The following is a 121,896-nucleotide window of genomic DNA, read 5'->3' as shown; positions in this document are numbered from 1 at the left end:
AGATGATTGACATGCGCGTCATCGCCTTCCGAAAATATCCGACGGGGTCTCGGCTCTTTACGGCGCTATACCGTGCCTGCGCCTGCCGTGTAGAGCTGACTGCGCAGGCGTCGTAAAGTGCGGAGTCCCACTCGGATATTTTCGGAAAGGCGATGACGCGCACGTCACTCATCTATGCAGAGCTTAGGAATGCCGGGGGAGCGAGAACCCGGAAGTCGGGTGAAAACGACAGAGTACAGACCCGGAAAAAAAAAAAATCCAGCATACTGTTGATGTCAGCAGTATGCTGGATAGAACAGTTTTTTTTTTTTTTTTTTTTTTAGGGTGAACCCCCGCTTTAACAAAAAGTGTTAAACAATGATATAAAATAATAAAGAGTGCAGCATAGGCGAACAAGGGAATGTGAACATCAAGCGCACCACATGTTTCCGCACCTGCTAGACCACGCCTACAAATGAATGCCCCCCCCCCCCCAATTAAAATACTACGCCTACAGAAAAAAAATTGAAAATGTTGTGAGAATATTTGCAACTATATTTTTGGTGGGATTACAGAGATTTCTAGCCAAAGATGGTGATTTTAGCATGTGTACATGTGTAGGACAAAATGCAACACTTGTGTTTTTATGTATATATATTTGTATTGGGTAATCATTTTGAATCGCCCAGGTTGCTGTTTGCTCTACATAAGAGTAAAGTAATCTATTTTGTCATCACATTTGTACCGGTCACCTCGCCTCAACACCCCGACTTCCGGTTAAGCTAATTTCGAGCAGCGCTTGCGCAGAGTTTACTTTCCCTGAGCGCGCACGCTGGGCATGTCTTATAGCGTGAGGCGCGGTTTTTTAGTCACATGATGCACGTCTTCTCCTCTGTAGCGCGCAGAAGTAGTTTTTGAAAGCGGGCGGGAGCGCGTATAACTGTCTGGTAGTAGAGTGTGTGAGAGGGAAGGGTGTCAGACTCACCGGAGACGGAATACAGACGTATATTTTATACAGGGACCGGCGGAGACGGAATACAGCCGTATATTATATACAGGGACCTCCGGAGAGAAGACGTCATCACAATGACTGTGGAGAAGAAAGGATTTCAGATTAAAGAAGCCTTTGATTTGGCTCAGAAGCCGCACCAGAACCTCGCCAAGCTGGTCACCGGGCTCAGGACCACCTATGACCAGGTGAGTGTGAGGGAGGGGCTCACCCTGGGATTATCATTGGTGTCTGATGAATGTCCTCCCTTCTGTGTGACACTATAGGGCAGCCCATAATCTTAAAGGGGCACCAAAGTATCTCCTGCACCTTTTTATTTTTGGCTGCGAGCCTCTTGTGGGTTTTGTAATGTGCGTTTTGGCGTACAGAAAAAAGTGCACGTCTCCTGGCTTAATGGCAGAGCAAGGGGCGTTTTGCGTGATTTTGAGAGCGCGTGCAGAAACGCGTTTTCTGTGCACGTTTCTGGAAACCAAAGGTGTGAACACGGACTAAGGCCCGGTGGTACGGCTCGTGGTTGCATGGGCACAGCAGACCATCCATCTGTATGACAGCGCTATAGCCGAATGACAGCTAAAGCACCAGCTAGTTCTGGGACACCGTCCTATGATGGCCCGCTCTGTGATAGTAGTGTCCTCTGGAGTATGCTGATCACAGATTGAGGAAAAGAGCCAATCGGCTGCTCTTTACCACAGGATCAATTGTGTCCAATCACAGCTGTTCATGGATGTAAACAGAAGCTGGTAATCCGCACTCCTCATGCTGTTAGGGTGAGGAAATTAGAAGAGAGCTGATAACTGACTTCTTTAAAAGGGACATGTACACTGATTATCAGTGCTAGGGTTGTCCCCATACTAGTATTGGTACTGATACGTGCATTTGCACGAGTACTTGTACTAGCGCAAATGCTCCTGATGCCTTTGCCGATACCTGGGGAGGGGCTGAGCGCGAGTCCTCAGGCGTTGCCGGTGTAGTAAGAAAAGCCTTGATTATTGCAGAAGCTTCCTGTGCGGCTACGTCGCTGGGCTTCACCGCACCTATACCGCGCAGACGCTCATTTCAATTGAGAAAACTAAGAGGCGGGCGGGTGGGCAGAGGCGGTGCCTAGCCTGCTCTGAAACTTGGCACAGTTTATATCAATGGTACCGAGGTCGAGTGACAGTGGCGGCTGGTGCTTGGGGGGGGGGGGGGGGGGCGCAAACAAACTGAAAAATCCTGAAACCCCCATCCCCCCAATCAATTGCAGCCTCACTGTGCCCAGTATATGCAGCCACTTGTGCCCATCAAATGCAGCCCCTGGGTGACCGGTGGAGCCCCGCTGTTTTGTGACGTAGCTGCACAGGAAGTGATGCGGTCGAGCTTCTGCGTGAGTCGAGGTTTGTTTTTACTACACTGGTACACTGTCAGCGCTTGAAAATCTGCGACGAAAATCTTGGTACACCCTGCACTCGGCCACAGTATTCCAGCAGCGGACATATTGTTACACCAAGCCCATGTAGTTCGGGCTGAGTGTAACAAGATGTCCACTGCTGCTTTGAGGCCGAGTGCAGGGTGTACCAAGATGGGTGACGCAGAGGCAGCATAGAAAAATAAATCGTCTCCTCAGTCTCCTGCCTATAAGTGCTAGCCATCAATCAGTGACATCTGTTAGTGACACCCATCTGTGCCCATCCATCAGTGCGTGCCACCTATCGGTAATGCTTAATCAGTGCCACCTCTGAGTGCTTATTAGTGCTGCATATCCATGCCACCAGGTTTGAAAACTGTCACATGACATAAAAAAAGAAAAAGTATCTGAGTACTTGGGGAGGAAAAAAAAGTATCGGTACTTGTACTCGGTCTTAAAAAAGTGGTATTCGGACAACCCTAATCAGTGCAGTCCCATATCAGTGCCACTGCAGTAGCATGTGATTTGGTGGCCTCATCAGTTCACATCAGTGAAGGAGAAAAATTACCTGTGTGCAAAATTTTATAAACAAACTATAAAAGGGGTTATTTTATTTTTTATTTTTTCAAAATATTCTGTCTTATCCGTTTGTTTAGCAACAGAAATGAATCCAGTGGTGATTTAATAGCACCAAAGGAAAGCTATATTTGTGTGAAAAAGGTAATTATTACTCAATGTGACAGCGATGATTGGCCAGGGCAGGAAGGAGGTAAACGTGCCCAGTAGGCAAGTGGCTTAAAAAGGCAGCCATGTGAAAAAAAATGGTGCTGTGGCTCTATGTACTTTCACATACTCGATACAATGCCGCCTTTTCCAAGTCATCAGGGTGCCATTAAAGCGGGAGTTCACCCAATTCGGTTTTTTTTTCCCCTTAGATGGATGCTTGTTTTGTCTAGGGGAATCGGCTAGTTGTTTTAAAATATGAGCCGTACTTGCCCGTTTTCGAGATGCATCTTCTTCCGTCGCTTCCGGGATATGGGTCTTCGGGAGCGGGCGTTCCTTCTTGATTGACAGTCTTCCGAGAGGCTTCCGACGGTCGCATCCATCGCGTCACTCGTAGCCGAAAAAAGCCGAACGTCGGTGCGTCTCTATACTGCGCCTGCGCACCGACGTTCAGCTTCTTTCGGAAAATCGTGACGCGATGGATGCGACCGTCGGAAGCCTCTCGGAAGACTGTCAATCAAGAAGGAACGCCCAGTCCCGCAGCCCATACCCGGAAGCGGCGGAGAAGATGCATCTCGTAAACGGTAAGTACAGGTCATATTTTAAAACAACTAGCCGATTCCCCTAGACAAAACGAGCATCCATCTAAGGGGAAAAAGTGTCCTGTGCGGGTGAACCTCCGCTTTAAGTCCCCATTTCACACCTTCGCGTTCTGGGGAAGTGCAGCAAATGTGCCAAAACACACATCATGCTTGCAGTGCCATTCATTCTTTAACCACTTGCCTACTGGGCACTTTCACCCCCTTCCTGCCCAGTCCAGTTTTCAGCGCTGTCGCACTTTGAACGACAATTGCACGTCATGTAACATTGACCTGAACTTTTGGTTCATCTGAATTTTTTTTTTTTTTTTTTTTGCCAGATTGAGCTTTCTTTTGATGGTATTTAAAGCGGAGTTCCACCCACATTTTGTACTCCTCATCCTGTACTAATGTGTGCAGTTGTAGTAAATTGTCTTTTTTTTTTTGTGGGGATCACTTACCGTATTTATCGGGGTATTGCGCGCTCCGGCGTATAGCGCGCACCCCTAATTTTGACCCCTTTTTCCTGTAAAAAAAAAAAAATGTTATTACATTTTTACTACTTGTTGGAAGGCTGGACGGAGGCCGGCCTGTGTTTGTAGGCGGAGTCTGGGGGAGTACTTATCCTCCCTTCTCTGCCGGGTCCAGCGTCGGCCTCTGTTCCTGTTGATGTGCGTCACTTCCGCCGCGACCGCCGACGTCATTTCTGTGCGCCGACTAGCGTGGAGGGAGCAGAGATCGCGGCTCCAGTGCGTCTCCAGGCCACGAGGGCTTTCAGGTATCCTGGGGGGGGGGGGGCGCGACCAGCATTGGGGACTGGCGTCCCCTGCTTACATTCGCCCGCAGGTTCGCCTCGTGGCAGCGGGGGGGGGGGGGGGGCCCGGGCTGATAGCGCTCATTTCACCATCCACAGGGGAAACCCTCGGGAGCCTCGCAGGGGATAAGTCACAAAAGGGGGGGGGGGGGTATCATGCATGTCGCCAGATCTGGCCGGAAGGGGCTAGAGGTCGGGGGGGGGGGGGGGGGTTCCTGGTATCTGCCTGCATGCTTGTGTTTGTCTTCATTTGGCTTATCATTGGTAAACTGCTGACCACCCTGTGTCATGTTATTTTCCATGCAGATTTGCCGGTCTTGGGAGGGGTAAAATCTGTCACAATCAGTTGTGGGGGGAATTCATCATGGTCATCTGGCACGACCAGGCGATTTATCTTGCAACAGCCATGCGATTTGCCTTGATAAATGGTCATGCGTTGGTCTTGTTTAAACAGTCATGGTTTTCTTGGTTAAACAGTCATGCGATTTGTCGGATAAAAACGGTCATGCGATCTGTCTGACGAAACGGTCATGCGATTTGTCCGATGTATCGATCATGCGATTTTGTCTGATGTAACAGTCATGCGATTTTGTCTGATGTAACAGTCATGCGATTTTGTCTGATGAAACAGTCATACGATTTTGTCTGATGAAACGGTCATGCGATTTGTCTGACAAAGCGGTCATGCGATGGGGGGGGTAACTGCACGGTTGCCGTGAGCAAACTACCATGCGTTTTGTCTGGTCAGGACGGTCTTGCGTTTTGGCTTGGCAGATCGTCATACTTTTGGTCTTCAGGGATTGTTATGCGACATGTCGTCAGTACGTGTCATAAGTCAGGTTCGGGAAATCTCATGCGATCTGTCAATGGTAAAATTGTCATGCCACTTTCACTGATAGGTCGGTCGTCTTCAGTGTGTCGTACGTGCGGTTTTTTTCATTGATCGATCGGTCATGCGTTTGCTTAAATCTTGTAAGGAGGGCAGTTGCCGCCTCACTGGGCATTTCGGGTGGGGGATGCGGTCGCTTTAGGGCGGCTATTTCACATCTTACCACATTTTCATTTTTTGTCTGGTTATACATTTCTTGCGCTCATTTCTCCGTCGGTACATATGGTATTAATTCTTTCAGGTCGGATTACAGTGTCTTCCCGGTGTCAGCTGGTACGTATTTGCTCGCTTTTAGGGGTACAGTTAGTTTTACCAGGTCCGTATTGCTTTCTGGTTCTGTCACGTCTACAGTTCCGTACAGGCGGAGGGTCTTTAATTGATTGTTGGACCACAATCTTCTCGCCGTACATCTCATGTCTGGTATGGCACCATCATTTCTCATTTATACATACCCACCACGCTCCTGTGGGTATCGTAGCCCTGAGTGTTCGTTTTTAATTACCTGTTGTCGTGCTGCAGGTCGCTCGGGCTCACTCATTTCACTTCATCATTTCGGGGTCGGGGTCCCGCTTGGTAGGTCACGCGCTATTTCCGGCCACCTAGGCAGTCACGCATTTTTGGGCTGGTTGAGGGGCGAGGGCTTTTATGTTATTCTTTGTAGTTTGTCTCTTTAGATTTCGGTATGTCACAAGTGGCTGATAGCGAGGACTTCTCGTTCGTCCCGCCTACACCGCCACGCGGGGGTTCGGAGCTCTGAAATTCACCATCCTTGAGAAGTTGGACCGTGCCCAGACTCATGGCTGAACTCCGCCGCAAAGGCATTTCTTTCCCCTCTTCGGCTAGGAAAGCAGAACTGTTTAGGCTATGCTTCCCACCCCTGTCACAATCATCTCCCGCCACCAGCACTGAGCATGCGACGGTGCACAACGCATTGGTACAGGTCCATGCGCTGCTAAACACGCTGGCTACCTCCATGGTCCAGTTGCAGGAAAGGATGGAGGTGATGGAGGCCCGGGCCTTGGCTAATACAGTAATGCCAGCCTCTATCGTGGTGGATTCAGCATCCCCAGCGCTAGCGCTCCCAAGCCCAGCCGCAGGTAATGTCGCTACTTTCCCTTCAGCGGTACCATCTCCGTCGGCTGCCCCACCTGTGGTATCTCCAGCCCATTTCATCCCGGCCAACATCAAAAAGGACATCTTGGAGGGGAAAGATGTTAACTTGGCCTCCCTGCTCATAGCGGCTCAGGATGTGTCAGAGAATAAATCTTTTACTTGTGGGGAAGTATCTGTGGTTCTGAAGACCAAAGACCCCAGGCTGAGTCGAAAACTCAGTGTACCGGAATTTGTGCTGGCTTTTGGTATTTTTAGGGATATCATCTGTTCTGTTAGCCCAGGTAGAAGGGAGGAATTGGACCTTTATCTTCATAAGGTTGTGGATCTGGCCCATAAATACGGTGGCACAATTTTTTATGATTACCACCGATCCTTTGCAGCTAAGGTGGCAGCCACCTGGGCTCAGTTCCAGGTGGTGTCATGGTGGGGGGCCATTGACATGGAGCTATTTTGCAGACACTTTGCTGGTCAAAAGTCCCCGGTATGTACCAGCTGCCAGTCCTCGGCTCATACCACGGCCTGGTGCTCCAATGTGGAAGCCTCTAGTCAGGTAGGGCCCTCCAGGCAGGTGGCAGGGGGGTCTGCTGGAACCCTGGGGCAGGTGGACAAATTGGGTAGACCCATACGATACCTTGGGAAAGCGCAGCTGTGTAACAATTACAATTATGCAGGTTGCAACTTCAACCAGTGTAGGTTGTTGCATGTTTGCGCTAACTGCTTTAGGGCCCACCCCAAGTCCGCCTGCTTGATCAAGCTAATTAGCACAGCCTGACTATGCCGAATTAACGTTTCTTTGCTAGGGGATCTCCTTGATGACCACCCAGCACCAGCAGTTAGGCAATTTTTGCTGGAAGGGTTTTCTGCAGGGTTTCACACTGGCCTCATCACCCTGCCGACAGAGACTTTCGAGTGTAATAATTGAAGGTCTGCAGAAAACAACCCAGTGATTGTCGACGAGTTGCTTCTAGCAGAGCTGGCCAAGGGGTTCCTCATCGGCCCCTTTTCATCATCCCCCTTTTCCATGTGGAGGGTGAGCCCCATCGGGGTGGTCTCCGGCAAATTTTCTAATAAATTCCGTTTAATTTACGATTTGTCTGCGCCTCATTCCTCTCATATCCCTAGCCTCAACTCACTCATCCCCTCCGAGGAATTTTCACTAAAATATGCATCCGTTGACTTGGCTATCCAACACATCCTACAGTTGGGTAGGGGTGCTTGGCTTTCCAAAGCGGACATCACTGACGCCTTCAAACTACTTCCCATTAGTCCGGCCCTCTGGCAGTGGCATGGCATCAAATGGCGAGGGCAGTATTTTTTCGCTACTAAATTAACGTTTGGTTCAAAAAGCAGTCCGTTTTTGTTTGACACGGGCGTTGCATTGGATCCTGGAGGACTACGGTAGTTGTCAAAGGGTCATTCACTACCTTGACGACTTCCTGTTGTTGGAAGACCCTGGGTGCCCACCCAGGGATCTGCAGGTACTTACGGGTTTATTTTCAGGTTTAGACGTCCCGCTAGCAGCTCATAAAATGGAGGGCCCAGCCAAGGTCATCACCTTCTTGGGGATCACGCTGGACTCTGATCTTATGGTCGCTAGCCTGCCCTTGGAGAAGCTGGCCAGGATTCGTCAGGTCATCCATCAGTTTGTCCGTTCCCCGGTATGTTCAAAAAGGGACTTGCAGTCTCTATTGGGGATGCTCAACCATGCAATGACAGGGGTTGACAAATTTGCTTGGAATCTAGGAGCCAGCTAAAAAAGTTAGGAGCCAGAAAACGCGCCCCGTCCCGACGAGCTTGCGCGCAGAAGCGAACACATACGTGAGCAGCGCCTGCATATGTAAACGGTGTTCAAACGCAATTTTGAAGCGTGACATGTTGGGTATGAATTTACTCGGCGTAACATTATCTTTCATAATATTAAAAAAAATGGGGATAACTTTACTGTTGTCTTATTTTTTAATTAAAAAAAGTGTAATTTTTTCCCCAAAAAGTGCGCTTGTAAGACCGCTGCGCAAATACGGCGTGACAGAAAGTATTTCAACGATCGCCATTATATCCTCTAGGGTGTTAGGATAAAAAATATATATAATGTTTGGGGGTTCTAATTAGAGGGAAGAAGATGACAGTGAAAATAGTGAAAAATTACATTAGAATTGCTGTTTAACTTGTAATGCTTAACTTGTAATACCAACGGCCACCACCAGATGGCGCCAGCTCACATCTGGTGGTAATAACTTGTAATACCAACGGCTCACCACCAGATGGCACCAGCTCACAAAAAATTTTTTTTTTTGCCCACCTTCTAAACCAAGTCGCCAGGACACTATTTCTAGTCGCCATGGCGACCTGGCGCCCGGGATTTGTCGATCCCTGGCAATGAGGATCATTCCTCAGGGCAGGGCGTTTGTGTCCAGATTACTGGCTGTGCTTCCCCAGGGTCAGGATTCGGACTCCCCGGTCAGGTTGCCAATGGATGCCCAAGCCGATTTGATCATGTGGGATCAGTTCCTCTGTCGCTGGAATGGTATCTCCATGTTCATCCCGCATCCTTCTGAGAATTCCCCTCGAGTTTTTTCAGATGCTGCCGATTCGGTCGGGTTTTCCGCCATCTTTGGTCAGGAATGGTTAGCTAGTCGCTGGCCCCCAGAGGTGTCCCATCTGCCAAAGTTTGCTCTCACTTCTGCATTGTTTGAGATTTACCCGATCCTGGCGGCGGCAGTCACTTGGGGCCCTGGCTGGGCAGGCAAGTCAGTCATATTCTTTACGGATAATTTGGCTACAGCCAGAATTATCAATAAAGGCAGCTCAGGGTCCCTTTTGATCATGTCATTCATGCGCAAGCTGACTTGGCTGGGCTTGTCGTATAGATTTCACTTCCAGGGGGAATTTATTAGGGGAGATCAGAACGGTGCAGCAGATGCCTTATCTCGTCTCAACATGCCACAATTTTTCTTTCAGCATCCGGCAGCGGATCGGACGGGCCAGCCAATTCCCCCCTTTGCACTGTTGGTCATGGATTAAGTTTTTTCCGGTCTCAGGCAGTCGAGCTGGCCAACAGGTCGTTGTCCAGGAACACGCTGAAGGCATACACCACGGGTTGGAGGGTTTTTCTCAGATTCATGTCTCTGTTTCCATGTGAGGGTCCCACAGATTCTTCATACTTCATGTCTTTCTCTGCTTATTGCCATAGTGAGCTAACCTTATCGGCCAGAACCATCAAGACATATTTGGCAGGGGTTCAGCATTTCAGGTCCCTACAAGTGCCGGACAGGCCGTCCATTTTTGCTGCTCATCCTCTAAAAGCCGTGCTGAGGGGTATCCAGAGAACCCAGGGGTCCTCACGGTTATCCCGTCAACCCATCACCGGGCAGATTTTCCGAGACCTGTCGGATATTCTGTCCTCTTCCCCTTTTGGTATGTGTCCCAGTTTGGTCCTTAAAGCTGCCATCCACCTCAGTTTCTTTGGGTTCCTCCGTCCCGGGGAGGTGTCCAGAGCCAGCTGCCATGCTCCAGCTTTGCTCAGAGGGAGTCTGGCCAGGTTTCCCGAGCATTAGGAGCTACAGCTCCCCAACAACAAGACCAGACAGATTGGCCAGGGGTTCGTGGTGAAATACTATCAGACTCACAATCGCTGGTGCCCGGTCGAGGTGCTCGACTCTCTGCAGGGCATTCTCAAGCTCACCCCGGGGTAGTCCGTTGCTCCCCTTTCCTACGCATCCTATCATCTCCAAACAATTCATTGGGCATGTCAGGATTCTTCTTGCCAAGCTGCATCTGAATCCAGGGCGCTTTTCCGGACATTCCTTTAGAATTGGGGCAGCATCCAAGCAAGGGGTCCCGTCATACATCATCAAGCACATGGGTCGCTGGAGTTCCTCCTGCTATAGCAGATATATCCCTGAACCTCACTTGGAGGTGCGTAGAGCATTTGCCACCCTGTTGGATTAAATATGCACTGTTTCAATAAAGCTTCATTACCTATCTTGTGTCTTTTGCCCTCTTTTAGGCGTACCGTCCAGCTAGGCCAAGGCACGCCACAGGCCTTGGTGGTTGGGGTCACTACGTATTACGGGTGAAGATTCTGACTACAAGTTGGAAGGCTGGACGGAGGCCGGCCTGTGTTTATAGGAGGAGTCTGGGGGAGTACTTATCCTCCCTTCTCTGCCGGGTCCAGCGTCGGCCTCTGTTCCTGTTACCCACCCTCCCGGCCCCCTTTTCAGGTATAGGCTTCATTATTCATTTCTGATATTCAGGGTATGCCCTCTTTTAGGCGTACCGTCCAGCTAGGCCGAAGCACGCCACAGGCCTTGGTGGTTGGGGTCACTACGTATTACGGGTGAAGATTCTGACTACAAACAGTTTTGGTGTCTTGCCCGGCGGCCTCGTCCGGTCCGGCGTACGTCTGCGGCCTCGGTGTCCTCCCGGCTTCTCCCGCGCTGTCTTCATGGCGAATCCCCGCTTCCCGCGCTCAGTTTGAAGCCTCCACCAACGTATACTGAGCGCAGTGCACTCGCGTATATTCGGCCAGGCTCGGCTTCTCACGCATAACGTCACAGAGCGTGACTACGAGTGAAGCCGAGCCTGGCCGAATGTACCCGAGTGTACTGCGCTCGGTGTATTGTGGCGCAGGCATTCAAACTAGGCGCGGGTATCGGCGTATATCGCGCACCCACGATTTTGCCCTGAATTTCAGGGCAAAAAAGTGCGCGATATACGCCGATAAATACGGTACTTTATTGTAGACCATCTTTTTTTCTACCGGCTTTGTGTTTGTTTCCTGGGATATGTGTGTCATCACACATTGGCTGGTCGGCAAGTGGTTAAAGCAGAACTAATCCCGTCGATTTAAAAAAGCAGTTACATTCCTGGCATGCTGGGAACGCTAACTGTCACATTTGCTTGTGATTCCATCCAAACTGTCAAACCATCTATGGCTGGTGTCATAACTGATCACATATGTACACTTTATTAGGTACACCTGTTTAATTGCTTGGTAACACAAATTGCTAATCAGCCAATCACATGGCAGCAACTCAATGCATTTAGGCATCTAGACGTGGTGAAGACAACTTGCTGAAGTTCAAACTGAGCATCAGAATGGGAAAGAAAGAGGATTTAAGTGACTTTGAACGTGGCATGGTTGTTGGTGCCAGACAGGCTAGTCTGAGTAAAAACTGCTGATCTACTGGATTTTTCACGCACAACCATCTCTAGGGTTTACAGAGAGTGGTCCAAAAAAAGAGAAAATATCCAGTGAGCGGCTGTTGTGTGGATGAAAACGCCTTGTTGATGTCAGAGGAGAATGGGCAGACTGGCTTGAGATGATAGAAAGGCAACAGTAACTCAAATAACCACTCATTACATCCAAGGTATGCAGAATACCATCTCTGCATGCACAGCACATTGAACCTTGCAGCAGATTGGCTACATCAGCAGACGACCACACCTGTCGGCTAAGAACGGAAAACTGAGGCTACAATTTGCACAGGCTCACCAAAATGGACAATAGAAGACTCCAGAAATGTTGCTTGGTCTGATGAATTTTGATTTCTGCTGCAACATTCAGATGGTAGGGTCAGAATTTGGTGTAATCAACATGAAAGCATGGATCCATCCTGTCTTGTATCAACGTTTCAGGCTGGTGGTGGTGTATTGGTGTGGGGGATATTTTCTTGGCACACTTTGGGCCCCTTAGTACCAACTGAGCATCATTTGAATACCATAGCTTACATGAGTATTGTTGTGGACCATGACTACAGTGTACCCATCTTCTGATGGCTCCTTCCAGCAGGATAATGCACCAACCATGTCACAAAGCTCAAATCATCTCACCACTGCTTTCTTGAACATGACAAATGAGGTCACTGCACTTAAATGGCCTCCACAGTCACCAGATCTCGATCCAGTGGAGCACCTTTGGGATGTGGTGTAATGGGATTTCAAGCCAGATGCAGCCCAGTGCATTTTTTTTCTTCTCTGCAGGAAAAATACATGTACAGTGTTTTCCATGTATTCTAATGGCCCTAGTAACTAGTTCACACTAGAGCTGCACAATTCTGGATAAAATGATGATCACAATTTTTTTGCTCAGAATAAAGATCAAGATTCTTGCGGTGTAACATCTTTAACATTATACCAAAAAATTGGGCTAACTGTGTTAGTATTGCAACAATCGCCATTTTATTCTCTAGGGTCTCTGCAAAAAAATATTTGCGTTTCCTCGAAAATAAGCTGGGGTCTTATTCAAATTTTGGCAACCAAAAATACACTAGGGCTTATTTTTGGGGTGTGGCTTTCCATGCAGGAATCTCCAGTATGAACATTTTGTAAAAGTGGTTTTGAAATCCTGGAAACCTCTCTTACAGGATTGTGTGTGTTGCTGTGGTATAGTCTGTGCAAATACCTTCCATCAGCGCTTCTTAGGCCTGCCCCGAGGGAGGGGGCCAACATCCGCCGCTTCCATGGCCAGCCCCAAGCTGTCTTCCCCGCTCTGAACACTGCAGGGAGGGGCTGAGATCCACCGCTGACAGCGAGGAGATGAGCTGAGTGCTGAGCGGCACTGCAACATACAGTCTAGATCGCACATCGCTGTAATACAGTGCATTTTAGGATTTTACAACCCTTCCAAATAGGGCTTATTTTTGGGGTAGGGCTTATATTGCAGCCCTCCCGGAAAATCACAGTAGGGCTTATTTTCTGGGAAACACTGTGTGTGTGTGTGTGTGTGTGTGTGTGTGTGTTCTTTAATTTTCTAGCAAATACAGATTTTAACTTGTAAGCAACAAGTGTCAAAAAAGGTTTAGTTTTAAAGGGGTTGTAAAGGTAAGGACTGAGCATCACAGAGGGAGGGGAGCAGTACGGAGGAGGATACAGAGACAGTCAGCGGTAATCAGTGCGGCTTTAGGGGGAGTTACAAGCACTGATCACCGCTGTATAACCCTGAAAAGGGGGCAAATCAGTGCTTGTAACTCCCCTGCCGCACGATCACTCTGACTGCCCAGATATCGAGTGAGGCATCGGAGCATTTCCCCAAGTACAAGTACTCAGGGAAATGCTCGGTACCGATACTAGTATCGGGACATCCCTATACATCATCCTTTGATTTTTGCTTTTAAATGTCCTTATTTCTTCTGAGAAATCCTCACTTCCTGTTTTCCTGTCTGTAACTTCACACAGTAATGCAAGGCTTTCTCCCTGGTGTGGAGTGTTGTGCTCGCCCCCTCCCCTGAGGGGGGAGGGGACGAACAGGAGAGTGAGGACGCTCTCTACCTTGCAGATAAAGACGCTCAAGGGAGGGGGCGAGCACGACACTCCACACCAGGGAGAAAGCCTCGCATTACTGTGTGGAGTTGCAGACAGAACAGGAAGTGAGGATTTCTCAGAAGAAATGAGGACATTTAAAAGCAAAATGGAAGGATGAGGTAAGTGAAGGAGGACTGCAATAAGGTAAAGGAAGCTATTTAGGGATTTTTTTTTTTTTTTTTACCTTTATAACTAGGGATGCACCGAAATGGAAATTTCAGAACCGAAACAAAACCGAAATAAAAAAAAAATTCAGTCCGAAACCGAAACCGAAAATGAATTTTCTTTGTTTTCCCCCTATTAAATTTTTTTGGCGGCAATCGATGTGGCAATAATAATTGATGGTTACAGTGGCTGCGTTTGATGGGCACAGTGGCGACGTGTGTTGGCACAGTGGCTGCATGTGATGGCACAGTGGCTGCATGTGATGGCACAGTGGCTGCATGTGATGGCACAGTGGCTGCGTTTGTTGGCACAGTGGCTGCATGTCATGGCACAGTGGCTGCATGTGATGGGCACAGTAACTGCGTTTGATGGCACAGTGGCTGCATGTGATGGCACAGTGGCTGCGTTTGATGGGCACAGTGGCTGCGTTTGATGGGCACAGTGGCTGCGTTTGTTGGCACAGTGGCTGCATGTCATGGCACAGTGGCTGCATGTGATGGGCACAGTGGCTGCGTTTGATGGCACAGTGGCTGCGTTTGATGGGCACAGTGGCTGCGTTTGATGGGCACAGTGGCTGCGTTTGATGGGCACAGTGGCGGCGTGTGTTGGCACAGTGGCTGCATGTGATGGGCACAGTGGCGGCGTGTGTTGGCACAGTGAGGCTGCAATTAATGTTTTTTTTGGTAGTCAGATAAGGCAAGCATGGCTCAATAACACACAATCGTTTTTTTAAAAAAAAAGTTTGTGTGTTATTGAGCAATGCTTGCCTTATCTGACTACCAAAACAAATATCAATTGCAGCCTCACTGTGAAAAAATGGCAGATTTTTTTTTTACATAGTCGCTCACCTCAGTTAGTTAACCATGTGCCTGTGCCTCCGTCCCCCCCTCCCCCAAAACATGGGACGAACTAGCCATTTAACAGATTGCTCCTAGTCCTAACAGGTTTTGTACACAACTTAAGTTAGTACTGCTTACATTTTAAGTGGAGGTTCCTCCTAGGCAGGCAGTGTGATGTGACTCAGTCTCAGGCTGGTGATGCTCCGAGTCCTCCCTCGCCTCCGGCCGTGACGTCACGCGGCTCGCGCCGCTGGACTAAACCAAGAGACTCCCCAATAGGGGGAGTCCAAACAACAGGTGATAGGTCTTGCTAGGAGGACAAGGTGGAGCGCGAGCAGCAGTCGGCACACAGTTAATACAGTGCCACTGCCGCTGCTCGCGCTATGTGCACGTCTGGCGGCCAGCATGTGGGTCTACATATATTGATATGAACATTGCCTCCCCCCCTCCTAGTAAAAAATGGTATCACCCATTCACCCAGCTTTATTATCGGCATTTTAAGTTTATTTCGGCAGGGACCCAGAAACGCTATTTTCGGCCGATATGTATCGGCCACCGATAATCGGTGCATCCCTATTTATAACCCCTTTAAGTGGTTGAACTGACCTCATTTACAGGCCTAAGTTCATTTCTTTGATCTAAAAAGTACTAAAAGATACTTTGTATCTCTTCTCTTTATCTCTAAGGCCCCTTTCACACTACCGCGACTTCACCGCAATTTTTCTAAAACATTTTTTTCCTTGGAATGCCGATAGGGCATGTAAAGTGCCTGAAAAACGCTTCCAGTGTGAAAGGGATCTAAAGGATCAGTTCACCTTTGAGAACATGTTGAATGTTTTGAGGGTGGAGCATGTTGCAGTACAATGCTGCCCGATTCCAGGACAAATGGAGAGAATGGATCTCTTGGAGTGGCCCCAATAAAACCCTGACAAGGGTTCTGTTTAAAGCTTGAATAATAAAAAAAGGGCTTTAGATCGACTTAAGCATGCAAATTGGGGGGGGCTTTACTGAGAACACCCTTTCTATGATGTATACAAAATCATATATACATGTATAACTATATTTCTGCTGTCACCATTAGAACTTTACAAAACTAATACCATGTTACCGTCTTCATTTTACAGATTGAAGACAAAACCATCTTTCTGGAAGAATTCGTTCACTACCTGAAATACCCCTTGATAGTTTACAGGAGGGAGCCCGCTGTGGAAAGAGTTATGGATTTTGTGGCAAAGTTTGTAACTTCTTTTCACAACTCTAATGATGAGGAAGATGAGATGGATGAAGAAAACTCCCCAGTCAATTATTTATTTAATTTCCTTCTTCAGGTAAGATAAAGTGTTTAAAATAAGGATTGTTTACTCCACTCTGTTCAAATCTGTTCCTGTCCTCAAGGAGCTCATGATCTAGAATCGCTGTTGAGACTTTTTGATTTGCTAATCAACCTGCCAGCATGTCTTTGGAGTGTTAGAGGAACCTGAGTCCCCGGAAGACTCCTATGAAAACACAGGGAGTACATGCAAGCGCCATGCAGATAGTGACGTGACTGTGCTGCTTCTTGTAACATTTACTTTGTAAACCTGCAGCAATACATAGTTTCTGCTTGATATTGCATGAGATCTACTTACTGACCATATGGTAGCTCTTATATAGGGACACTACCCATTTTTTAAGCAGTAGTTTCTAGGGGTGCAACGGATCAAAAAAAAACTTGCAGTTCGGATATAGTCCCCACTATAATGTCCACGTCGTCTCCCCCCACTGTAATGTCCACGTCATCTCCCCGTCAGCCGAAGCCCCAGCCTTTCCTATGGCCGCAATCCGCGGATCGTGTGGTGTGCCAATGCGAACGTAGCGACCCGTTCGGATCAATGATGATCCGTTGCACCCCTAGTAGTTTCCTTACTTTAGTTTTGTGTTTGCATGAAACGGGCTGTAGCTACTCTGACCGTTTACCCTTTCTTTGTTTTGCAAGAACTAATTTAAAGCGGAGTTCACCTAAAAATGGAACTTCCTCTTATCGTGTTCTTAAACCCCGGTGTCACATTTGGCATCTTTCGAGGGGGAGCTGATACCTGTCTAATACAGGTATTTGGTTCCACTTCTGGCGATGGATCGCTGCAGAATCTGCAGCAATCAATGCCATGTCCGAATTCAAATTTTTAACCACTTAAGACCCGGACCAAAATGCAGCTAAAGGACCAGGCCCCTTTTTGCGATTCGGCTCTGCGTCGCTTTAACTGACAATTGCGCGGTCGTGCAAACGTGGCTCCCAAACAAAATTGGCGTCCTTTTTTTCCCCCCCACAAATAGAGCTTTCTTTTGTTGGTATTTGATCACCACCTTTTTTTATTTTTTTTTTGTGCTATAAACAAAAAAAAGCGACAATTTTGAAAAAAATGCAATATTTTTTACTTGTTGCTATAATAAATATCCCCCAAAATATATATGTGTGTGTGTGTGTGTGTGTGTGTGTGTGTGTGTGTGTTTTCCTCAGTTTAGGCCGATACGTATTCTACCTATTTTTGGAAAAAAAAATCGCAATAAGCGTTTATCGATTGGTTTGCGCAAAATTTATAGCGTTTACAAAATAGGGGATAGTTTTATTGCATTTTTTTTTTCGTGACTGCGACATTATGGCGGACACTTCAGACAATTTTGACACATTTTTGGGACCATTGTCATTTTCACAGCAAAAAATGCATTTAAAATGCATTGTTTACTGTGAAAATGACAATTGCCGTTTGGGAGTTAACCACTAGGGGGCGCTGATGGGGTTATGTGGGACCTCATGTGTGTTTCTAACTGTAGGGGGGTGTGGCTGTAGGTGTGACGTCATCGATTGTGATACCCTATATAAGGGAACACACAATCGATGACAGCACCACAGTGAAGAACGGGGAAGCTGTGTTTACCTGGAAGCTGTGTTGTGTTTGATCAGTCAGGACACGGAAGTGAAGCCTCAAGGCGGTGGGCAGGACCCAGCAGCTGTCCAGCCAATGATCGGGCTGTTGAAGAAAGGGGTGGGGCCACATACATGTAGCGGTCCGCCCAGATCTCATCCCATTGGCTGGTGTTGGATAGCTGGGCCCCGCCCACCCCGACATCAGACCTCGCTAATGACGGCTCCCTTCTCTCTCCCTCCCCTTAATGTTTCACACACGCGGAGCTGCTCCCTTCTCCACGCTCTGCTGACACAGGTGCAGGCTTTGTTAAATATTGGCCTGATTCGGATAATAATCGGCTGATGCTGATTTCTCCAAAATGGCCGAATATAGGTCGACCTCTATACAAATACCACGGTCGCTATGCTTTGCTTCAGTTCACAGTACCGCCAATTAAATGCCTGTTGTCCACCCCACAGTAAGTTTACTGCTTCAGGATGGCAGCTGTGCTCTGGATCGCGTGTGTTAATAAATAAATAATATAGTGTGTGTGTGTGTATGATCCGGCATTTCCGGATAGAGGTCAACCCTGTGTGCGGCTGCCAGGCCGCTTCCACTGAGATTACACACAGTGGAAGCCGGCAAATGCCAAACACTGGATGTCTGCCAACATGGAGTAAATTGATGGAGTTTGTCCCTACACAGGGAGTAAATTTCATCTCTTCCCCTAGTAAAATCCCCTCACATACTTCACACAAACACTGGTTAGGCACACGTTAACCCTTTGATGGCTCCTGACGTTAACCTCTACCCAGCCGGTGTCATTAGTACAGTGCACAATTTTAGATCACTGTGTTCATGTCACTGGTTCCCAAAAAGTGTCAGTGTTGGAATGCCTGCCGCAATATCGCAGTCCCCCTAGAACAGGCGTCTCAAACTGGCGGCCCTCCAGCTGTTGCAAAACTACAAGTCCAATGAGGCATTGCAAGAATGACAGTTACCAGCATGACTCCCACAGGCAGAGGCATGATGGGACTTGTAGTTTTACAACAGCTGGAGGGCCACCAGTTTGAGACCCTTGCCCTAGAAGTTGCTCATCGTTGCAATTTACTAGTAAAAAATAAAAATATCCCATAGTTTGAAGATGCTGTAACCTTTGCACAAACCAATCAATATGCGCTTTTTGGGATTTTATTTTACCAAAATATGTAGCAGAATACACATTGGCCTAAATTATAGCAGAAAGTAAAAAATATTTTTTTTTTAACCACTTAAATACCGCACGCCGTCATATGACGTCCAAAAAGGGGATCTTTTATCCTGGGTGGACGTCATATGACGTCCTGTACTTTGTGCAGGGATATCTGAATGATGCCTGCACCTAGAGGCATCATTCAGATATAATTTTGTTCCGGCGGCGATCCTGCGCACAACAAGAATGATCATAGCGACGGTTCCGCCTCTTGATCGTTCTTGGCGGCGGGGGGGGACATCCCTCCCGCCGCCATCCAGTGCTTTTCCGGGCTCCGCCGTGCCATCAGGGGCCCAGAGAGATGATTGTCGTCCGTCTGATGTAAAGCATAGAAATGACTGGTGACCAGAAGGTCACCAGTCATCTCTATGACCGTCGGAGGCGGTAAGAATGACATCTAGTAAGAATGAGATCTGTGAATTTTTTATATATTTTTTTTCTACGATCTCATGTTTTCCAGCCTGGAGGAGAGATGTGGGGTCTTATTCACCCCGCATCTCTCCTTAAAAGAGCACCTGTTGCACACTATTCCTATTACAAGGGATGTTTACATTCCCTGTAATAGGAATAAAAACGATCAAGGGGGAAAAAAATGAAAAAAAGTGTAATAAATAAATACGTAAAATAAAAAAAAAATTAAAACGCCCCTGTCCCCGGTAGCTCACGCTCAGAAGCGAACGTACACATAAGTCCCGCCCACGTATGTAAACGTCGTTCAAACCACACATGTGGCCGCGTGCGTTAGAGTGTGTGCAACAATTCTAGCACCAGACCTCCTCTGTAACTCTAAACTGGTAACCTGTAAAAAAAATGTAAAGCCTTGCCTATGGAGATTTTTAAGTAACGAAGTTTGGCGCCATTCCATGAGTGTGTGCAATTTTAAAGCATGACATGTTAGGTATCTATTTTACTCGGCGTAACATCATCTTTCATATTTTACCAAAAAATTGGGCTAACTTTACTGTTTTTTTTGTTTTTTTAATTCATGAAACCATTTTTTTTCCCAAAAAAGGCATTTGAAAAATTATTGCGCAAATACCGTGCAAGATAAAAAGTTGCAATGACCGCCATTTTATTCCCTAGGGTGTCTGCTAAAAAAACATATATAATGTTTGGGGGTTCTGAGTAAATTTTTAGCAAAAGAATGATGATTTGTACATGTAGGAGAGAAGTGCCAGAATAGGCCCGGTATGGAGGTGGGTTTTAAAGCCCGGTATTGAAGTGGTTAAAGGAAAACAAGTTGTACCCCGAGCCCCCCCCCAAAAAAAAGGCAGTGGTTATCAAATGCCACCAAAAGAGGTTTATGTGTGGGAAAATTCTATAAATTAGTATTTTGGGTACAACATTGCATGCCATGACCGCAATTGTCAAAGTAAAGCAGTGCCATATTGCCTGATGATTAAGGGGGTAAATCTTCCAGAGGTTTTTAGAAGAGCATCAAGGACTGCTACACATCTAAAATGCCTTACTTCTAGGAAGATTACACAGATAAAGAAATAGAGAAGAATACCGTGTTTGATACAACTACCTGTGTCTATATTGTGAATGGTTTTATAGAGAACTTTGTCATCCAATTGAAATTTAGCACGATTTCTTCAGTATCCCAAAATGTCAAAACGTGAAGAAAGGGTGCACATTTTCTTTGAGGCAAAGTCTAAACTATGAATTTGACGAGTTTCATTACCCAGCTGCACGAGTAATCATTAAAAAATAAAATAAAAGCAATCCCAATTCAAAGCCGCCTTCACGGTCTTACTACAGCATTTGCCCGATTTAAAGCGGTTGTAAACCGCATAAACTTTTTTTTTTTCCCCCAAACCTGCAATGCAAAAGGCACAATAGGCTAGTATGCACCGCATACTAGCCTATTATGAAATACTTACCTCGGAACGAGGTGTGTACCACTTACCTGGTCCACGCCGAGCAGGATGTCATCTTGCTCCGGCGTGTCTTCCGGGTATCGCCGCTCCAGCGCTGTGATTGGCTGGAGCGGCGATGACGTCACTCCCGCGCGATTTAAAAGCGGCAGGGTCCGGCGGATGCCGGTCCTTCAGCCGTGGATTCCCCCCTGCGCATGCGCCGCCCGCATTGCGGGGGGAATATCTCCTAAACCGTGCAGGTTTAGGAGATATTCTCCTTACCTACAGGTAAGCCTTATTATAGGCTTACCTGTAGGTAAAAGTCCAAATAGTGGGTTTACAACCACTTTAAGTGCAGAGTTGTTCTCTGCTCTCAGCTGTCAAAAAAAAACATTGTCAGCACTGGGAGATAACTATAAACAAAGTATCGTTTTAATCTTCTCTAACGCTGAGAAAATCATGTTCTTTATTCTAAGCAAAAAAAATTATGATGTTGCTCAAAATCGTGCAGCAGTACCCAGCTGTATTGAAATAATTCACTTTCTACTGTTTTGTTAAGATCTGATCTCTTGTGAATTGCCTCTCCTGCTCTGCTTCAAAATGTTCATCCTCTCATAGTTTTTCACAAGTTCAGGTCTTATTCAGGAAAATGGGTGTGTGTGTTTTTTTAAATCCTCTGTTCATTCTGTGTACTAGATGTGTTTTTCTCAGTATCCATGTTTTATAGCATGTGTGGTATGTTGTGAACACTAGATGGTGCTGAAACATTAAACTATATTTAAAGGAGGAAAAAGTCATCTTTGTTTAATTGATTGTTAAATGTTTCAAGGACAAAACTCACCAGGTTTTTTTTTTTTCTTTGTTTCAGTCCCATGTGGCAAACAGCATGGCAGTGCGGTTCAGGGTTTGCCAACTTATTTATAAACTACTGGTAAATTTACCTGAAAATGCTCAAATTGATGATGACTTGTTCGATAAGATCCACGATGCCATGCTTATCCGAGTGACTGACAGAGTACCCAATGTGCGGATCCAGGCGGTTCTGGCGCTGGCCCGTCTCCAGGACCCAAGTGATGAGAGCTGTCCTGTAACAAATGGTGAGCGTTTAATCCTGTGACGGTGATATCCTACAGACTTAGTCTGTATTATGTAATGCATACAGAGGCTGATTTACTAAAGAAACTGACAATTTGTAACTATTCACTTCAATTATCCAATCATGTGCGGATGAAATAAAAAAAACTGTTCATTTTCGTCTTATTGGATAATTTTGTGTGAACATTGTCAAATACTTTAATAAATCAGCTCCACTGTCTCCTTGTGGTAGATTTCTCTCCACTTTTAAACAGATTTGTAGAATTATTTGCAGAATAAGTGAAAATAGCTATCTTCCATTCAGTAAATCTATGTATGACCTTTAGGGGTTGTCTTGACAAATTTCAAAAGTTAAGGCTCCATAGATGGCTGTCTGATACCTGCAATCTATCACCTATACAATCTTATAAGTAGATTTACTTAGGAATTTTGACTCTCACGTGTATCTGAAATTGTATTTTGTCTCTGGAATCTCCTGGATGCTTGTATTGCCAACATTTAGCAGAGACATTGCATTGTATTGCCACTCTGCAATGGAGCTTCTTGTGATTTGATACTTGTAGTATTATTCATGTTATAATTTTCCTGATTTGGCGGGGGGACGACAGGGTTAGGGCTCAAGATGGCCTTATTTTTATTTTATTTTTTAAAGTGTATTTTGTGCGTGTACTCGAGAGGAGCCGGACTGCAGGAGTTGGGAGTAGGCAGGCCTCCCCCCTCAAGATGGCCTTATAAGCATCTTCCTTCCCCCCTCTGTGCAGCAGCAGCGCTCTAAGCTCTAGTGACCGCAGCATAGAATCTGAACTGTTACAACCAGCCACCCCAGGACACACTGCTCTGATATGCTGGTTATCCTCATATGATTATCAGTGCAATTCCAACGGTTTTTCTCATGTGTGCCTAATCAAAGTGGTTTCTAATTAGGAATGACCTCCGGTATGTTTGCAAACACCACGTGCAGAGCCCGCCAGGAAGTCGGCGCTGCGCTAATCACAGGCAGCGAGACGTTGTCCCGATGCGCGGCTGTAGAGATCGGGAAATGTCACTGCCTGTGATTAGTTCACAATGACATGGTCGTGCGACGCTGTACCCAAATAACATTTATGTCTGTCTTTTTTTTTTTTTCACAAATGGAGCTTTCTTTTCGTGGTATTGGATCACCTCTGCGTTTGTTTTTTGCTATAAACAAAGGGCATACATTTTGAAGGGGAAATAAAAACAATATTTTTACTTTCTGCTATAAAACATTGTCCATTAAAAAAAAAAAAAAGAAATCAAACTTCATGAATTTAGGCTAATATGTATTCTGCTACATGTTTTTGGTGCGTCCTACAAACGATGCAATATTTTTATGGTATTTTTTATTTCTTCTTCCTTTTTTATTTTTGGAGACCAGTGTCACTAATACCATGGTCCCTGCACTAATGACAGACAGGGAAGGTGTTAACAGGGGTGATCAAAGGGGTAAGTGTGTTCCTAGGGGGTGCCTACTTACTGTTGGGAAAGACAGAGATCTGGGTTCCTGCTTGGCAGGAACACAAGGTCTCCACCCTGTGCCCTTGCATAACAGTGATCTGCTATATTTACATTACATGCTGGCTCTCCGGGGATGTTTGTGGGTGGCCGGCCGACATCGGGTCTGCCGGATCCATTGATTGACATCTGCGCTAACCAATCGCAGCACAATCACGCTATCTAGTGGCTATTGAATGAAGTGAGGTACATGTACGTCGTTTCCCGCAATAGCACCACGTTGCTGCAGTAAATACACATTTATGCATTAAGATAAAAAAAACTTCTGTGTGCCGCAGCCCCCCTAATACTTACCTGAGCCCCATCTCGGTCCAGTGATGTTGCACGAGAGATTCGGCTGTCCAAGACTCCCTTCTGAGACACAGTGGGCGCCATCTGCTACCGCTGCTGTTAGCCAGTGAGCCAATAAAAGGTGGCAGCGCCGAGCCATGGCTCTGTCTGAAGTGTCACGCTGCTGTGTGGGTGCTTGGCAGGAGGGAGGGGCCAGGAGTGCCAGCGAGTAATGCCAAAACGCTGCTGCCAGTAGGAAAGGAGTCACGAAGAGATGGAAAAATGTTCAGTGTGCCAATAGTGAACTGAGTATTTGGCACACAGCATGACCTCCAGAAATGTATTTACTTTGTAACATGTTTGATGGTTTTATACATTGTGTGTGTGTGTGTGTGTTGACATCCTGATCTATTTTTTTTATTGGCTTTAAACATTTTTATAAAAAAAAAAAAAATAAGCAGTGTGTTTTTTTTTTTTTTTTTTTTTTTTTTTTTCTCCATAGCATACATGCAGTTACTGGAAAATGATTTGAATGCAGAAGTAAGAAGAGCAGTGCTATCCTGCATTGCACCCTCTGCCATTACCTTACCAAAAATTGTTGGGCGCACTATGGACGTTAAGGAACAAGTCAGAAAACTTGCCTATGAGGTAATGAGACTATTTGGAAAATAAAAGGGCTTAATCGCACCCTTTTCCCTGCACAACAAAGCACTGAGGTGGCCTTTTGGTGCATTTTGTAAAAATGCAGACATGCTGCATGTTTAATGCAATACAACTCACCGTTCCATGTGTAACTGCAGCTCCCCGCAACATTCTGCTGTGTATATATTTGAATGAAGTGCCCTTCAAAAAAAACAGTAAACATGTTGTACAAAAAAAGTAAACCATGCATTGTGCAGTAATGCATTTCACCATCTCTGACTTATGATCCTTTTTAGGTGTTTTGTTTTGACAACTACAAAAAAAAAAAACAATACAACTTCAGAATATGGTCAGGATCCGTGCAGAATCCTTGACCGGCTCTGTGACATTAGCCTGAAAACGTGTCACAGGAGAACTAACTGCATTCCTGTGACCTGCAAGAGGAAGTATAGCCAAAAAATCTTTGGCCATACTTCTCCTTTTATGTTAAAATGTCTCCTTGATGCTAGGCTAGATGGTGGCCTATTTTGTTCTCCATGGTCTCACTGTGTGTAGCCACTATTTCTTGCTTGCTCCTGAGATGGAATAGAGGGGCTAAGGCTTATGAGTCTAGTGAGGAGAGGTCAGTGTAATTAAAGACCTAAGTGAAGGGAACAGATGGTCGTCGACCCCCCCCCCCCCCCCCCAGCTTTTTACAGTCTCCAAGGGAAACGCAAATGGACGAGACCTATCAATCACCTGCTGTTATGAAGAGGGAAGCAATGGTTGGGTGGCCATTTCCTGAGATTGTCTGGTGTTGGAATCACCTTTTTAGAAGTGACTCATGTAGAATGCAGAGGAAGGAGACAGCAAGAGAGTGCTTGGTGCTTTAGATTGAACACACAAGTATATGCTTTGTTCATTATTATTATTTTTTTTCCTGAGGTTTACAACTATAGAAAGTCAAATTTAGCCATTCTTTTTAAGATTTAAAGTGTTAACCCAAATAATAATAAAAAAAAAAATCAGATCCTGTTCCCTTAAAGGGGTTTGTTTTTTTATTTTCTAAATGGGTTCCTTTAACCACTTACCCCCCGGACCATATTGCTGCCCAAAGACCAGAGTACTTTTTGCGATTCGGGACTCTGTCGCTTTAACAGACAATTGCGCGGTCGTGCGACGTGGGCTCCCAAACAAAATTGGCGTCCTTTTTTTCCCACAAATAGAGCTTTCTTTTGGTGGTATTTGATCACCTCTGCGGTTTTTAGTTTTTGCGCTATAAACAAAAAGAGCGACAATTTTGAAAAAAATTAATATTTTTTACATTTTGCTATAATAAATATCCCCCAAAAATATATAAAAAAACATTTTTTTTCCTCAGTTTAGGCCGATACGTTTTCTTCTACATATTTTTCGTAAAAAAAAAAATCGCAATAAGCGTTTATTGATTGGTTTGCGCAAAAGTTATAGCGTTTACAAAATAGGGGGTAGTTTTATGTCATTTTTATTATATTTCTTTTACTAGTAATGGCGGCGATCAGCGATTTTTTTTTTTTTTTTTTTTTTTTTTTTTTTTTTTTTTTTCGGTACTGCGACATTATGGCGGACACTTCGGACACTTTTGACACATTTTTGGGACCATTGGCATTTTTATAGCGATCAGTGCTATAAAAATGCATTGGATTACTATAAAAATGCCACTGGCAGTGAAGGGGTTAACACTAGGGGGCGGGGAAGGGGTTAAGTATGCCTGGGTGTGTTCTTACTGGGGGGGGGGGGTGGCCTCACTAGGGGAAACACTGATCCTCGGTTCATACATTGTATGAACCGAAGATCAGCATTTCCCCTGCTGACAGGACCGGGAGCTGTGTGTTTACACACACAGCTCCCGGTCCCCGCTCTGTACCGAGCGATCGCGCGTGCCCGGCGGCGATCGCCCCTTGTGGCGGCTGGGAGAGAGGACGTCATATTACGTGCTCTCGCCCAGCAGAGCCACCTTGTGGACGTATTTCGACGGTGCGGCGACGGCAAGTGGTTAAGCTAGTTCATTGTTGGTTCACTAACCTTTTCCTTCGATTTCCCTTCTAAATGTTTTTTTCTTTGTCTGAATTTCTCACTTCCTGTTCCTCCTCCAGTAAGCTGTTCTGACTGACTTTCCACCGCTCGGATGATGGTGGAAAGCTTACTGAGGAGAAACAGGAAGTAAGAAATTCAAACCAAGAAAAATAATAATTTAGAGGGGAAATCGAAGGAAAAGGGAAGTTAACCAACAATACACTAGCTTAAAGGAACCCATTTAGTAAATAAAAAACTAACCTTTACAACCCCTTTTAAAGCAGATTACACAGCACAAGCACGGTTTAATCTGCCCCTCTCTAAACTTTAAAAAACTGCCACTTCCTGAGTTCCCCTCTCTGCGCTGACCACGATAATCGGGGCTGCTGAACCCTGACCACTGTGGTGTGCTGTCATCCGCAGCTGTACACTCTTCCCTCCTTTCTCCCCCTCACCCCCTCCTCCCTGCCTGTCGGCTCTGTGTTCGGTGTCTCCGCCCTGCCACTATTGGTACAAGTAAAAAAAAAAAAAAACTTACAATGGTCACTGCCAGACCCTCTATAGGCAGGCATACCACACTGTTTTTTTTACTAAAAACAAGGATTGTAAATACATTTTTTTTAGAGCCATCTTCTGGCCGGTCACGTGACTCGTGGCCTTTTTTACATCTCTGACAGGTTTTCTGCGGGAGGGGCTGAGCGGCCACGTGACATCCCCAGATGGGATCAAAGGGAAATCTCGGCCCCTCCCGCAGAAGCCATGTATCGGAGCTGTAAAGCGGCAGCGAGTCGTGTCCGGCCTGAAGATTGGCCTAAAGTATTTACAAGCCTCATTTTTAGAAAAGACTTGCACCATGTGGCATTTTTGTCTATAATAGAGGGGCAGGCGGTAAGTTACCGTATTTATCGGCGTATAACACGCACCCTAACTTTAAGAGGGAAGTTTCAGGAAAAAATCTTTCCATAGCCCCCTGCGTATAACACGCAGGCACAATTTACCCTCTATTTTCAGGGTAAAAAAGTGAATGTTATACGCCAATAAATACATTATGTTAACACTTTAAGGCACATTGGCTACTAGAGTTTTAGGATTTGTGCATTAAAGGGATCCAAAATAACTTCTTATGGCTGTAACTTTTTAAAGGTGTTTGACCTCTCTCTCTTTGTTTAAAGGTTTTGGCTGATAAAGTTCACTTAAGAGCACTTACCATTGCCCAGAGAGTTAAGCTTTTGCAACAAGGACTTAATGACAGATCAGGTGAGCATTCCACTGACTGCATGCTTACCAATGAATACTGTGAAACAATTGAATGCCCCTGCATGGAACATATGTCACTTTAATCACTTGGTTTGTCACAATCCCTGTGTCTCGTCACAGAGGCAGTAAAAGGAATCATGCAGAAGAAGCTACTGCAGTCCTGGTTGAAATACACGGAGGGGAACATCTTGGAACTTCTTCATCGTCTGGATGTGGAAAATTCTCCAGAAGTTGCGGTCTCTGCACTCAATGCAATGTTTTCTCTCTCATCTCCTAATGAGCTTGTGGAGAAGTGCAAAAATATTGATGAAAGGTAGGTGAATTTGTGTGTTTTCTCCATCTAAAACATGGCTAGGAAGATTTTGTGCCGTTTTATAACTTAAGCTAAACATTTTTACACATTTTGACGAGTGATAATGGGTTGGCACCACCCTCAGGTTTTTGTTGCCACCAGAACACTAAAAGGACAATCTTCCAATCGGGACACTCCTTCATGTGACAGCTGTCTTAAGAGATTTCCCTCACATTGGAAAAAAATGTCTCACTTCCTGATGAGTTTACACGACAGGAAGTGAACGGAAACCCTGGCGTGCGGCCACAGTTTTTTTTTTTCGATTTTGCTATACATACCGAGCTAGATGGGCTCCTGAGACTTTCACCTGAAGCAGTGGACTTCTAGGAGTTCTAGGAGCTTGGAGTAGTTTAGTCTATCGTTTGGCATGTTATAACTTTATTTTAGAAATGTACAAAGAAAATGTAAATTGCATATTAGTGTGTGTGTGTGTGTTGGCTTTTTTTTTTTTTTTTTAATGCATGTAATGGTTTCATTACACGCACCCATTGTCAACATTTTCTTTTTAAAGGGAACTTTTCACCCAAAACTGATATTTTACATTTTTTGATGTACACTGTTTGTATCGCTTGGTCTACAACAAGGATACAGATCCATTTACTAGAGTATGCAGCAGATAGTCTAGACTTATTATCTATATTTCTGCTCATAAGTTTACATACCCTGGCAGAATTTTGATTTCTTGGCCATTTTTCAGAGAATATAAATAACTTTTTTTCTTTCACTTATGGTTAGTGTTTGGCTGAAGCCATTTATTATCAATCAACTTTATTTACATTTCTTTTTTTTTTTTAAAGCGCGACAACAAACTGCCCAAATGACCCTAATCAAAAGTTTACCTACCCTAGTTCTTAATACTGTGTATCCCCCCCCCCCCCCTTTAAACTTCCACTTTTTGGAGCCCGATCGATGCGAACACCCTGGATAGGTAAGTGTTCTTGTTTTAAAAGTGAGCAGCTGAAGTATTTGTAGCTGCTGACTTGAAAAAAAATGTGAGGACCTGCGCTTTGTCTTTTGTGGTATTTGTGGATGAGGCTCTCTATTTTACATGGTAAAGCTGCCCATTCCTCTTGGCAAAAAGCCTCCAGTTCCTGTAAATTCTTGGGCTTTTTTGCATGAACTGCACATTTGAGATCTTGGCTCAAGGATATTGAGGTCAGGAGACTGAGATGGCCACTCCAGAACCTTCACTTTATTCTGCTGTAGCCAATGACGGGTTAACTTGACCTTGTGTTTTGGATCATTGTCATGTTGGAATGTCCAACTACGTCCCATGCGCAGCTTCCTGGCTGATGAATGCAAATGTTCCTTCTAGGGGTGCAACGGATCAAAAAACTCACGGATCAGATCATTTTTCAGATCGGCAAAAAAAATTGCCGCCTCAATGTGCCCTCAATTGCCGCCTCACTGTGAGAGGGCGGCCAGCAGGGCCGGATTTCCTTTCCCTGCCGCCCCAAGGCCAGGTTCCGCAATGCACCCCCTCCCCACCAACCAAACCACCCCCCCCCCCAAATCAACGGAGAATAGCAATTGGATGGCAGGGGCCAGCACAGCTCACCCCTCTCACTGTGGTGCATTGGCGGGAGGGACAGGAGACAGACTCGGGAGGGGGGCAGTCCCGAAGACAGAGCCAGCCGAGAGGTATGCAGGGGGGGGGGGGGGGGAGCACGGATGACTGCACACATGTTCTGCTAGAAAGCAACTCGCCGCCCGTATGTTGAAACTGTCTCCACGCTGCTCGCACACAGCCCCGCCTCCTTCTAACCCCACGCTGTGATAGACAGAACACATCCCAGCATTGGACCCTTATTCTGTCTATCACAGCGTGGTTAGGAGCAGGCGGGGCTGTGTGCGAGCAGAGCGGAGACAATTTCAATGTGTGTTTTACCGCTCTGCAATCCCTCGGCACGCCGCGGATCACGTGTGTGCCGATCCGAAGTCATTGGTCCATGCGGATCACAGATCAATGACGATCCGTTGCACCACTAGTTCCTGAAGTATTTTTTGATGACATACTGCATTCATCTTGTCATCAATTTTGACCAAATTTCTTGTGCCTTTTTTAAGCTCGCACATCCCCAAAACATCAGCGATCCACCTCCGTGTTTCACAGTAGGAATGGTTTATCTTTCATCATAGGCCTTGTTGACTCCTCTCCAAATGTAGTGTTTATGGTTGTGGCCAAAAAGCTAAATTTTGGTCTCATCACTCTAAATGACTTTGTGCCAGAAGGTTTGAGGCTTTTCTCTGTTTTGGGTGCGCACACACTTGCGCGCGCCAAAATCACCAGGATGGCTTCAGCCAAACACTAACCATGAGTGAAAAATGTTTTTGTTCATGTTCTCTGAAAAATGGCCAAGAAATCATAAATGCTGCCAGGGTATGTAAACTTATGAGCACAACTGAATATACTACTTGCTCTGGGTAAAAAAAACTCCTTCAACATTGAATCGGTGTGGCAGCCAGGTAACTAGCATTTTCATAAGTAGATCGGTAAAGGCAACTTATCACCATTGTTTTTGTAAATTAACTCCATCATTGCTTCCGACTTTCAGTTCCCCAAGGGCAGAAAGACCATGTAGTATGTCGTATATAGCGATATATGATGTTGCATAGCAACAGTGTTCTTGTAGTTTGAATGCAGATACAGACAATGTATTTTCTTTTTTTAGGAAACTCATCCCGCTGGATACTTTGACTCCAGAAAATGTTTTGTATTGGAAAGCACTTAGTGAGTTTGTTAAATCCAAAGGTGACGAAGGCGAAGCTGCACTAGAGCAAATTTTACCAGAGCCAGCTGTGTATGCAGAGTATCTGTTAAGGTAATAATGTTCTAACTGAAACTTTTATTATGTTTCTTTTTTTTTTATGCAGAAAACACACTTGGGGGGTCTGTTTTTTTTTTTTTTTTTTTTTGTAAAACTTTTGTTGGATTAATGTCACAAGCATTTGTCCAGGCCGTAGGATTTTTCCCTGTATTTTCTCTAATACTATGACTTTCTTTGATTGTCTACTCCATCTAGGTCTAGGACGAACATTTTTATTTCTTTATATGGCAAATAAAGAAAAAATAATATAGCACATATAATTGCGACACTAATCATTTTTTAATTTAATGTTATTAAAAATTACCTTTCCTTTTCAATCTGCAGCCAATCTAAGAATACATTGCAATGTGGCTTACCTGGAGTTTTCTGTACAGTGTGTGTACTGACCACTCCCCAGAAACATTTCCTGCTTGTGTGATTGGCTCACTAACTTTCCCAGAAGTCTGCCTAAGATGCAAGTCAGATTTCAGGCTTTTTTTTTTTGAGAGATACTTTAAATGGGAACATGTCTAAAGGGATGCAGGCCCAGCAGATCTCCTCATTGGTGCCCAGTATCTCCACACCTGACGGTTAATTATGAAACCACTCCCATTAGACCTACTCAGCCCAGAGGCACAGACAAACCTTTAGCCCTGGTACACACTGGGTACGATTTGGAACGATTTGAGATGCGATTTGACATTGACATTGACATTTCGGGCCGCGATTTACATGAAATCGCGGCAGCGAAATCACGGTAAAATCGCGTATTTTACCGCGATTTTGAATTCGCAGCAGTGTGAACCTAGGCTTACACAGGGATTTCTTCAGAATAACAAAAGGTAGGAATCTGCAACAGTTTTGTTTTAATCCTTGTAATGTACATAGATCAGAATGAGAATTATTTATTTTTCTCATCAAAAGTGGACTCGCTTTAAAGTAACGCAGTGCTGTATCGCCAAAAAAATGGCCTGGTCGCGAAGGGGGTTAAAACTTCCAGGGCTGAAGTGGTTAAAAAATGCAATGCTTGTCCATGTTTACCCATGTGTTTGGTTACAGATGTGTCCTTTTTTTAAAGTGATATTAAAGCCTCAAGTGCTGACTGTAAGAATTGCTTGGTTTTGCTCCTCCTGTATGAAACGTTATCTGTCACCCAGGTTAATTCTGTACACGTGCAGGATGGCTCGTCAACTGTGTCCTATGGAGCCACCTGTACATGCGTGGGCCCGGTTGGCTGTGTGTGTGTCAGTGGAAACACGGAACCCCATGGACAAACCACTCTCCTGCTTCCTCCTCACTGTGAATGGTTTCTATGCTTGGAGCTTCTGAAGCTATCAAGCATTCATTTCTCTTTCTAGACGTTGAGGAAAGATGTAATGATGCAACTTGAAACCAATGGCAGTGAACAGCAAAATCAGTGTTTGGGAGAATATATATATATATTTGGACACACCTTCTCATTCAAAGAGTTTTTTCTTTATTTTCATGACTATGAAAATTGTAGATTCACACTGAAGGCATCAAAACTATGAATGAACACGTGGAATTATACATAACAAAAAAGTGTGAAACAACTGAAAATATATTTCATATTCTAGGTTCTTCAAAGTAGCCACCTTTTGCAGCAGACACATCTCTAGAACTGTTAAGAGGAGACTGTGTGAATCAGGCCTTCATGGTAGAATATCTGCTAGGAAACCACTGCTAAAGAAAGGCAACAAGCAGAAGAGACTTGTTTGGGCTAAAGAACACAAGCAATGGACATTAGACCAGTGGAAATCTGTGCTTTGGTCTGATGAGTCCAAACTTGAGATCTTTGGTTCCAACCCCCGTGTCTTTGTGCGACGCAGAAAAGGTGAACGGATGGACTCTACATGCCTGGTTCCCACTGTGAAGCATGGAGGAGGAGGTGTGATGGTGTGGGGGTGCTTTGCTGGTGACGCTGTTGGGGATTTAATCAAAATTGAAGGCATACTGAACCAGCATGGCTACCACAGCATCTTGCAGCGGCATGCTATTCCATCCGGTTTGCGTTTAGTTGGACCATCATTTATTTTTCAACAGAACAATGACCCCAAACACACCTCCAGGCTGTGTAAGGGCTATTTGACCAAGAAGGAGAGTGATGGGGTGCTGCGCCAGGTGACTACCTCTTGAAGCTCATCAAGAGAAAGCCAAGAGTGTGCCAAGCAGTAATCAAAGCAAAAGGTGGCTACTTTGAAGAACCTAGAATATCAGTTGTTTCACACTTTTTTGTTATGTATAATTCCACATGTGTTCATTCATAGTTTTGATGCCTTCAGTGTGAATCTACAATTTTCATAGTCATGAAAATAAAGAAAACTCTTTGAATGAGAAGGTGTGTCCAAACTTTTGGTCTGTACTGTGAGAGATACATGTATGTATTCTCGCTGAAAGTGTACTGTGTTTTTTTTTTTTTTTTTTTTTCAATGCATCCTTAGAATGTCTTCATTAAAAGTTTAATATATGGCTAGGAATCCCAAAGCTTTATTGCAAGAGCAGGTCCTAAAATCCATTTCACTTTTTATCTTTTTAGTTATCTTAAAACGCTTCCTGTACTGACTGAGGAAGAAAAAGCAGATATGACTAAAATTGAAGACCTGATGACTAAAGCATTTATTGGGCAGCAGCTGATTCGTATAATAGGCTGCTTGGATACCAGTGAAGAGGGAGGAAGGTAGGTCAAAACTGTTTATTTGGTGTTATGTCACATCACCTTTACTATAGAAACCTTCCCACGTACTCATTTATATTTCTCTGCTACCTTTTACGAACCTCAGAAAATGTTCTTGATTATTCTGACATCCCCCTTAATTTTATGTAAAATATGCAATTCTTCACCAGATAAAAACTGTTACCACTGACAAATCACAGTTCACAGTTGTAAAATAAGCCATATGGTCCTTGGTGTCTAGAACAGGAAGTACTGAGCTCAATACAAACTTTCACCTCTGAATATCATCAGTTAACAATTTTACCTCCTGAGGAAGAGATGTGATCATGTAGGTTAGCTGACATAATTTTGCTCTTTGAGCTTGACTCTTTTTAAAGAAGTATAGCCAAAGCTATGTTGGCTATATTTCTCTTATGGATCACGGGAGTGCCCCCCCCCCCCCTTTTTTTTTTTTTTTTGCCTATAGCGGGCTAAAGCCTGCTGCTGACTGATTTCACAGAGCGAGTCCAGGCTCTGAAAATATTAATTCCATCCAGTACCCTGGCAGCAGCTGGGTCCAGTCTGTCAGGAAGTGCCCCTCTCCATGGCTCTGTGCTCCTGTGAGCATGGGGAAAGGGCGCACGCATAGCAGAGAGCCAGAGACTGTCGGTGGCTGTCTCTCTGCTCACAAAATGCTGAGAACTAAGTAATGCCAATGTACAGTACTGTGCTAAAGTTTTAGGCAGGTGTGAAGAAATTCTGTAAATTCTGCTTTTAAAAATTAATATATAGTATTCTCTCATTTGCAAAGTGAGGGAACATGGGGAAAAAAATGTCTACCCTTTCAAACACATGAGTTCTTGCATTTTGTACACTTGCACAAAGTTAGGGATTTTGCAGGATTAGATTCAGGTGTATGATTAACCAGTTTTACCAAGCAGGTGCTAATGATTGTTGGTTTCATATGTAGGTTAAAACGAAGTCCTTTTAAAACTGCGTGAGAAACAGGCAAACACTGCTACCAAGACCCCTTTCACACTGGCACTGCTCTGCGTTAGCGGCCGCAAGCAGGGCACTTTTAACTCCCACTATTGGCTGAAGAAAGGGTTAAATGCGCCCACAAAAGCACCGCTGCCGAAGCGCTTTGCAGGTGCTTTGGCAGCGGTGTCTATTAATTTCAATGGGCAGGGACGGTGGAAGAGCAGTGTATTTACCGCTCCAAAGATGCTGTTTGTTTTTCTAACGTCCTGCAATCGCACCGCTCCAGGGTTAAAGGAACTTGGCCTCTCACACTGGGGTTGTAGGGGAGGCATTTTTAGGCACTTTACAGGCACTATTGTTTAGCCCTTTAGTGCCTGAAAAACACCCAGTGTGAAAGGGGTTTAAAAGTGAGGTTGTAGAAGGCCGTGTAATATCACAGGTCATAAACCATGGCGAGATTGAGCACAAGAAGACACCATGTACTTAGTTGTACTGTATCAGGGTCTTTCCCAGGCAAAGATTTTAAAGCAGACTGGGGTATCGAGATGTGCTGTTCAAGCTCTTTTGAAGAAGCAGTAAAATGGGCAACGCTGAGGACCGTAGATGCAGCCAAGGAAACTTAATGCAGCAGATGAAAGACACCTCATGAAGATGTCCAGCAGTGCCATCAGCACAGAACTGGCAGAAACCAGTAGGACCCAGGTAATACCCATCTACTATCTGGTGAAGTCTGGCCAGAAGTGATCTTCATGGAAGAATTGTGGCCAAAAAGCCATACCTCTGACATAGAAAGTTACGTGACTCAACTATGCAGGAAAACATTGGATAGAATAAGGTACTGGACTGTCGCACTCCTTTAAAGCAGTGTCTTGTACAAATAAAATCCAAAAAACAACCAAAGCGATGCAGTGAAAAAGAAGTGAAAAGGAAAAAGGTGGCTGACATGTTTCACATCATGTGACGCTTACTCGTAGCTACGAGTAAACATCACATGTGAAACATGTCAGCCACTTTTTTCCTGTTCACTTCATTTTGACTCCATTGCTTTGGTTGTTTTTTGGATTTTATTTGTACAATAAAGACATCGTTTTAAGGAGTGCGACAGTCCAGGATCTTCTATCCAATGCACCTGTGCATAGCCAGCACCTTTTTGGTTTAGTGGGACGGAAGCAAAGCCAAGGGATCAGCCGTTTTTAGAGCGGTATCATCTCTCACTATGCAGGAAAACGGGAATTGAGGTGCAGAAAAATGGCAGCAAGTGCTCTGGACTGACTAGTCAAAAGTTGAAATATTTAGATGTAGTAGTAGGCAGTTTGTTCACGAAAGGCTGGAGAGCAGTACAATGAGTCTGCAGGCAACAGTGAAGTATGGTGGAGGTTTCCTTGCAAGTTTGGGGCTGCATTTCTGCAAATGGTTTTGGAGATTTGGTCAAAATCCATGGTGTCCTCCATGCTGTGAAATATATGCAGATTCTTTGCTGTGATTGGCTCCAAATGTATTTTGCAGCAGGACAACGACCCCAAACATACAGCCAATGTCATTAAAGAGGTTGTAAACCTCCATTGGTAAGTTGTTCCTACAGGTAAAGCCTATAAGGAGATCTGCTGTACACTGCGCTGGTGTAATGTGAAGAAGCAGCCGTGCCATGTAATGCGACTCCAATGTGTCTCAGAACCGGAGTCCAAATACTTGTTGATCTTGCCAGAAGTGCAGTTTATACTTTCAGTTCATCTCACAGGAAGTGACAAACAAAGTTATTCAAACAATTAATCCCATCGCCCTTCATGTAATGGACGTGAACAGAGGCAGTCATAAAGTCCAGTCTTGGCGACATCCATAGCTCCCTCCACAGATGCAGTAAAGTGAGTGTAGCCACTCAAGGACAGAAGTGTGTTATTTACAGGATTACAAGATGAAGGGGGGGGGGGGGGTGGCAGCTGAAAAAGAAAACAAATACAGCTGCCTCATCTAAGGACTGGTAAGCTGCAATATATTATGCAGGAAAAAGAAATCTCGCGCCAAATGAATTACACTAAATTATATACTTGATGAATCAAGTGACTAACTGAGTGAAGCTGCTCCCAAATAAAATCAGGTGACTGACTTGCATATATTGTATAGTGAGGTGAGGGGCGCTATATCAAAATAGTGGATGCGTGTCACAATGTGCGTTTGAGTAGTACACAGTGTAACTGTGTACCCAAATCTATGTGAAAAAACAAACAGATTATAGTCTAAACTCTATAAGTACAATAGTGCCAAATGTCGTGGAAAATAAATAAAATATAAAATAAAATAAAAAAATTTAAAAGAATGTCCAGCAAATAAATAGTTAAGTGCAAAATGGATCCAGTGTTGTATCAAGTCCAGGTGCAAAATGCAAATAATCCAATCCCAAATCGCAGGGAAAAGTGCAAATGCTAAAGTGCTTGTGAATCTTCAAAATAGCCAAAGTGCGAGAAAGAAGTGATCCGCCTTCACCTATAGGTCACCAGAATAATAATGGATGGCTCCTTACCACACGGTGTTGACCAGATTACTTAAAATATGGTCGATCAGGCTTGTTTTAAATGAGGATCAGCAGGGTCTCATTGGATTCCAATGTCAGCGATTGCAGCAAATGGTGTACCAAGAAAGGAGAAGAGATACCCCCATAGTGTAAAACCATTTAATATCCGAAAGTTAAAATTACAATGCCAAATGGCCTCTTACTGTTGCTGGTGCCCGTTCCCGGCACTGAGGCTGTAGGTGGTGGGGATAGTAAGACAAGATAAGAGATGGCCGCGTCCTGGTCCACTAGCGTGTGTTCCACCGCTAGTTGTCCATCAACCAGTGAGACCGGAAGTGCGTGGCTATGCGTGCGCGCTCGGATACCGCCTCGACGTCACGTTTCAGTTAAACCGTCTTCAGGAAGCGTATCCAGCACACGCAACAGACATCTATTATATAGGTCTGTCTATCAGCCTGTGGGAGGGGCAATCGGATCATGTGACAGCCTCTGTCCCAGTTACCAAAGCTCACATATTGAACACATTATGGCTGTGCAAACTGTCTCCAATCATAAATCAATACATACATGTATCTGCTCGCTGCTTAAAATACCTGAAATGTATCTTTGAATTCTTATTTGGACATGTTGAATTTGTTTAAAACTCTGGCATTTTTAATATGCTATGCAATGGGTCCATAGTGTTATGTGCGCCATCTAGAGGGGTTATGTGGTATTGTGCAAAATAGCACCAGTATTCTAAATCCATCTAGATGCAGTGCGTTTTTAGTTCTCCCAGTTATATTATTATTTAATATGTGTGCCATTTGCGTAGCCTGTAAATTAGTTAAAATAGGTTATAAAATAATAAAAAATAATAAAAATTATACAATCCAACTCGAGTAGTACAAGGAGTGTGTATGTAACTTTAGTTGTAAAACAATCAAAATTGCCAATATAATTAAAGGGTACCCAGAACACAGCGTGTCTAAGCATTTTGACTTGTACCACAACAGGGACCCGAGTCTGTTTAAAATTCTATGGAATTGATAGGATTACCAAACATTGGCGTGGTACTGACCTTACTAAGGCAGTATCTCAGAACGAGACTCAATGGATACATCGTCTAAGGACTATGCGACCACTAGGGCTCAATATAGAGCTCGACCTTAATTGTTTTTTAACTGATGCGTGAACGGCAGACCTATGGGGTGAGCAAACAAACAGTTTAGTGCATCATTCCATACACACACCCAGAGGATTTTGGGAGATCCCCACTCCAAGGGGCTGGGCAGTTTGCACATCACCCATCGGCCAACCCATCTTGAATTGGGCTCACACAAAACAAAAGGGTAGAGGGAAAACACACATTCCTTGCACCACCCGAGCCTTGGAGTGTAGAATTTTGATTGTTTTACAACTAAAGTTACATACACACTCCTTGTACTACTCGAGTTGGATTGTATAATTTTTATTATTTTTTATTATTTTATAACCTATTTTAACTAATTTACAGGCTACGCAAATGGCACACATATTAAATAATAATATAACTGGGAGAACTAAAAACGCACTGCATCTAGATGGATTTAGAATACTGGTGCTATTTTGCACAATACCACATAACCCCTCTAGATGGCGCACATAACACTATGGACCCATTGCATAGCATATTAAAAATGCCAGAGTTTTAAACAAATTCAACATGTCCAAATAAGAATTCAAAGATACATTTCAGGTATTTTAAGCAGCGAGCAGATACATGTATGTATTGATTTATGATTGGAGACAGTTTGCACAGCCATAATGTGTTCAATATGTGAGCTTTGGTAACTGGGACAGAGGCTGTCACATGATCCGATTGCCCCTCCCACAGGCTGATAGACAGACCTATATAATAGATGTCTGTTGCGTGTGCTGGATACGCTTCCTGAAGACGGTTTAACTGAAACGTGACGTCGAGGCGGTATCCGAGCGCGCACGCATAGCCACGCACTTCCGGTCTCACTGGTTGATGGACAACTAGCGGTGGAACGCACGCTAGTGGACCAGGACGCGGCCATCTCTTATCTTGTCTTGCTATCCCTACCACCTACAGCCTCAGTGCTGGGAACGGGCACCAGCAACAGTAAGAGGCCATTTGGCATTGTAATTTTAACTTTCGGATATTAAATGGTTTTACACTATGGGGGTATCTCTTCTCCTTTCTTGGTACACCATTTGCTGCAATCGCTGACATTGGAATCCAATGAGACCCTGCTGATCCTCATTTAAAACAAGCCTGATCGACCATATTTTAAGTAATCTGGTCAACACCGTGTGGTAAGGAGCCATCCATTATTATTCTGGTGACCTATAGGTGAAGGCGGATCACTTCTTTCTCGCACTTTGGCTATTTTGAAGATTCACAAGCACTTTAGCATTTGCACTTTTCCCTGCGATTTGGGATTGGATTATTTGCATTTTGCACCTGGACTTGATACAACACTGGATCCATTTTGCACTTAACTATTTATTTGCTGGACATTCTTTTAAATTTATTTTTTTTATTTTATTTATTTTCCACGACATTTGGCACTATTGTACTTATAGAGTTTAGACTATAATCTGTTTGTTTTTTCACATAGATTTGGGTACACAGTTACACTGTGTACTACTCAAACGCACATTGTGACACGCATCCACTATTTTGATATAGCGCCCCTCACCTCACTATGCAATATATTATGGCCTATTCACACCACCCCATCTGCTGAGATTGCATTCTTTTGACAAGGCTGCCAAATGCACCAAACCATGATTCCTGCAAGAGGCGATTTTGGCTCTGCACTGTGGCATATGAGCATGTAACTGCGTGTTGTGCTACAATCCAATGTGCTGGGGTTCCATTTAGATATTATTTAAATTGCATTAGTGTAGTTATTTGGACACTGTATGCAACTGTGCTAAGCTGAATATTTGGTTTCACAGCCTCATTAATTTTGCATATGTTCCCCAGACAAGCTTCCATCCCAGGCAGACTGTATCAGACATTATCAGTATCATTACATATTACTAATTTCTTCTACTGAAAATGTTGCCGGTCATGCTAAATCCACTGGCTTTAAAATGTTCCGCATCACTGACTTGGAAAAATGTAGATCAGAAGTTCTGACTTCTGCTTGTTGCAAGCCAAGTTCAACAAAAATAATAAAGCCATAGATTGCCAGTGGCAAGCATTTTTAAAATGAGTTTGGTTAGTGGTAACACCCATTTTTTTTCTTTCGATAAGCGGTAGGTTCCTTCACAAGAGTGGGTTACAGCTTTCTAGAGCCCTGGTGGCCAACTTGTTGCCTGGGGACCTCACGCATCTGTTTGGCACTTTGTGTGGGGCCTTTCTAATCTGGGTTTCCCTACTGCCCTGTTTATAGCGGTAATTTCAAGCAGCCTATAATGTCTTAGATTGTCTCCTGACAATGTCCCCAGTCTCCAACAAATCTGCAGTCGTTGACCATCTCCTGTATCATGTTTGCAAACTCTGGCCATTTCCTGTATCTTGTCCATAGTCTTTGACTAAATCCTGCTGTGTCTCCGATTAATGAGCAATTCACTGAATTTTGTGTGAACCCCATTCTTGATATGGGGGTCTAAAGTGTGGCCCCCAACATCACCAAAGTTGACTACCACTGGTATAGGGGGAAAAAACTAGTTAAGGTGACTAATAGGGAGAACCGCAAAATGTAGGAGGGAGGGGAGGGGTCCTACAGATGGTTTCCAGAATGTCAAATGCTAGGCTTAAAGGGGTTGTAAAAGAACATTTTCTTTTTCCCCTAAATAGCTTCCTTTACCTTGGTGCAGTCCTCCTTCCCTTGCCTCATCCTTCAATTTTGCTTTTAAGTGTCCTTATTTCTTCTGAGAAATCCTCACTTCCTGTTCTTCTGTCTGTAACTTCACACAGTAATGCAAGGCTTTCTCCCTGGTGTGGAGTGTCGTGCTCGCACCCTCCCTTGAGGCGAGCAGGAGTGTCAGGACGCCCATTAACACATGGCTCCTTTCTCTATCTGCAACGTAGAGAGCATCCTGACTCTCCTGCTCGCCCCCCTCAAGGGAGGGCATGACACTCCACACCACGGAGATAGTCTTGCGTTACTGTGCGGAGTTGGACAGAAGAACAGGAAGTGAGGATTTCCCAGAAGAAATAAGGACATTTAAAAGCAAAATGGAAGGATGAGGTAAGTGAAGGAGGACTACACTAAGGTAAAGGAAGCTATTTAGGATTTAGGATTTTTTTAGGTGTCCTCCCCCAACTGAGAGGAGGTAAAATCTAATTGTACTTAATTATTTCAACCGCTTTTCACTGTGTATTAAAAAAAGGGGGGGGGGATTCTCCTTTTCATTTAGGCCAAAGTTTTTTTTTTTTTCTATTATGTAACAAATCCAAAATTTCACAATAACAAAGTACATAACAATTAAATGAAGGTATTCGTACAATAGTTTTAATATTTTCAACCTTGCTTTGAAAGTTGGCATGTTTTACTTTCCAGAAAACGTCTTCTTGCGGTATTACAAGAGATACTTATCATGCCCAATGTTCCAACATCATTTATATCCCCTCTGGTGGAGATCCTACTCCGCGTTCTAAAGGATGATGACCGTAGAATCGTAACTGTAAGTAGCAGAATATTTTCAGACCTAGATGATTTTGTGGATACTCTTTCATGATAAAAAAAAATAAGTTTAAAGGGGTGGTTCACCCTAAAAACTACTTTTTCTTATTACACTGGCCCCCCACATTACAATACGATTAAGGCTATTAATATTTTTTTGATGCTGTAAGGGCACCCTGGGTTGCAATTGAATAGCTAGAAAGGCGAGTCGGCGCTATACTGCGCATGCGCATCGCCGTTCGGCTCCTTTCGCCAATCGTGACGCGGCTTACACGACGGGGGAGCTCGTTTTTGGGCGAAACGTCAATCACAGACATGTTAGGAACGCCCACTCCCGCGGGACTTGCAACCGGGATGCCACGGGTGAATATGCTGTACAAAGGTATGTACAGCATCAAAAAAATAATAGCCTTAATCGTATTGTAATGTGGGGGGCCAGTGTAATAAGAAAAAGTAGTTTTTAGGGTGAACAACCACTTTAAGTTTGCTCTGGAATAACATTGCTCTGACATTGACGAAGTGATTGGCTTCTGGCATTGTTTATTTCATAGAAAAATATTTAAGAAAAAGTCAACATTTGGCATGGACAAAAATGATGGTTCCCATAACCTAATACATTTTTTGCTGCACAACCTTGTGAGGCAGTCACTGCAAACAATTGGTTTCTGTATCTTTAAGACGTCTGCACCTGCCTGTGTTTGGCATATCACAATGGTCCAAGTTATTTTTGATCTTTGCGAGGGGTACCAAAATGTTAGACCAGGGCATTTAAGAATATCTTTGTCGTTGTAGAATACTTGTAGTGTATCTTCATGCTTTTTTTGCTTTACTCTGTATCGTATCAAAGACATGGAGGTATACATGAGACAAATTCTTTTCATTTCATCACCTTTCAGGTGGAATTAAGCGTTGTTTCAATTAGCTGTAAGAGTGCTAATCAAAGTATATTATATAAATATATATATATTATAAAAATTCTATCCTACTGTTTTCTACCTATTCACCACTACTTCAATCTTTTAGGTAGCAGAAATGATTTCTGAGCTCCGAGAGCCAATTGTCATGGTTGACAATCCACCAGATGCTGCAGAGTCCAGGAAACTACAAGTGAAGGTATGGTTCTTTATAAATTCAGTCCAGTGCTTCCCCATTTGTGCCATGTTTAGAGGCTTGCCATCTTCCCAAATGCTTGTTTTCTTACCAACCCCTTTCACCATAATCTATTCTTTAATCAGGGACTTTGGAAACCTCCCCTCAACCAGACACAGCTGTGTTTTTACAGTCCCTGAACTGCGCCCCTCTTTTGCTGCAGAGGCAGCACCCAGGGGTTTTCACATGCCAGGGCAGGAATTATACCCCCTGTTGCCCTCTGCAAATTGTACTGCCCACTGAGCGTGACCCCTTTAAATGAATGAGGTCATGCTGCAACTGCGCACAACATGCACGTTTGCATAGCACTCTGCAGAGTCCTGGAGGACTGTATCCAGACCCTGCATGATGGAAGATGCCAGCCTATAATGTTGCCTGCGTGCACTGGATTCTTCTGTGTGTGCTCCCCTTGGTTATGTAGTGCAACGCATGAAGTTGGCCACAAGGTGTACAGGGCCTGAGCTGTGGTCTGCCTGGTGCACAGCCCTATCCTTGAATACACCTGGAGGATATACCCATTGTGGAAGGCCATGACTGGGGCCCATCTCCTGTTACTTCTGCCTACTAGCTATTCAATTGCAACCCAGGGTGCCCTTATTATCTAAACCGTGTGTGTGTGTGTGTGTGTGTGTGTGTGTGTGTGTGTGTGTGTGTGTGTGTGTGTGTGTGTGTGTGTGTGTGTGTGTGTGTGTGTGTGTGTGTGTGTGTGTGTGTGTGTGTGTGTGTGTTCCATTGAGATCACCCTTCTGGTGGTTGTGGTAGGAAGAGTGCCAGGGTTGACTTGGAGCCTTTTAATGTCTGCTTGTACGCCATTATTATTATACAGGATTTATATAGCGCCAACAGTTTTCACAGGGCTTTGCAAGATGGCAGACTGTACAGTTTCGATACAGGAGGAATTGGAGGGCCTTGCTCGCTAGAGTTTACAATCTATAGCTGGGTATTGCACCTATGCACATCCCCCATAGTGCCTATGTGGCCCAATCATATGTACTGCTTCTGCAACGCCTCCTTTTCGATGGGGCTTCTGTGGCTGCGTGCCTTACCTTCTCTTTCCAGGCAGGATTTTGGTCCAGCTAGTTTTTGATAATCCTATTTTGTTATAGTAGTGCTTCCAGTTGTTTGGTTTATCTAACGTGGGTCTAGATCAGTGGTTCTCAACCTTTCAGTGCCGTGACCCTTGATAAAATTCCCTAACGGTAAAATTATTTTCGTGGAGTGGGTTGTCGGCATCCAAGGCAAGTAATTTGTGCCCCTAACCCATGGACATTTAGCGCTCCCTGAGTCCCTTCCACTCATACAGTATTAAAACCCCTTATGGTACATTTGAGGATGTACCCCTCTTTCTCTTTGTTCTCCTTTTTCTTTCCCCCTTTTTTTTTTCCTATTCCTCGCTAGCCCTTTTTTTCTTTGTTCCTTCACCTCTTTTTCTCTCCCTTCCATGTAGTCTCTATTTTTATTCCTTCTCTTATTTCTTGGTGGGTGGGGTTAATAGGATCAGTGGCAGTGCTGGGGGGAATTCTGATCAGTCAACTTAGGTGCCCTTAATCAAGGTCATCTGCTGATCTGAGAACTGTAGTGGGGACTTTTAATGGCAAATATAATCACAAGTAGTGTTGCTCCGCATTCACGGTGTCTCAGACTTTGTGGTGTCTCGTAGCGGTAACACCTATGCTCCTCCAGCCTCTCCCACTTCACATTTCTCACGTCAGCCGACTTCTAGTCTCTGCCCCCAGCCATGCCGTGAACTGAATGGGCGGCCGCGGGCTCCAGGAACAGCCCAGGATTTGGTGACCCCCTGGCAAATCATGATTTGACCCCCAAAGGGGTCCCGACCCCCAGGTTGAGAACACTGGTCTAGATTCTGCCTATCCCTAGTAATGGAGTTTAGGAAGACAGAGCTTGTCGCACTTAAACATAAAGTTGTTTGAATTAAGGTCTGCTTTATTAACAGTTGCCTTGCTTGACACAAGCACACGCTAAAATATGTGCACTGATGTAACGTAGAGGATTATTGTAAAGTAATAATGTAGTCTAATTGCAGATTGCTAATATAAAAGTGCAACTTATGGAAGCCAAGCAAGCCTTGGAGGATGTTATAAATGCCCAAGATTTTGGCAAGGCTTCTGAATTAAAGGAAAAGGTGTCTGAGTTGGAAATGGTGAAAGCGCAGCTTATTAAAGAAGCAGAGGAACCAGAACTTAAAGAAATACGCGTTGAAAAGGTTTGGCCTGCTTTTTTGAAAAAATTACTATTCTTTATCTCTTAATCTGCTTCTATTTCTTTCTTTCTTTTTTTTATGCCACCCTTTCTCTGTACGGTTTTCTTTTCTCTTTCCAGAATGACCCTGAAACGCTTCTAAAGTGCTTGATTATGTGTAACGAACTCCTAAAGCACATTTCACTTTCTAAAGGACTTGGAGGAACGTTGAATGAGATAATTCAATCACTGGTAAGTGCCTAGGAGAAGAAAAGTGACTCTTGGGAAATACAATAAATCAGGCAGTCACTTCAGTGTGGTTCAGAACTGTCTGGTCCAGTATTCCTCAGAGGTGTGGCTTCAAATCTTTCATTGATATGATCCAATTGTCTCAGATTTACAGTGATAATTGGGTGTAAATAGGAGACCTATATCAGACTAGGTATCGCGAAGCATGTTTTTTTAGATTTTATAGGAATGTACATAAAGTGAGATTTTTTTCTGCAGTGGGATTTTTTTAACCTTTGTTTTTCTGGTGGCTGTGCTGGTTGAGTTCAGGCACTAGAATGAGAAACTTTGTAGGTATCTGCTACATTGTAAAATGGCAGATATTGAATGAAATGGATAACCCTCCATTAAACAGCAAAATAATGGATCTGTTTTTTGGATTATATATTTTTTTTTTTTTTGCTTTCAAACATTTTTATTGAAATTGACATACAAATTTGTAGGGAATCGACAGCTGTGACATAAAAGTGGCATCATCCACGCGGGAAGGAACAGCCAACATGACCAATTGCAAAAAAGACTAGACAGATGGGAACTTGCTAGTAGAAAGAAGAATAAGTTAAAGGGGTTGTAAAGCCTGAAGTTTTTTTATCTTGATGCATATGCATGAAGCCTCAGCCCCCCTAACACTTACCTGAGATTCTATTTCCTGATTCGCTGAGACACAACAGCTGCATCATTGGCTGCCACTCATTTAGCTAGCCAATCAGGGGGAGAGAGGGCAGGGCCAGGTCGGGTCTCCGTGTCTGAATGGGGCGCTTTGGCTCGGGTGTTCCCATAGCAAGCTGCTGTGGGGGCCCTCAACAGGAGGGATAGGCCAGGATCACAGAAGAGGGACCTGAGAAGAGGAAGATCTGGGCTGCTCTGTGAAAATCCACTGGAACAAAGCGGGCAAGTATAACATGTTTGTGTTTTTTAATGGGGAGGGGGGGGACAAGACTTTACCATCACTTTAAACATTACCTGGGAATTAACATAAAGCAAGAGTCAAACAGGAGTGTACAGAAATATCAGGATGGTAGCTACAGCGACTTAAAGTATTCATACCCCTTGAAATTTTCCACATTTTGTCATATTGCAACCAAAAACATAAATGATGAAGCTAAATACAGGGCAACCTTAGAAAACCTGTTAGTTTGCAACAGGCTTGAGACTGGGGCAGAGGTTCGTCTTCCAGCAGGACAACAACCCTAAACATACAGCCAGAGCTACAATAGAATGGTTTGAATACAAATGTTAAAGGTAATGTGTTGGGGCGCTCGCTAATTAAGAATAATAATTGGTAAATAAATCTAAAATCCCAGAATGAAAAATCCCATGCAATTTCCGTGCACTAAGTGCATGACAAAATACAACATCAAAAATGTGCAGCACTAAGGTGCATGATGGGTAATAAGTGCTAATCAGGTGCATCCATACATTGAAAATAAATTCAAGCAAACGGCACTGGATGTGCAAAATAAGTCCAATGCAAACAAATCTCTCTCTCTCTCTCTCTCTCTCTCTCTCTCTCTCTCTCTCTCTCTCTCTCTCTCTCTCTCTCTCTCTCTCTCTCTCTCTCTCTCTCTCTCTCTACGCATTAAAGGTGCAAAATTCTGGATCAATTAAATAAGTGCTAATCGGGTGCATCCATACATTGAAACTAAATTCAGCAAACGGCACTGGATGTGCAAAATGCAAAAAAAAAACATAAAAATAAATATCTTCATGCAAAAACGCATTGAAAGTGCAAAAATTCAGAATCAAAAATCCAAACCTGCAAAAAAAAATGTAAAAAGTAAAGTCCACAACGTTTTCCAAATGTGCAGTGCTCAGAAAGTGCTTCACTCCCCACGTGCCCAGTCTCGCCAGCCTCTTACCTCTAAGAGGCTTAAAATAAGCCTTATGTGAAATCCCAATGTCAGCTCCTCTTTCCCTCCAAATGCAGCAGCGTTGCAGATCAACTTCACTCCACAAAGGCAGCGCTTAGCCAGTGTACAAGTCCCTCTTCATTTGAATTAATGACTCCCCATAAGGCACATATGGAAGCAATAACGCTCACAATAGTGTAAAAATGTCAGCATAATTTTAATATAGACATAATTAACACTCACATTTCGGTTAAGGATCTCAAACATCAGACATCAAACACAGTAGTATCTCCACTCCCGGCCAAGAGCGGGGACGATGTCACCAACAGCTCACTTCCCTACTTCATATGATTAAGTGGCGTGCACAGCCACGATAAGCGTGAGGGAAGTGAGCTGTTGGTGATGTCTCCGCTCTCGGCCGGGAGTGGAGATACTACTGTGTTTGATGTTTGAGATCCTTAACTGAAATGTGAGTGTTTATTATGTCTATATTAAAATTATGCTGACGTTTTTACACTATTGTGAGCGTTATTGCTTCCATATGTGCCTTATGGGGAGTCATTGATTCAAATGAAGAGGGACTTGTACACTGGCTAAGCGCTGCCTTTGTGGAGTGAAGTTGATCTGCAACGCTGCTGCATTTGGAGGGAAAGAGGAGCTGCCATTGGGATTTCACATAAGGCTTATTTTAAGCCTCTTAGAGGTAAGAGGCTGGTGAGACTGGGCACGTGGGGAGTGAAGCACTTTCTGAGCACTGCACATTTGGAAAATGTTGTGGACTTTACTTTTTACTCTTTACATTTTTTTTTTTTTTTTTTTTGTATGTTTGGATTTTTGATTCGGAATTTGTGGAAATTTGCACTTTCAATGCGTTTTTGCACAATTGCATGAAGATATTTATTTTTATTGTTTATATTGGACTAATTTTGCACATCCAGTGCCGTTTGCTGAATTTAGTTTCAATGTATGGATGCACCTGATTAGCACTTATTAAATTGATCCGGAATTTTGCACCTTTAATGCGTTTTTGCACAATTGCATGAAGAGATGGATAGATAGATAGATAAGTCCAATGTAAACAAATAGATCTATTTTGCACATCCAGTGCTGTTTGCTTGAATTTATTTTCAATGTATGGATGCACCTGATTAGCACTTATTACCTATCATGCACCTTAGTGCTGCACATTTTTGATGTTTGTATTTTGTCATGCACTTAGTGCACGGAAATTGCATGGGATTTTTCATTCTGGGATTTTAGATTATTTACCAATTATTATTCTTAATTAGCGAGCGCCCCAACACATTACCTTCAATTACTGTTATAAGTGTGTGAACACCCAATCGTTGTGGCTGCTGCTGTAGCCCATCCGTTATTTAGTATTCAATAGTGTGGTTTGCGCATCTAGTTACCCCCCATTCAATTTGAATACAAATGCACGCCACACTTTTCATATACTTGTAAAAAAATTGGAAAACCATTTCTCGTTTTCCTTTTGCTTCACAATTATGTGCCACGTTGTGCTGGTCTAGTACCCAAAATCACAATAAAATATATTTAAGTTTTTGGTTGCCACCTGACAAAATGTGGAAAATCTCAAAGGAGTATGAATACTTTTTAAAGGCATTGTAAGTGCCATTTCCCTGCCATAACGCAGGACAAGTAGATAACAGAAGATTCAGAAGAAAAGATCAAGAGGGTGGGAGGGAAAAGGAGGGTTGTATGGGGTCCTCTGGGTCTCTCAAGTGGTAACGGTTACCAAGGGAACAGAAGGGCGAAGTGTCTGAGGGCTCCAGGAAGGATGCTTCAAAACCTAGGGGTAGAAACTTTTCAACACAGGGTTGCCCGATTTTTGAGTATTGTCAGATTCCTTAAGTAGCCTCAGTTTTGGTATGTATCATTGCTTGGGTGATCTTGTACAGTACTTTATATTCTGGCTACCAAAATGCAAGTTTTTTTTGGGGGATTTATTTTAGTGAAAGCCTTTTTTGTTCTGTTACCAAATATTCCTTTTCTGGCCCCATGCAGATACTTCCAGGAATAACCAATGTTCATCCTTCTGTAAGGAACATGGCAGTTTTGTGCATTGGCTGCTGTGCCATGCAAAGCAAAGACTTTGCAAAACAACACATGACTCTACTTCTGCAGGTAAGAAAACATACAGCCCTCAAGAATCTTAAGATGAATATGAAGATTTTTCTCCTGTAGTATACAGTACATCCTGGCTTTTGCTTGTGTGTGTTTTTTTTATTTTTATATAAATAGTGACGATATTAGAATATTTGAAGATTAACATGACGCAAATTATCCACGTGTCAAAGCACACATAATTCAACCTTTTTATTTAAATTTTTTTATAAATCCCACGCAGCCATTGTCTGAAGGACAAGGCTGAATAAACCTTGCTAGAATCCTAAAACACATGGACTTGTTTTTTGCAGGTTAATTTGAGGGATCTTTAGAGGCTAGCAGGGCAGCCAGGAGTGGAAATGGTTGCTAGGAATTATTGCCATTTACAATGCAGGCATTTTGTCAGTTTTTAAGGCTGATTTACACCAGACAAATTCCAGTGTGGGTTTTTTTTTTTTTTTTTTTTCTGCATCAAAACGCATAGACTGTAGAATATATGGTTTCCAATTGCCTAGTACACTTAGTTCCAGTGGCAAAAAAATATGACATTGCATGAATCGCAAGCAGTACCCCAGAAAACTTTAGAAAGAAAACGCATTGAAAGCACATGATAAACACACTGGAACACAGCAAAAATATGCATGCAGAAAATCATCAGCACTGCATTTCTGTGGTGTGAACGGGCCATCAATATTTTGACTTCTGTAGAGCAGGCAATGTGCTGTTTCCCACTGTTGGATCTTTGTGTTTTTTAAATTTCAAAAGCAATATGAAATCTACACCTGTTCTGGACTTTTGTGCTTTTTTTTTTTTCTCTTTTTAGATATCGCAGCTTGATGAGGTCAAGGTGAGGACCAGTGCCTTGAACGCAGTGTTTGATCTTCTTCTGGTTTTTGGACTTGATATTCTAAAGCCAAAGGAAGATGCTGGTGATAACCCCGAAAATAAACAGGCAGACGAAACAGAGGTGGCCCTTGAGACTGAACAGTCTGACTCTGAAGAAAAACCTGATGAAGAAATAATAACGGAGACTTCTGCTTTGAATTCCATATTAAAGATGTTCTCCGACTTCCTGGACAGTGAGGTATGAAAGCAATTGGGCCTTTTTTTTTTTTTGCTTATTCTGCTGACTTGTAATCGACTATTTAAATTTATCTAATCAACTTTTTGATGATATAAATAATGAAGGTCCCATGTAGTGCCGGATACAGCTTTCTCTTGGGTGGAATGACTAAACGGAGCATTGCTCTTTCTAAACTGTTGGTCTGCTAAACACCAGAAAGCTCTTGCTATATCCTGATGCTATCTTGGAAGCTAGCAATACATTTTATATTGTAGGTTCACAGCATTATCATTTAAGGCTTTCTTCAAATTGCGTTTAGATATGCAGGCCTGTTCTGACCCCAAAAAACTGTTGGCATAAATACACATGTATGGATCAGCTGAATGTAGGGGTCTGAACCTAATAATAAAGGAGGTAGGGTTAACACTTCTAAACATTTTGTTACTGGCTTGTATCAGAAATTAACAGTAATCATTGGCTTAGATAAGTGGTCTCCCAACTGCGGCCCGGGGCCTGGATGTGGCCCTCTGCTTGCTTTTATCTGGCCATTAGGGCACTATTTCACCAACTGACACCAATGATGAGCTCTGTTCCACCTTCTGACCTCATCAATGAGGCACTATTCTTCTCGTTGATATCAACAATGGGCACTATTCCTTCCATCAAAACCAATGATGGGGCACTGATGCCGGGACATTTTCTACTCCCACTTACCACCGTCCGCCCCCCCTAAAGGCTATAGTACAGTAAACTGGCCCTTTGCTTAGAAAGTTTGGAGACCCCCCTAATCCCATCTGTATTCAATGCTTCTGCTGAGAAGTTATACAGGGGGTGCCTACAAGGGTAAGGGGAGCCCAACAGACATGATCTTGCTCATTCTGACTATGATTTGATGGTTCAGGTAAAGCGATTTGTTTATAGTTTTATAGCTCTTGTCTATGGACAAAGTGGAATATAGCAGAATTCTTTTTTTTTTTTTTTTTTCCCAGGTTCCAGAAATAAGGACGGAAACGGCTGAAGGTTTAGCCAAACTGATGTTCTCAGGAAGATTGAAAAGTGCCAAGCTCCTGTCACGTCTGATACTTCTGTGGTACAATCCAGTGACTGAAGAGGACACTAAACTGCGTCACTGCCTTGGTGTCTTCTTCCCTATCTTTGCTTATTCGTCTCGGTAAGATGTGTGAATTCTGAATCCTCCTACCACCACTTTTATTTGCTGTAAGCTTGATGGAGGACAGCGACTCAAATATAAAATAAAGGCGTGGCCTAGCGACTAGTAATTTCAGAAATATTTCTCGCATGACCATATTCTTTTTACATCCATGTAATGCTATCTATATAATATAAAATGCATATATTGGTTAAAGCAAAAAATCAGTTTTAAATTTAACTATAAATGTGCTGTAACTGCTTGCTCCTATAGATCAAATCAGGAGTGCTTTGAAGAGGCTTTTCTGCCTACGCTACAGACCCTCTTTAATGCCCCAGCGTCTTCTCCACTTGCTGATGTTGATGTATCCAATGTTGCTGAACTGCTGGTTGATCTAACAAGGCCAAGTGGATTAAAAGCACAAAAGAATATTGCCCCAGATTATCAGGTAAGTGTTTTCTGTAACTGATACTTGTGCACTTTTATTGTTTTTTTTGAGTTTCAAACCTCAACATGTTTAAAGTGGTTATAAAGGCATTCTCTGCATTAAGGTAAAACTTTCAGGTGTGTGTGTGTGCGTCTATAGAGGCACACATCTTGGGTTTGAGATCGAACACGCAGGAGTGCCCTGTAGCAAGTGGCTTGCTTTGAGGGCCCTCAGAGGAGTCAAGATCGTCGGCATGGGACCCCAGAAGAAGAGTTTCAGTGCTGCACAGTGCAGGCAAGTCTGACATGTTTGTCATGTGAGAGAAAAGGCTTTACATGACCGATTGCCTGTTTTAACCACTTCAGCCCCGGACCATATTGCTGGTCAAAGACCAGGCCACTTTTTGCGATTCGGCACTGCGTCGCTTTAACTGACAATTGCGCGGTCGTGCGACGTGGCTCCCAAACAAAATTGGCGTCCTTTTTTTTTTTCCCCCACAAATAGTTTTCTTTTGGTGGTATTTGATCACCTCTGCGGTTTTTAGTTTTTGCGCTATAAACAAAAATGGAGCGACAATTTTGAAAAAAAAAATATATTTTTGGGGGATATTTATTACAGCAAAAAATATTCATTTTTTTCCCCCCTCAGTTTAGGCCGATATGTATTTTTTTCTACATATTTTTCGTAAAAAAAATCGCAATAAGCGTTTGATTGGTTTGTGCAAAAGTTATAGCGTTTACAAAATAGGGGATAGTTTTATGCCATTTTTATTAATATATATATTTTTTTACTAGTAATGGCGGCGATCAGCGATTTTTATCGGTAATGCGACGACATGGCGGACACTTTTGACACATTTTTGGGACCATTGGCATTTTTATAGTGATCAGTGCTATAAAAATGCATTGGATTACTATAAAAATGCCACTGGCATGGAAGGGGTTAACACTAGGGGGCGAGGAAGGGGTTAAGTATGTTCCCTGGGTGTGTTCTAACTGAAGGGGGGGTGGACTGACTTGGGGAAATGACTGATCGCTGTTCATACATTGTATGAACAGACAATCGGGCATTTCTCCCCCTGACAGGACCGGGAGCTGTGTGTTTACACACACAGCTCCCAGTTCTCTCTCTGTAACGAGCGATCGCGGGTGCCCGGCGGTGATCGCGCCCACCGGGCACGCGCGTCGGGGCTAGTGCGCCCCTGGTGGCTGCTCGGCGAGATGATGTAATATTACGTGATCTCGCCCAGCAGAGCCGACCTGCCGCCGTAAAACTGCGGCGGCTGGTCGGCAAGCGGTTAATTTGTGTACCCAATCCACTAAGCAAACATATCGCATATGGCATGTCTAACATGGGATTTCACCAAATTAGTTATATTACGAAGCTTTTAGCACACTTTGTCACAAATTTACCTGCTACTTTTCTGCAATATTTAGCACATGCATTCCTGTCATTCCTAACTGGGAGCTTCTGCCTGCCCAAACACGTTTTTACATGAGAGAAAGTGCTAGGAAAAGCAGAGACAATTCTATACATTTATTGGGTGTTACACAAATAAAGCCCCCATTATATTTTGGCACTATAAAGAAATTGATCAAATCTCAAAATTTAAAATATATACCGTACTGCATAAAATTTGTAGACCGAAAAATTCTGCAAAGTCTTTAAAGTGACGGTGTAATGCAACGAATAGTTTTTATTTGTTGCCAAAATACGTGAACAGGTTAAAGCCTTTAGGCCTCTTGCCCACGGACGTTTTTACAGCCACCTTTCTGAGCATTTTTGCAGCTTAAAAATGGCTCTCCGTGTTGGCCTATGGTCTCATGCCCACCATGACGTTTTTGAGCTGTAAATGGCTGAGCTGTTGTTAAAGCAGGAGTTCACCCATTTATTAAATTTTTCCCCTTTTCCCCTTAGATTCCTGCTCGTTTGGTCTAGTGGAATCGGCTATTTGTTTTAAAATATGAGCAGTACTTACCCGTTTTCGAGATGCATCTTCTTCCGTCGCTTCCGGGTATGGGTCTTGGGGAGCGGGCGTTCCTTCTTGATTGACAGTCTTCCGAGAGGCTTCCGACGGTCGCATCCATCGCGTCACTCGTAGCCGAAAGAAGCCGAACGTCAGTGCGGCTCTATACTGCGCCTGCGCACCGACGTTCGGCTTCTTTCGGAAAATCGTGACGCGATGGATGCGACCGTCGGAAGCCTCTCGGAAGACTGTCAATCAAGAAGGAACGCCCATTCCCGCAGCCCATACCCGGAAGCGGCGGAGAAGATGCATCTCGTAAACGGTAAGTACGGATCATATTTTAAAACTAGCCGATTCCCCTAGACAAAACGAGCATTAATCTAAGGGGAAAATGTGCTCTCTAAGGGTGAACCTCCGCTTTAACCTGCAAAAAAATACAACCCAGGACCAGTGCGTTCTGAAGCTACAGCGTCAGACGCCGGCAAACGTGATTTAACGAGGCTTAAGGTTGTGTTAAGCCTCGTCCGGCGTTTCTTTCTCTATTCATAATCAATGGTTCCCTATGGGAGCCCATTGATTTAAATAGAGGTCGCACCAGAAGTCGGATCAAGATGATCCGACTTGCGGGGCGACTAGTGTGCGGAGAATCTTGAAGGGGAACCCTGCGCAAATTAAAAAAAAGGATGGTACCAGACCCTTCGGTCTGGTATGGATTTTAAGGGGAACACCTACGCCAAAAAAGGGTGTGGGGGTTCACCCAAAATCCATAACAGACCCTTCTCCGACCAGCAGAAAAAAGTGAATGTTCTTGAGTGGCCATCACAATCCTGACTCCCTCATCATTAAGCCAATTAAAAAATGTACTAGACTCTGAGGCATTGGTCAGCTTTATGAGAAGGTAAAGGGCCTCATTCACAGCCAAGACTGGAAGATTGTGTGGGACTTGCTTCCTATATTGTATGTTGCAAGGACTGAAAGGTAAAGCAAAAACCTAGGTCTGGCACTCTGCTCTAGTGTAGCACAAATGTCCTTTAATGGTTGCAAGTATCCCCCAAGAGTGGTCTTTACATATTACCTGTTTCTGTAGGAGATTGCCTCTAGGATAACTTATGATACCTTGGAGAGCCAACTCATGGTCAGCAGCAATAGTCTCTCTCCAACCACACACCATATTTTTGTGTGTGGCATCTTTATCATGGTAATCTTAAATAGTTTGCAGAAAATTATCTCTACAAAGCTCAGCAGCTCAATCTACAAACCAAAGCCAAAGGAGTCAGGAGAACGACTCATGCCACCCCCTCTTCGGTACATAACCATGCTGACTTTCAGTAAGAGTATGAAGGAAAACCGGAAATGATGACATCCGTGTCATGGGTGCATCCTGTATTTGTACATTGCTGTAATGCTGACATTGGTGTCAAAACATGTAAACTATTTTTTTAACTGGTATAGGACTAGATGACTGAAAAGCGATGCATGCCAGCTAATGTGTAAGCCCAGACTTTGAAGTGTGTATCTATTCCCTGTGACATGTTATGGCAATTTCTTCTGTGCACATTTAAAACAGTAATCCAAGACCAAAAATGGTATATATTGCAGCTTCAATTGTTAAAAGCGGCGGCTGCTTTAGTTTATATTTTTTTTCACCTGGTGATCCACTTTGGATGAGGAGCAACAGGATCACCTTTTTTGGATAACCGTTTTGTCAACCTGGGGGAGGGAGGTGTTGATACATTATCTGATGCACTGCTAACACTTTTAAAGCGGAGTTATACCTGCCTTCTCTTTAGCACTGTCCCTCCCTGCCAGCTGCTGACCACCTCAGCCTGGTGGCTTCCGGTTATCGATCCCCGGCCATTTTAATTGGCTGGACTCAGACGTCATCACTTTTGTGCAGGAGTTTAGACTTTGCCGAAATTCTACACTGAGCTGCGCGTGTGCAGTTCAGTGGACAGGCAGGTGAGGTAAGCAACAATAAATAAAACGATGCTACTACCTGATCATCCAAGGCCATAAAGATCGGCACTGTGCCTGCGCCCACACAGGAGTAATCCCATCAACAATAAAGTCAGCAACCAGGTGGAATTGCAGCAATAAAACATGTTTTCTCTATTTCTTTATATGGGGTAAAATATTCCAATACAAGTCATGGGAGGGGGGGAATATTGCTGCAATTGCACATAGTTACCGGCTTTATTGCTGGTTAGGTAAGTAACAATCCAGAAGAGACATGGTATGTCTTGTCTGCATTATAGAGCCTGTCTTTTCACTGATCATTGTTTTTCTCAACCCTCTGACACTTTTGCTGGACAGTCATGACTTGCTGTCTGTATCACCAGGAGAAATTAAACTGATTCAGTCACCAAATCTAAGATTTGGTAAGCTGCAATAGAATACATTTTTTGGTTTTAATACCACTTTGTTTCCATGAAGGCACACAGGCTAAATGCTCTACATGTAGTAAGCACATCACTTGCACTTTCCACTGTAGATGTAACAGTATGTCCATGTATTGAGCAACTGCACACCGTATAATGAATTCTCAGGCACGAACGTGAATGTGAGTGCCTTCACATAAGGAGGGCAATATGGACAATGAGCTTTCCTCTCAATGGTGCTTTCTGAAACGGACATGGTAAAAAGGCTGCTACATTACCAGTTGGCAAGGCAGCCTACCCCCTTGATGTGGCAAAGAATCAAGACAATGTGCCTGTTAGGTGTTTCCTGTTCTAGTACTATAATGCTTAATAACATGGCACATTGGTTCTGTATGAGGGGTGCTTGGCCTCAGACGCCTGTTGCGTTGTCCAGAGGGCATGCTGTCTCCCTGGATGGTGGTCAGGCAAATATACAATTAACCGAAGAACCTCTTTAATGTATTTTCTGATATTTCCTATTATCTTTCAGATTTCCACAGTACATGACAGCTTGGCTCTAAAAATATGCAACGAGGTTCTGAAGGATCCTACATCTCCAGATGTTCGTATTTATTCAAAATCTTTGTGCTCCCTTGAGCTGTCGAAAGAGTTTGCAAAAGACCTTCTGCCAGTTTTGGACATTGCTCTAAAGGTAATGGGAAGGAATTTTATTTTGCCTATTGTGTCTTTTTCAATTTGGATAAGCTAAAGGTCCCGTTACAGAGTATGGTCACTCACTTTTTTTGCATTCTGGTGTGTGATGACAAACACGCACCCCTTTGTCAAGGAAACGTTCTTTTAGAGCACTTCACCTAATATAGAATGTAATATATTAATAATTGGTACCGTATTTTCCGGCGTATAAGACGACTTTTTACACCGGAATTTCACAGCCAAAATCCGGGGGTCGTCTTATACGCCGGGTATAGCAGCTGCTCGATCGATATCCGCTGCCGGGTGCTCTGTACGGCTGCATGTATTCTGTATATGCGCCGCTTAGCCAATCCCGATGCACTGTGTTGATGACAGAGCATGCCAAGCCTGCTCGGATTGGAGTAACGACCTCTGCCAATCCGAGCAGGCTACATTTATGTAGCCTGCTCGGATTGGCAGAGGTTGTTATCCAATCCGAGCAGGCTTGGCATGCTCTGTCATCAACACAGTACATCGGGATTGGCTGAGCGCGCATATACAGAATACATGCAGCCGTACAGAGCATCCGGCAGCTGATATCGATCCAGCATAGGGATTGGCTGAGCGTGGCGCGCATTTTACAAACTACATACAGCTGTACAGAGCACCCGGCGGGCTTCTTCATTACTTCCACACAAGGGGGTCGTCTAATACGGTGAGTAGACTACAAAACCACCGTTTTTAGCAGAATGTTAGGGGGTCGTCTTATATGCCGAGTCGTCTTATACGCCGGCAAATACGGTATATGTAAACCCATACCCTAATAAACAACCCTTTCAGTTTAAAGCTGGACTCCCAGGAAGAAAACTGGGGAAAAAAATTTGAATATTGATTGATTAAAAATTGTGTTTATCACAGTAGTTCAGTATCTTCATACTGGCACTGTACTACTCTGGGGGCTGATGAGGGAATTGTTTTCCCCACTGTGAAATGCTTCTTAGTGATTACTGTAAGAGCAATTGATTTAATTGTTATGAATGGCTTTCATTCATGACTTTTTTTAACTATTGTAATGCTGTGATTGGCCCACAGCTATCGCATGGTACTGTGATTGGCCGAGGTACTGTGTGACCAATCGGATCACACACAGTAGTAAACAATGATGTCCTGAAGGGATTCCATTCATGATTATGGTTTGTGACCGCACAGCTACATTGTATCGGGCCGATCACAGAAGCTCGATATGAAGCACCACAACCCTGTGTGTCTGGTGGACACAGCAATTGCAGATCATGCTACTGCCCATCCCAGGGGGTGCACGCAGGGCACATGACCACCACGACTACGGGTATAACATGTTTTTTTATTTTAAAACGGTGCTTTCCTTTTAGAATTACTGTACTATACATGCAAAATTCATTGGCATGCATTAAAGTAAACCGGACAAATATAGAGGGTGAAACTCCCTAACTGGAGCACAGACAGCTGTACAAACCTGACAAGTGTTCTATTCCCTTTCCACCCCAAAACTAAAAGGGGGGGGGGGGGAGAGTTGAGCCTTTAGTTATACAGTGGATGTAAAAAGTCTACCCACCCGGTCAGGTTTCTGTGATTTAAAAAAGAGACAAAGACCTATAAATTGTACAACTTGGCCTAGGTATTGACGCCATTACCACCAATCCCTCGTGGAAGGAGCTGTAAAGTGTTATGTAAGCGTATGTGTTTTTGGCCTCTTTGAAATATGCTGCAGCTTTTTTTTTTTTACCCTTGACTTTAAATAAATACTACACTATATGAGCATTTTTTGGCTCCTATAGGCGAGTATCTTTTTTTTTTTATATATATATATATATATATATATATAGTGCTTAATCCGATCGTGAACCACCATTCCAACGATATACGGATATGTCCTAAAGTAACTCCTTTTTAAGTGTTCGCTCTAAATTTATATTTATAAGTCTTGTGTTTTATAAAAGAATAGTGTGCTATGCCTGCTTGTAATACAGGGCTGTCGGTGACCTTTTTTTCGAATTGTTTTCTATTTGTACTAATGGGGGACCACAGACCCGCAGCTGACAGGCAAGGAGGAGGGGAGCTGAGAGCAGGGCTGTGGATGGTTAGAGCCACGGGGGTCAGGGATCGGTAGCCCTGATTTTCATGGCCGGCGCAGAGAAGGGGGTACAGGAAATGACAGGATCAGCCTGTATTTTTTTTTTCTTCTTTGTTTACAGTTTAGAGGGGGACAGATTACACCACACAAGCACTGTGCTGTTTAACCGGTTAACGCCCGCCGCATGTACATATACGTCCACAGAATGGCACGTACAGGCATATGGGCATACATGTACGTCCGCGCCTTGTCGGGGGTCCGATCGGGACCCCAGCCCCCCGGTACATGCGGCGGTCAGAAACCAACGGGGAGCGATCCGGGACGAGGGCGCGGCTAGAAACGTTCGTTTCTAGCCGCCCCCTCGCGATCGCTCCCCGTAGCCGATCGCTCGCGATCGCTCCCCGGAGCTGAAGAACGGGGAGAGCCGTATGTAAACACGGCTTCCCCGTGCTTCACTGTGGTGGCTGCATCGATCGAGTGATCCCTTTTTATAGGGAGACACAATCGATGACATCAGACCTACAGCCACACCCCCCTACAGTTGTAAACACACACTAGGTGAAACATAATTCCTTCAGCGCCCCCTGTGGTTAACTCCCAAACTGCAACTGTCATTTTCACAATAAACAATGCAATTTAAATGCTTTTTTTGCTGTGAAAATGACAATGGTCCCAAAAATGTGTCAAAGTTGTCCGAAGTGTCCGCCATAATGTCGCAGTCACGAAAAAAAAATCGCTGATCGCCGCCATTAGTAGTTAAAAAAAATAAACTATCCCCTATTTTGTAAACACTATAAATTTTGCGCAAACCAATCGATAAACGCTTATTGCGATTTTTTTTTTATTTTTTTACCAAAAATAGGTAGAAGAATACGTATTGGCCTAAACTGAGGGAAAAAAATGTATATGTTTTTGGGGGATATTTATTATAGCAAAAAGTAAAAAATATTGCAATTTTTTTCAAAATTGTCGCTCTATTTTTTTTGTTTAGCACAAAAAAATAAACCGCAGAGGTGATCAAATACCACCAAAAGAAAGCTCTATTTATGGGAAAAACAGGATGCCAATTTTGTTTGGGAGCCATGTCGCACGACCGCGCAATTGTCAAAGCGACGCAGTGCCGAATCGCAAAGCCTGGGCATTTAGCTGCCTAAAGGTCCGGGGCTTAAGTCGTTAATCTGCTTTAAGGGACCAGGATCTGTATTTTTTTTTTGGATTAACAAACACTTTGAGGCATATTACCACTCTTGGTCTGGTGAGTGCGCAGATTGGTGGAGGTGCACAATTTGTGACGAATGGTTTTTCAGACACACTGGTGTGTTTTTCTATTTCTATGCTGTATGCCTTTCATTTTTTGGTAAGCGCATAACTTAACACACACTCTGTTGGAGCTAATCACAGATAATTTGATCAAGTCACAGATATGCCATAGGACTCAATTCACAGGACTGTTTAATTTTGATTCACTGTATCACCAGCAAGCACTGCACATCTTGTTTTATATGTTTATTTGAAGGTTGTATGTTCACCTTTTATGTGTCAGCTGCGTTATAAATACACAGCACTCGCTTTTCCTTTTTTGTATTTTTATATAAGTGAATGTGATTGCTTAATTCTGAACACGGCTACATCCCCAGTTATAGGAGGGTGTGCACAAAAAGTTCTGACGTGATTTATCTTTGTCTAATTTTTTTTTACATCACAGAAACCTGAAATTTTATCAGGGGTGTGTAGACTTTTTTTATATCCATTGTACTCTAACAGGGCAGACTTGCATTAGGACAAAAAAAGTTGACTGAAAACGATGTTTGGTAGGCAAGACCTAGCTACTACTGATCCTTTTTATTTGCAGTTTTTACTTAAGCTCTCCTTTATGCATTTTATTATCATTGGCTAAATTAAAATTTCCCAGGTTTGCAGCAGATTAACTTTAAATCCACATTCTGATTCTCCATTAGAGCTTTTCTATAATAGTTGAGCTAGTGATAACCAGCGAAGATCCTCAAGCTCACCCCCCCCCCCCCTCCCCTCTAGTGCAAATTGCCTTCTTGACTCGTTCAGTTTTCCGGTATGACCTTCTTATTTTTTGTAGGATATAACAGATAAAGTGTGCGAGAGGGCATTAGAAAAGGTCAAGATGCAATTAACTAACAACAAGAATTCCAAGGAGGAAGGTGTTGTCGCACAGGAAGCCACAAGTGTAGCGAACGTGCAAGAAAACAAAGAAGGTAATATAGGTTTTCTGAAGTAGTATCTCGTGTTATAGACATACCTGGTTCTTGTAAGGAAGCTCATGTTGTAAGAGAAGCATTCATTTGTATTTTTCCTTTGTGCATGGACCATGATGCCTTTCATTACTACATCCTTTATTAAGAGTTGACTGCATGTATTCCTTAACCACCTAAGGACCGAGCCCCTTTTTGACACTTCGAACCCCCACTCAAAAAAATTAAATATATATATTTTTCTAACACACTAGAGAATAAAATGGCGGTTGTAGAAATACTTTCTGTGCAGCCGTCTTACAAGGGCACTTTTTTGGGGGAAAAAAATAAGACAACAGTAAAGTTAGCCCAATATTATTATTATTATTATTATTTTTTTTTTAATGTATTGTGAAAGATAATGTTACGCTGAGTAAATTGCTATCCAACATGTCGCGCTTCAAAATTGCACCCGCTCGTAGAATGGCAACAAACCCTTAATCTCCATAGGCGAAGTCTAAAAATTTCTACAGGTTACCAGTTTTGAGTTGGTAGACAAAGGTGATCTTGCGGCGAAATCCGCTACGGAGACCACTCTTATAAAGAGAAACGCACAGCGTTCCTGAAAAATACCAGGGTTGTGGCAGCTATCTGATGCCATAACAACGGTATTTAGCATCAAAGTACTGACATACGGGTATGTCTTTTTGTGTGAAGTGGTTAATGAAGGTTGCACCTTTACACTCTACTGAACAGCCCTGTTCTCTTCTATGTGGTCTTAAAGGCACATTTGTAGTTTTTGAAAAGCAAACCAAGCAGACAAAGGTAATCAATGAAATGATCCCTAAGATCACCATAAGAGTAATCTTTGTTTACTCAGCCCAGCTTTCTGCCTTGGTTAGAGAGAGGCTGACTTGTACATTGACATGTTGGGGAAGCAGGACAGGCTTTGTAGATCAGACAACAGGTAAACTTGCTGTTACTGATTAATACAGCTCCCATCACCAGTGGCGCTGTACAATGTAATCGATACAACAAGGGTGGGTAGTAAAGATTACAAAACTTGGACAGGGGAATTCATTCCGAAGTGTCTAAGACTCTTCAGAATTCCAGTGTGCCCCCACATGAGAAATGTTGATGCGGGAGACATTGATTTCATATGTTTTATATAGGATTATTTAAAATTTGCTTTGTTTGAAAAAAAAATTGTCAGTTATAGATGTGTTAAAACGTCCACCGGGGGTACTTGTTAAACCGGCTTTATAGAAGAGTGTGCACTGTACACCGATCAGCCATAACTTTATGATCAGCCACCTAATGAATAGGTCCCCCTTTTGCCACCTTCACCAGATTAAGGTGTTGCTAAACCCAGGACCCTGCATTCACTATATCTGGTCTCCCACAGAACATGGAAATGCAATTTTAGTAAATATAAACTGCTAAATACCTTTTCTCATCAGCAGTCTTGTAACTTCTATCAGTGTATGGTTAAAGCTTCTAAGAGGAGTTTTCATTTCCCACAATTGTCCTATTAGGATGCAGGACCCCCCTGTATTTTTGTTTAACAAACTGTTTTATACTTGCCTTCTCTGTGCAATGGTTTTGCACAGAGTGGCCCCGAGCCTCCTTTTCTGGGGTCCCACCACAGTGCTCCTGGCTTTTCTTCACTAGTCCCACGGAGAGCCGCTTTACATTGGGGGGGGGGGGGGGGCACTCCCAACCACATGGACTCAGCCCTGCCCCCTGCGACACTGAATTTGATTGACCACAGTGGGAGCCAATGGCTCCTGCTGCTATCAATGTTTCCAATGAGGACCCAAGACGGTGTCTAGAGCTGCTGTGCCCGTCCCCGTTGCTGGAACAATCAGGCTCAGGTAAGAAAGGGGGGGGGGGCTGCCTAGGACAATGAAATGTCTGTATGCCATGGATCTACTTTTATTTCACTACTTGAAATCCTAGAAAAGCTAGGCAGCTGTTAATCAATGTGGTTATTTCTAGAAAAAACAAATGAAGAAAATGATGATGTCTTTGAAGAACAAAATGCTGACTCATCAAAAATGAAGTCTGTAAAAGGGAAACCCAGCAAAGGTAAGATGATCAATACAACTCCTTGAATGTAAGATAACATTGTGCTTTTTGTGACCAGAAGTCATTGATGCCTAGTATCAAATCAAATTTAGCAGTGTTGCTTAACAAGAATTAATTTGCATACCTTAAGATTTTTATTGGTACTTTGATGCAGTATTTGTAATAGTGCAAGTTATACCCGACAGGGTTTTAACATTTTTTCACTATGCAAAACGGGGAGGAAAAAAAAAAAAAGCTTTGGCTATTACTTAGTTCTGAAGTCTGGATGATAAACATACCGGTGGTATTGGCATGATATATTTTATCTCTACAGGTCGCAAGAAAGCGTCTTCTGTAGGCACTAGGAAGAAGAGTAGCCGGGCTTCTGAGCAGGCGGAAGGCGATGGGTATGTTCATAATGTGTTCCATAAATTTTGATGGATTTGAATAGCGCTGCCTGTCATGTTCTTAATGATCGGCGTGACTAAAGCTCAGTTTACATATGGGCAATTTGAATCGCAGGTGAAATCACTGTGATTCCAAATCGTGGGACGCTTGTATGATGCCATTACTTGTTAATGGCACCCCAATCGTGACGCTGTCACGCAAAAGAAGCTCCAGCTCCTTTGAGTGACAACTCACGCACGTTGCAAAATGCCGCGATTGGGGTGCCGTTAAGAAGTAATGGCATTGCACAAGCGTTCCGTGTTTTTGCAATCGCGGCGATTCCACTTGTGATTTAAACCGCCCTGGTGTGAACGGAGCCAAAGAAAATCGTACAAATTTAAACTAGCAAGTACATGACATTATTTCATTGCTCGGAGACAGATATTTGATGATTGATATACTCAGGATATCATCATTTTTAGACTGATTCCTGAAATGCCCTGAAGTGCCAAGTAAAACTGTAGCAGAAAAGAAAAGGTTTCCTCCCATACAGGGCAGAACTGTGTAAACTCCAGCACTGGATAAACAGATACAAATTCTATGTAAAACCACTTTATGTATTTCATCTGTGTATTTGGCTGTTTGCCTGGAGTTCAGCTTTAAGCCACTGAAAAATAAATGTAGATGGGTTGCTGAATTTCACATGGTTATGAAGTCTAATGGTTTTCCACCTTAAAGCATTCTGTGCTGCAGCTTCCCTCAGACCCCCTCTTTCTTACCTGAGCCCAATCCGGCGATGTGCACGAGCGCTCAAGCCGCTGTCTCTCTGCTTATTGGACAGATTGATAGTAGCAGGAGCCATTGGCTCATAATCAAAAGCTGTGTGATGTGAGAATAACGTGCAAAGCCCAATGACAGGATTTCACCTCATTAGTTGGCACCAGATAATGCTCCCACAATGCCATCAATGCCACCAGGGTACCTATCTCCCCTTGTAACAGCACTTTGTAGAACATTGCTTTGTAGGAACTGGGTGGAATTTGAGTGGAACTGAGAATCTTAAAATGAAGCTATAGGCAAAACTTTTATTTTAATTTTATGTGAGTGAGGGAAGGTTATAACTTCTATCAAACTTTTTTTTTTTTTTTTTTCGCCATTGGTGTCCCATTGCAGAGATTTCCCTTCCTGTCCCAAAGCCAAAACAGGAAGTGAGGAAATCCCTGCAAACTAAGGGAATTCCTTGGGGACCACAAGGTCACCAGAACTAGTGTCCCCATTGGAAGTGTCCCCCGCCCCCCCCCCCCCCCCCCCATTGGTTATCAGGGGGCAGCCCAAATTTGGGATTTCCCTTTGCAGTCAATGATCATAGTAGATGGGGAAAAATAGAGGGCCAATTTCCTTACCGGGGGCAGAGGAGGTAGCAATAAAGGTGTTCAAATAAGGAACTAACTACGACACCACTGTATATGGGGATAAATGGGAAGATCAGGCACAAGTGGAAGCGGCGCCTCAGGGAGATGTCCTGAAAACCTTTGAAATGCAAATAGAGGGAGAGGGCGCCGGCAAAGAACGAATATTGATAAACACAGAGATATGATTACTAATTAAATAATAATAAAAAAAAAAAAACGTTTTTTATCCTCCCCCCAACTTATATATTTTTTTTTATTCATGTTCATTCTTTTACCCCCCCTCCCTCTATTTGCACTTACTTTAGAACAGGGATTGGAACACCTTTTTGTATACTTTTTGGGACACCAGTGGAGGGATCACCATTAAACACGCATGAAACAGCTTTGTTTTTTCTTTTTAGGTTGATCTACCGTCGCTAATCTAGTGATGGTATTTTGTAGCATTAAGCAGAATTGTTCTTGCTGTGTCTCAGGTCTGTCTTTTTACTAACATTTGAATGATCCACAGGGGCAAAGGGGAAGAGGCTCAGACGTCTACAGTCAGTGCAAGGCCATCAAGAAGAGCCAAAAGCATGGCCATTGAAAAAACGAAAATGAATCTCTCCAAACTTTTAAATGAAGAGGCAAATGCACAGTAATGCAGTTTTGTAATATGAATACAGATCAAATGATTCTATGACTGTTAAATAAAAGTGCCATGTATGTGCACATCAACTTTAATATGCTGTATAATAAAAGTAACTTGCTTTTTGTAGTCCATTGTATTTTTTATGTCTTCCTACCACTACTATGATGTAGAACAGGGGTAGGCAACCTGGGGCTCAGCCCTCCAGCTGTTGTGGAACTACATTTCCCATGAGGCATTGCAAGGCTGGCAGTACAATTGCTCCCAGGGACATGGTGGGACTTGTAGTTCTGCAACAGCTGGAGCACCACAGGTTGCCTACCCCTTCTGTAGAATATGCCTACTAGGAGTTATGCTGATACATTAACCACTTGACTGCTGGGAGGGTTAACCCCCCCTAATGCCCAGGGCATGTTTTGCTATTCAGCATTGTTATTTTAATGGGCAATTTCTTGGTCATACAGCACTATACACACATTTAAATTTTTTATAATCTTTTCACACAAATAGAGCTTTCTTTTGGTCGTATTTAATCACCATTGTGTGTGTTTTTTTGTTTTTTTTTATCCAAGAAAAAAAAACCATACAAACCATATTCTACTTTTTGTTATAAAACCTATTCAATAAAAATTTAGTTATTCATAAATTTAGGTGAAAATGTGTTCTGCTCCATTTATATTGATTGGTTTGTGTGAAAGTTATAGCATCTACAAACTGGTATGTGTATCTTTACTGGAATTTATGTAGCTATGGCACTATATTGGTGGGAGTCAGCAACTTATAGTGGGAATGTAATCTGGCGTTAATGGACCTTTGTGGGGAGGTACACTGACACAGTAGTGATACTAATATGAATGGAGGTGGCGTGACATCACTGCTTGTGTGGTCCACACTGGTCCCGGATTGTGCTAAACAGACATTTTGCAGCATTGGACACACCCACACTGTAGTACTGCATGGCCACAAGAGCCCCAAATAACACAACTGCACGCCCAGAAGCGCCTGTAACATCCCACATTGCTGCACAAAAATGTACTAATTCTACTTGGGAACACACCTACAGTCTATCTTGTTTGCAGCCTGGGGACCCTCGCCTGTACAGTGATCAGATAATTAGCTGGGAAAAGGTTACCACCCGACACAGATGCCAGCGAGGTGGAGGTCACCGGTATGATATTATTAAAGCTGAGCTAGTTGGACCTTTTCAGGTTGAAGGTGGACTCAAATCGACTTCCAAACCTACTGCCAGTTTTTAGAAGACACTTTCTTCAAGCAGTGGTCCAGGAAGTCTGTGGTTTTTTAACCACTTGACAACTGGGCACTTAAACACCCTTAATAACCAGACCAATTTTCAGCTTTTGGTGCTCTCACGTTTTGAATGACAATAACTCAGTCATACAACACTGTAACCAAATGAAATTTTTGTCCTTTTTTTTTCCCACAAATAGAGCTTTCTTTTGGTGGTATTTGATCACCTTTGCGGTTTTTTTTTTCCCGCTATTAATGAAAAAAGAACGAAAATTTTGTAAAAAAAATGAATTTTTCTTCATTTCTATCATATCATTTTGTAAAAGTAATTTTCCTCATACATTTGGCCTAAAATGCATACTGCTACATACTTTTGGTAAAAAAAAAAAAAAAATTGGATATTATTTAGTCTGGGTGAAAGTTATAGGGTCTACAAGCTTTGGTACCAATTTCTGAAAATTTAACAATTTGATCACACCTGAAGTACTGACAGCTTCTCTCGTTTCTTGAGACCCTAACAAGCCAATAAAGTACAAATACCCCCAAATGACCCCTTTTTGGAAAGTAGACATTCCAAGGTAGTTAGTAAGAGTCATAGTTAGTTTTTTGAAGTTGTCATTTTTTCCCACAATTCTTTGCAAAATTAAGATTTTTTTTTTTTTTTTTCATACCAATATTGTCATTATAACAGGTTATTTCTCTCACATGGCATGTATATTCCACAAATGACACCCCAAAATATATTCTGCTGCTCCTCCTGAGTATGGCGATACCACATGTGTGAGACTTTTACACAGCGTGGCCACATACAGAGGCCCAACACCGAAGTAGCAACTTCAAGCATTCTAGGAGCATAAATTACACATCTAATCTCTCAACCACCTATTACACTTTTGAAGGCCCTGGAGCACCAGGACAATGGAAACGCCCACAAAGTGACCCCATTTTGGAAAGCTAACACCCCAACGTATAATCTATGAGGCATAATGAGTCTTTTGAACAGTTCATTTTTTTGCAGATGTTTTTGAAAAATGTGTGAAAAAAATGAAAACGCATTTTTTTTTACACAAAGTTGTCCATTTATAGGATATTTCCAACACATAGCATGTACATAGCAAAAATTACACCCCAAAATTTATTCTGCTGCTCCTCCTGAGTATGGCGATACCACATGTGTGAGACTTTTACACAGCCTGGCCACATAGAGACCCAACATCCAAGAAGCACCATCAGGTGTTGTAGGGACACAAATTACACATCCAATTTCCTTACAATCTATCACATTTTTGAAGGCCCTTCATATTTCTAACACAGCGTGTACATACCAAGAGTTAAACCCTAAAATACATTCTGCTGAGTAATGGGTACAAAAAAAAGGATTACCTGTGTTTTTAGTAGTGCAATTGTCCACAGGAGGAGAGCCCTGATCCAGGCAGCAGGCAGGGACGTGGTCAGCGACAATGAATGGAATTGTCCAGGCAGCAATATTGTTCATAGTCGGTACATAGCCAGCAGTGCCAAAATATTGGTCCTGGTAGTAAGGCCAGGAAAGAATGGGGACAGGGGTAGAGGCTTCTCCCACCCAAATCTCTTTGAAGCCTCCGGGCAACCAGACCCTAATCTGGGAATGAGAAAACTAAAAAATTAGTTTTTTCATCCAGAAAAACAATTCTGGAGCCCCTCACATGTGTGAGACCCCTGTGTTCCCACTAGCATAGCAGGGTAAAAGATCAATCCAAGGGGCAGGCAAAAAACGTGGTCAAACAGTCCAGGGTCAATTCCAGAGCAGGCAGATGTAGGTACAGTTTAGGGTTAGGCAAAAGAGTGGTCGTATAACAAGCCAGGGTCAGTTCCAGAGAAAGCAGAGGTATTTTTAGCATTAGGCAAAATCGTGGTCGTATAACAGTCCAGGGTCGGTTCCGGAGAAGGCAGAGGTATGTAGAGTGCAGTGGCATAAGGGGTGTGGAGGAAAATGACAGGGAATTTGAATTTTGTTTACCTAATAATTTTCAATAGTGTGGTAACGGCGGAAACATGCACCTAAACAGAGGCCTGGTTGGGAGGGACAATCGGGACAATAAACTGTTGTGTCTCTTCTGACTCCTCCTCTGGCGCACACCCGGCATTTCTTCTGACGGGCTGCACCTGTTCGACGGGGGGGGATTTTGTCAGGAAAGTGCCGTTCGTGAAGTCTGCTCACGCAATCAGTGCGAAGAATGTCTGGTGGCATTTCAGGGAACAAAAGGGCGGTGATAACGTCTTCTTGGTAGAGTAGATATGGAACGGGATTCTGTGTTGCTTTTATGTAGATAACATAAGAGTTATAGAAGGCCAAACTGAAAAAGTAAATGGACACTTTTTTATACCAGTGACGGGATTTTCGGGAGGGAAGATAGGGTTCAATCATCTGGTCATTGAAGTCTACGCCACCCATAAATAAATTGTAATCGTAGACACAAGATGGTTTCTGCACTGGGCCGCTTCTTTTGGGGACTTCCACGTAGGTGTCATTGTGGATGGTGGTGAGCATGTGGACATCTCGTCTGTCCCTCCACTTGACAGCCAATAGCTCCTGGTTCCGTAAAGACGTCGTCTCTCCTCGTCTCAGCTTCTGATTCAACAATTTTTGGGGGAAGCCCTTTCTGTTTATTCTCACTGTGCCACATGCTGGGGTGTCTCTCCGGTAAAGATTTCTAAACAGGGGCAAGCTGGTATAAAAATTGTCCACGTAAAGGTGGTATCCTTTTCCAAGTAGTGGATAGATGAGCGCCCAGACGACTTTTCCACTTGTTCCGATGTATTCGGGGCATTCGCGGGGATGTAGTTGGGAGTCCTTCCCTTCCTAAACAATGAAGGAGTAGATGTACCCCGTGTCTCGGTCACACAGTTTGTACATCTTCACCCCATATCAGGCCCTTTTGCTTGGGATGAATTGTTTGATGCCCAGCCTGCCGTGGAATTTCACAAGGGACTCATCTATGGATATGTGCTGTTCAGGGGTATATAACTGGGGGAATTTTTCAGATTTTTTTTTTAGAAGTGGCCGAATTTTAAATAATTTGTCAAAAGCAGGGTCATTTCGGGGAGGGCACTGGGTGTTGTCATTGAAGTGGAGGAATCGTAGAATAAAGTATCGGGATCTGGGCATACGGGATGAGAAGACGGGCATGTGGTGGATGGCTTTGGTAGACCAATAGGAGTACCCTTTGTTTTTTTTTGAGAGACCCATATTGAAGGTCAGGCCTAAGAATATTTTAAACTCCTCTACGGTCAGGTCTCTCCAATGAAAGGGGCGGGCATAGCTGGAATCGGGGTTGCTTACAATAAATTGCTGAGCGTAGAGATTGCACTGGGCCACAATAGATGACAATAATTCGTCTGTAAAAACTAAATGAAAAAAATCAATCATGTCAAAATTATCGGTGTTCACCTGTACACCTGGTTGGGCGGTGAAAGGGGGGATACTTGATGCTCCAGAATTCGAAGGCAGCCACAGGGGGTTTTGAAGGCCATAGGGAAGGCTGGCATGGCCCCTATCCCTTTGGGGCAGAGAGGACACCCTACTGGTGCCTGACCTTTGTTGCACTGCTTGCGGGGTGGACGGCACTGCTTGCGGGGTGGACGGCACTGCTCGCGAGGTGGACGGCACTGCTTGCGAGGTGGACGGCACTGCACTAGTAGTAGGCTGCTCCACGCCAGAACGCCTTCTTTTAACGGGCACAGGTTCCTCTGAATCCGTATCAGACCCGCTTCCTGTTACGGGCTCATAGGCCGAATCGGAATCGGACAGAGACTCCTCGCAGCTGTCATCAGACGCCCATAGTTTCTGGAAGGCCTGCTCGGTGGTAAAAAAATGTTTTGCCATACTGGTGGCTAGTGAGGCTGGACTGCAAAACACTGGTGGGCACTAGTGGCACTGCAGTGGCGCAGGTGTAACTGATGGGCAAATGTGGCACTGGTATGGCTCTGGTTGCACTGCTGTGGCTCTGGGGTCACTGATTAGCAGGCGGCACTGGTGGGCACAGGCGTCACTGCAGTGGAACTGGTGGGGCACAGATGAGCACTGGTGGGGTGCAGATGAGCACTGGTGGGGTGCAGATGAGCACTGGTGGGGTGCAGATGAGCACTGATGGGCACAGGTGGCACTGATGGGCACAGGTGGCACTGATGGGCACAGGCGGCACTGATGTGGCTCAGATGACACTGGTGTGGCACTGGTGTGGCTCAGATGACACTGGTGCGGCACTGGTTTGGTACAGGCGGCACTGGTTTGGTACAGGCGGCACTGGTGTGGCACAGATGGGCACAGGTGGCACTGATGGGAACAGGCGGCACTGATGTGGCTCAGATGACACTGGTGTGGCTCAGATGACACTGGTGCGGCACTGGTTTGGCACAGGCGGCACTGGTGTGGCACAGGCGGCACTCGTGGGCACAGGCGGCACTCGTGGGCACAGGCGGCACTCGTGGGCACAGGCGGCACTGATTGGCACTTATGGGCACAGGTGGCACTTATGGGCACAGGTGGCACTGATGTGGTACTGTTGTGGCACTGGTGTAGGACAGGTGGCACTGGTGGGGCACATGAGGCACAGATGGCACTAGTGGGCGACAGATGGCACTAGTGGGGCACAGATGGCACTGCCTGGGGTACAGATGGCACTGCCTGGGGTAAAGATGGCACTGCTGGGGAACAGATGGGGCACTGCTGGCACTTACTTTGATTGAAACAAATCTCTCTCCTCTTCTCTCACGCTGCAACGGTGTGAGGAGAGGAGAGAGATGACCTGCAGGTGACCCAGCCGCAGGGTTTGTTTACAAATGTGATCGCGCCGTCATTGGACGGCGCGATCACGTGGTAAGGAGCCGCTTCCATTGGCTCCTTACCGCGAGTGCTGTTGCTGCAGGTCCCGTAGACCCGGCGAGCACCGGCGATCGCGTATGCGCGCCCGCTCGGGCGCGCACAACTCACTCTCTGGGAGGACGTACATTGACGCCCTCCTAGAGTACAGGAACCGCTCTGTAGCCGTATTTTGGCTATAGGGCGGTTACCAACTGGTTAAGAAGACCATGATATTTATGCAGGACAATGTTCCATCGCATGCATCAAATTACTCCACTGCTTGGGTAGCCAGTAAAAGCCTAACGAATAACACCAGGTTGTTTCCCTCCCCAAAACGGCTGCATTGTGCATGTAAATGAATCGCACCCCCAGCGTCAGTAGGTGTGTAACTTGCCTACTTTAGCTTAGTAAAGTAGGTTTCTGTGTCTGTCATTTCTTCACCTGGCTGAATTTCAAAGTTCTCTGACCCTCCTGTTTCTTGCTTTTCCAGTCCTGATACTACATGTTTCATGATCCTTTGAGCCTCTAGTTTCATAGTGGGCTATAGGAGTCACTTGTAGCAGTTTTGGGAGTTGATGTGGGTGGGTCTTATGGTTACTGTGGGTGTTTCAAGGCCTTCAAATGGGTGGTGAAAGAAGTCTCACCAATCGCATTAAATTCCTCTGCAGTGAACAGAGTGCTGTACAGTAGAAAGTGTAACATTACCAACTATCTCTTGTGCAAGAAATGTGGTGTTCTAGCTATTAAGGTCATACAAATGCAAGATTGATCTCCCCCCCCCGCTCTCATTCTCAGAAATGGCACATTTGTTGAAGGCATGCTTTGTAATCTTTGGTTAAGTGTATGTGTAGTCACCAAACACTAAAATATTGTGAGCAAAACTGTGCACTCCTACACGGGGGATCACTGCCATACTTCTATCATTGCAGTCTTGGGGCTTGTTTAAAATAATGGTGTAAAAATGCAGCACAACTACAAGGTTTTACTGCCCCACAACTGCTTGCACTTTAGCTGAAAAGGCAGTGGCTGGGGGTGAACACATGTCACAACTGCAATACTCTGCTTCATGGCATGGCTGTGGTGGGAACTATACCTCTCGTTGTGCTTGATAGGCACTACTGCCTGCCAGATGCAGCCAATTCTAGTGAATTGAGCCACACTGCAATTGTGCAGTGATGCAGCATCTAAGGAGTTAAAAAAGCTAACTGTGACTGTGGATCCTTCCACCAAGCCTGCTCTGGATCAACTGGGGGTATAGGATTGTGTATATGGAGGTTTTCTGTTTGTTTTTTTTCTATTGGTTGAACTGTCTTTTTTGTTAACCTATGTAAGTATTTTTGAAGAACATGCTGAAAACTTTAGGTAATGTTAAAATAAACAAGCTACAGAGAGAGGGGTCTTGTATTACAAATAGAGGAACTGCAGTCTGCTCACATAACTTGTAATGAAAACATCTTTGCCATTCTGAAGCTTCCCTCCACCACTTTGCATATTATTTTATATATACAGTGAAACCTCGGATTGTGAGTAACGCGGTTAACGAGCATTTCGCAATACGAGCATTTTTTTTTTCTAAAATCCTGACCCGGTTTGCGAGTGTTTCGCAAAATGAGCAGGATTCAAGCCTCTGCAGTTTGCAGTACCGCATTTGGCCAGAGGTGTGGGGGCGCCAGAACCGTTCGGAAATACTCTGTTCCCGAGTTCAGCTGATCTGTCCCTGAGTATTTCCGAGGCTCTCCAGAACCTCCCACCTCTGGCCACATGCAGTATTGCATGCCATAGAAGTCAATGCAGAACTAATTATTTTTGTTTCCATTGACTTCTATGGGGAAACTCAATTTGATATGCGAGTGCTTTGGATTACAAGCATTCTCCTGGCACGGATTATGCTCGTAATCCAAGGTTCTGTACTTGCCAAATATGCTGCAGAAATTTCCCTCCACTAAGTCTGGCTGCAACCATTTTAACTAAGAGCAGCTGAAACTGCTGCCTGTTCACTTCCTGGATTTACACAGAGGCACACCTCCAGCTTTCATTGGCCCTCTTAAGACTCATCACCCTTACCTTTCTGGCAAACTCTTGAGAGAGAGAGAGCTGTGCATGTCATAAGCCTAGGCGAATGACCAGACAAGAAACAGGAAGTGGGCTATATAACGTATTTACTGGCAGAAAAAAAAAATGTTTTAGTATCCAAAGTTATACAAACAAGGGCAGACGCTTTAATAGGTGGAAAGTTGAAAAAAATTACTGAAGGTCCGCTTTAAGATAAAAAGCCTTCTGTGTGCAGCAGCCTCCCAAAAAAAATTACCCAAGGTCCCTCTTGCTCCAGTGATGTTGTAGGAATGTCTTGGCCACCCGGGACTCCCCTCCTCATTGGCTGAGACAGCAGCGCTATTAGCTCCCGCTGCTGTCAAAGTCAGTCAGCCAATGAGAATAGAAAGGGGGCCGGGCTGCAGCGGTGAATGGACACAGGAAGCTGTGACTTGGCTCGGTTGCCCCCATAGAAAGCTTCTTGCTGTGGGGGCACCCAACAGGAGGGAGGGGCCAAGAGAGCCGAAGAGGGAGCCTGAGAAGAGGAGGATCTTGGCTTCTCTGTGCAAATCCACTGCAGCAGAGAAGGCAAGTAGAACAGGTTTGTTATTTTTAATAAAAAAAAAATAACAAGACTTTACAATCACTTTAAGTATGCCCATATAAACAAGGCCTTATGAAAGGCAAATAAAATGACAAAGGAACAAACATTGACCGAACAAGGAGTGAACACAACTGGTGAACCCTTTATACACTGCTGTCTTTCTATTTTTAGAAGAGTGTTCATAATTAAAGTTCCTGGTTAAAAAAGAACAGCCTGCGTGAAAGACTGCTGTTTTAATTATCTGTGCTGCAATCAAGTTTTTGGTTTTATCTGGAAACCTGGCAGTTTACTGATAATGCTTTTTCGAATTTGTTTGTGCTCTTTCCTCTGTAGTGGTCAGAGATAGCTCTGGCTTCAATATACAGTTGTGTTCAACATCACTAACCAGATCGATCGCGGTTTTTGGTATAAATGATGTTTCTACATGGCAAATAATTTACTAGTAGGTGTAGTAGAGTAATAGAAAACCAAGAGACCCAACAGTCATGACATGCATGCTGCCGATTCTGTGTAATTGAATCATTAATTAAAAGGGGTGTGTTCAAAATAATAGCAGTGTGGAGTTCAATTAGTGAGGTCATTCAGTCTGTGAAAATACAGGTGGCCCTTATTTAAAGCAGAGCTCCCCCCAAAAGGGGAAGCGCCATTTGTCTGCCTCCTCCCCTACCACATTTGGCACCTTTTGACAGGTACTCACTCCCACTTCTAGCTGAGTTTGCCGCGGCATACTCAGCTGGAAGTTCAGCACCCTGCTCCTTCCCCCGCAGAAGGCCCATTCACAGAGTGCATGCTCAGTAGGGAACCGGCTTTAAAGCTGCAAGACTTCACCGCCGGTTTCCCGTAGTAAAGATGGTGGCGGCATCACTCAATAGACAAGTGAAAAATTGGCTCAGGTGTAGGCAACGCATGATTCCTGGATTAAAAGTCAGCAGCTACAGTATAAATTTTGGAGTCTGGAGCTCCTCTTTAAAGTTCCACCCAAAAATGGAACTTCCGCTTTTTGGAATCCTCCCCCCTCCGGGGGCACATTTGGCACCTTTCAGGGGTCAGGAGGGAGCAGATACCTGTGTAATAATAGGATTTTATGCTCACCGTAAAATCTCTTTATCTGAGTTCATGGATGGACACAGCCTTAGTCTTGACATAGTGAGAGATAGCCTATCTTAGGAGTGACTAAGCAGAAAGTGTTAACTTCAAAGCTGAACCGCCCCGCCCAGGGTGCGGTCCTGCTGACTATATCCTCTCAGCCTGCACCAAGCAGTTCAGTTCGTAGCAAGCAGTACAAACTTTAAAAAAAAAAAAAGAAAAAGAGGGGTGGGTGCTGTGTTCATCCATGAATTTAGAGAAAGAGATTTTACGGTGAGCATAAACTCCTATTTTCTCTTTCGTTCATGGAGGGACGCAGCCTTAGTCTTGACATAGTGGGACGTCCCAAAGCAGTGTCAAAATGAGGGGTGGGAAGCATAAAATTAAACTTCACCAAAACAAAACAGAGCTCCTCAACTGAGGAGTTGTAACTCTAAACAGCCACCTGCAAAACTTTGTGGCCGAAGAAGCATCCGAAGATGCACTCACATCAACTTGTAAAGTTTAGTGAAAGTGTGACCAGGCCCAATAGGCACCATTGCCCTGGTCGAATGCATCGTGATAGGGAGGCGCCCGACCCTTTATGGCGTAAGCCTGATCAGTATCTGTTGGGTCCACCTCAAAATGTTTGCCGATGAGACCGCTGGGCCCTTCTTGGGACCAGCCACCGAAACAACCAGTGAGTCTGAACTCCGGAACGGAGCAGTAACAGACAAGTATACTCTCGGAGCTTGGACAACGTCCAAGGAATGCCACGTCGTCTCCTTAGGATTCGACGGATGAGGACACAAGTATGGCAGTACAATGTCTTCCTTGAGATGGAAGGTCGAATGACCTTAGGAAGAAAAAAGGCTGCGGATACAGCACCACCTTATCCTTGTGGAAGATCAATAGGGAGCCTTTCATGACAAGGCTGCCAGCTCAGAATCCGTCTTAACTGACATAACAGCCACCAAAAGGACCACTTTCTGAGAAAGTGTCAACAAGGGAACTTCCCCAATGTTCTCAAATGGTGGTTCTGAGGCACCTAGAGGTCATGGCGTTAAGCCATTGACTGTAAAGCAGGGTGACCTATGGGACCTTGCGACAGCAGGTCCTCTTGTAGCGGTAGACGCCAAGGTGCGTCTGCTATTCAAATCCCCACGGAGGTAGTGGAGGACGGACCGGAGGGGCCACATGCCGAACCCCCTGCAGCAACTGTAAAGCAGGATGCAGTATAAGACCTTGTGACAGCAGGTCCTCTCTCATCGGTAGACGCCAAGGGACGTCTGCTACTAGCCGCACTAGATCGGCGTACCAAGGATGCCGAGGCCAAACTGGAGAAATTAGGATCATAGGAATCTCCTCTGCCTCCAATCTGCGAAGCAGAATAGGCAGGAGCTTTAGAGCAGGGAAGGCATAGATTAGCCGGTACTGACTTCATGTCGCCGCTAACGCATCTGTCGCGTCCGCCCATGGGCCTCTTGACCTGGCCACAAACCTCAATACCTTCCGATTGAGTCGAGACGCCAGGAGATCTACATCTGGCGTGCCCCATCTTGGGCAAAGGAGCTGAAACACCTCCGGGTGCAGAGACCATTCTCCTTGGTCCAGCATCTGGCGACTCAGGTAGTCCGCCTGCCAGTTTTCCACAGCCGGAATGTATATGGCCGACAGGGCCGGTATAAGCTCCTTTCTGCCCACCTTAGGATGTGAGCGACTTCTGCTGCTGCAGCCGAGCTTCTTGTTCCTCCTTGATGGTTGACATATGCCAGCGCCGTGGCATTGTCCGACTGGATCCTGAGTGGACGCCCTCGTAGCATCTGAGACCATGTGGAGAGGCACAGCCTGATCACCCGACGTTCCAGGACACTGAACCCCCCAGACTCCCCCCCCCCAACCGGTAAGGCTGGCGTCCGTGTGTTTAATGCTGCTAGGGAGGCCAGTGCCCTCCCATCATCCATGGCTAAGGCACACATTGTGCTAATCCTTAAACCGGGCAAGGACCCAGTGGACCCGGCCTCATACAGGCCGATTTCACTACTCCAGTCTGATATCAAACTCCTGGCGAAGGTACTGGCCCTCAGGTTAAATAAGGTAATTACCTCAGTCATACACCCGGATCAGGCGGGATTTATGCCCAACAAATCTACGGCCATAAACCTCAGAAGGCTGTTCCTTAACATGCAATCTCGGGCAGATAATGTGGGGAGGAGAGCTCTGCTGTCACTCGACGCTATGAAGGCCTTTGATAGCGTGGAGTGGCCGTATCTCTGGGGGGTGCTGCGGCGATTCGGATTCGGAGAGGTGTTTATCTCCTGGGTGCGGCTGCTGTATCATCTCCCCCAGGCGGCTATCAGAGAGGCTGGTAGAGTGGTGTCGTTTGCTCTGGGCCGGGGTACGCGGCAGGGGTGTCCATTGTCCCCCCTGCTGTTTGCCTTAGCAATAGAGCCACTGGCGATTCAGATTAGAGACCATGAAGGTATCACCGGCTTCTGTTATGGAGACAGACAGGAGAAGGTGATGCTATATGCAGACGACACGATGATCCTGCTGGGGGATACCGAGCAATCCCTGAGCACGAAAATCCCTGAGCACTCCTGAGGAAGTCACATGATAGTGACGAATGCGCATGAGACCACTGAGAGGTATCGGAGGTGACGTTGGCGACAGACTGCCCCCCTTCTTTTTTACATGCCTAATTGCATTTTTAACAATGTGAGTACCCTTGTTTATTATTTACGAGAATTAAAATTTTAAAAACGATATTACACTATCGATGCTTTATTCCTTTGGGGCGAGATACTGATCAATCTGGGACGAGACTTCCAAGGAGGACCTGTCGTTTCTGGATCAGAGCCCATCTGGTTAACCATCTAATGTGGTTGGATCTATATGCTGTTACCTTACAGCAGTAAGGTAAGGGGACATCCTCATTCATTTTAAAAGGATCACTGGATACCCATCCCCCTTTCACCTCACACTGCGGACCTACATCAGCACCCTTTTCTCAATTTTTGGACTTTTAAATTATTATATATATATATATATATATATATATATATATTTTTTTTTTTTTTTTTTTTTTTGACACAGCTTAAGCCTTGTTTATGGACTGTTCATCACCTGTTTAATATTGTTACCCATCACAGTTATTTGGGTGTTGTGTTATACACAATTTTTTGCACTATCCATTTCCTCATTTTTTAGTGTATTTTATCACATTAAGAGAAATGTGTGGAGTTATATGATTTGCACCAGTATCGTTCACTGATAATTTTTTTGTTTATGCTATTTTTGGTTATACTGTTCTCATTTTCAGTTATACCATTTTTCATTCCCTTCCCCCACTTGTCCATACACTTGCCCATCCACCACCCATTAGCGCAGCACTACCTTCCCCATTAACAATCCCTGAGCACGACAATGGAAACGGTAGTAAAATTTGGGGAGTTCTCGGGCCTAAAAATAAACTGGTCTAAGTCCGCTTTGATGCCCCTGGATGACGCCCAGCTGCAACATGGAGACAGTGTGGGTGGTATCCCTGTAGCTACTACCTTTAAGTACCTAGGAATACAGGTGACGCCGCGTATCGGGGAATATGGCTTGTTGAACATTTCCCCGCTGCTGGCTAGATTTCGCTCCCGTGCCAAGACTCGGAATGCTTTGTGTATGTCGGTTGCGGGCAAAGTGAATCTGATTAAGATGATTCTCATGCCCCAACTGCTCTACATGCTGCACAATTCCCCGCTGGTAATTCCCCTAAAGACCTTCAGGATAATTAATACCATCTTTCGAGAATTGATCTAGAAGAACCGCCCGCCCAGGATAAAATTAGAGCATCTGCAGCGTCCCAAGGATGAGGGGGGTCTTGCCCTGCCGAATCCTTGGTTGTACTACCTGGCGTCGCAACTGCAGCACTTGATAGGTACCATGGTCCCAGAGGGGGGGCGGTCGGACAGGGTCCCCAGCGCCGCTGAGCATATTATGCTCAGGACGGTGGGGGGAGAGTCAATCCCGACAGCGCTTGAGTCCTTGGCCTTTGAAAGATCCCATAAAAGCTTTCCCACATATAGCCTAATACAAAAGATATGGAACAAGACCAAGTATTTACAAGGGGCCTCGGGGGTTACCGAGTTTAGCCCTATTTGGGCAAATGACTCCTATCCCGAACTAGCCAAACTGCAACAAGGGGAAAGGTGGAAGAGGTATGGGATCCGCTATTTAACACAGATTTTGGGTAATGGTGGCTTATTGCCTTTTGAGACGCTGAGGGAGACATACCAGCTACCAGCGAGCATGTTCTTCTACTACATGCAGCTTAGACATGCATTTGTCGCCCAGTCCAGGGCCTCGGAGTGGCATGTGGAATCCCTTCCAATCCTCTCCCAGCTTAAGAGTGCAGAGACGTCTAAGGGGTTTATATCCCAGAGCTATAATATACTGCTTTGCAGGTACCTTAAGAAACACCCTCTGACAGTCAGGAGGAAGTGGGAAGTGGACGTAGGCCCCCTGGATGAGGAGCAATGGGAGGAGGCCCTGCAATCGGTTAACAGCTGTTCCCTGAATGTAACACAGCGCCTGACACAACTGTATACACTCCTAAGAGTATACTATACGCCCCACAGATTGCATCTTATGGGAGTGCGGCCCACACCGATATGTGCAAGATGTAAAAGGGATCACAGGGATTTGATACACATGCTTTGGCGCTGCCCCAAGTTGCACACCTACTGGGCAGGAGTGACAGACACACTAAACACAGTGTTCCAGGTTTCGATCCCATTAGACCCTAAGCAGTGCCTCCTGAATCTTCTGGACGAGCTAGAGTGGGAACCCCACACTAGAGAGGCCATCACCAGGGCCCTATTCATGGCCAGGAAACTGATTATGCTGCATTGGATATCCGAGGAGCCCCCCACGGTTAGGGAGTGGATCACTGCACTTGGTAATACGTTAAGGATGGAAAAGGTTATATACCAGCATAGGGGTTGCTCCGGAAAATTTGAGCGGTTGTGGGACTTGTGGTTGGGAACACCGGGGCTGGCCCCGAATGACCTGGTCATGGACAGACTCTTGGGCTAATGGGACAGGAGGGGGTGTGGGGGTGGGAAGCGGTCTATAGGTCCTTTCAGTATGTTGTTTTATATCTACATTTACCACTGCTTTGTATGTGGCCATGTATGGGTCTGCTATATTGGTTATGATTGCGGTACTTTGGACTGTATGTGTCAAATTTGTGATTAATAAACTTGTTTTTGGATTAAAAAAAAAAGGCTGGCGTCCGTCGTGATGACTATCCAGTGATAAGGAAGGAATGACTTCCCGGACAGAAGTGCCGGTGAGGTCAGCCACCACACAAGGAAGGCCCTGACCAAGTGGCTCATCCTGATTTGATAATCCAGGGATGATGGGCGCTTGTCCCATCTGGACAGAATTTCCTTCTGTAGCACTCGTATGTGAGATTGCGCCTATGGTACCGCCTTGAAGGAGGCCACCATGAGGCCAGGGACTCGCATGCAAAAGCGGAGCGACGACCCTTCTGGGATGTCAACTACCGCGCCGCAGCCCGAAGGGTCTGCAACTTTTCCACAGGGAAGAAAACCTTTGCCTCTGAGGATTCCAGAATAAATCCCAGATATACTAGGCGTTGAGTCGGTACCATTACTGACTTCTGAATGTTCAGTAGCCACCCAAAGTGTCTTAGGGACTGACATGTTATAGACACGCTCACCTCTATTTCTGAGGCTGAGGCGGCCCTCAGAAGCAGGTCGTCCAAGTAGCCCAGGATAGTGATACCACGTTGTCTTAGTAGGACGAGAATTGGGGCAAGCACCTTGGTGAACACCCTTGGTGCCGATGCCAGGCCAAAGGGGAGAGCCACAAATTGATAGTGGTCTTCCCCGACCGCAAAGCGCAGAAGTCTGATGCTTTGTGCATATGGGGACATGTAAATAGGCATCCCTGATGTCCAAGGATGCCAGGAAGTCCCCCGGCTGGAGGGCAGTGACGACAGAGCGAACCGATTCCATCCGGAATCTTGTGCCTTCATGAAGCAATTGAGGGCCCTGAGGTCCAGAATTGGGCAAACGCCCTCCTTCTTTGGTACTATAAACAGATTGGAGTAAAACCCCTGAAACCGATCCTGTACTGGGACAGGAATAGCCACCCCGCGTTTCAGCAGGTCTTGAACTGCCCCAAATAGGGCTTCCTGACAAGTCGGTTGTAGCTGGCGGTTGGAGGGAGAAAAATCTGTTTGGTGGGCAAGATAGAAGTTCTATCTTGTACCCTGAAGACACTACTTTGCAAACCCACCGGTCGGGGACCTGAGATGTCCATCGGGTCGCAAATTCGCGAAGACGTCCCCCCACTCGAGAGATGGGTGGGGGCAAACCTTCATGCAGACGTAGCTTTGTCTGCAGGTTTGTTGGGTTTGCGAAACCAGGGACGTCTGTTCCTGAGCAGGCGCTTTATTGGCCTGTGGTCTTTTATCCTTCGTACTGGGCGGACGAAAAAAAAGCTTGTGTGCGGTAAAGAAGCCTACGGCGTGGCTCCTTCCCCTTTTTGGATTGTGGGAGCGGTGTGCTCTTACCTCCTGTAGCATCTTTAATAATGTCATCCAGGGATGTTCCAAAAAGTCTGTCGCCCTTAAAGGGCAAGTCCATCAGGGCTTTCTTGAAAGATTGGTTGACGAACCAAATCTTAACCAAAGTAGATGGCGTAACGCCATTGCCTGACCTGAAGCTCTGGCCAGCAGAGAAATAGTGTCCAAGGCTGATTCACAAATGAATTTTAGGCCTTGTACCAGTAGGTCAGCTAGGGCTACCTCGTTCGAGGAAGCCTGACGCTTGTAACCCATTGAGCAGCATCTTTTGCCCCTTCCGTGAGTGTCTGAGACACCAGGGCCCCAACTATGGTTGGGCATACCGTCAAACACACTACCGTGTACAGGTTGCGGGTGATCGCCTCAGCCTTCTTGTCCGCAGGGTCTTTGAAGGCGGGAGCCCCCTCCGCTGGTATGGTGGAGCTTGTTTAATCTGGACACAGGAGGGTCCACTATCGGGGGCGAGGTCCATCTTTTCAAGAAACTCTCTTCAAGAGGGTTCTTGGTCCGCATCTTCAGATACCTCAGTGCCAGGGTCATGAGCGCAAGCTAGATGGACCCGGCAACGCATCTGAGTTGTCCCCAGCAGATGGCAGGGGGAGGGGGCGCTTTTTAGCCCCCATTCTCCCACGCGCTTCCACCTTGGCTACGAAGGCATCTAGGATTGCCGCATAGCGTCCACCGATAAATCGGGTGCAGGGGCATCAATTGCCAGCTCAGGTGTGCAGAGGAACCCCTGCCCAGCAGCTAGCTCAGAGAGCCTAGGAGGAGGAGGGGGGAAGGGAGAAGGGGGATAAGGCCCTCTACTCACCTCTCCAAGGATGCCCAGCTCTGTCTTCTTGCTAAAGCAAGGTAGTAGCTACTTACCCTTCCTGTGGTTTATGCTGGAAGCATCCTGGACAGTGCATCCACCGCATGGTAATGGAGGTGGCTGTCGGCCAGGCTACTGCGACTCAGCTGAGTAGACGGGTCCGATGCAAGCCCTGGAGCGTATAGCCCACCGGCCACCCGTAGAGCGACAGGCATGTCGTGGACGACCCAGCGCGCAGCTATGGTCGGCACACGCTCGATGGCCGAAACTGGGAAGAATACAAGGATCTGGGATCCAGCCTGTCGCCCAGGAGAAACATAAATAAATAAATATCCAAATTAAAAGCCTCGGGCCTGAAGGGAGCCATGCAGGGTTGGACTGGCCATCGGGACTACCGGGAGTTTCCCGGTGGGCCGATGGCTCAGTGGGCCAGTTGTCATTCAGGGGCGTCGGGAGGGGGTGGCTAAAGCCCTGAATGGGTCCCCAAAAAGCCCGGAGTCCGCCCTGAGTGTAAACATCCAGTGATGATTGGTGGGCAAGCGGGGGCGTGCGGCCACAGTGAGAGTGGAGCTGTCAAAACGAAGCACTGATGTCGGGGATGGGCGGGGCCAATATGTGGGGGCACCCCCATCATCAGTGCTTATATTTGACAGCTCCACTCTTACTGCAGCAGCAAGCCCGATACCAATGTGTGGGGCCCCTTTCGTCCAGTACATTTGCAAACACTGCCTGTATACACTCTGACAGTCAGAATGTATACAGGCAGTGTTTGCTATGTACTGGACGAAGGGGCCCCGCACATCGGTATCGAGTCGTGCGGCTGCAGAGTCTGACTGCTGGCTGGGGAGGAAGGTGGTGGCCGCACCCGTTGCAACTACTGCAAGTGCATGGTTCCAGTGCAGGCTGCAGAGTATCGCTGCTGGAGGGGGTGCATGGCGGGTGGCGTGCATGTGCAGGGTGACAACAGTGAACCTGTTGAACACCCTGCCTGTGTGTCCTCTCAGACCTCTTCTCTCCCGTGTAACTCCTCCTCCCCCCACCCCCCCACAGCCGCTTTCATCCATGCAATACAATAGAAGACAGACTGTCCGAGCAGAAGTTGCTGTTAAAAAGCCTGTGATTGGTTGCTAGGGGCAGTCCTAGCAACCAATCGTCTGTCTGTAACATGGAAAGTTGAACAGCTCCCGCCTTCTGCTTGGACGCTTCGCATCCTCTGAGTGTCTTCTCCCTGCTGTGTAAGGTAAGGGAGGGGGCACTGACATAAAGGGAGCTGTGTTTTGTTGCAAAGAAAGAAAATACTAGAAAGGAGGGGACTGTGAAAGGAAGTGGGTGTCAGTGTTTGTGTAAGGAGGGGGGGGTCAGTGTTTGTGTAAGGAGGGGGGTCAGTGTTTGTGTAAGGAGGGGGGGTCAGTGTTTGTGTAAGGAGGGGGGGGGTCAGTGTTTGTGTAAGGGGGGGACAGTGTTTGTGTAAGGAGGGGGGGGTCAGTGTTTGTGTAAGGAGGGGGGGGACAGTGTTTGTGTAAGGAGGGGGGTCAGTGTTTGTGTAAGGAGGGGGGGTCAGTGTTTGTGTAAGGAGGGGGGGTCAGTGTTTGTGTAAGGAGGGGGGGACAGTGTTTGTGTAAGGAGGGGGGGGGGCAGTGTTTGTGTAAGGAGGGAAGGTCAGTGTTTGTGTAAGGAGGGGGGGACAGTGTTTGTGTAAGGAGGGGGGGGACAGTGTTTGTCTAAGGAGGGGGAGACAGTGTTTGTGTAAGGAGGGGGGTCAGTGTTTGTGTAAGGAGGGGGGGGGACAGTGTTTGTGTAAGGAGTGGGAGACAGTGTTTGTGTAAGGAGGGGGGTCAGTGTTTGTGTAAGGAGGGGGGGGGACAGTGTTTGTGTAAGGAGTGGGAGACAGTGTTTGTGTAAGGAGGGGGGAGACAGTGTTTGTGTAAGGAGGGGGGGACAGTGTTTGTGTAAGGAGGGGGGACAGTCTTTGTGTAAGGAGGGGGGGTCAGTGTTTGTGTAAGGAGGGGGGTCAGTGTTTGTGTAAGGAGGGGGGGACAGTGTTTGTGTAAGGAGGGGGGCAGTGTTTGTGTAAGGAGGGGGGGTCAGTGTTTGTGTAAGGAGGGGGGGCAGTGTTTGTGTAAGGAGGGGGGGACAGTGTTTGTGTAATGAGGGGGGACAGTGTTTGTGTAATGAGGGGGGACAGTGTTTGTGTAAGGAGGGGGGAACAGTGTTTGTGTAATGAGGGAGGGGGGGCAGTGTTTGTGTAATGAGGGGGGGACAGTGTTTGTGTAAGGAGGGGGGGACAGTGTTTGTGTAAGGAGGGCGGACAGTGTTTGTGTAAGGAGGGGGGACAGTGTTTGTGTAAGGAGGGGGGGACAGTGTTTGTGTAAGGAGGGGGAGGGGACAGTGTTTGTGTAAGGAGGGGGAGGGGACAGTGTTTGTGTAAGGAGGGGGAGGGGACAGTGTTTGTGTAAGGGGGGGGGGCAGTGTTTGTGTAAGGAGGGGGGGGCAGTGTTTGTGTAAGGAGGGGGGGGGGCAGTGTTTGTGTAAGGAGGGGGGGTCAGTGTTTGTGTAAGGAGGGGGGGACAGTGTTTGTGTAAGGAGGGGGGGACAGTGTTTGTGTAAGGAGGGGGGGACAGTGTTTGTCTAAGGAGGGGGAGACAGTGTTTGTGTAAGGAGGGGGGGTCAGTGTTTGAGGCGGGGGACAGTGTTTGTGTAAGGAGGGGGAGACAGTGTTTGTGTAAGGAGGGGGGAGACAGTGTTTGTGTAAGGAGGGGGGGGACAGTGTTTGTGTAAGGAGGGGGGGTCAGTGTTTGTGTAAGGAGGGGGGGTCAGTGTTTGTGTAAGGAGGGGGGGACAGTGTTTGTGTAAGGAGGGGGGGGTCAGTGTTTGTGTAAGGAGGGAAGGTCAGTGTTTGTGTAAGGAGGGGGGGACAGTGTTTGTGTAAGGAGGGGGGGTCAGTGTTTGTGTAAGGAGGGTGGGACAGTGTTTGTGTAAGGAGGGGGGGCAGTGTTTGTGTAAGGAGGGGGGGTCAGTGTTTGTGTAAGGAGGGGGGGTCAGTGTTTGTGTAAGGAGGGGGGGACACTGTTTGTGTAATGAGGGGGGACAGTGTTTGTTTAATGAGGGGGGACAGTGTTTGTGTAAGGAGGGGGGGGACAGTGTTTGTGTAATGAGGGGGAGATAGTGTTTGTGTAATGAGGGGGGGCAGTGTTTGTGTAAGGAGGGGGGGACCGTGTTTGTGTAAGGAGGGGGGGCAGTGTTTGTGTAAGTAGGGGGGGACAGTGTTTGTGTAAGTAGGGGGGGACAGTGTTTGTGTAAGGAGGGGGGGGACAGTGTTTGTGTAAGGAGGGGGGGACAGTGTTTGTGTAAGGAGGGGGGGGACAGTGTTTGTGTAAGGAGGGGGGGACAGTGTTTGTGTAAGGAGGGGGGGACAGTGTTTGTGTAAGGAGGGGGGGGCAGTGTTTGTGTAAGGAGGGGGGGTCAGTGTTTGTGTAAGGAGGGGGGGGCAGTGTTTGTGTAAGGAGGGGGTCAGTGTTTGTGTAAGGAGGGGGGGTCAGTGTTTGTGTAAGGAGGGGGGGGACAGTGTTTGTGTAAGGAGGGGGGGACAGTGTTTGTGTAAGGAGGGGGGGGGTCAGTGTTTGTGTAAGGAGGGGGGGTCAGTGTTTGTGTAAGGAGGGGGGGGGTCAGTGTTTGTGTAAGGAGGGGGGGGTCAGTGTTTGTGTAAGGAGGGGGGTCAGTGTTTGTGTAAGGAGGGGGGGTCAGTGTTTGTGTAAGGAGGGGGGTCAGTGTTTGTGTAAGGAGGGGGGGGGGTCAGTGTTTGTGTAAGGAGGGGGGGTCAGTGTTTGTGTAAGGAGGGGGGGTCAGTGTATGTGTCTGTGATTTTTTTTAATATGCAGCAAGGCGGGGGGGGGTAAATGCACTGCCGCTGGTCATAGTAACTGATTTATTAGACCCTTTCACACTGAGCCGCCCATAGCGTCAGCGGTAAAACGCCGCTATTTTTACCGCCGACAACTGCGTATAGTTTACTGTTTTTGTGTGTGTGCAAAAATTAAGTGGGCCGGTCTGGATGAAGTCCAGGGCCAAATTTTTGTCCCAGTCCACCCCTGGAGCCATGTCTTCTCCTAGACTAGGCAGAAAAAACTGAACTGCTTGGTGCAGGCTGAGGATATAGTCAGCGGGACCGCACCCTGGGTGGGGCGGTTCAGCTTTGAAGTTAACACTTTCTGCCTAGTCACTCCTGAGATAGGCTATCTCCCACTATGTCAAGACTAAGGCTGTGTCCATCCATGAACGAAAGAGAAATAGGTATTTGCTCCCACTTCCGGGCATAGATCACTGCAGTGATCGCGGTGACCAACGCCATGTCCGACGCCTACTCTGCCCCCCCTGCTGTCTTCTGGGAGACACACAGGTCCCAGAAGACAGCAGGAACCAGTTGGAATGTGCATTGCGACTCACGCATTCGCAGTAGGGAACCAGGAAGTGAAGCCGCAAGGCGTGTGTTGAAGAGGTTACAATTTGCCAAATCCTTTAAAATGGCAACCAAAACCAGAAAGACGTGGAAGAAAACTACCATTCAAATTGATCGAAGAATTGCTAAAATGGCAGACTTAAGCCGTGTACGCACGATCGGTTTGTCCGATGAAAACAGACCGATGGACTGTTTTCATCAGACAAACTGATAGTTTGTGGGCCCCATCGGTCTTTTTTCCATCAGTGTTAAAAAATAGAACATGTTTTAAATTTTTCCTATGGATAAAAAAAACGATAGAAAAATCTGATCGTCTGTGTGGAACTCTATCGAAAAAAAATCCACGCATGCTCAGGATCAAATCGACGCATGCTCGGAAGCATTGAACTTAATTTTTTTCGGTCTGATAGCGTGTATGCAAGACTGATGAAAGTCAGCTTCATCGGATATCCGTCGAAAAAATCCATTGGATTAGATTCCATCAGATATCCGATCGTGTGTACAGGGCTTTAGGCAATGATCAACTCCAGGGTGATTAAAGAAGGTCTAAAGTTACCTGAGAGTACTGTAACAATTAGAAGACACCTATGTGAAGCCAAGCTATTGGCAAGAAGCCCCCGAAAAAGTCCCATTACTGAAAAGAATGACGTGTGTTGAAGAGGTTACAAAGAACACATTGGGGCAGATCCACATACATCTGCGCCGGGCGCAGCGTATGTAAGATACGCTATGCCGCTGTAACTTACTTTGCTTTTATTTGAATCCTCAACAAATTTGGGCCGTAAGTTACGGCGGCCTAGCGTATCTCTCGCGGCGTAAGGGCGCAGAATTCAAATTCGGCGGGTAGGGGGTGTGATTCATTTAAATGAAGCGCGTCCCCGCGCCGAACGAACTGCGCATGCGCCGCCTGTAAAAACTCCCAGGGTGCATTGCTCCAAATGATGTCGCAAGGACGTCATTGTTTTCGACGTGAACATAAATGGCGTCCAGCCCCATTCACTGACGACTGACGCAAACGACGTAAAATTTACAAAATTATACGCGGGAACGACGGCCATACTTAACATTGAGTTTGCCACCATATAGCAGCTTTAACTATACGCCGGAAAAAGCCGAACGGAAACGACGTAAAAAAATGCGACGGACGGTCGTACGTTCGTGGATCGTCGGAAATAGCTAATTTGCACACTCGACGCGGAATATGACGGAAACGCCACCTAGCGGCCGCCGAAAAATTGCATCTAAGATCAGATGGCTTACCTGTCGGATCTAACCCAGATGCCGTCGTATCTTGTTTTGAGGATTCAAAACAAAGATACGACGCAGGAATTTTGAAATTACGCCGGCGTATCAATAGATACGCCGGCGTAATTTCTTTGTGGATCTACCCCATTGACTGGCCTAAAGAGAAATGTCACAAAATGTTGTGAACTGATTAAAGCAAGATTGTTGTTTTTGGGTCTAGGGGCCGCAGACCATTTGTCAGACAACCCCCAAACACTGAATTCAAGCCACATGGTGGTACATCAAAATACTTGAAGAGGTCATGTTTCCTTATACCTAAGAGAAAGGGCTCTTGAAATGTGTGTTTCCACAAAACGACCTCAAACACACCAGTAAGTGAGCAGCATCTTGGTTCCAGACCAACAAGATTAATGTTATGAAGTGGCCTGCCCAATCCCCTGACCTTAATACAATAGAAAACTTGTGGGGAGACATTAAAAATGCAGTTTCCGAGATAAAGCCAAGAAATGCAGAGGAATTGTATAATTTATGCAATCGTCCTGGGCTGGAATACCTGGTCACAGGTGCCAGAAGTCGGTCAACTCCATGCAACACAAATATTAATCAGTTCTCAGTAATAGTGCTTAAACAAAGAAGTATTAGCTTAGTTCTTCACAGGAAAGCTTCATCTTCAAGAATTTTCCAGTTTATACAGTAAATTTTTGCATTTGTAAAGAAAAATGCAGGCACTGCTATTTTTTGGGAAAAGCCCAATATTCCCTTTTCTTCACTTTCTGTAAAGTAATAAATTTGAAATGCATTGGTGTGTATGGAATTAAAAGCTATTATAAGGATTTTAGGCTTTACTCACTTTTTTTTTTGAAACATGCTGCTATTATTTTTCACACACTATGCTAGGATTACCAAATATATTCAAACATACTGTGAGAATTTAAACCATCATATTTTGCCATATTGGCCTTGAGGCGATTAAGTTCGCATTTGTTGCGCTATATAAGTTTCTCACTCACTCAAAAAGGAAATTCCAGTTATTTTTTCTGTCTTTCATTTCACATAAAAAGAGTAAAACCCAACTAAAACTAGGGCAGAAGCTTGTAACATTGTTCTTCAAGCTTCTGTTTTCCAGTATCATTCTTTACAGTGCAGTTGTTTTTCTCTCAGCACACTCCACATATCTGTAGAACAGACTGCAAAGACGTATTGCTGCTCTGTGTGGACAGTGGCTGTGTCCATAGAGCGTCCAACATGTCAGCACTACAGCATACCAATCAGCACTGCCTGTTGAGGAGTGTCTGGTGCTGGGAGAAGCAGAACTGGGCAACTGAAGCTTGTAGAACAATGCATCTGCCCTGTTTTAAGTTGGCTTCAAGTCAGGGGTGTTCAACCTGCAGCCTAGGCATGCCCAGGAGAGTTCAGCAGGCAGTCCTGGCATTTCTGGAGGAATGCCATGCAAGAATAGAAGCCACAGCAGCTGGCACAGGCACATATAGAGGCACAAGGGATGCTTATGCTTTAAATGTACAGAGGATGCAGTGGCTGGCACAGAGAAACCAGGATCAGGCACAGCTGAAGGGATGTCGGGGGCACCGGCAAATGCAAATACTCCACATAGCTCCAGGCCAGTAAATGCTGTGTCTCTGTATCAGGGGGGTGCTGGGGTGGGCTGAGCCCCCTATATATTTCAGCTGCATCTGCCCACAACCTCCCCACATAGAAAATACCAGGGTTGGCAACAGTCATTAAATTCAAGGACACTTGTAAATTCTTGATTCTTACATTTTTCCAAAAATGTCAGTTATGGATATTCACAAACAGATGTAAAAATCACAGATTTTTATAAACGGTCTGTGAATTTAGGCTAGGTTTACACTACTGTGGGTGGTTGCTGGTGCACGAATCACAGCTGTTCCCGTACCCCCAGCCAAAACACGCTGCTCTTTACAGACTTGCAGGGCTGCCAGTCATTCCTAATGGCACCCCACGCAAATAAAATGCAGCACATTTTCAGGTGCGGGAACCACCAGGAAATTGCATGGTACTTTTTCCTGGCTGCTGTGGTTAAAAGGTGGTGCAGGAACCCTTTTCCTGCATTAAATGCAGGAATAGCAGCCCATTCAAATTAATGGGCTGCCATGCCTAAGTTGACACGACCCAAGACAATTCCTCTTCTCTTCTCATGTCCCACTCATTCCAACCACAAGAATCCGATGATTCTTGCCGCTGGAATCTGGTGGCTGCATGTAAACGGCCATGTGACATGATTTTATTTTTGTCTGTGCCTGTTGTTACTGGGACAGAAAGCAATAAAAACATTCAGATGTTCTAACCCTTCCCACTGTACTAAATATGGGTTTGTTTTTCTCTCATTGTTGGAGACATTTCCAATTACTTCCTGTTCTGATAGAAAGTAAGATGAAATTTCCTCAACAGGGATACAGACCGCAATGAAACCTTGGCAGAGGTCCAAATCAGTATGCTGTATCCAACATGAAATATTACGTTTTCCCTGCAGCTGGGCTTTAAATTGTTTCTAAAGACAGAAGGTTTTTTTTTATCCTAATGCATTAAGATAAAAAAAAACTTCTGTGTGCAGCAGCCCCCCTAATACTTACCTGAGCTCCATCTTAATCCAGCGATGTTGCACAAGAGACTCAGCTGTACGGGACTCCCTCCTGATTGGCAGAGAACTGTTGGCTCCCACTGCTATCAAAGTCAGGGAGCCAATGAGGAGACAGAGGGGGCTCAGGTGCCCCCATAACAAGCTGCTTGCTGTGAGGGCACTCAGCTGAAGGGAGGGGCTAGGAGTGCTAGCGTGGGGACCCGAGAAGAGGAGGATCCAGGCTGCTCTGTGCAAAACCACTGAACAGAGCAGGTAAGTATAACAGGTTTGTTAAAAAACTGACTTTACTATCACTTTAAAGCTAAATTCCACACTAGACCCCATTACGACAGTAGTCGCCACTAGCTCCTGGGTTCCATGCCGAAAGTGGCTACCCTACTCCTTTTAGGGGTCGTTTACACTTGCTTCAAAACATGGCACTGGACAAGCTATTTTAAAACACTATGAACTCCAATCAAAGCTCCTGTTACTAAATAAAATGGTTAGTTTACAGACCTGTTCACACATTGCGTTTGTTAAAAGACTGCCACCAGGATTAAAACAACGGACCAAGGGGTGACGACATTTCACACATACAGTGGGGATCGAAAGTTTGGGCACCCCAGGTAAAAATTTGTATTAATGTGCATAACGAAGCCAAGGAAAGATGGCAAAATCTCCAAAAGGCATCAAATTACAGATTAGACATTCTAATCGGTTGTTTTTTGTGATGAAAAAAAATGACGTTTTTGAAAACGTCATTTAAAATGATAGTGTGTGGGGAAAATGTCGTTTTATGTCTTCAGAAAAACGACCAAAAAAAAATTCGAACATGCTCGAATTTTTTGTGTTGTTTTTCAAAATGTCATTTTTTGTGTCAATGAAAATGATAGTGTGTGGGCAAAACGACGTTTTTAAACCTGCACATGCCCAGAAGCAAGTTTTGAGACGGGAGGTAAAACTACCATTCATAATGGAGTAAGCACATTCATCACCCTGTAACAGACAAAAAAGCACGAATCATCTTTTACTAACAAGTAACCAGCTAAAAGCAGCCTCAAGGCGAATAGAACTTCCCCTTTAGAGTGCCGTCACTTTGTTCATCATTTTTCAAAATGATGGTGTGTATGCTACATCGTTTTTGAAAATGAAGTTTCAAAAATGTCGTTTTTTTTCATCACTTCAAACGTCATTTTTTTTTCATCACAAAAAACGACCGTCTGTATGCGGCATTATAATATGTCAAAAAAAGTTAGATTTTATTTCCATCATTTACACTTTCAAAATTACAGAAAACAAAAAAATGGTGTCTGCAAAAGTTTGGGCACCCTGCAGAGTTAATATCTTGTACTGCCCCCTTTGGCAAGTATCACAGCTTGTAAACGCTTTTTGTAGCCAGCCAAGAGTCTTTCAATTCTTGTTTGATGTATCTTTGCCCATTCTTCCTTACAAAAGTCTTCCAGTTCTTTGAGATTTCTGGGCTGTCTGTCACGCACTGCTCCTTTAAGGTTATCCATAGATTTTCAATTATGTTGAGGTCAGGAGATTGTGAAGGCCATGTCAAAACCTTCAGTTTACGGCTCTTGATGTAATCCCCCGTGGATTTTGAGGTGTGTTTAGGATCATCATGCATTTGTAGAAGCCATCCTCTCTTTAAAGAAACACTAAAGGTTCGTTTTTTATTAGATCAATTGATTGCTGTAAGCAAGAGCATTTAAATATCACTTACCTCGTTATTCCTTTTGACCTCCAAAATACAGTAATCCAGGTTTGAAAATGCCATTTCCTGTCTCTCCTCTTCTTGCTTTCCACCATCATCTGAAACGTTTTGCATGGTGGAAAGCAGAATGTGCTCACCCCCTCCCTATGACTACAGCCCTGCGTGAAGATGCTCTCTTATCCCTTACAGGCATGGAGGCTAAGCCTAATGGGAACTGTAGTTCGCATTAGGCCGTGATGTAGCAAGAATGAAGGCGCACCGCAAACCAGGAAGCCAGTGAGAATAACGATTCAGGAGTGGAATAAAGATCTCGCGCCAAACTATAAATATAAAACTAAAACACAAAGTGTATATATAGAAAAGCTGCTCCCCAAACAATTCAAATAAGAATAAATTCAAATAAGAATGGACATGTGAAAGAAAGTGGGTGGGTAGGGGGCGCTGATAATAATAAAAAATCAAATAGGAAGTAGCAATAAAACGCCTGTGCAAACAATGCAAAAAATGAAAAAATGTAGAAGAAGTGTGAAACCGTGAACTATCAATTAGTACAGTTCCTAGTGAGGATCATAATACTTGCCATATGTGTGCCAAACAGCAAGTAAATAAAGTGCATGTGCAATTTATATAGACAGGAAAAATAAGTGCATAGACCTTATATATAAATAAATGAACATCTGTGCACTATACAGTGAATAAATATGTGTACACTGAGAGCCCAAAAAAGGGGAAAAGGCTTACTTTATAAGTGCCCACATCCCGGCACTGAGGCTTTGGACTTAGGTCAGAAAAGTACGATCCTGAGGACCTGTTCCGTAGAGAGTAATGTCCGCGCTGAAGTGTTCTGCGGCGTGCGTTCCACCTCGCATGCAACGAGAACCAGCTGGACAGGAAGCTGTGCGTGATCTGCGTGTCGCCTCGACGTACGTTTCAGTAATTCGTCATCAGGAAGCGCGCAGAGTCACGCACAAGACCAGATTTAAATAGGTCTGTCAATCAGCGATAGATAGTGACGTGCCGTTGAAAGCCTCAGTCTCGGTTACTTGGCAACCAGTAAACATCATACGAAAATGCATTAGCAAGCGGTATTCAGACGACTAATGCGATATAAAAACTAAACAGTCCATAAATACAATTAGTACTGATTTTTAAATATGACTATGAGTATAATGGCAGGTACCATAGCAGTAAAAGTTACATAATAGGCAACAGGCATAGAAGACAGGTGTAAAATTAATCTAATACCTGTCGCAGAGAATATCATTAAAACTAAACCAAGGAGATACTCCATAATACATACATAAAATTATATTAAAATTGTACACAAAAATAATTTTAATCAAATTACATAAAAATATATATATATAAAAAATACATATATATAAAAAATACATGTTTTGGTCTTTGCAAAAAATGCAATAAATGCACCGAAAATGCAAAAAATGCAAAAATTGCAAAAAGACTCAAAAATAAAAGAGAAAGAAAGGGGTAAAAAACATAATTCCCTAATAAGGACTCCTAATTGATCATTCGTTGTTCAAGAAACAATTAAGATCAAGTTCGATATTGAGACCCAGTGGTCGCATGGTCCTCAGACGGTGCAGCCACTGGGTCTCGTTTTGGGACACTGCTCGAGTTAAGTGTGTACCCCTCCAATGACTGCTAATCCTATCTATACCATAAAATGTCATTTTACTGGGGTCTCTATTGTGGAATAGGTCAAAGTGTTTTGATACACTATGATTAGGGTAGCCTTTGACAATATTGGCTACGTGCTCATTTATCCTTATTTTGAGCTCTCTGGTGGTTCTACCCACATATTGGAAAGTGCACGGGCACTCCAGAACGTATGTTACGTACCTAGAGTGGCATGTAATGAAGGGTTTTATAGTGTACTCTAACTTGGTCACACTAGAGCTAAATTTGGTGACCTTACGACCAGGCCTTAGAAACCAAATAGCAGGCAACGTCCCCGACCCTCCGGAAAGACCTCTTACTTTCCTGGACACCACAGGGTTTCATTACTGCACTCGTTGCAGATCTTGTAAGACAACTAATAGGAAAGGTCGTAAGGTCACCAAATTTAGCTCTAGTGTGACCAAGTTAGAGTACACTATAAAACCCTTCATTACATGCCACTCTAGGTACGTAACATACGTTCTGGAGTGCCCGTGCACTTTCCAATATTGTCAAAGGCTACCCTAATCATAGTGTATCAAAACACTTCGACCTATTCCACAATAGAGACCCCAGTAAAATGACATTTTATGGTATAGATAGGATTAGCAGTCATTGGAGGGGTACACACTTAACTCGAGCAGTGTCCCAAAACGAGACCCAGTGGCTGCACCGTCTGAGGACCATGCGACCACTGGGTCTCAATATCGAACTTGATCTTAATTGTTTCTTGAACAACGAATGATCAATTAGGAGTCCTTATTAGGGAATTATGTTTTTTACCCCTTTCTTTCTCTTTTATTTTTGAGTCTTTTTGCAATTTTTGCATTTTTTGCATTTTCGGTGCATTTATTGCATTTTTTGCAAAGACCAAAACATATTTTTTATATATATGTATTTTTTATATATATATATTTTTATGTAATTTGATTAAAATAATTTTTGTGTACAATTTTAATATAATTTTATGTATGTATTATGGAGTATCTCCTTGGTTTAGTTTTAATGATATTCTCTGCGACAGGTATTAGATTAATTTTACACCTGTCTTCTATGCCTGTTGCCTATTATGTAACTTTTACTGCTATTATACTCATAGTCATATTTAAAAATCAGTACTAATTGTATTTATGGACTGTTTCGTTTTTATATCGCATTAGTCGTCTGAATACCGCTTGCTAATGCATTTTCGTATGATGTTTACTGGTTGCCAAGTAACCGAGACTGAGGCTTTCAACGGCACGTCACTATCTATCGCTGATTGACAGACCTATTTAAATCTGGTCTTGTGCGTGACTCTGCGCGCTTCCTGATGACGGATTACTGAAACGTACGTCGAGGCGACACGCAGATCACGCACAGCTTCCTGTCCAGCTGGTTCTCGTTGCCTGCGAGGTGGAACGCACGCCGCAGAACACTTCAGCGCGGACATTACTCTCTACGGAACAGGTCCTCAGGATCGTACTTTTCTGACCTAAGTCCAAAGCCTCAGTGCCGGGATGTGGGCACTTAAGCTCGTCACTTGCTTTGTTTTACTAATTTTAATAAATGATAATACGCTATGGCGGCATCTCTCTGTTTTATATTTTTTCATGATGTCCTACTAAGCTGACCCATAGGAACTTCAGACCATCCACAATCTGTCCAGGGTGACAGCAAAGCTTTATTTGATCTTTTTTTAGTTAAAAAGGTCAACTACATGCGGTAAGGGGCCATCCTTTATGCACGTTTGGGTGATAGGAATGGTGAAGGTGTAATACCTGCTCCTCTGCAATTTACCACACAAGTAGTAAAGATTAAGGAATTTATGGACATTTACATCTTATGACTATGGACTTTTCTTTGTGATTCTTTACTGGTTTACAGTTTGCGAAACTTTCACATTCAAAAATATTCCTTTGTTTTTTTGTTTTGTTTTTTACGCAATTTTTCCCCTTTTTTGGGCTCTCGGTGTACACATTCACTGTATAGTGCACAGATGTTCATTTATTTATATATAAGGTCTATGCACTTATTTTTCCTGTCTATATAAATTGCACATGCACTTTATTTACTTGCTGTTTGGCACACATATGGCAAGTATTATGATCCTCACTAGGAACTGTACTAATTGATAGTTCACGGTTTCACGGTTTCACACTTCTACATTTTTTCATTTTTTGCATTGTTTGCACAGGCGTTTTATTGCTACTTCCTATTTGATTTTTTATTATTATCAGCGCCCCCTACCCACCCACTTTCTTTCACATGTCCATTCTTATTTGAATTTATTCTTATTTGAATTGTTTGGGGAGCAGCTTTTCTATATATACACTTTGGGCCATATCCACAAAAGAGATACTCCGGCGTAAGCCGTCGTATCTCTGGTTCTAACTTTGGAACTGATCCTCAGAAGCAGTTTTCCTAAGTTAGGCAGAAGATCCGACATCTGTAAGGGACTTACACTGCCGGATCTTAGGATGCAGTACCGCATCCGCCACTGGGGGCATTTTGAGTCGAAATGCCTCTTCTAGTATGCAAATTAGCACTTAGGGCGATCCTCAAAGCTTTTGTGCCTAGTTTTTTCGCCGTAAGTGTTAGTTTGCCTGGTGTAAAACTAGGGCTGCTTTTACAAAGTGTAAAGTTAGTCACACCTTGTAAAGGCCTATTCAAGCGACGGCATTTGGTATGCATTCCCGAGGGAGAACTCCACGGCAATTTGTAAATTCCAAACCGGCATGGGTTCCCCCCCAGGAGCATACCAGGCCCTTAGGTCTGTTATGGGTTGTAAGGAGACCCCCCCTCCGCCGAAAAATCGACGTAGGGGGTCCCCCTACAATCCATACCAGACCCATATCCAAAGCACGCTACCCGGCCGGCCAGGAATGGGAGTGGGGACGAGCGAGCGTCCCCCCCCCCTCCTGAGCCGTGCCAGGCCGCATGCCCTCAACATGGGGGGGTTGGGTGCTCTGGGGCAGGGGGGCGCACTGCGGGCCCCCCCACCCCAGAGCACCCTGTCCCCATGTTGATGAGGACAGGACCTCTTCCCGACAACCCTTGCCGTTGGTTGTCGGGGTATGCGGGCGGGGGCTTATCGGAATCTGGGAGTCCCCTTTAATAAGGGGGCCCCCAGATACCGGCCCCCCACCCTAAGTGAATGGATATGGGGTACATCGTACCCCTATCCATTCACCTGTAGGCAAAAAGTAAAAGTTAATAAACACACAACACAAGGGTTGTTAAAATAATTTATTATTCTGCTCCGGATGCCCCCCCTGTCTTCGTTATTAGCTCAATTACCAGGGGGGGCTTCTTCTTCCACTCTCCGGGGGTCTTCTCCGCTCTCCGGGGGGGGTTTCTTCTACCCACGTGCACCCACCACGTGGGTACCTACCGGAGCATGATGGGACGGTGATGCCTATATAAATGGGATGCAAGGCGCGCTTCCATCATTACAGCGACAACAGGCGACGAGTCAACATCGGAAGAGGGGAGAAGAACAGAAGAGAAGATGACGTCACAGAAGACCGCGCCGGCTGCCTGTTTGAAATCGAGCTAACACACAAACATAGCAGGCAGCCAGCGCTGAAGAAGAAGGCACCGGAGAGCTGCAGAAGAACCGGGGTTCGCCGAGTCAACAGCGGAAGAGGGGAGAAGATGGAAGAAGCCCCCCGGAGTCCGGAGAAGCCCCCCCCGGAGAGCGGAAGAAGAAACCCCCCCCGGAGAGCGGAGAAGACCCCCGGAGAGTGGAAGAAGAAGCCCCCCCTGGTAATTGAGCTAATAACGAAGACAGGGGGGGCATCCGGAGCAGAATAATAAATTATTTTAAAAACCCTTGTGTTGTGTGTTTATTAACTTTTACTTTTTGCCTACAGGTGAATGGATAGGGGTACGATGTACCCCATATCCATTCACTTAGGGTGGGGGGCCGGTATCTGGGGGCCCCCTTATTAAAGGGGACTCCCAGATTCCGATAAGCCCCCGCCCGCATACCCCGACAACCAACGGCAAGGGTTGTCGGGAAGAGGTCCTGTCCTCATCAACATGGGGACAGGGTGCTCTGGGGTGGGGGGGCCCGCAGTGCGCCCCCCTGCCCCAGAGCACCCAACCCCCCCATGTTGAGGGCATGCGGCCTGGCACGGCTCAGGAGGGGGGGGACGCTCGCTCGTCCCCACTCCCATTCCTGACCGGCCGGGTAGCGTGCTTTGGATACGGGTCTGGTATGGATTGTAGGGGGACCCCCTACGTCGATTTTTCGGCGGAGGGGGGGTCTCCTTACAACCCATAACAGACCTAAGGGCCTGGTATGCTCCTGGGGGGGGGAACCCATGCCGTTTTTTTCGTTGAAAATTGGCATGGAGTTCTACCTCTCAGGAATGCATGCTGAGCGACGCTGTCATTTTTTTTTTAATTATTTGTTTTCCCGGCGCGTCTTTTTTTCACCCGTCGCAACTTTAGTGTCCCGTCGCAATCCACAAAGCCGCCCGGCGTCAATTACGTTCGCGCGATGCACGTCGGGAAAATGACGTCACACGCATGCGCAGTACGGCCGGCGCGGGAGCGCGCCTCATTTAAATTGTAAACGCCCCCGGAGAGGAGGAACGCCTTACGACGGCGGCACTTAACTTACACGGCTTGAAATTTTTACGTAAGTGCTTTGTGGATCAGGCACTTAGGTAAAAACTTTAAGTCAGTGTAACTTAACTGATGAAAGTTAAGTTACGTCGCCTGGCTGAGGATTTGGCCCTTTGTGTTTTAGTTTTATATTTATAGTTTGGCGCGAGATGTTTATTCCATTGTCTAGCTAAATTCTTTAGTTTTTCTACGCAGCCATGGACGTTTTTAACTATATGCAAGGTCGCCAGACCAATTTAGAAGAAATCTTCCAAGAAAAACCCACCCCTAATCTAGACCTCGAAAGAGGGTTTAAACAACTCCAACTTAATATGGAGAAGCAGATTAGGTTGTGGTGGGACATAGCCTCTTTTGAGATATACATCAGCAAAAACCTCACCCCTCGCAGTTTGAGGTGGGATGTTTATCCCAATGATGGCATTGAAGATCTCTCATTGCAAGATGAGTGGTTCCAATTTTTTAATGCTTGCGAGCAAAAATTACTACAGCTCATGGTTAGAAGAAGAAAATCCAAAAATATTCTAATTGAGGCCAACATTGCAGATCTTAAAAAACTAATGGAACCTTTTATGAATACCCAAGCGTTTTCTGAAAGAGCTCAGGCTCTCCAGATACATCTATCAAAATATGATAGTGACACTAAAAACAAAAAACTTAAAACATATCAGAGAGATATCACAGACTATAGTGATCAGAAAGTATATAAATGGCAAGTCGTTTCTAGTCCCACTGAAACACCGGACATTTCCATAGAGAGGAGCGATAGAGCACCTAATACGGTTACTCAGGCCACTTTTAAACCTAAACCCAAAATACATACTCCTAAAAACCATACCCCTAAAAAACCTAAGACTCCATCCCAACCCAACCATTTTTATCCTACTGGAGGTGAGAACGTTTCACAAATGAACCATTATCCTATTCCCAATGAATACCAATATCCCCCCCCTTATATGATTCCCACTCATAACAAATTTGCCCCTTTGGATTATAGACCTATGGACCCTTCTAATGCTTATTATCAGCAGAACCAACAATATCATGCCCCCAGACCCCCACGAGGTCACTATAGAGGTGGGCATAGAGGTAGACCTGCACAACAACAACATAATCAGCAAGCGGGGGAATGGAGGGGATGGAAAGAACCTTACAAAATTCCCCCGGCTACTACCAAGAGTACCATAGAAAAATTAGACCAAGAGGTAAAAGAGGGGGAACCAGAAAGAAAACGCCCCCGGGACAACTAGATGAAGGGATTTTCAATCTAGCAGAGGTCGAACTTTCTCAAGCTGAACTTGTGGTCCTTTCCAAAGGCCTTAAGTTTGCCCCCAACAAAAATATTGACAAATTTAATGTCTTTTTAGATATTGAAAAGTTTATCAGAAAACTAAATATCAAAAAGCATTTTGCTCAACAGACTAATAACCCAGCCCAACCTTCTTCTACAGTTTATCAACATAGTGGGTTGAAAAACAACTCTGTTTTTAACCCTAATAAGGGCACACACCATCATATAGAGGTGTTTAAGAATATGGTTCAGGATAAAGTTAGAGAAATAGAGGTAAATAAAGCTAAATACAACAACCAAATGGTGACAGAAGGTATAAAAAGATTAGAAAATAACAAAAATGTGGTGGTCCGACCGGCGGACAAAGGTGGAGGAGTAGTGCTTCTCAAGAAAGAGGATTACTATGCAGAACTCCAACGCCTTTTAAGTGACACCACTACCTACCTGCTCCTACCAGGAGATCCTATGAGTAAACTGAAGGAGAAACTCACTTGCTGGGTCGATAGTGGTGTATCTCAAACCATATTGACCCAACAAGAGGCATCATATTTGGTCCCCAAGGTCCCGCGTACCCCAGTGCTGTATATTATCCCAAAAATTCACAAACACAGGACTAAACCTCCAGGGCGACCAATACTAAGCGGAATTGATTCGCTATTCGCAAGAACTGGAGAATATTTAGATATTTTTTTGCAGCCCATGGTATTAACAGGTAAAGCCTATCTGAAAGACAGCAGGGAACTCATCAAGTCCCTAGCAGATATCTTAGTTGCTGACAATACCTGGTTGGTAACAATTGATGTGGAATCTTTATACACCAACATTGTGCAGTCCGATGCTATTGTGGCTGTAAGAGAGGCCTTTCTCAGTAAATCTACATTACAAGAGCCTCAAATTTCATTTTTGGTACAGGGCCTCCTTTTGGCAATGAGTAATAACTATTTTTGGGCACAAAACCAGTTTTACAAACAAATAAGAGGGGTTGCGATGGGGGCTCGCTATGCCCCTAGCGTTGCAAATTTAGTTCTGGATAAATGGGAGGAAGAGACTATATTTAGAGAACCTGACAAATCGTTAACATATTACAAACGTTACATAGATGGCATTTTTATGCTATGGGAGGGGTCTGAACAAACATTGGAAGTTTTCATATCACAAATGAACACCAACCAGTATGGTCGGAGCTTTACAGCTGCATCCAGTTTGGTCACTGTTAACTATCTAGATTTGACTTTAACGAAGAAAAATAATAAAATCTGTACTAGAACGTTTTTCAAGTCCACCGACAGGAATGACTATGTCCCAATTACCAGTTGCCACCACCCCAAATGGTTGGGAGCGGTCCCTAAGGGGCAATTTATGCGGATTCGTCGCAACTGTGATGACATTGTTGATTTTGAACAACAGGCAGATATTCTTACCAATAGGTTTGTTGCCAAAGGCTATTCACAAACCATATTGTTGGACACTAAAAAAGAGGTCAGAGATATGGATAGAAACATGTTGCTCGAATCCAAACCCAAACCCCCCTATCAGGGACAAATTTCTTTCTTATCCGGTTTTCACAGACAATATAAGCATGTGGAAAAAATATTCAAACAATTTTGGCCCATCCTTCTGAAAGACAATGATTTGTCTAAATTGTTACCCTCTAAACCTAACTTTATCTATCGCAAGGCCCCAGGCCTTAGAAACCAAATAGCAGGCAACGTCCCCGACCCTCCGGAAAGACCTCTTACTTTCCTGGACACCACAGGGTTTCATTACTGCACTCGTTGCAGATCTTGTAAGACAACTAATAGGAAAGGTCGTAAGGTCACCAAATTTAGCTCTAGTGTGACCAAGTTAGAGTACACTATAAAACCCTTCATTACATGCCACTCTAGGTACGTAACATACGTTCTGGAGTGCCCGTTAGTGTTGCTCACGAATATTCGCATTGCGAATATTCGACTCGAATATCGCATATTCGAGAAATCGCGCTATATTTCGAATTTCGCGGTGAATATTCGCAATTCCGAATATTCGCATTTTTTCAATTTGATTTTTAAAACAGATCACATCCTATCGATGTCTAAAAGCATTGCTGGTATGATTAGAGACCCTGGGCCGAGTAGCTAAGCTGAGGCGATCCTTTTATGTTGCCAAATTGAAAAAAAAAAATTGCGATTTTTCGCTATTGCGAATGCGAAAATGATTGCGAATTTTCGATAACTGTGGTAGGAGAACTCTGATTGTCTCTGATGCAAAAGGGGGGGGCTTTGTGTATGTGTATGTTATGAATATTTGTATGTTTGATATTATTATTTTTTGTAAGAAGGAAAAAATTGCGCATACCTTAAAAAAGGGGAGAATACAGCAGCAACTCAAAAATGTTATACAACATAAATTAATACAAGACAGAAAATGGAGTCGCTCTACAAGAATAAAAAATATGTCTAGTGACAAGACATGTGGGCAAATTATAAAATAAGCAAGCGCAAATAACTTGTGAAATACACAGTGAAACAAATATATAAAGAAATATAGTCCCAATAATAGAAAAATAATCTTTCATAAAAATGTCTTTGATATGTGAAGTGAAAAAAAGTCCAAAGCATGCAGCATGAACGTGTTCAATCTTCAAGGTGTTTGATTGACAAATGGCTGTGACAGATGGATAGAGTAAAGAATCACCACCAATACAAAACACTTTTTATTTTGTATTGTAAAATATCACGAATATTCTGAGCCAATCAGAGTGCTCCTTCCGCATTTGCCGAATATTCGCAATTATTTTGTATTGTAAAATATCAAGAATATTCTGAGCCAATCAGAGTGCTCCTTCTGCATTTGCCGAATATTCGCAATTATTTTGTATTGTAAAATATCAAGAATATTCTGAGCCAATCAGAGTGCTCCTTCCGCATTTGCCGAATATTCGCAATTATTTTGTATTGTAAAATATCACGAATATTCTGAGCCAATCAGAGTGCTCCTACAGCATTTGTCGAAATTGCGCAATAAATATCGCATTCGCATGTTGCGATATTTCGATAAAATATCACGAATATTCTGAGCCAATCAGAGCGCTCCTCCAGCATTTCTCGAAATTGCGCAATAAATATCGCATTCGCATGTTGCGATATTTCGATAAAATATCACGAATATTCTGAGCCAATCAGAGTGCTCCTACCGCAGTTATCAAAAAATCGCAATTATTTTCGCATTCGCAATAGCGAAAAATCGCAATCATTTAATTTCGATAAAATATCACGAATATTCGAATTTAGCGAATATATCTCGAATATTCGAATATATATTCGAGATATATCGCGAAATCGAATATGGCATATTCTGCTCAACACTAGTGCCCGTGCACTTTCCAATATGTGGGTAGAACCACCAGAGAGCTCAAAATAAGGATAAATGAGCACGTAGCCAATATTGTCAAAGGCTACCCTAATCATAGTGTATCAAAACACTTCGACCTATTCCACAATAGAGACCCCAGTAAAATGACATTTTATGGTATAGATAGGATTAGCAGTCATTGGAGGGGTACACACTTAACTCGAGCAGTGTCCCAAAACGAGACCCAGTGGCTGCACCGTCTGAGGACCATGCGACCACTGGGTCTCAATATCGAACTTGATCTTAATTGTTTCTTGAACAACGAATGATCAATTAGGAGTCCTTATTAGGGAATTATGTTTTTTACCCCTTTCTTTCTCTTTTATTTTTGAGTCTTTTTGCAATTTTTGCATTTTTTGCATTTTCGGTGCATTTATTGCATTTTTTGCAAAGACCAAAACATATATTTTTTATATATATGTATTTTTTATATATATATATTTTTATGTAATTTGATTAAAATTATTTTTGTGTACAATTTTAATATAATTTTATGTATGTATTATGGAGTATCTCCTTGGTTTAGTTTTAATGATATTCTCTGCGACAGGTATTAGATTAATTTTACACCTGTCTTCTATGCCTGTTGCCTATTATGTAACTTTTACTGCTATGGTACCTGCCATTATACTCATAGTCATATTTAAAAATCAGTACTAATTGTATTTATGGACTGTTTCGTTTTTATATCGCATTAGTCGTCTGAATACCGCTTGCTAATGCATTTTCGTATGATGTTTACTGGTTGCCAAGTAACCGAGACTGAGGCTTTCAACGGCACGTCACTATCTATCGCTGATTGACAGACCTATTTAAATCTGGTCTTGTGCGTGACTCTGCGCGCTTCCTGATGACGGATTACTGAAACGTACGTCGAGGCGACACGCAGATCACGCACAGCTTCCTGTCCAGCTGGTTCTCGTTGCCTGCGAGGTGGAACGCACGCCGCAGAACACTTCAGCGCGGACATTACTCTCTACGGAACAGGTCCTCAGGATCGTACTTTTCTGACCTAAGTCCAAAGCCTCAGTGCCGGGATGTGGGCACTTATAAAGTAAGCCTTCACTCGTCACTTGCTTTGTTTTACTAATTTTAATAAATGATAATACGCTATGGCGGCATCTCTCTGTTTTATATTTTTTCATGATGTCCTACTAAGCTGACCCATAGGAACTTCAGACCATCCACAATCTGTCCAGGGTGACAGCAAAGCTTTATTTGATCTTTTTTTAGTTAAAAAGGTCAACTACATGCGGTAAGGGGCCATCCTTTATGCACGTTTGGGTGATAGGAATGGTGAAGGTGTAATTCCTGCTCCTCTGCAATTTACCACACAAGTAGTAAAGATTAAGGAATTTATGGACATTTACATCTTATGACTATGGACTTTTCTTTGTGATTCTTTACTGGTTTACAGTTTGCGAAACTTTCACATTCAAAAATATTCCTTTGTTTTTTTGTTTTGTTTTTTACGCAATTTTTCCCCTTTTTTGGGCTCTCAGTGTACACATATTTATTCACTGTATAGTGCACAGATGTTCATTTATTTATATATAAGGTCTATGCACTTATTTTTCCTGTCTATATAAATTGCACATGCACTTCATTTACTTGCTGTTTGGCACACATATGGCAAGTATTATGATCCTCACTAGGAACTGTACTAATTGATAGTTCACGGTTTCACACTTCTTCTACATTTTTTCATTTTTTGCATTGTTTGCACAGGCGTTTTATTGCTACTTCCTATTTGATTTTGTATTATTATCAGCGCCCCCTACCCACCCACTTTCTTTCAACGATTCAGGAGTGACGGAGGTGAAAAAAATAGCTCGATTTCAACAGGTATCAAACTAGTCTTTAATACTAGACTTTAATTTAAGAGGAAAATATTTTAGTCTTTACAACCCCTTTAACTTCAGCTTTTTCACAGATGGCATCAAGTTACCATCCAAAATTTGCTGAAATTTTATTGAATCCATTTTTCCTTCTACTCGTGAAATGTTCTCTGTGCCACTGGCTGCAATACAACCCCAAAGCATGATTGATCCACCCCCATTCTTAACAGTTGGACAGAGGTTCTTTTCATTAAATTCTGTGCCCTTTCTTCTCCAAACGTACCTTTGCTCATTCCGGCCAAAAAGTTCTATTTTAACCTCATCGGTCCACAGAACTTGTTTCCAAAATGCATCAGGCTTGTCTATATGTTCATTTGCAAAGTTCAAACGCTTATTTTTGTGGTGAGGACGTAGAAGAGGTTTTCTTCTGATGACTCTTCCATGAAGACCTTATTTGTACAAGTATCTCTTTATAGTGGAATAGTGTACCACAACTCCAGTGTCTGCCAGATCTTTCTGGAGGGATCGTGCAGTCAAATGTGGGTTTTGAATTGCTTTTCTTACAATCCTGCGAGCTGTTCTGTCTGATATTTATCTTGGTCTTCCAGATCTTGCTTTAACTTCCACTGTTCCTGATGACTGCCATTTCTTAATTACATTCCGAACAGAGGATATTGACATCTGAAAACGCTTTGCTATCTTCTTTTAGCCTTCTCCAGCTTTGTGAGCGTCAACTATTTTCAATTTCAGTTTTCTAGACAACTGCTTAGAAGAACCCATGGTGCTGATTGTTGGGGCAAGGTCAGATGAGTCTGGGCATTTAAAACCTTTGAGATTGACATCACCTGGTCTTCCCAGACGATGATTGAGAACAATCCATGACACTGGCAGGTCTCAGCTTTGCAAAGGGGCAGTGCATGCTATAAATTCTGCAGGGTGCCCAAACTTTTGCAGACGCCATTTTTTTGTTTTCTGTAATTTTGAAAGTGTAAATGATGGAAATAAAATCTAACTTTTTTGAAAAAATTATAAGAATTTCTAATCTGTAATTTGATGCCTTTTGGAGATTTTTCCATCTTTCCTTGGCTTCGTTATGCACATGAATACAAATTTTTACCTGGGGTGCCCAAACTTTCGATCCCCACTGTACACTGTGCTTCTTCAAACCTTGAAGAAGCACAATGTATGTGTGAAACGTCGTCACCCCTTGGTCCATTGTCCTGGTGGCAGTCTTTCAATAAACCTTTTGGACGGATGTTGGTGTGCAGCTGATTTCTCTCACTTGGTCTACATGTTCATGGTTGCGAGCCGTGGCTGGCACACAGCCCTTCCTTTTTGGTAGATTATATTACTTACCTGGAGCAGTGATCTGTCTCAATTCTCCTGCACACATTGTTTGCGCTTTGCTTTAAAAATTATACCCCATGTCGCTTTAGTGGGACGTCAAAGCGCCTTCAACGCCTCCATAGAAGTCTATGACAAAGCTCGCTTGAAGCTCCTGCAGCTTTTGAGGAGCTTTTATCATCTTTAGCTTCGCTTTGTTTTGGAGGTATTGCAGGTATGAGATATCAACACGAACACAGGGCATCTGCTAAGCTTTGTTGAAGCTTCAAAAAATCATCATCACCACCGAAGCATCACAGAAGCATTAAAAACACGATAGCGGGGAGATTTTTAACCCCCACTAGCAGACGAAATAGGGCTGCCTGCAAAAACGCTGCTTTCAATGGGCAGGGGAGCGGCTGGCAGGACTCTTTTTTTTTAACGTTCCGCCAGCACAACGCTTCAGTGTGAAATAGAAAGGAGCAGCTCTTTCAGGGGGCATTGCAGGCGTTTTTTTAGCGCAATAGCGCTTTCAAAGCGCCCCATTGTGAAAGCAGCCTTAATGCAAAGTGTTCTGTGATTGGACAAGGTCGAAATTGTGAAGTCACCTTTCCAATCAGAGAACACTTTGCATTTTTTGAGAAAATGAAAAGTGTTCCTTGAATGGTGCCTGTGACGGGCAAGCGACTGTATTCCCAGGACCTGGAAGCTTATGGTGATCACTACAGTGTTTTCTTCAACATAGATCGCATATGTATGGAGATATATAACTATGCAAAAACTGACATACCTAAACTTCTGCCCGAGAAAAAATGCAGATATATATACTGTATACCTGCTGCTGAACTTGCATTTGCTATGACTGGCTCTATCATTCCCTTGGATGTGTCTTATTTTACTTTACTGGAGATATTACATGTTATGGTTAGTTAAGAGGCTGAAAGCAGAAGCACTATGGGAATATGCGGTGTGTTCAGAAGATGTTGTATTTGGAGCAAGAGTCACATAATCCTCCTCCAGAGCAGAGGGGGAAGCAGTTTGCTTACATACATGGTGCACCTGGAACTGCAGGTGATTAATCGACATAACAGGCAATCTCTGTAGTGTGTATTTTCAGTAAATACAAAGTTCACATTGCTATAATATTTACCTGAATGCTGGTGTGCCACACTCTAATGGCCATCAGTGTATAAGAAAATTTGATCGCCTGCTGATTAAAAAAGAAAACAAACAAAAAAAACTAAACTACATTGATCATTGTTTTTAACAAGCCTCAGCGGACTGACAATTGAATCAAGAGAATGGTAAAGAATAGAGACTCTACTAGCAGGAAGCCAAGCTTGCAACAGCTGCACCTTTCTACATATTCATAAACTGGATTGCATTTAAAGCATTAGATTGATGCTCATTTTGTCTAGGGGAATCGGGTGTTTTTTTTTAAATCGAAGCAGTACTTACCGTTTTAGAGATAGATCTTCTACGCCGCTTCCGGGTATGGTCTTCGGGACTGGGCGTTCCTATTTGATTGACAGGCTTCCGACGGTCGCATCCATCGCGTCACGAGTAGACGAAAGAAGCCGAACGTCGGTGTGGCTCCATACGGCGCCTGCGCACCGACGTTCGGCTACTTTCGGAAAATCGGGACGCGATGTATGTGACCGTCGGAAGCCTGTCGGAAGCCTGTCAATCGAATAGGAACGCCAAGTCCCGCAGCCCATACCCGGAAGCGGCGGAGAAGATCGCTCTCTAAAACGTTAAGTACTGCTTCGATTTAAAAAAAAACTACCTGATTCTCCTTGAGAAAATGAGCCTCAATCTAATGTTAAAAATTAAGTTTTCGGGTGAACCTCCACTTTAAAGGTATCATTGTAAAGAATAAAGAGGAATTGTCATCAAGCTTAATACCACCCTAAAAGTGGTAAAAAGTTTCTAAAAAACGTAGCTTTACTGCGGAAGGTGGTTACTCCAGGATGTCAAGGTGGCTGCATGCATAACCAGATATCTGTAAACTTAGCCATCTGACTGCTGAACAGGAATATAACACAGTCCAGACTAGCTGGTCCTTCCCATCAGTAGAGATGATATGGGAACACATGAACTGGCACAGTGGGATCCTCGAGAAGTGCTGGTATTTCCAGACTATGGTTACCTTTTTGTCACTTTAACCAGTTAACAATTGCCCTTTAGCACATTTATTGATACAGGATGGCTGCGCAGGATCATGTATATGTATGTGATCTTGCATTTCCAGGTATTGGGCACGAATACACACCATTGGAGGCTTGCTCCCGATGTGATTCTACACAGCGGGAGCTGATCAGTTGATCCCAGTAAAGAGAAATCTCCCCAATAGGACACAGATGGCACAAAAGGCTCATAGAAGCTATAACCCACCCTTATTCGATCTAAAATAAAATAGCCCGCCGATGCTTCAGCTCACAGGCAGAATGTCGGTCTGCCTATGTAAACAAGGAAGATCGCTATTCTGTTAGTACAGAAGGCACGGATGCCCGGTCCTCTGCTAAGCAGGGATGCAGATCTATGCCTTCCTCTAGTAAAAGCACCTAAAACACTGTCCAGAAACACAGTTAACCCTTTGATCACCCCTGTATTTAACCCCTTTCCAGCCAGTGTCATTAGTACAGTGACAGTGCATATCTTTAGCACTGATCACTGTATTAAAGTCACTGATCCCCATAAAAGTGTCAGTTTATGATTGTCCACGCTGTTTATGATTGTCACTGATCGCCGTCATTACTAGTAAAAAAGGAAAATCACAAAAATGTATCCCATAGTTTGTAGACGCTATAACTTTTGCGCAAACCAATCAATATAGGTTTATTGGGATTTTTTTAACAAAAATATGTAGCAGAAGACATATTGGCCTAAATTGATGAAGAAATTTGACTTTTCCCGTGGTTAAGAATTTAGGTTTAAATGTCCAGAACATGTTTGAAGCTTTTCACGAAATAGAGTCTTTTAACTTTTAAATTTGCACACATCTTTTGTCCCATCATTGTATAAAGCACATAGTATTTAAAAAAAACAAAAAACAAATAATGTAATTGTCTTAGCAGATTTTATTTATAAAATGTTTACCATCTTCCACGTAATATGTGGTACAATTGCAACCCACCCTCCCCCAACAGTGCAGAACAGTAAGCGGCAATGGCATCTGCAGTAGTGATTTCACACTGTAATGCAGCTCACAGAAAACCCTTGCAATTTTACATCCTGAAATTGTGCTTTCACAGCATATAGCTAGCTAGCCATTAGAAAGAAGCACTGACCACAAAATCGACCCAACATTTCACATATGACGCAGTGTCCCAATTAATTATAGTCTATTTTCTGGTGAGACATTTCTTCCAGTGCTATGTATTTATATGTACCAACAATCCCATGAACAGTAATCGGTCGGTAAAAACGTACTCATAAATCTAAGTTTACCCCACCACCCCTGGCACCAGTTGCTACTCAAACATCACAAAAGTGGTTTTAGCTTAAATCTATGACACACAACAAAAACAATTATAAGAGGCTACGGAAAAGAGCATCCAACATATACACTGAAAATCTAAAAAACTAAGCAGAATGGAACTTGAGATGGCTTTAAAATAACAATAGAAATAGTGCAACATATGCTTCTGAGCAGCACCATCTGATGAAGTAAACTTCATAAAGCACCATGATAAATAGAACAGCTATGGTAAGGCACAACGGTGTTCCTCCATGAATTCACAGTCATATCGACTTCTGAAAGAGAAGATTGTACATATCAGGTAGAAGTCATCCTAAAAAAGGCACACATGGTTCTTTTTGGTAGTGTACAGGCATTCAGACTAATTAAGTTAGGAATGCAATATATATATATATATATATATATATATATATATATATATATATATATATATATATATATATATATATATATATATATATACTGCTCCAAAAAATTCAAGGAACACTTTGAAAACATATTAGATCTCAACGGGCAAAAATCTCATGCTGGATATCTATACTGATATGGACTGGGTAATGTGTTAGGAATGAAAGGATGGCACATCATTTGATGGAAACGAAAACTATCCACCTACAGATGGCTGAAGTCAAAGACACCCCGAAAATCAAAGTGAAAAAATGATGCAGCAAGCTAGTCTATTTTGCTGAAATTTCATTGCAACAACTCAAAATGGTCCTCGGTAGTTTGTATGACCCCCAAGTGCTTGTATGCATGCCTAACATCAGGGCATGTTCCTATTGAAATGACGGATGGTGTCCTGAGGTATTTCCTCCCAGATCTGGACCAGAGCATCACTGAGCTCCTGAACAGACTGAGGTGCAACCTGGCGGCACCGGATGGACCGATTGTAGAAAGAAATGTTTGGACAGCCGCACTCTGGAAAAACCTTCTCGGTTGCCTTTTATTGGTAAAAGTATTCAAACACCACACATCGCAGGAAAGACAGGGGCATACAGCTGACGTTTCGCACTATCAATCAGTGCTTACTCATAGTTTCGGATGGACCGAAACATAATGTCCCAGAGTTCTTTTGGATTTAGGTCAGGTGAGCGTGGGGCCCATTCAATGGTATTAATTTCTTCATCTTCCAGGAACTGGCTGCATGCTCTCGCCACATGAGGCCGGGCATTGTCGTGCACCAGGAGGAATCCAGGACCCACTGCACCACCGTAGGGTCTGACAATGGGTCCAAGGATTTCATCCCGATGGCAGTCAGGCAGTCAGGGTGCCATTGTGTAGCCTGTAGAGGTCTGTGCCTTCCTCCATGGATATGCCTCCCCAGACCATCGCTGACCCAGCACCAAACCGGTCATGCTAAACGATGTTACAGGCAGCATAAAGTTCTCTGCGGCTTCTACAGACCCTTTCACGTCTGTCACATATGCTCAGGGTGAACCTGCTATCATCTGTGAAAAGCATGGAGCACCAGTGGCGGACCTGCCAATTCTGGTGTTCAATGGAAAATGACAATCGAGCTCCACAGTGTCCGGCAGTGAGCACAGAGCACACTAGAGGACGTCTGGCCCTCAGGCCATCCCCATGAAGTCTGTTTCTGATTGTTTGGTCAGAGACATTCACACCAATGGATTGCTGGAGGCCATTTTGTAGGGCTCTGGCAGTGCTCATCCTGTTCCTATTTGCACAAAGGAGCAGATACTGGTCCTGCTGATGGGTTAAGGACCTTCTACGGCTCTGTCCAGCTCTCCTAGAGTAATTTCCTGTCTCCTGGAATCTCCTCCATGCTCTTGAGGCTGGGAGACATGGCAAACCTTCTGGCAATGACACGTATTGATGTGCCATCCTGAAGGAATTGGACTGCCTGTGCAACCTTTATAGGGTCCAAGTATCGCCTCGTGCTACCAGTAGTGACACTGACCCTGGCCAAATGAAAAACTAGTGAAAAAGTCAGAAAAGATAAGTAGGAAAAAAAATGTCAGACACCTCCACCTGAAAAAACATTCCTGTTTTGGAGGTCATCTCATTGTTGCCCATCTAGTGCACCTGTTGTTAATTTCAATTAACAGCAAAGCAGCTAAAACGGATTAACAACCCCCTCTGTATACAACCCTCCCCCTCTGCTACTTACCTGATCAGATTAATATCCCAGGAGTTCTGATTGAAAAGTGTTCCTTAAATTTTTTTGAGCAGTGTATATATACACAAAGTAAAAGTAACATAATCCATAGCAATCAAAGAAAAAAACATTATTTTTCTTGAGTTTCTCTGTTAAAGTGCATGTTAACTCAAATTTTGTATGTTACTGCTACTGTACTAACCAGTCCTTAGATGCGATGGTCCCAATAGTTTTTTTTCCCCCCATTTAATTTTACCTTGGGATTTTGTCAGTTTACAATAAAAAAAAAAGCCAATTTCAGTCCTAGGACATCTCAGGACAACATAAATATGGCAGGATTACTAGGAGCTCACCAGTGCTCATTTCCATAACAAACATTGGGTGGGTTCCTGTAGTCTTTAGACCAATATAACTTAACAGTATATCACAGACAAGACAGCAAAGAAAGCTGTCACCTGACAAGCTGTTTGGCAAGATAGAAAATGTATTTTTTTAATCATACAGTACAGGACACAGTCTAATTTAATCATAGACCCTGGGTTATGTGCATCTCCCTTCAAGTGACTGGACACTTGCAAACAGAATTGTGGAACAGTCCATATAACCCTTGCCACTCCCAGCAATCCTGTTTTTGCTAGCATCCTTAGGTGGACAATCTCTCTACTGAGAACAGGTTTCTGGTTTATGCTTTCTGTTGTTACCAAAGAGATCTCAAGATCTTGAGAACATCCTTTCCCAACCTAGCTGCACCTGCAACCACCGTGGCTACTTCCTGCAGCTTCAAGATTGGGGTTCCTTGTCAATAGCATCAGTGATCTTATCCCACTGCATGCAAAAGGCTGGCTGGCCTGTAATGTCACCCTCAGGACTAGTATCTGCAAATGGCGCTTACCCTTGCAGTTAGCCGTTTGAGGGGTGCTGTACAGGTCTAGGGTAATGACACTTCACATCTAGTGGGTATTCCCCTGGGAAGAAGCCTGTGTTGCATTCATGGAACACTGAGTAAGACTTTCCAATGCAGTGAAAATTCAGTCACTTCATTTGGGCAGACAGTAGCCCAAAGTTGTTGGCACAGTTCCACCACAAGCGGTGGCTCCTCGAAGCTGCAGGCGCCATTTTGAGGACATGCCTTGCGAAAGACAGAACATTTCTGCTTCAGATACAACCCTGTTCCATGCTGGTCTCTGTGCACAAGCCTTCACTTAGCATAGCTCATGTGAAAGGTCTCTACACAGAGAGACCATGGGGGCTAAAGGTTTAAGTGCGAATGGTCGGTGTCCCTACTTAGTTGCTGACAGATGCTACCATCGCAGAAGAACTGCTTCCATCAGAGGATTCCTTTCAGGAGGATGGTCAGTTGACCAAAGTCTCTCCCAATATAAAATAAACCATTGCAGTTTTTGTAGACATAGTACACACTTGTTTGAATTTAGAACTGCCTACTGGGCCTAAAGTCACCAATATGGAATCTCTATCCAAATCCAACAGGCCTGCTAAGGCATTACTGGTTCACCCATTAGTACAGAACATTATGCACAGGGACTAAGTGTGGCCAGACAAATATATGCTCCTCCTAAAGCCCTGTACACACGATCAGTTCATCCAATGGGAACGGTCCGAAGGACCGTTGTCATCGGTTAACCGATGAAGCTGACTGATGGTCTGATGTGCCTACACACCATCAGTTAAAAAAACGATCGAGTCCAACGCGGTGACGTAAAACACGACGACGTGCAGAGAAAAATGAAGTTCAATGCTTCCAAGAATGCGTCGACTTGATTCTGAGCATGCGTGGCTTTTTAACCAATGCTTTTGCGTACTAACCATCGGTTTTGACCTATCGGTTAGGTGTCCATCGGTTGAATTTCAAAGCAAGTTCTAAATTTTTGGACCAAAGGATGACCAAAGGATGGGCCCCACACACGGTCGGTTTGGACCAATGAAAAGGTCCTTCAGTCCGTTTCCATTGGTTTTGACCGACCGTGTGTACGCGGCCTAAGACATTTGCCGAATCTCAGCCAGGACACTATCTGCAGGGAGTTTGCATGTTTGTGTGGCATAAAAGTTGAGGACTTCCCGTCTTAAATGCACTGTGGACAAGAAGCTGGAGGACCTCCCTAAAGCCTTCTTTACTCTTTTAAACATGGCTATGCAATCGTCTGTTAGTATCTATGGTTGTTTGCCAATCCCAGATCAAAATTGACTGCTCAGTGGCACTGTGGTACTGTTTACAGTACACAATTTGACAGCAGAGTTCTCGTCTTGCTCTTATGTCAGTCCAAATGCACACAATTATGTGGCTGTTGTACTGGTCTGCAGAGGCAGTCTTAAAAGTTTTCCATTAATGGGAAACAACCCAAGAACATTTTTTAACTATGGGAGTCACTGGCAGGAGGTGCACACTTCTTCCTAGTAAGAAAAAAGTGAAAGCTGCCATGGTGAAGTCTGTCACGCCCAGATTTTAGAAGTCCTTTCATGCCTCCCAGGTGACCTCGTTACAGGGCAAGTCCTCCATTTAGTTCCGTCACAATTTTTTGATGTTTAAGCCAGGAAAAGCTTTCAAACCCGCCTCACAATGTAAGGGGTTTTCCCTTCTTTGAGAAGGGGGTTTGTCTGTGGGCCTTCTTGACCACCTGGACTCAGGGCGATTCAGAACTTGGGGTCTGGGCATGGTGTACCAGAGGTACTTCAAAAGAGTGCCAGATCAGCATGGGTTAAAAGGCAACACATTTATTATAGGCTCACTTACATTGAAGAATCTGGTCTTGTCTATTGCCCAAGCAACTACTGTAAACGCAGCCTCAGTAATCTAGGCTGACTGGATGGCAGGTGTAAGACACCGGCAGAGACCCACAGCAAGATGGACAACGGCGGCGTCTCAGGCAAACACTAGCGCCACTGAGAGAAAACCAGGAAAGGCAACAGGTGGTGGGCCGCAGCGCATTTTCGAGGCCACGTCTCCAACGTCAAAAACGTGTTGCGACCCGCCCCGTTGCCTTTTCTGGTCTACTGTCAGTGGCGTAAAGCGTTTGCCAGAGACGCCATGGACATCCATCTTGCTGTGGGTCTCGCCTGTGTCTTACAGCTGCCCAGATTTGCTGAGGCTGCTTCTGCACGTCCGCACCAGTCACTTGAGCAATACACAAGACCAAATTCTTCCATGCAAGTGAACCTATAATACATTTTGTTGCCTTTTAACCTATGCTGATCTGGCACCCGGCTTTGTTCTTTTGCATGTCCACGAGAGATCCCCTTATCCTATTTAAGGAGCTGCCAGAGACTGTGTGTGCTTTTCCAATACTTTCCCAGTTGAAGTTTCATAACCATTTGGACTTTACTATTGTGTAATACTGTGTTGTTTCTTTCACTGTGTACTGAGCTCTGATTGTGTTTGTCATTACAAGGTTGTTTTTTGGATTACTGGAGGTGCTGGCTGAAATTTCAGTCCTTGTGTCCTCTCCACTTCATGCTCTCAAAGATTTCTGCTGTGATTAGGGGACCTTCAAGCTGCAGGAATTGCACTCTTAAGAGTGATTGCTCTGGTTCTCATTGAAGAACACTCTCAGGGGTTTAATACCAACCTTTTTACGGTCCCAAAAACCAACAAGGGCGTTCGTCCCATTCTGGATTTGATGGTTCTCAACATAGCTATGATTAAGCACCAATTTATAGTGCGAAACACGTCAGCTGTTTTACTCCTGTGTAGTGTGCTGTGACTTGTAGTGCATTTTTCCTTTTTTAAATAAAGACAACCATCAAGGTTTTTTGGAGTGCGGTTGTCCATATTTTCTTTTTCCAATTATCTGTAAATGCTGCCATCAGGCCTCTGATTTTAGAACCTACTAGATGGGGTTACAAATACTTACACAGGTAAGATATATTTTATGACAGCCCAATCACCTCTATATGCTTTTGTAAGGCACAGCTAAATAAAGTGGCATGATCAAGTATCTGCTCTATTCTTGACAGGCTTAGTGCTCATTGCCTGCAGTAGCAAGCCCAATGCTCCAGTATTTGAAATAGTCAAAACGATGCAGTAATCATTTCCTGTTCTCAGGGAACGCCTCTAATGGGAGTTTCTCCTAAACCTGCCCACACACTGCCACCTAACAATTAGGGACACTCTGCCCACCACCCTATTGGCCTTTTTCAACCTGCTGGTCATATCTCCCTGTGTAATGTTATGCAATCAGGACCTGGAGAGACTCTTGCCTTGGTCAAGCAAAGGGAAATCTTAACTTTTCCCTCCAGCTCCATAAATATATATCTGTGCTATTAATATTAGTCTTTAATTAGTATCAGTGGAAGAATTATTCTAACTGAATGAGCACTGTTGAGAAAGCTGATAAACCTCTTACTTGGGAAGATGTTAAACAGTGCACACAGCTTCCCCCCCTTACCTACAAATACTTGTATAAGCTAGGTTTTAAAGAATGTTTTAATATATGGCAATAAGTAATTAAGTCTGACCTTGCAAGTTACTTGAGTGGAATACGGATGGGCGTTAATGAATAACTGCCAAATTTACTGAGAAGACCCCTAGTGGCAGGAAATCCAACAGGCTTTAGAGGTCCTGGAAAGAAATAAGTGTCATTAATTTTAAAATCATCAAACTGCTTAAATAGAAAGAGTTCTTAAACTTTCAGCCAAACACAAAACCTAAATAAGTCAAGGTATAAAAAGAAATGTTTTACCCATAGTAATATCCTTTTGTTCAGTAGTTTTTTGTGGATAGTAGACAGCTAGGTATATGCCTTGCCAGTAGCAGGTAGGACACTAAAAAAAATATAAGGTTTGACACCTCTTAATATGCTATACCCTCCTGGACAGACAGATTCAGGTAGCTAGCTGTGAAAAGCTACATTTAGGCAGCAGTGAGAGTTGTAAGTCTTTAACAGATCAAACCTTAAAAATAGAATGTACTTTGGCCAAGACCTACAGTATTTTGCCCTACTGGAGAAGGGCCACCTGTATTGTTAGTCTGCAGCTTCCTGTAGGACATAGTCCTAATAACAAGCTTCAGAGGTAGTGAACGAGAAAGAAAGAGGGAAATATGCCCTGGTTCGGAGTAAGGCCATGGTCTTGGTGAAAACCAACAAAGCCATGGCAAGGCTAAATATGCAAAGCCATAACTGAAAGTGAAGTTCCCCTATGAGGAGTGCAGAATTTCAAAAACCTGAAAAATCCAAATAGAATTTCTAGGGCCAAATAAATACACCGAAAACAAGACTCACAAGAGCATGGTGGAAAAAGTGGGAAATGTGAGGCAAAAAATGTTGTGTTGCATTGAAACGCTCTTGTAGCCAGAGGAGATTAACACTCATTCTGTGATGTTGTCAAGACAGAACTTGGTAAACATCGGCAGTCTTCCCCCCATCTTTTTGGCTAAACATAGGGACGGACCTTCATGCGAACATAGATTTGTTGGACACATTCTTTGTGGATCAAGAGCTTTACTTTGAGACAAAAAAAAAAAATTATTTGGACTTTGAGTGGCATGGCTCACGGGATAATAAATGCTGTTGTCCTCATGGTGTCTTTAATCTCATCTTGAATAATATCACCTGGGAAGGCTTCAAAAAGATAAGCATGTGAATGGCCATACCACTAGGGCATTTTTTTGGACTTGGTGTGCAAATCACTTCACCTATTTCCTGTAGGCACTTAGAAAAGTTCTTGTAGGGCAATAACATTGCTGTACCAGTGAGCTGTTCCTAGCAGCAGGATGACTGCTGTTTTACTAGTAAAGTGTACAAAGCTCATGTGGTTTGGTAGCCAAGAGATGATGAGCATGCATGAGGTCACTTTCCATAGTGACCTTAAAGCAGAGCTTGCAGTGACTCTCCATGATTTTGAAGCCAAGGTATGATACAGACAATGCAAATGGCCATAGCAGTGAATGTAAGACTTAGTAAGCTTGTGTGAGAACAGAACACAAATCTAAACTGGAGGGTATAGTGCATGAGGAGGAGCCAAGCCTTCTACTACCTTAGTCCAACACCCTAGAGGCTTTGCCATATATATATATTTTTTTTATCTACTATTTAAAAAAAAAAATCCATATACTTTTGAGCCTCAAATAGGAAGGCTGTCGGGCAACGTACTGCCTCTGTGGGTTTTAGAGAACATGCTGGTCATAACACAATGCACTTTGATCCAACAGTGAATCCTCCGAAGTCCTCTTCCTTTTAGTAACCAAATTATCTCAATTGCAGTAAAAAAGGATTTCCAACATTATAAAGTTATTGATGTAGCTTACAAACAGTAAACAACACACTAAAAATACTCACCAGTTAATGAGCTAGTACACTTTACTGGAGATGTTTCTCCTCACTGGAGATCTCTTTGAACATATAGTCCACCCAGTAAATATATTTATTTTTGGAAGGATGCTGGTGGGATGGAATATCAACTAGAGTAGGACCATCATAAGTAAGAAATAGTTTTACTAAAGTCTTAATTCTTCAGACAGACAACAATACAAATCAGTATAACAACCTATAAAATTATCAATATGGATGATGCGTAAAAAACAAACAAAAAAACAAACAAACTGATCTGTGAGTTATGAGGGCCTGTTTGCATCAGTAAGGCTTCATTCACTCTATAGTATGTGGTAAATGCGTTTAAAATAGTGTTTTGCAGGGGATGCCATTCATTGTTACTGGCACCCCAAGTGCAGAAAAAAAAATGTGATAAATGCAGTAAAATGCACTATTAAAAAATCTCAAAAGTGTCTGAGCTACTTTAACACATTTGTTGCATGTAGGGCCACACATTGAAAGGAATGGGCTGCCCTATGTGAGTAGTGCAAAAAAAGACATGCATATGTGTAATGCCTGACGTTGCAGATCATAGTATGAATAGGGCCTAAATTGCTTCTTATGGAATAATAAGATTAGTTATTGTAAACAACGCAAAACAGACATATCTCCATTATCCTTAGCATGTCTTTATTCTTCAAAGATACAGTATTAAATCAGTCTTGTATCTTAGGTGTGGTACATATGCCCCTAAATAGTACACGTGAAATAAGGAGATTGGAGGTGAGATTAAAATTACAGTTTATCAATTACAAAAGTACATTAGCATGTTATACTGCTTAATAAAAGACTTCTGACTTACCTATCTGAAGTTTTGTATAGTCCGTGTGCGCCTTTCCTGTGACTGAACGCTGTTCTTTAGGACGGTTTTTGTTTTTTTCTAGATAAAAGGCAACTTTCATGTGTTTTTTTCTTTCTTGCAGTACTGAAGTATTGCAGTGGCTGTCACGCTGTACAGTTCCTCTCAGTTTCCTTAGGCACATTGCATATCTACAGCTGAGTGTGTTTACTTTTTTAAAACATCTGCGTTTGGTAAGGGTTTTGCCCACTTGAAGTCTATATTTTGTGCTAAAACCAGCGTTCAGTCCCAAACCTGACTTCACACTACACTTGTCATTTCCATCAGAGGATACTTCATTTGAAAGTAACATTTTTGTTTCTTTACTTTCACATTTTCTTAAAAAAACTTTGCAGTCTTTCATGCTTAGTTTGCTGTTTCGGCACCCAATGGAGCATTTAGGCTCATTTTCTTTCAATGCCTTCATATTTTTATTGGTAGAAATTTGAGCCCTTGACTCAGCGTGTGATGGTGGTGAAGACACTTGTACCATTCTAAGGCTAGTAGAAGCTTTTGGATCATCTTTGGTTAACTGCACAGTTTCTTTGACAGTGGATTCTGCAGCACTGACTTTTGTTCTGCAAAACTCCTTCAGATTCAAATTCTCACCAGCACATGAAAAGTTTAAACAGACATCTTTGGTTTTATCACTGCTACTTTTGCGCTTGTGCTTGCTTAAATTCAGGGAAAGGCTTTCAGGATGGACAAATTTAGAAACCGGATGAAGTTCTTCTAATGTGTAAGACTGTGTCAGCTGCCTGCATTTTTTCAAGTCGTTTTTGGAAACTGAAGAATTGACGGGCTGTTTTGTTTTTCTCCTAGACCCCTTTCCAGGTTTGCGGGCATTAGCTTTTCTCACTATTGAAAGGGATTGAGTTTCTGTTGTTTGCATAAACCAGGTAGCAAGGTCATTCATGTCACATTTTTTCTGAAAAAGCATCTGAATGGGTGACCTTGATTCTGAGCTGGAGAACTTGCAGACTGGCGACAATTGTGTTTCACCGTCATTCTCTACAGTGTTCTCAGCGACCCACGTCTTTGCAATATGTTCATACTTGCTTTCTAAATGGTTTAGCAAAGTCTCATTTGACGTTGTTGCAGACCACCACTCAATAGCAGTGTCAGCCTGTAGATCAGGATATGTAGAAGTACATAGACTTTGATTTTCATTATCAACACTATTCAAGTGTATTAATGGTGCCTTACACTGCTGCTTGTAACTTCTCAATTTCTTTCTGTAATGTTTACTTTTTCCAAAGCTATGCTTTTTAGATTTATGGAATAAGGCACATCTTACAGAAAATTTTGACTGGGAACCATAATATAGTGCAAATAACGGTGACTTTTTAGACCTGGTCATATAATTTGACAAGACCTGCTTCCTAATCAATCGGGATTTCAGACTTTTGTGCTTCCCTGGTCTTGTTTTTTGGTTAAGGTCTTGCTCTGCTTGACATTTTCCCATGGTATAAGCTTTTTTACTATTTTCCCGTTGAACATCTGAATTGATTTTGTTCTTTGTTTTTTTCTGCTCTGAGCTGCATTCATTAACCACACACAGATTAGGGAAAGTTGAAGGCTTCTTCTGCTTTTGGAGGCGAGAGGAAAGTCTTAGCGATATTTTGCAGTTCTCGCTTTCAAGTGGCCCAATATTTTCTCCTGGGAGTACATTTGTAAAGTCAGAAGACACAGGAGAATCCAGAATCTTGTGCAGTTTTTTTATTTTAATCTGTGTGCTGGATATATTTTTGGCTATATAGGTTTCAGTGGTCCTTGTTTCTCTCAAATGATCTGCTAGTTTAGAGCGGGTAACAATTTTGTTTGTCTTATACGGAATAGAAATCTTTAGGTCATTTTTAATTTTAATAGGCATTTCCTTGTCAAGATTCTTTGACCTTGATTGTTTAACAGTTGATTTTCCAACATTTCTCAGGATGTGGTGACCAAGCCTATTAGACCCCAACAATTTTCTCCTTAAAGTATATACATTTTTATGATGATTTGGAGAAGTTACATAGGCTTCTGATGGACTTGTAGATGTAATGACTTTGCACTTTGAATTATGAAAGTTACTTGGATTGTCAGATTGACTGAGACAATCATCTATTGTATCTTTGCTTTGTGCATCA

At 44.0% G+C, this 121,896-nt stretch overlaps 2 protein-coding genes across 2 annotated transcripts in view; one reads left to right on the top strand and one right to left on the bottom strand.

Moving 5' to 3' along the window:
• The first annotated feature begins 836 nt into the window (after nucleotides 1–836).
• On the top strand, nucleotides 837–65,779 carry NCAPG (non-SMC condensin I complex subunit G). Its single transcript, XM_040335202.1, has 21 exons — nucleotides 837–1,176; nucleotides 15,920–16,123; nucleotides 21,660–21,888; nucleotides 24,192–24,337; nucleotides 27,538–27,622; nucleotides 27,743–27,935; nucleotides 30,647–30,796; nucleotides 33,339–33,479; nucleotides 41,448–41,571; nucleotides 42,594–42,683; nucleotides 44,764–44,943; nucleotides 45,060–45,170; nucleotides 49,085–49,204; nucleotides 50,010–50,270; nucleotides 51,239–51,420; nucleotides 51,673–51,847; nucleotides 56,700–56,861; nucleotides 61,048–61,183; nucleotides 63,158–63,247; nucleotides 63,561–63,633; nucleotides 65,534–65,779. The coding sequence occupies exons 1-21, from the start codon at nucleotides 1,066–1,068 to the stop codon at nucleotides 65,661–65,663; spliced, it is 3,093 nt and encodes a 1,030-aa protein (XP_040191136.1). The 5' UTR covers nucleotides 837–1,065; the 3' UTR covers nucleotides 65,664–65,779.
• Nucleotides 65,780–117,090: 51,311 nt separating this feature from the next.
• LOC120924318 overlaps nucleotides 117,091–121,896 on the bottom strand; it is an 8,024-nt gene continuing 3,218 nt past the window's right edge. Inside the window, exons 2-4 of the mRNA XM_040335199.1 lie at nucleotides 119,732–121,896; nucleotides 118,897–119,018; nucleotides 117,091–117,179 (exon numbers count right to left, since the gene is read on the bottom strand). The exon at nucleotides 119,732–121,896 is cut by the window's right edge and continues 1,920 nt beyond it. Coding sequence (XP_040191133.1) covers nucleotides 118,918–119,018; nucleotides 119,732–121,896 — 2,266 coding nt within the window. The 3' untranslated portion in view covers nucleotides 117,091–117,179; nucleotides 118,897–118,917. The remainder of the gene's footprint in view (nucleotides 117,180–118,896; nucleotides 119,019–119,731) is intronic.

Source organism: Rana temporaria, chromosome 1 (genome assembly GCF_905171775.1).
Source record: "Rana temporaria chromosome 1, aRanTem1.1, whole genome shotgun sequence".
NCBI classification, from domain to species: Eukaryota; Metazoa; Chordata; class Amphibia; order Anura; family Ranidae; genus Rana; species Rana temporaria.
This window is presented reverse-complemented; position numbering and strand designations above follow the sequence as displayed.

Bases quoted from the DNA above. Each gene is read 5' to 3' on its own strand.
- NCAPG (XM_040335202.1), top strand. From the start codon at position 1,066: ATGACTGTGGAGAAGAAAGGATTTCAGATTAAAGAAGCCTTTGATTTG. The intron at 24,338-27,537 runs GTAATGAGACTA...CTTTGTTTAAAG, and splicing joins TCAGAAAACTTGCCTATGAG to GTTTTGGCTGATAAAGTTCA. The intron at 61,184-63,157 runs GTAATATAGGTT...GGTTATTTCTAG, and splicing joins CGTGCAAGAAAACAAAGAAG to AAAAAACAAATGAAGAAAAT.